General features: G+C 39.4%; 3 protein-coding genes and 1 long non-coding RNA gene across 6 annotated transcripts; 2 read left to right on the top strand and 2 right to left on the bottom strand.

Moving 5' to 3' along the window:
• Window positions 1-227: 227 nt before the first annotated feature.
• On the bottom strand, window positions 228-29,605 carry ATG3 (autophagy related 3). Its single transcript, XM_082624916.1, has 12 exons — window positions 29,280-29,605; window positions 26,568-26,609; window positions 22,648-22,697; window positions 18,662-18,732; window positions 17,199-17,306; window positions 12,052-12,101; window positions 9,926-10,007; window positions 5,959-5,993; window positions 5,559-5,714; window positions 4,453-4,580; window positions 2,108-2,176; window positions 228-469 (listed from the first exon to the last, which is right to left on the bottom strand). Exons 1-12 carry the CDS (start codon window positions 29,349-29,351, stop codon window positions 388-390), a joined length of 945 nt encoding a protein of 314 aa, XP_082481042.1. The 5' UTR covers window positions 29,352-29,605; the 3' UTR covers window positions 228-387.
• Window positions 29,606-29,866: 261 nt separating this feature from the next.
• Window positions 29,867-50,025, top strand: SLC35A5 (solute carrier family 35 member A5; the record flags this gene model as incomplete). Of its 3 annotated transcripts, none has more annotated exons than XM_082624915.1 (7): window positions 29,867-30,076; window positions 30,882-31,030; window positions 35,831-35,929; window positions 37,310-37,443; window positions 39,991-40,058; window positions 46,418-47,198; window positions 48,495-50,025. In XM_082624915.1, the coding sequence occupies 6 exons, from the start codon at window positions 30,901-30,903 to the stop codon at window positions 48,561-48,563; spliced, it is 1,281 nt and encodes a 426-aa protein (XP_082481041.1). In that variant the 3' UTR covers window positions 48,564-50,025. The 3 variants fall into 3 exon arrangements, with proteins under 3 accessions (XP_082481041.1, XP_082481040.1, XP_082481039.1); XM_082624914.1 differs by having other exon boundaries at window positions 29,868-30,230; XM_082624913.1 differs by lacking the exon at window positions 29,867-30,076 and having other exon boundaries at window positions 30,859-31,030.
• Window positions 50,026-61,982: 11,957 nt separating this feature from the next.
• Window positions 61,983-96,197, bottom strand: CCDC80 (coiled-coil domain containing 80). Its single transcript, XM_082625897.1, has 8 exons — window positions 95,505-96,197; window positions 93,201-95,098; window positions 84,782-84,938; window positions 74,058-74,194; window positions 72,309-72,457; window positions 66,133-66,236; window positions 63,585-63,665; window positions 61,983-62,488 (listed from the first exon to the last, which is right to left on the bottom strand). Exons 2-8 carry the CDS (start codon window positions 95,085-95,087, stop codon window positions 62,142-62,144), a joined length of 2,862 nt encoding a protein of 953 aa, XP_082482023.1. The 5' UTR covers window positions 95,088-95,098; window positions 95,505-96,197; the 3' UTR covers window positions 61,983-62,141.
• Window positions 96,198-96,204: 7 nt separating this feature from the next.
• LOC309806884 lies at window positions 96,205-114,895 on the top strand. The gene is made up of 3 exons (XR_014294452.1): window positions 96,205-96,289; window positions 99,381-99,571; window positions 114,741-114,895. It is a non-coding gene; the product is annotated as an uncharacterized lncRNA (long non-coding RNA).
• The last annotated feature ends 29,284 nt before the right edge of the window (window positions 114,896-144,179 follow it).

The raw sequence follows: 144,179 nt of genomic DNA, 5'->3' as shown, positions 1-144,179 counted from the left end.
CAGAGAGGGGAAACAAAAGGAACAGAAAGAAGAAGGGAAGGTGAGTCTAGCATGCAGTATTTTCTAGCCCCAGCTCTCACATTATTACACATCTAAATACCTTCCTCATAAGTGTGAACCAAAAATACTCATCATTCTGTATGAGATACTTCTACACTTAAAGAATTATCATCTTTTGATAAGAAGCAAGAAAAGCGGTCTCTTTACACTCATTTTTATTAAACAAATAAGGCTGGTAGAGGAACTTTTTTTATTTAATGCATAAACATGTAATTCTCTTTATTAGAGAAATTGTACATATTGGTGAATATGGTCAATGGTCACATCTATGGGTTAATTCTTTAAAAATCAGAACCAATAATTAGGATAGATTCTATGCTCTCTTTGTTACATTGTGAAGTGTCTTGTGTAGTCATATTCTATTGTTGGAATGACAGCTTGTACAAATTTCAAGAAAATTAGAAGATACCTAAAGGTCTTTAGCTAAGGAAAACAGATTGGTAAATAGTTCTATATTTAAGCTAACATTGTAAATATCCATTTTATTAAGTAATAACTCCTCAGAAAAAATACAGAAGACAAAATCTTAAATCAAGTATATTATATTAAAAAAATTCATTCATGCAATTGGTGTCTATTCAGCATGAGGCTCTCTATAAGAATGACTGACCCGGCCGCATTTAATATTTGCATGTAAGACTTCTTAATGAGTACAAGTTCATATTAGCCCAAATATTTTAATATAAAAATAAAGACAAGGTTGTACATGTTTAAATGAGTGGGAGATGGTCTTTTTATTGCCTGTAAGTTTGCTAGAGTATGTTAGAAAATGAGACAGTGTAAAGAATATAAAAATACTGAAGGAAAAGAACAAAAAATAAGTAAAAACCCTCCATAAGGAATGATTCTTGGTTAGTATATGTACTTGCCATACACTATACTGGAATAGTCTTTAATAAATCTGCTATACTGGGATGTCTTTAATAAATTTCTGAATTTTTTTCTATGTTCCACTGCACTTGGAAACATTAAGAGATTAATTTTTTTCAGGGGAATTGATGACAATTATGAATTATATAGAGAGTCTTCCAAGTTGCTACACAGCTTCCAAAACAGAGATAAATGCTCAAATTATGCATAATAGAATTTTAAGAGTAATTCTGGTTTGGACCAAAAGTTCTTAGTTTGTTTCAGTATCAAATCAGCCCAATGTTTCTCTGAGGCACACATTCTATTAGCAATGCTTAGTTTATCTGTAGTTCCAAGACAGTGGTGACCCCTCAGTCTACATCTAACACTGAGTGGCAGGAACCACCAAGTCAAATGTCAATCTAGCATCAAACTAATTCAAGCTCTTTGGTATTTAAATCATTGATTCTTGACTGCTTTTGATGAATCCATGCTATGGGTACGTGTATTTCAGGATCCAGTAGTTTACTTAATTCCTCTTGTCAACCCCAGAGAAATAAAGAGGGGCTCTTATCTGGAGAAAAATGAAAATACTACATTTGAAGACTACCTGAAATAGATTTCAGGTGCTTTACTTTTTAATTAACCTATTTATTTAATCTGAATTCTTTCTTTGCTTCACAGAGACCTCAGACTGACAAAACCCAACTTTACTTTTACCTGATAGAAAAGTACGTTTTTGATAACATGTTAAATCAGAAATATACTTGAAAAGATATTCATGTGTTATCCTCTAAATTCACAGGTTATTCATCTTTCATCAACAGATTAAGCACTTTGAGTTTCTTTTCCATAAAGAGTTCACAGTTGAGGAACTGCATACTCTCAGCCACTGCCTCAACAAACAAAAGCACTTGGCAAGCTGCTACCTAGACGTACATATTGCTCTGAAGCTCTGTAACAAGGCAGAGCTAACTGGTGCACACAGGGACATGTGCTTATCAACTGAACAAGGCCAGAACTATCACAATGTAACATTTTCTAAATAAATTAAGGACTCCCACTAAGACTTACAGATAAGCAAGGCTAAAATAAGTTATACTACTGTGCGTTAAAGTTTATACTAAATTTCCCGAAAAGGGGGAAAAAAAAATCCCAGAAGCAATTTGCCTCTAGTCGCATACACAGGTAAGGATACATATGAACACCAAGTTCTCCCCCTCCTTCTGCAACAGTCTCAATGATTTTCTTCATCACCTCAGCATGCCTAAAAGCAAAAGAACACATCTTATTAGTATAGATCAATTGGATCAAAGTAGGAAAAGCAAGTTTTTGTTTGTGAAGAAACCTACGTTATTACAGTCCGTGAATTAATTTTAATATATAACAGTACTATTGTAAAATATTCTCCTCCCTACTCCCCAACAAGCCAGATTGTTGAGTCATGCAGACAGTTTTATTGTAGCCATGGTAGTCACAAATGAACACAATGGGACTAGTTAGCTTTCCTATAATGGGGGTGGAAGGGGGGTAGGGCAGAAAATCAGAGAAAGGGAAATCATGCCAGGGCATAAATGCAGAGCAAGGGCTTTCTGCTCTGAGAAACAAAAAAGAATCTAAACAGGCAAATTCAAAAAAGCTACATGGTAACAGCTGGTCAAAAAAAACACAAAGATATTTATAAGGCTGTGATTTTGACTGTTTAAATGTTTAACAGAGAGTAAACCAAAACTGAATTAAAGAAAAGCCAACTGGTCAGAGTTAAGAGGTTTATGTATATATATTTTTTCAGATTAAAATTATCTGATTCTATTTAGAAAAAACTTTTTGGCTTTATATAAAGAAGGATATTTATCTTAAGTTTTCCACAAATTTTTCTGTGGCCAACTGGTGAATCTCCTATGCTATAGAAAAAGGTGGCATCAAAGTAATTGCCTGAGCATATAATTGAGAAAAGGGCACTGTACAAAAGAAATGAACTTTTACACATATCTTGGCTTAAATAACACCGCTTCGATTTTTATAAGTACAACCTTCATGAAAGAGGCAGTCAACTTAAAAGATGAGAATAAATGTATTGGCACTGAGAATATGAAGACATAATCTGAGGCAGCCAACGGCAAGGCCTAAAATGCCCTTGCTGTCTCATTTTACAGGCCCCCAGCTTTTTTTGGCCTTATTTACATTATATTCCATAATACAGTCATTTACTAAAATGTTTAACATCACTAGTTAAATTACTTATCTCTTTTTCCCACTGAGTAAAGTTTATACTTCAGAAAGAGACTTGCCTCAGTTTGATAAGCTCTGTCCTAAACTCTCAAGCCATAAGAGGAACCAAAAAAATAACTCTCAAAAGTGAAAACCTTTTAGATTAGATAATTTTTTTTTTTTTTTTTTTGCGGTACGCGGGCCTCTCACTGTTGTGGCCCCTCCCGTTGTGGAGCACAGGCTCCAGACGCGCAGGCTCAGCGGCCATGGCTCACGGGCCCAGCCGCTCCACGGCATGTGGGATCCTCCCAGACCGGGGCACGAACCCGTGTCCCCTGCATAGGCAGGCGGACTCTCAACCACTGCGCCACCAGGGAAGCCCTAGATTAGATAATTTTAGGTAGTTTTAGTTTTAAACTAATGACTCTTGAAATACTTTTCATAGTTAGCATTATTAACACTCTTAACATAAACAAACTTGAAAAATGAACTAGACTTCCTATGGGATAGGTTTTTGGAATAAAAAGGTTGTTAAAAATGAGAAGAAAATATTAAAGGATTTTTTAAAACAAGACTGTTGCCTCTAATTAGTCAATAGAATATCAGAGTTTTCATCTGAAAAATTCTGTTACCAAAATTGCTCAATGATTTGTAGAAGTTACCCATTAGAAACAACTGAAAGAATTTAGCATGTAACTTTTTTTAAGGAAAATTCTAAACAGATCATATATATAGATTCAGTTTCACTTACTTGGCCCTGTGAAAATACATTAATACAAAGAAATCCCAAATTATAAAATGTACTTGATTTGGTAGGGCTGAAAACCTCTTAATTGAAAAGTAAAGGAATACAAATTCTACATACATCTCCCTTCACTAACCAATAAAAAGAGATAAATAGGTCACCTAGAAAAAGCACAAAGTTAACTTTACATTGCACGTTCGCACAAACATATATCACAATAGAGCAAACTGTGTCTAAATGATTAGTACTTTTTAATCTAAAAAGGATCTTCGAAAGTATTCTTGGAGCTAATAACAGGAGTGAAATCACAAAGATCTATACTATAACTAAATACACACAAAGGACAAAAATTATTCCTAATGAATTTAAACTTAAAGGAAATTGGTAAGGTTTTTTTTTTCTTTGTCTTATATATTATTTAAGCACAAAAACATTCCTAAGGAAGACAAAAGAGAATTTTATTTATTAAGTAAATTTTTTCTGTTCGGGCACCATGTTTATACAGACTCCCAAGTAGTAAATCCATGAAGTATACACACACACACACACACACACACACATATGCAAATACACACACACAGACACACCTGCATGGGTGAACTGAACACATAGGAGGTGGTGGAAGATGAGGGTGATTTTCAATGGTCACTGTTTTCTTCACATGATCTTGACTGATGTCTTCATACATGTGCTCAACTGTTAAAGGCTGCCGTTGCTAAAACCATAAAAAGTACTTTGAAATTACCGTTTAAAAACTTTTAGGCCTAAACTTCAGGGTTTATACTTATCCCCACCTCCCACATCACTTGCAGTTCTGAATTCTATACTATTTAGAATCACCAGATTATTTTGGGCAAAGGATTTATTTATACCAAGTAGGGAGGGAGGGAGGAGAGAGTCTGTCCATCAAGGCTATGTGACATCAGCCACCATCTAATACAGAAAAGATCCCACAAGGCAGGTTCATGGCTATCAAAACATTTTATAACATCTTTTAGGCCAATTTTGTTTTATTTTCTTGTTTCCCATTTATAGTCATTGGAATGACAGGTTAAACAATTTTATTTCAGTTATCCTTTAATTCAATTAAGTGAAATTCTTAAGGAAAAAAACTACATGCAATATGATCATTCTGCAAATGCCTATATATCCAATAGATATAATCCCAAACAAAATTTAGTACAACAAACCAACTTCAATTTTCCTCACTTTTTTTTTTTTTTTTTTTTTTGCGGTACGCAGGCCTCTCACTGCTGTGGCCTCTCCCGTTGCGGAGCACAGGCTCCAGACGCACAGGCCCAGCAACCATGGCTCACGGGCCCAGCCGCTCCGTGGCATGTGGGATCTTCCCGGACGAGGACACGAACCCATGTCCCCTGCATCGGCAGGCGGACTCTCAACCACTGTGCCACCAGGGAAGCCCTTCCTCACATTTTGAAGGGATAAATAAGCTCAGGGACCAAGAAATAAATGTAAGAGATTATTTCTGTTTAATTCTTAGCAGTGGTGTTGTTACAATGAATAATTCACAGTTTCTTCAAAATAAGAATCAAACTCAACATTAATCACAAAATTATAAAACAAATGATTTGTAAAATTTAAAAGGCAGAAGTATATATATCCATGGGCCTAATGACAAAAGAATTCAACACAAAAATTTTAAATATTTACATTACAATGTCTTTATTTTTACCTCATCATAGCCGAACAACCATAGTCGTGGTGTCTGGTAATATTTATCATAAGTGATGTAAAGGTCATAAGTTCTGGTTTGCAAAATAGCATCTTCACCTCCAGCATCAGTTTTAGCTTTACAAGCTTCTACTAGTTTCCTTGTATCTAGAGTAGCCTGGTAATAGTGGAGAAAAATTTACAACCATTAAAATCACTATGAATGTCATGTTTTAGAAAATCTATTTTTCCCATCTCATATATTTTTTATTCAACAGCATATATAGCAAAATTTAAAGCTAAAATGTTATATACTGTAAGCAATGTACACATATTAAAAACTTATTTGATAGATCAAGATATTAAGAACACTAATCTCCAAGTTTACTCATTAAAAAAAAGAAAAAATTTGATTTACAAACCTCATCTGTTTCCAACAATCCACTCTCTTCATATTCTGTTTAAAAAAGCAACAAAAGATTAATCAAGTTCAAAGTAATTTCCTAAACCAAATTACATATTACTTCAGCGTATCATTCAAAACCTAGGTTTTTGCTTTTGTTCTGACTGAAGATATTGAATAAACATGAGGGAGCTAATTCTATACTTCTAAAGCAGCAGACACTTTACCTGACAAAGCCAGAGAAACTTTGCAGGCTTAAGGCTTGGTCTGTGCTACAACAGTCTATTACTAATACCAACTGGCACAATAATACTGTAGAGCCCTAGGTGACTCCATAAGGTACACAAGGCTATTTATAGAATTGCATAAAACGTGCTCATTAAAGTCATCACTGACTTCCACTTAGCTGAATCCAGTGGTAAATTCCCAGTTTTCATCTTAATTGACCTCTCAGGAACATCTGGCATGATTTATTCCCTCTTCCTTGGAACGTTTTCTTTCCTCAGCCTTTAAGATACTACATTTTCCTGGCTTTCCTCCCACCTCGCTAGCTTCTCCTTCACTATCTCCTATGCTGGTTCCCCTTCATCATCTACAGTAACTACGGCCTCAGTTTTTGGACCTTGTCTCTTCTTTATCCACACTTACTCCCTTGATGATTTCATCTAGCCCCAATGGCTTTAAATGCTGATGACTCTTAAATTTATTCCGACTGCAAACATGGATACTTAATTGTTTACTTATGACTCCAATGAATGACTAAGGAGCAGAGCAAATATCACATGTCAAAAACTGAGCTCCTGGGCTTCCCTGGTGGCGCAGTGGTGGAGAGTCCGCCTGCCGATGCAGGGGACACGGGTTCATGCCCCGGTCCAGGAGGATCCCACATGCCGCAGAGCGGCTGGGCCCGTGAGCCGTGGCCGCTGAGCCTGTGTGTCCGGAGCCTGTGCTCCGCAACGGGAGAGGCCACAACAGTGAGAGGCCCGCGTATCACAAAAAAAAAAATACAAAAAAAAAACTGAGCTCCTGACTCCCCCTCCAAAGCCATTCATTCACTCCTACAGTTTTCCCCATCTCAATAATGACATCTTTCCAGACGTTTGGGTCAAAAACCTTGGAGTCACACTTGAGTACTCTCTCTCCCTCATGTCACATCCAATCCAGCAACAAATCCTTTTTCGGTCCTACCCCCAAAATATGTCCAGAATCTGCAGTTTCTCATCACTTCGAATTCCTACTCGAGTCCATGCCACAGTCATTTCTTGCCTAGATTATCAAAATAGCCACCTAACTGTTGTCCCTGTCCTTTCACTCTATTCTCAACACTGCAGTCACAGTGATTCTGTTGAGATGTTAAATCTCATTCTCAGTTGTTCCTCTACTTAGAAAAACCCTCCAATGGCTTCTTGTCTCACTCTGAGTTAAAGCCAGGGCCCTACACGATCTGGTCCCCGGGTTACCTCTCTGACTCCATGCTTTATTACTCTCCTCTCTCCTCTCTAGACATAGGAGCCTCCTTGCAGTATTTTATACAAGCCACACATGCTCCCACTTCAGGGCCTTTGCACTCTTCCTCAGATATCCAAATAGCTTATCCGTTCACTTCCTGCCAGGCTTCACTTAAAAGGCATACCCTCAGTGAGGTTCTTCCCTGACTAACCTATTTAAAAATTACAACACTCATCGTACTACAAGACTCCCGATCCCCTCCCACCTTTATTTTTCTCCCTAACACTTATAACCATCTAAGACAATATGTTTTGCTTATCTACTGTTTTTTGTCTGTGTCCCCTAAACCAAATATTAGCTCCGTGAGATCATGTCTACTGCTTTATCTCCAGCACCAAATACAGTATCTGATACATAGATACTGTATTGCTTGATAAATATTTGATAATGAAATGATGATAAATATTTGATGGATGAAAATTAACTGTTATATTAGATACCAACAGCACTGTTTTTAAGCAAAATTCCATATATAGCAATTGTTTCTTTAACTCTATCCAAGGGAAATGTAACTAACATACTAAAAGCCTGCCAGATATTTAAGGCAGTCCCACAGCTTGTACTCTAAAAACAGTGCTTTATTCATAAGGTTCCCCACTCCAACCGGGACAACTGTATGCCATTCAGAGACAAATGGAACCCAGAAAGAGTATTTGTGTAAGAAGGTGGTTCTGATAATTATGAGATATCCACGTGGAAGTGAAACTAAACAAGTAGATGTGAAGTTCAGGAGATCTGGGTTGGGGGTTTAGACATGGATGTCTTGAGCACAGAAATGGTATATGAGGTTGCTGTGAGCAATTTCGGTTACAAGTAACTCATTTGGATTTCCTCAAAGAATAGTAGGAGTACACAATGGAAATAAGGACAAGACTCTTACTAGAATTCAGGAACAGATATACAGCCAGGTTTCACAGAAACTCAAAAGTAATTTAGGAAACAAAACTGAAAAAGGTACTTTTAAGTAAAGGCTACTCTGGTTGATTAGGCTATGCTGTCACCTCCTCATCATCGAACACCACTTGCCATTATGGTGCTTCAACTCTACTGACACTACCTTCTACTTTTGCATTCTCTCTCACTAAATCCTACGTATTGGGGGGATTTAGCCACCTTACGGCCTCCAAAATACCTGCCCTGTCTTTTTTATATCCTCTTCCTTTTTCCAACTAACCCTCTCTCTATACATACACATATTCATATTTAAACTCTCATAGAGAATCTAATGTAATTTATACACCATTTTTCCTGTTGTAAACAATTCTGTGCCAGATCACAGTATTCAATTACAGAAGTCATAAGAGTAGATAAAAATCTACCTGGGATAAAAAAAAATAAAAAATAAAAATAAAAAAAATAAAATAAAATAAAATAAATCTACCTGGGAGTGAGCAGAAAAAAAAAAAAAGTGAAACCCCATGAAACAGTTAACATTTAACAGTGAAGCAGAAGTAAAAGAGCCCAGCAAGATGACTTAAAAGAAACAGTCAAGGAAAGTGGAGGAAATCCTGTGTCAAAAAATCAAGGGAGGAAAAATAAGAGGAAATGGTTAACAGGATCAAATAAATAATGCAAAGAAGGTAAGTATAATAAAGACAGATTGGATTTAACAGAGAGGTTGTCCTGATGACAGCAATTTCTTCATCTAATTTTAAATATCTGAGGTTTCACCTGTATTAAAGATGATCATGCTAATGAAATAGGAAGCTTTGAATAGCCGTATACTTTTAGACCTGTATTACTGTGTTTCAATTTCTTGTAACAATGATTCACTAATGCAGTGAGTCTCAGCTAGCAATCCTAGGAAGGCACTTCAGATTTTCAGGGAGCAGTGGGGGGATTCCATGTAGTTCAAAAGGCTCCATTAAGAATCACTATCATAAGGTTTTAGTAGTAAGATGTTATCAAAAAGGAAAAAGAGGGCTTCCCTGGTGGCGCAGTGGTTGAGAGTCCGCCTGCCGATGCAGGGGACACGGGTTCGTGCCCCGATCCCGGAAGATCCCACATGCCGCGGAGCGGCTGGGCCCGCGAGCCATGGCCGCGGAGCCTGTGTGTCCGGAGCCTGTGCTCCGCAACGGGAGAGGCCACAGCAGTGAGAGGCCCGCGTACAGCAAAAAAAAAAAAAAAAAAAGGAAAAAGAAAATACTAAATGCCAGAACAAATTTTGTTCTGTTCTGAAAGAATTTAAGAATTAGCTTAAGAATCTGTGTCTTACAGCTGTACCCAGCATTAAAGATTTATGATCAGTACTGATCTCAGCAGAAATAATGCTGTCACGGCTATGCTCTGGGTGAAGTAGAAGAGTCCAAGACCAAGATAAGTTCTGTGCTGATTAAATTTAAACTAAACAAATCCCCTCTAGGCTGTTAAATGTTAAATTTAGAACTCAGTGGAGTAGAATTCTTAACTCACATCAATTACATAAATTCTAAAAGCAATATTCTATTGTGATTAAAGCAAATCCAGAACACGAATACCTTCCATATCTGCAGCTTCTCCTTCATCTTCCTCTTCCTCCTCCTCACATAATGCTGAGCAATCTTGGAGTTTTATACTGTCCTTTGAAATTGATTATATTTAAAGTCACTTAAATATGTTCATTAGTTCAAATACTGAGCACCCACATGCCAGCACAGTGCTAACTAACCACTGTAAAAATAAGAGTGATAAGATATTTCTTATGCTCAAGAAACTCCTCCATCAGATGACAAACCCGTAAGCCAAGCTTTAAGAGTGATGTGCTAAGTGCTGTGACTGAAAAACATAAAAGTATCATAGAAGCACCAAGTCATCTAAAAAAGTTGCCAGTTGCACTTCCAACAAAACAATACTTCTAGTTAAGCAATTCATTAGTATTAGAAAACTAATTCAAAGTTAACTTGCACACTTAAAGGAGAAAAAGCTATATATCTATAAATCACAATACATTTATAAGTTAAATTTATTATTATAAATAAAATAATCCCATATTCTCAAATTTGTTAACATTCCTGACTGAATTAAGCAATTACAGTTATTAGAACACATAAGATTTCAGTTCTTAACTATATTTGCACTAGAATGAAATAATGCTAACCAAAGCTAAGCCTAATATACAATTATCATTTTCAAAAAATTAATATTCTAAAAATCTGAAGTCAATGTAGTAGGTAAAAAATTGGACATTTAGTTTCACCTAATTTATAATTTTACTCTGGATAGCAAGTATTCTAAGCACTAAATTATAAATAATCATGTAAATTCTATATTAAACAGGAAGTGACAGGGAAGATATATTCTAGTTGTAAATTATTCTAAATATTCAACCTTTACTAGGACATAAGGATGTTAAGTGGGATACAAAGTACCATATTAACCATTATTGCGTTTATTAAAAATTCTTAAAAGAATTACCATAAACCTGTCAAACAATGCTATCCACACTCCTCTGCCATTTATCATTCCCAAAGTCTGAAGCATACATACTAATGGCTGGAGTAAACAAGAGCTTCTGAAGCAGCAAAGCCATTTATGTAATTTTTCCTTTATCATTCAAATTCTCCAAAAAGTAAAACTTCAAAAGAATGAATTCTCAGGCTAATGAACTGAACCTTAAATCCCTAACAAGCATAAAATTGTACACAGGGAAAAAAAATATTGTTTTGGTTTCTAACACCTTCTGTTAAGCCCCAGTAACAAATCCCCAAAGATCCAAATGACAAAAACACATAAAGAAGACTATCTTAAACTAGGAACTGTTGTAGTTGAATGTTTCATAAGGACAAAAGGAACACAATTATTCTGTCCAAATATTCTATCCTCTAAGAGATTTGACTGTGAACAAAATAGTTAAGAAAAGATAAGGGTGAAGGCATTTCGTATATTTTTCTATATTATTTCAAACAACTATATCAAAACTATGAAGACAACTGTGATCATTCTTTCTCTAGAAATGGAAAAGCTAATGTAATACAGATAGTCTAAATTAACTGAAAACTTTCAAGCAGAAACTTTCTACCCAGTTATATATTTTTACCCTTCCTTCAAATAAACTGTACAATAAAACCCATTTAGCTTCCACTCATCCAAAATGTCATGATTTTGGATGACATAAAGTTTCCTTTAAATTTTCAAAACAAAAAAACAAGAATCCCTCAAATTAGCAGTAAATTAAGAAACTACAGAAGAAATGAGTAAATTACTTAATGTTTAAACTACAAATTTAAACACGATACCATCAGCAGCTACTGATCAGCAAGTAAATAAATCCTCTCAAAACCTCCACTTGAAGACCATTTGGTACTTATACTTAAAAAAGCCGTTTCTTTTAAAATGATCTAGAAATCTCCCCAATTAGTAAAAAAATTTGTAGATTTTAACCAGTTACAATCTCAAAAAATGTTCTTCTTAACCATTTGACAGATTAAAGAAAAGAGAAGCTCTGGGAAACAGCAGTGTTTTGGTATGTTGATGTAGAAAAATGAGAGGGAATAAAATAGCTGGAATTTAAAAGAGCTTGATAATAAATAGAGTTTGCATAAAAATGATATGAATAATCTCAAAATAAATATACATGCAAATAACTAGGTCACTGAATTTAGAAGCATAAGTAAACAACCAGTACCTTGCTTTCCAGTGTAATCTCCTTAACTGCTTCGGTTATTCCTGCAATACCTGTTTAAAATTCAGCAGAATATAACTAAAATTAAATTGTAAACATCCTCCATTTATCTGATTTAATATAAAAATACTTAATATTACCTAAATTCTCAAAGTTCTCTGAAACAAGGAGGCAATGTTAGCAGCACTTTTACAAATGAACTCTAATAGGAATAAATAATCCCAAAGGCACCTTTCATATTAAAAATAAAAATTTTTAAATACCAATTTAATATTTTACCATAAATTATTCTACTCTATCATTCCTCATTCACTATTCTTCACTTATTTACTTTCCTTGTGTGAGTCTACCTAAATAAATATTCATCCTCAGAAAATGAACAGACTAAGAGATTACAGGAATCATACTGGGTTGGTCAAAAGGTTCATTCATTTTTTTCCATAAGATGGCTCTAATGGCACTTAGTTATCTTTAACTTCATTCCAAACAATTTTGTTAGATTGTATGTGACAGCTGTCATATCGGCATGCATTTAAAAAAAAACATCAAAATTGGTGAATTTTTGTGTAGCCATTTTACTGTTGAGGATGGAAGAAAAAAAGCAACATTTTCGGCATATTATGCTTTATTATTTCAAGAAAGGTAAAAACATAACAGAAATGCAAAAAAAGATTTGTGTAGTGTATGGAGAAGGTGCTGTGACTGATCGAACATGTCAAAAATGGTTTGTGAAGTTTCGTGCTGGAGATTTCTCTCTGGACAATGCTCCACGGTCAGGTAGACCAGTTGAGGTTGATACCGATCAATTCGAGACATTAACTGAGAACAATCAATGTTACACCAATAGCCGACATATGCAAAATATCCAAATCAAGCGTTGAAAATCATTTGCACCAGCTTGGTTATGTTAATCACTTTGATGTTTGGGTTCCACATAAGATAAGCAGAAAAAACCTTTTTTCTTTTGGCTGCGTTGGGTCTTTGTTGCTGTGTGCGGGCTTTTTTTTTTTCTCTAGTTGCGGCGAGCAGGGGCTACTCTTTCTTGCGGTGTGTTGGCTTCTCTTGTTGTGGAGCATGGGCTCTAGGTGCACGGGCTTCAGTAGTTGCAGCACGGGGGCCCTAGAGCACGCGGGTTTCAGAGTCGTGGCACGTGGGCTCTGGAGCGCAGGCTCCGTAGTTGCGGCGCACGGGCTTAGTTGCTCCACGTCACGTGGGATCTTCCTGGACCAGGGATCGAACCCAAGTCCCCTGCAATGGTAGGCGGATTCTTAACCACTGCGAAGTCCCTGGAAAAAACCTTCTTGACTGTATTTCCGCATGCGATTCTGTACTGAAACATAATGAAAACGTTCCATTTTTAAAACAAGCTGTGACGGGCAGTGAAAAGTGGATACTGTACAATAACGTGGAATGGAAAAGACTGTGGGGCAAGCGAAATGAACCGCCACCAACCACACCAAAAGCTGGTCTTCATCCAAAGAAGGTGATGTTGTGTATATAGTGGGATTGGAAGGGAGTCCTCTATTATGAGCGCCTTCTGGAAAACCAAACGATTAATTCCAACAAGTAATGCTCCCAATTAGACGAACTGAAGGCAGCACTCAGTGAAAAGCGTCCAGAATTAGTCAACAGAAAACACATAATCTTCCATCAGGATAACACAAGACCACGTTTCTTTGATGACCAGGCAAACACTGTTACAGTTTGGCTGGGAAGTTCTGATTCATCTGCCATATTCACCAGACATTGCACCTTCGAATTTCCATTGATTTCAGACTTTACAAAATTCTCTTAATGGAAAAAATTTCAATTCCCTGGAAGACTGTAAAAGGCACCTGGAAAAGTTCTTTGCTCAAAAAGATATAAAGTTTTGGGAAGATGGAATTATGAAGTTGCCTGAAAAGTGGCAGAAGGTAGTGGAACAGAAGGGTGAATACATTGTTCAGTAAAGTTCTTGGTGAAAATGAAAAATGTGTCTTTTATTTTTATTTAAAAACCGAAGGCTCTTTTTGGCTAACCCAGTATTTACATTTAAACCTGCACTGAAATTTTTTCAACGAGATACTGGTTATACTAAATATGCTATTTACGGGCTTCCCTTGTGGCACAGTGGCTAAGAATCTGCCTGCCAATGCAGGGGATACGGGTTCGAGCCCTGGTCTGGGAAAATCCCACATGCTGCAGAGCAACTAAGCCCGTGAGCCACAACTACTGAGCCCACATACCACAACTATTGAAGCCCACGTGCCTAGAACCCCTGCTCGGCAACAAGAGGAGCCACCGCAATGAGAAGCCCGTGCACTGCAACAAAGAGTAGCCCCTGTTTGCCGCAACTAGAGAAAGCCCACATGCAGCAACAAAGACCCAACACAGCCAAAAATAAAATAAATTAATTTAAAAAATTTTTTAAAAATACATGCTATTTGCTTCAGAAATCCAGGACATTCAGAGGTAGTAATATTCTATCAGGTTTATATGGGACTTTCTATTTTACTGTTTCTATATCTTATATAATCCTTACAAATACTATTCTGTAAGGTAATGATTTCTCCCTATAAAGAAATGAAGTCTCCAGAAAAAGAAGGTAATTTGCATGAATCTCAGAGACAGTTACATGAATAATCTGGGACTCAACCCACACCTTTTTGGTTCAATGCTCTGTCCAGTGCACCTCATTAAGCAACTACCTTGGAACCTACTGATCTCAATGAAAGTGACATTAAGCAGACGGCAGCAGCATCAGTCAGTTAACTAATATTTCTAATTCAAAATACCCATCAGTGTTCTCAATTAAAGAGTTCAACAAGGATGGGAAATGTTAAAGAAAAAAAACCCTAAATACAAAATATGCTTTGCTCCTTTGTTAATCTTCTAAAGCTCTGATATATCTGTTCAATACATCCAAACCAAAGAATGACTCATTTTCACAAATGGAAAATGTCACAATCCACAGCTCTAGCATAAAACTTTTACTTCACAGTAGTTTTTCTGGAAATTATTTTATAATAGGTATGCTTATTTTATAACAGTAAAGCCCAAATATTAACGTAATAAATTGCTATTACAAAACAATTCACTGAATCTACTACATAGAAACAAAAGAAAATAAACCTCTTCAATCTGTTTAAATATAATGTAGTAGCATCCCATTAAACCAGACTCTCCTAAAAGTAGGACATACTGGCAAAGAAAAAGAAAGCTCAAATGATTCTAATGAAGGTAATACTCTATAAGGCTGTGATGGTTAATTTCATATGTCAGCTCAACTTGGGTAGGTTATTGTGTCCCACAGTTTGATCAAACAGCAGTCTAGATCTTGCTGTGAAGGTACTTTTTAGATGTGCTTAACATTTAAACCAGTATACTTAGAGTAAAGCAGATTACCCTCCATAATGTGGGTGAGCCTCAATCAGTCGAAGGCCTTAAGAGAAAAAGACTGAGTGCTCAAGAATAATAATTAATTCTGCCCCCAGACTGCCCTTAGACTCCAGCTGCAGCAATCAACTGTTCCCTGAGTCTTCAGGCTGCTGGTCAGCCTGACCTGTACATTTCAGAATTGTTAGCTTCCACAATCACGTAAGCCAATTCCTCAAAACAAACCTGTCTGAATCTATATCCATGGTTTCTCTGGAGAACCATGACTAATACAAGGGCTAATAGAAATAAAAGAAACCTGAGAGAAGAAAAGCAGTGATGAAGCAAAGGGAACTGAGGTGAATAAAGAACCAGGCACCTAGCCTTGTGAGTCAGCTGGAAGCACTGCTTTAAGCCAATCAGAATATAGTTTAAACCTAAAATTCTAAGGGTATCTCTCATAAACATTACTTAGAATTTATGTACACCAAATTAACTGAAGTATAATACTATGTTGCTTTCTATGTAAGAAAATGATGCTACTTGTCTTCTGTCAACATGGCAAACATTTCTTTAGTTGTAGAACTTCTGTAATAGATTTCTGTCAATCCAATCATTCCGGCACCTGCTTATCTCTGTGATGAATGCCTCTGTAAATATGTACCTGGATTTTGGGGTAGGGGTTATGGAATACAATACAACTAGACAACTTGAGAAACTCACTAACTTGATATCAGAAATACAGTGCTATAACCAATGGCTCTATTCAGTCAACAGGCAATTTCCTACAGATGTGCTACTCACATCTCCCAGTCATGTGAAGACTAAAGATTTTGGAAAGATCCAGGGGAAAAATGAAAAAAAAAAAAAGTCCAACAGCACGACTCAGTGGAGAAAAGAGGATGATTTTTGAAATTATTTTAAGAAGTTGTTCAATCTATTTTCTCTAGACCTTGACATAACAACATTCAACTCATTAAGGAACAAAAGAGCTTCAAATCAAGGAGCTCAGTTCCTAAATCTGTTTCTATATCATCATAAGGAAATGATGGCAGTATCCTTTACTCAGAGAAGAGGAGAAACAGACTTAATGAGGTACTTTTTCCTGTGCAGATTATTTATCCCTCTGACTACTGCAGTGAGTATCAACTGAGAGTAGCAATTTTGCCCCTCGCAGAATATTTGGCAATGTCTAGAGGCTTTTCTGGTTGTCACAACTGGGAGGATGTGACAGGCATCTAGTGGGTAGAGCCCAGAGATACTGCTGAACATTCTGCAATGCAGAGAAAATGCTATGTCAAAGAACTATCTTGCCCAAAATGTTTATAGTACTAAGACTGGGAAACCCTGCTCTACCACTACATTTGATATACCTCCTATTCTCTAGGAGTTAGAGGGAGAAAACTTGTTTTTAGTATCCTAGATTTAAACTCAGAACATATTTTCTTTATTAAAACTAAGTCATAATATGCCTTTATGTAGCCTTTCTTAAAAATCGAGGCTGTTGGGCCTCCCTGGTGGCGCAGTGGTTGAGAGTCCGCCTGCCGATGCAGGGGATGCGGGTTCGTGCCCCGGTCTGGGAGGATCCCATATGCCGCGGAGCGGCTGGGCCCGTGAGCCATGGCCGCTGGGCCTGCGCGTCCGGAGCCTGTGCTCCGCAACGGGGGAGGCCACAACAGTGAGAGGCCCGCATACCGCAAAAAAAAAAAAAAAAAAAAATCGAGGCTGTTATAAAAGATTGTAAAGGAGTTTAAAACAATTTAAACTAAATACATGCCATTCTATTCTCCTCTTACCTGTATTATGATAAGTATCTACCCATCCCCCATCACCATCATCTTCTTCAATGATAGCTTCCAATTCATCTGAATATTCCATCTGTTTGCACCGCTTGTAGCATGGCACTATAAAAAAATGGCAAAAACAGTTACTAGGACATAATCTGCTTCCTATAAATCCATTTAAAAAAGAGAAAGTTTATGCCATGAAATATATTTCTGCCACCAAAATATCAGGTAAATATCATATTTTACTTCTAATAGGAGTACTTAATTTAAGAGTTACATTCAACCTGCAAAATTATTTGACCACACTTATCTTTCCCTAAATAGCTTTGTTAGAAGACAAATACAAAGGCTCTACTGGGAGTGTTCTATATATTCTCTACCCTGATTGTCTGTGAAGATCAACAAAGCTGAAGTCAGAGATGACATTGTTCAACCTCAGGCTAATGAATAATATACTATTTTAACAGCTTTACTCTCAGAACATGGAGGCACCACCTGTCATACTCGGAGGTGGTAGAGGTGACCTCTGGTTTGCAATGCTAAAGTAACTTTCAACATGTATTTCATAATTCATATTTAAGCTCCAGCTATTCATAATGGATAAACCAGTTTAAAGTTCACTAACCTGCTAAACTTTACTCTCTTATACAAATTGGTGCCAAGTTTTTCATATAGCAAATGCATCGATTAACAGGTATTATAATTCATATAAGCCTAAAATTGAAAAATTATAAGGTAACAACATTACGACATGGGGTCAACAAAATGCTATCAATCTCCTGATTTTTTTTTAAAACAAGCAAGATATAAATGACCAATCCTATCAAAAAATATACTGTAGGAAATAAAAAACTGATGTTTTGTACATGTTTCCCCTTTCCTATAATGAGCAAATTAGAATAGGAATCAATGTATTGTTATGTGATTAGATAAGGACTGTAACAACCTTTTGATGTTGTTTTCAAATTAGCTTCACAAATAACTTCATTAACTTCATAAATACCTGTTTCAGAAACATTTTTGTGCCTATAGGCAATCTTTCAATGACACAACAGACAATAAAACCTCTAGCTTTGAGATTTTAGATATCAAAGATAGTATCAGTTATACTTTCCATGAAAAATTTAAGTTTAAAGATGATTAAAATAGCTAAAAAGATTATGATTATGAAGTCTGCTTAAAAAGCTCAATGAGAAAAAAGTCCCATTTTGCTTAGAGCTCTTTTCCTTCATATCTTAAAACTAGAATTTTTTGGCAAAAAGAATAACAAAAAGGAAGGAGATAAAATCAAGTATGGAAAAAATACTCTACCCACAGAAAATCCAGAGTTTCATTAAATTTCCAAATTTCTATCTGAGGGAAGCTGCAAGTACCGCTTTAAGCATGAATTAAGATCAGCAACTGCTAAGGTTTTTTTTAAAAAATATAACTCTTTGAGCAAAATTAACTAATATATACAACATAATTCTTACCATTTTTGGTGACCAAAAATTGTTTGCTTGATGGTAGGTAAGCCTTCACTTTCAATTCCTCCCCTGTAGCCCTTTAAAAAGAGTGAAAAGCACCAAAATACAAAAAATATTTTAAAAGACAAAGACAGAAGATATCACATGTTAATCTCAACACTACACAATCCACACCCCTGAGAAAATTATTTTAGGATTGGTTTGGGAAGGATGCCATAAGTGACATACGTCATGGCAATGAAGAGCACAGCAATATTTATTGTAAGTGAAATGTACCAAAAGATGCAGACAGACCAAAAGAATTTGGATTAAATATTAGACAAAAGGTAGAATAATACAGAACTATATTATGCAACTATTGTGTTTGCCTCTAACCAAATATAATCTCATTCAGATTTTTAATCTTAAAGTACTGATCATCTGAAGACCAAGAGGAGGCAAAGAAATAGCTCCATGACATTACATAACAAAGCAGGTGGTTCACAAGATCCACATTCCTACCACTGTATTAAAATTGGAACTAAGAGATAAAAGATGCTTTGAATCACAAGATGATAATGTTGAGAATAATAATGGTTGTAACAAACAAAAAATCCTTTTATTGAGTGCTTATTAAGTATAGGGCCTAGAACTCTAACACGCAGTATTTTTATATAATCCTCAGATATCTAAAAAGTGAGTAATATTTATATTCCCATTTTATAAGTAAGTAAACAAAAGCTTAAAGAAGTCGGGTTGCCCACAGTCACAAAACCAGAAGGTAGAGGAGCCAGGATGGAGCCAAGTGACTCTAGGGCTCCTGCTCTTGAACACTGCTCCCTCTGTGGGTCAGAGCCAGCTATTTGATTTTGGGGGGCTACTCTGGAATATCTCACTAAGAAATTTGTTCAAAGATTCTTCTGTGGGTCACCTAAGGGAATTGGTCAGAGCTAGAGTGGCATGTGGTATCTGTCACAAATATAAATGAGCATAAATTTTGAGTTCTGCTGCTGTCTTAAGCTTCAGTCTAAACTTCAAACCATAGATTTGAGCATAAGATAAAGCCAGGAAATGTCCTAAAACCATTTGGCAGGCTTCTAGTATCTTTAGACCATTTCCAAGCATCAAATTCAACAACATCATGGTAATGCCTGAAGTTCTGCGGGAAGATGATATAATACAGTCACGATGGCACCTGTAAACATGAATGTATAGCATAGAAATGGTCTGTTTCTAGCACTGATTTAAAATGAATTGTTCCTTTGGCCCCAACAATTTAGCCAGAAGTATAGACGTTGGAGTGTGATATAATTGAGTTCTAAGTTACAATAAAATTATTTAAACCATCACAATTTATGAAATGGAACTATAAACTACTACCTGCTAAAAGAAGATCCTGTCCATATATACCAACCCCTATAACAATACTATAGATTATATAACTAAACTAACTAGACAACTAAGGGCTTCAACAAAGAAATCTGAATAAAGAAAATGTATATCTATCACACGTGTATTGAAGAAAATCCTTATTTAGTTATTTTTCCATAAAATGACTATCTTAAATTTTATATATCTATATGACTTGAAATATACATATATATTGTAGACCACAACATAGCTAAATATAGTTTTAACAGTTTAGGGAGGAAAAAAATCTAAAATCAGAGAGCTTCTATGATATGAACATAATTTAAAATATGGAACAGAAATACACATAGGAAAGACAAGTACATAAAAATAAATGAACCTGACATTTCGGTCTTCCTTGGTACATAAAAAACAATGTTCTACAAGATAAAGAGCAATTGATCAAAAGCAGTAAGAACTATTCTGGATATGTGTTAAGCATAAAAATTAAGGGTAGGGCCTCCCTGGTGGCGCAGTGGTTGAGAGTCCGCCTGCCGATGCAGGGGATACGGGTTCGTGCCCCGGTCTGGGAGGATCCCATATGCCGCGGAGCGGCTGGGCCCGTGAGCCATGGCCGCTGAGCCTGTGCGTCCGGAGCCTGTGCTCCGCAACGGGAGAGGCCACAACAGTGAGAGGCCCGCGTACAGCAAAAAAAAAAAAAAAAAAAAAAAAATTAAGGGTAGGTTGGGCATTGGCCAAAGGCTCGGTGACACAAATGCAGTTTCTCTTTGACTTTCTGAAATACTGAAAACAGTCCAGGAACCCACTTTATTATTTTACAGATCCCAAAAGGCCCACGGTCCCCAAAGAGGGGACAGACAGAATCATGAAACTCACAGGGGGGCAAGGACTTGTTAAAAAAAAAAAAAATAAGGGTAATAGAATAGGCCACAGATGAAAGAGAATTCTAACTGTGATTTTAAATAGTTTAATTACTTAAGCTCTTTCGATATTAAGGAAAACATTATCAATTAGAATCCTGTTAATTCTAGAACCCCTGCTCCCAAATCAAAACTCTACCTTTCCACTACAATTGAAAAAGTGTCACTGAGGGAAAAAAAAGGATGTAACAAGTTGAACCACTCATATCCAAACAAGATGATAATTCCAAACAATTCTAGCCTAATTAAAATAGTCTGCCAGTATTGGGATCAATTTTGCAGCTACTGCCAGGTGCTTTTATTGTAAGTACTCAAAGTAATGAAACTGAATTTGTTTTAAAACATTCTGTTATTATTCAGATATTTAAAAAACACATTACGAGAACTGCTAGTTGCTTAAATTACTTTATAATTAAAAGAAAAGTTAATGAGGAAAATAAAAATTTGAAAAGTCTGTTACAAGTAGATTTCCAATTAAGACCTTATTTGGTATCATGAATCTCTCAACTTTTGAGCTCATTCCTAAAAAGGGGAGAAACTTTTGAACCTTAAAGAAGGTCTTATGGTAAAGAACCATAAGATTCTGCATTTATTAATGTCATAAAAAAATTCAATACATTTTAATTTGAAAATAAGCTAATTAGGTTCCTTAAAAAACTAAAAATACAACTACCATATGACACAGCTATCCCACTACTGGACATATACCCTGAGAAAACCATAATTCAAAAAGAGTCACGTACCACAATGTTCACTGCAGCTCTATTTACAATAGCCAGGACATGGAAGCAACCCAAGTGTCCATCGACAGATGAATGGATAAACAAGATGTGGCACATATATACAATGGAATATTACTCAGCCATAAAAAGAAATGAAATCGAGCTATTTGTAGTGAGGTGGATGGACCTAGAGTCTGTTATACAGAGTGAAGTCAGTCAGAAAGAGAAAAACAAATACCATATGCTAACACATATATATGGAATCTAAAAAAAAAAAGGTTCTCATGAACCTAGGGGCAGGACAGGAATAAAGATGCAGATGTAGAGAATGGACTTGAGGAAATGGGGAGGGGGAAGGGTAAGCTGGGACGAAGTGAGAGAGCAGCATTGACATATATACACTACCAAATGTAAAACAGATAGCTAGTGGGAAGCAGCTGTGTAGCACAGGGAGATCAGCTCGGTGCCTCGTGACCACCTAGAGGGGTGAGATAGGGAGGATGGGAAGGAGATGCAAGAGGGAGGGGATATGGGGATATATGTATACATACAGCTGATTCACTCTGTTACACAGCACAAACTAACACAACATTGTAAAGCAATTATACTCCAATAAAGATGTTAAATATTACGCTTATGAACAGAAAAAAGAAAGCTAATCAAAGTTATTAAACTTTTTGAAAATTATTTTTTAAAGACCCACCAAAAGAACAGAGTTAGACACTATAAAGAAATGGAATACTGGTAAAGGAAGTAAGGCATTTATCTCAAAAATCTCCATCTTTTGCGCTAACAGAGCAAAACAAAACAGGCATAATGCTCAGTTTTTCTTCATTTATTTTACTTTACCAACACTGGAGCACTATTTAATAGAAAAATCTACTAGAGGAGGGTTAAACAGGTCATTCTAATTTTCATGCACTAATCTATTTTGTAAATTGCCAAAATTATGAAGTCACACCTTTTATAAACTTTCTATTCCTCACTCAAGAGTACTTACCATTGCCATGTTGGACAGTGGTGGACTAAGTGATCTCCAGCCGCCACAAACTATTGAAGATTTAGAAGAAATATGAAAAAAGGAAAAAAGAAAAATTGAACATCATTGAATGTAAGGTGGCAAAATACCAAAGGGATCATCATGTGTAACCTTGATTCAAAATAATCAACTAAAATGCAAACAGCACCAACTTGCTCTACCAGCCTAAAGATTTATTTTTGAATATTTATTAAAACTACAAAATTTTTAACATCCATGAAAATGTAAATTAATTTTGGAAGAAAAAATATTGAGTGCTGTTAATTTTTTTATTCTATTGTAATCACTGGATTTAGATAATGCTAAAAGCATACAGTACTATGAAGTGAATAAGGGTAACACAACAGGATTTTAAAATGCCAAAAACCACTTTGTGGATGAATAAAATGTAGAGCGATTCTTGCTAATGGTTGAAAAGTCAATGAAGATCTTTGAAAAAATTACTAAATAACTACAGGTCTATGATGTAAGAATAGTTTATTACATCACAGTGCACACAGTTTTTCTTCCTCATTTAAAAAAAATTTAAGTGACATCTAATTTTGAAAGCTTTTTCACACTATTAAAGGAATCATTAATAAAAGTGAGAAACATACTGCCAAACAATGGGGAAAAAGTTAGAAGCTTTTGGATTGAATCAGAAAACACCAAGACAATTAAGAAATTGAATCCTCTAACACATCTTGGACTTTCTGCGCAAGCTGAACATTGTACAAATTTTTGTTTTTCTTCAGAAATGAAAACAGACTCAGGAATAAAGAGTTTAATCTTCTGAGAATTTCCATTATACATGAGCATGGACTGATCTTACCACAAGACAGAAATCCTGCTTATTCTTGAGAGCAGAAAATGAAAGTCTGTTAAACATAACTGCAAGGTCCCAACTCAAGCTATATGCACACATACGTCCCCAATTACTATTTCACAACAGCTCTAACTTAAAATCATGTATTGTTCATGGGTTTGTTTATTACACAGCAAAAAATTATATTATCTTTAACCTTCTAATGTCTTTCTGAGAAAAGTATGTCTATGTATGATATTCTGCTTTACTTTGAGAGAATAAAACTCTATAAAATAAGAGTTCTGACAGTGACTTCTTTTAAGAAGATAGATTAACAAAATAAGATTTAGCAGCATACTCCCAACAGTAACTTTACAAAATGTTTCTGTTCTTTTATTTAAATAATTTATTTACTACTTAAAGGGATTAGGTAAAGACAAAAACCCAAATGAAAGCAATACCCTCTCCCCCAGGTTTTAAGCATTTGGAGTCTTTGCAACCAGATGCTGCATAATTCTACGGCTATTGGGAACCAATTCATCATCACCAAAAAAGTATTAGTTTAACAAAATGCAAGCAAAACAAAGAATTAAAAACTTAAAAATTCTGGGGCTTCCCTGGTGGCGCAGTGGTTGAGAGTCCGTCTGCTGATGCAGGGGACACAGGTTCGTGCCCCGGTCCGGGAAGATCCCACATGCCGCGGAGCGGCTGGGCCCGTGAGCCATGGCTGCTGAGCCTGCGCGTCCAGAGCCTGTGCTCCGCAACGGGAGAGGCCACAACAGTGAGAGGCCCGCGTACAGCAAAAAAAACCAAAAAACAAAAAACAAAACTTAAAAATTCTTTAATGATACTGCCTTGAGATCACAAGACTCTAATATTTATTCCCCAGCACCTCTGGTGGCATCCATTGAAAAAATAACAAAAACACTAGAAGGAAAAATATAAAAGAACAAAGAATTGCTATGCTACTAATGATACTTAGTACATGTGTATATCTGCTCTCATTAGCAGTGGCCATTATTATTATTACATGCTTCTTATGTTCAAATGAAAGATTCAAGTTTCTAAATTCTCAGTACTGCTTACAGTAGCTTTCTCTTAGTGATTAAATATTGGATAAGACTGAATAACTTTAACAAGGTAGAATCAATATTAACATTCTGATGAGCAACTTTATTCTTCAAGCTATCCTCTATTACTAGTACTCTATTTACTCAAGTCATATACATGTTGTACATTAAAGTATTTTTAGTCAGACAGTACCATATTAGATAATGCCTGTCCTTATTTTTAAACACAATACTTCCACACCTCTCAAAGAAAACAAAAAGATAGAGGCTGACAGCCAGAAGCCCAGAAACAGTAAGAGAAAACAAATGAACAGATCAACTCAGTATAGTACTGATCCAAAGCATTTTGTCTTCTGGTTTTCTTCCTCTAGACTCATTCTAATCTAATTAAATCCCATAATTGCACTCTATCTCAATTCAGCATTATGTGGTTGGTACCCAGCTGAGCTAGTTTTTGCCTTGCATTTGTTTAAAAATGGGGAAATTTATAAATCACTTCATGATACAATCAAGTGTAAGAGTTATTCACTGTAGGATTAGTAGCTGTTTTAAAATGGTTTGCTTAATTCTATTCAATGACCACAGACTTGTATCTCTAAATCCAACTATCTATTTACCAATTAGCTATTTTCACACAGAGGAGATAAAGCCTAAGAGTATAAGAAAAACAGCACACTTTCATCTCTGCTCTTTATTTTAGATACTGAATTTCAAGAACATTAATGATATCCTTAAGCTCTAAATTTAGTTTTATTTGGCATTCAAGGTTTTAAACTCATGATGCCTAAGGCAGACTGGGCTCTTTAGAGAATGTCCAGTCAAAATCCCTCATCTTAAAGATGAGGAAACATGAGGCCTGCACCTAGATAGATTAATTGATTTGCCTGAGTCAGAATAGGAGAAATTAAGAGAAATGGGTCAAGAAGGCAGGTCTTCTAGGTTTTATGCATACTATTCCATGTCTTCACTAAACATAAAGACAATTTTTAGGTAAAATTTTAGATAAAATTGTCAGTTAAGCACACCATCCTTTGAACTTACAAGGATTTGGGACTGAAGAGATTCCATCACAATTGAAAACTAAAAGATCAGTTAATTACCTGGCTTGAGGTCTTGGAATTTACAAACAGATCATACAACATGGCTCATTTCAATTAAGTTCCATTGCCAATGACTGGTACTTTTAATGAGAGTTAAAGGTGAAGCTTAAATAAATTATTTGCCATTCATTAAGACTAAAAAATAAGTCTGATGTAACCTTAACTATTCATAAAACTGGAGTCCAAAAGGATTTTTAGACCAGAATGTATTTCTCTAAAGACAACAAAATAAACTACCTAAAGGAAAGACAATACTTTTATTATATAGATTTAGTGAACAAGTAAAATGATTCCTCAAAACATAATTCTATATTAAAAGTTCAATAAAACACAACTGGCCTATAAAAGAGCCATTTGTTTCAGCATTAAGCAGATTCATCATTGTCTGGTTAGTAGAAAAAGTGAAAGAATGGTGGGAAAAAAAATCAATGTTAAATATGTAGCAATAAAATATTTAAGCTGAATACTGATAGAAAACTTAATATCCAAGCACTGAGACAAAGTTTCCAAATGGAAAGCCATGAAAACTCATGTTTGGGGTAGAAAGAAGGAAGACAACAAACGCCAGAGTCCACTGCACAGCTCAATATAATACAAATATGAGTGAAAGATAAGCCACTATAGGAATCTTTTCCATTTCCTCTCCCACCCTCATTTCTAAATAAAGAGAAATTACACAAAAATATGAGAAATGACAAACTGAGAGGGAAGTTACATTTTCTTTTATGGGAAATAGAAATTGCTATTATTGTAATTACAATTACAAATCGTAATTACAATTACAAAATTGCTAATATAGTCAACAGGATCTAATTTTACTCAAATCAAGATTAAATTTCAAGATGTTTTCTTATAAAACACAAAAGCCACCCAGTTTTATGTAATTGTAGAATATAATAGCTTTATACTGATATCTTCAATACTCACCTCTTCTGGGGTGATAACACCTGTTTCCTTAAACTTTGATTCCTAAAGAAAGTAAAAAGAATAACAGTATTACACTATCTCTCACTTTCAACTGAAAAATGTTTGTGGGCAACCATTTGCTTGGTGCCCATCTAGGTAATGGAGCATGTGCAAAAAAACAATCTGTCACTGGTACCTGACCTCAAGGAATATGTAAGTATAACAGAGGAAACTGACATGAAAATAATCACAATATAATGTGATCAGTGCTATATTAGAGCAAAGCTCTTTGGAAAAACATTCAAAGATTTATACAAACATTAAACCTCAAAATAATTTTGTGAAATGACGAAATATCATTATTTTACAGAACAGAAAAATGTCTTAAAGATATTTAAACATATTACAATTCAGCCAATGTCTCATTTGAGTAATATTAGAAACCAAATCTAGAAGTCCTAAATCATTTAATACTTTCCCATTATTCTCATCTCCACCAAGATATTATACAATATTCTCTCCTCTAAAGCAAGGATGTTACTTACCAAATTTTTCTTAAGTTTAAGTTATACATAAGATTTTGTGGTAGAAATCTACAAAAATGAAGATTCATTTATGAACATTATTGATTCAAAAAATACCAAATAACTACTATATGCCAAGCACTATTTAAGGTAATAGCGACATAGAGTGAATAAAATAGACCATACCCCTCCTTGTCCTCATAAGAAGTTTAAACTCTAGTTCAGGGGGAAAAGCCAAATGGTCATCAATATCAAAAAGAAAAATGGTGCAGAGAGGAAACTGGTCAGGGGTGGAGGGACAGAGATGATTATTTAAAATAGGATGGTAAGAGAACAAAGACTGCACTGATGGGTGACTATAGAGTAGAGACCTTAAGGAAAGGAACGAGCCACAAGGCTGTCTGGGGGAAGAGCATTTCAGGCAGAGGGAAGAGCAAATGCAAAACCCAAGGCAAGAGAGTGCCTGATGGATAACATAGAGGTCAGATGGCTTTTAAGCAAAAGTGAAGAAGGGCTTTTGCTTAAAAGCCAGTAGTAGGTGAGAAAGGACCCTCTACCAAACAAGTATAGGCTTGAAGATCATTGTAAGGACTTTGTTTTTTACTGTACATGTGCCTTCCAAACCATGATTTTTCTTAATTTTTACTCGTTGGGATAAATCATCATCTATTTCCCAGGGATTTAGCTTTTTCTCCTTGCCTTCCCATGTCTAGTAGGAAACTACAAGAATTCACTCTGTAAACCAACAATTTGCACAGGGAAGATCAAGGAGAGGGTCATTAATTCTGCTTTCCTTATTACTAAAAATACATACTAACAAGCTAACACATCCTTTCAGTTCAGTGAACAAGTAGAATGCTTTCTCAGTACATAATCCTATAAGTTCAAAATACCAGTTTTATATTTTATTTGGGAGGTTTTTTTCTCTTGCTCCTCTCTCCCTGAAACTAAAAGTTTTAATAATTGTGTATTATTTAAATGCTGTATGCCTAGTAAGTTAGACGTTTCGGATAAGATGACATAATATGCAAAAGAATCATTCGATTCAAATGTCAAAAAAATTATTTTCAAAGTTGACTGAATAATCTTAATTATGATGGGTTTCACAGTAAACAAATGTAAGCGTAGCAAGTGTTGGAGTTCTCGTTTATAAATTTTTTTTTAACTTGGCCCAACAAGATATCATTTTAAAACCATTCTTAGAAATAAGTATTTAAAAACTGCAGGACTAATATTTCGCTGTCATGGAAAGGGAGCAAAGTAAAATCTTCTTAGAACACCAGAGTAACTTCTTGAATAGAAAGGAACAACCATTTCCATGGATATTTCATCCTACACTAAGATTTGTAAAATTTTAATAAAAGCTTAAAGAAAAAAACACTTAAGCAAGAAATTGCTCTTCATTTACTATCATTGCTCGCTTTTCAGAAAGGAAAAATAAAGATACAATAACAAAAAACTTACCATAAAGGGTTATAAAAGAAAAACTCGAATGCAATTCTAGAAATTTATCTTTGAAAATAAGGAAGTCAGTCACTGCTGTAATAGCTAATGTGTCACAATTTTTAGTTTAAAAATGCTGTTATTGCCAATGTAAAAAAAATTATCTATAAGAGTCAAGCTGCTCCGTATTATCACTGATGTCCAAGAGGAACTAGTTTCAGCTATTTTAAAACTTGGGAAAGGGGGTTTTGCCTGTAAACTGGGTTCAACGGTACTGAAAGAAATAATCTTGCAAATTTCACCTTGTTCCACTGAAATCTAATAAGCTGCGACCTCATTCACAACTTACTATTTCAAACTCCTAATTACAAGACTTACTACGAAATTTGAAAGAAAAAAAGTAACATGTCATTTTAGTACCAAACGCTGATTCATTTCTTTAAAATAAGCAAAATCCTTGTTTAAAAAGTTCAAAAGACTTCCGATGTTAGGATTTAATGTTCTAAAACCCACTTAGCTGCGGACTACGCTCCAACCCGATGTACCCAGACGAGCTGGGTTCTGGCGGGTGAAGTACGCACAGAGCGTCGCTCCAAGTTTACCCTAGAGAACAGCTAGATAAGACCGCGGGAGGGGGCTGCACCTTTTCCTGCGTACCACCCTACACCGCTCCCCAATGGACAACACCGTGACTCCCCCGGCGTCCGGTCCTCGGTCCCTGCAGAGCCAAGCGTCAGCCTGACAGCCCCCGGCAAGCCCGGCTTACCTTGAGAACCGGGGTCAGGTACTCAGCCACTTCCAGTGCCTTTCCCTTCACCGTGTTAATCACATTCTGCATTCTGGGGCCGGAGTAGCGGCCGGCCCCGCGTCTGAGAGGAAAGGGGAGCCGGGACAGTGGTCGGGAGTCAGAAAATGTCTCAGCACCAGCCGGCGGCACCCGAGGGGACGGGACGCGACGGAAGGGACGGGACGAGGGGGAGGGGCGGCCGGCGCGGCGCGCAAGGGCAGGGCGCGCGCTCCTCGCGCCCCAGGCAGCGCGCAGCAGGCCAGGCCCAGCTGTCACCTGGCCGCGAGCGAGGGCGGCGGGGCTGCGCTGGAAGAAGAGGGCGCACGCGCACCCCTCGCCCTCTCGGGAGGAGTCTTCTCCGCCAGCCTTCACTCGCGCCCCTTCCGGCTTCCGCTTCTTACTCTCGCCCTCTCGCCGTAGCTCCGCCGCCACCTGGGCTTCACGTGACACAGGAGTCTCCGGTCACGTGACGCAAGAAAGGCCGCGCTGGGGCGGGATCGGGTCACTTCTCCCCTCCCTCCGGAAGCGTAACATTGAGCGCGCCTGCGCAATGGGCGCCACGTCCGCTTTTGCCTAGTCGGGTAGTTATTGTGCTTTTTGTTCCGGAATAGGAGGGTCGGGTCCAAAGGCTTATTCGCCTTTTCTTCTCCCATAGATTCTCCGTGTATGGACCCTAAAAGCTACCGCTGCTGCTGCTGCTGCTGCGGACCTAGATAGTTACTGTCTCAGCTTTAGGATGTACGCTCTGCCACTAGAAGCTCTTCCAAGGGACCGAGGTAACCGCGCCCCCCGGGACGAGGAAGTGCGCGTGCGTTTGAGGAAGGGCGCCCCAGACGAGATGCCTCCTGCGCATGTGTGACAAGAAGGCGTTCCTAGATCGTGGAGGGAAAGCTGTTCTTCCCGAGAAGGGGAGGTGTCTCTTTGGCCTTGGTAGGTTTACGCCCCACTTGGGCTGTGGGCATTGGTATTTCCAGCCCATCTCTCACCAATCCTCCAGGCACTGTGCACTATCCTTACTCTGGGTTGCTTTGGGTAGTTACCCGACCTGGAGTTTAATGGCCTTAACATATCAAAAGAGGGCCTTAGAGCCATTGATTTCGTCTTCTACTTCCAACAGTAGTTCAGTATAAATTAACACAGTGTTTCAGATATTTCTATTTCGGTCATTATTGTAACGAAATCTTTCCCATCAAGCTCTTTTTCTTCCTCCTATGGAAAAACCGCTACTGAGGAGAAAAATACAAATCTGAAGTTATCTTCTAGAGCAAAGTTGCTCATAAGAATGAAAGTTAAAGAATTGCTTTCCTGCAGAATCCTGCAGTCCTAAAATGTCCTACCTTTGGCAGCACTTCTAACCTGGCTCTTGGCCTTTCAGTCTCTAGAGTTCCCCCTCCTATCAAATTTTGACTCTTTCCTTTCCTTTCCCCATAGTTTCTCTTGTACTCCCCAACTTTTTTCCTTTGGGTATAGGCATAACCAGACATCTAAAAAATTCCTTTTCTGTTCTTCACAAATCAATGGTATTTGCATTATGCTTAATCTGCCAGCAGGGTTGCTCATGAACTTGTTCTTCTCTTTAAGGCAATTAAAAAACAGTGGAATGGAAAGCAATTATTGTGGTCATCCCGTGTTAAGCTCCTCTTCAGCAATGTATACATTCCTGCTGGGGGCCATATTCATTGCTTTAAGCTCCAGTCGAATCCTACTTGTAAAATATTCAGCCAATGAAGGTAAGTTAAGATTTGGAATATGTATGGAGCACTGCCATCTAATCACACTTTATCTTTCTTGTCTTTAGTTTCCCTTGTATATAAAATGGGGATAATACCCTTAAAAGTATTCTGCTTCATGTCAATGATAAAGCATGTTTACATTTGGTTCTTTAAACTTTCATTCCTTACCAAGAAAAATTTTTGATGCTGAGTGAAATTTGGGTCAGTTAAGTACAGGATCAAAACCTTTGCAGAACAGATCATAACATCTGACTGTTGGTTTAATCAACAGGTGTTTCTGGGCCTATAGCAATATATATTATAACTTATTTTGAAATAGGAGATATATTTGGTCAGTTGGCGTTTGTGAGGTACTATTTTAAGTACATTATCAATGGAGCAGTACAGGTTATTAGCTTTGATAAATACATACTCAGGAAATCTTTTATTATTCTTAATGTAAGAATTTGTATTTAAACAGTTTAATTCCACAAAACTGTGTCGAGAACCTCTCACTAGTTATTGAGTACACGTAAAATCATGACATCATGATCGTTAATGGTCTGCTTGGGGAGTCAGATGTGTACATAAGTCTCTTTTTCAGTTAACATTTCTCTGCCAGGCGCTGGGCTAGATATTACTAGCAGGGTTCAAAGTGCATAAGATACAGACTTTATTCTCAAGAATTCACAGTTTATTAGAAGAGAAATACATGTAAATGCATCATGAAAATACAGTATAATAAGTGCAGTTCTATACCAAAGATACAGAGGTAGTTTTACATAGAAAGTGATATATTCTGTCTGGGAGAGCATGATGTGGACTGTGAAGCAGTCAGGGAACACTTCCCTGATAAGGTGACAGTTGATCCACAAGAAGACAAGGTGGGCAGAGGTATTCAAAACAGAAGCAACAGCCTATAAAAATGAACAGATGTATTAAAAAAGCAGGATGGATTGTGAGAATGTGTAGTTCAGAATTACTGAGCAAAAAGTTTTAAGGACTTGGACGAGGTGGGAAGGAGTGATTAGCCAGAGAGGGCAGTAATGATCAGAGAGCTGAGGACTTTATATGTCATGCTAAGCATCTGGGACTTTATTCTCTAGGCCCTAGAGTCTGGGGGACAAGGAATACTTGGAGGAATATAAACGGCAGGGTAAGATGAGAAAGACTATTATGGTAGCTGGATGGAGAAGGGACTAAAGGGGAAGAGAAGTAGCCAGTTAGGGGGTTATTACAAATTCAAGCCACAGATGATGAAAACTAACCAAGGTTTTTGAAGTAGAAATTGAGAAGAGAGGATAGATTCAAGAAATATTCTAAACATAGAAAAGACAAGACCTGGAGAATGTGTGGAATGTGGAGATTAAAGGAGATGAAGTATTGGATAGTTCAGAGGTTTCTGGTTTGGATGCTGAGTAGATCAATGATGTTCTCACCTGAGATGGAGACTAAGGAAGGAAGAGCAGGTTGGACAGAGCTCAGAGAAATTAACAGTTTTAGCTCTTGTACCTTCCATGAGGCCAGGAGCTGTGTCCGTGTTTACTGCTGTATCCTGCAGTGTTTAGCACTTCACACATGTCAAGGAAATGCCAGTTAAGTGAATAAATAGGAGATAGTTATTCATATGGATATGTTCAGTGAGCATTAAATGTTCCAGAATACAGATTTGGAAACATTTATATTAAGTTGACATTTAAAACCCAAGGAGCGGAGGGCTCATTCAGAGTAACCACACAGAATGAGAAAATACAAAGAGCCAAGGATAGAACTCCAAGGAATGCCAGCATTTAACAGGAGTGCTGACACTCAGAAGGACATTAAGAAGGAATTAGAGGGCTTCCCTGGTGGCACAGTGGTTGAGAGTCCGCCTGCCGATGCAGGGGACATGGGTTCGTGCCCCGGTTTGGGAAGATCCCACATGCCGCGGAGCGGCTGGGCCCGTCATCCATGGCCACTGAACCTGCGCGTCCGGAGCCTGTGCTCCGCAACAGGAGAGGCCACAACAGTGAGAGGCCCACGTATCGCAAAAAAAAAAAAAAGGAATTAGAGAGATGAGTTGCAGTCCAAACTGCTTGGGGGCAAGATCTGAGTGGAAAGTGGGTACAGTGGAGATAATTAATATTGACACTTTTATGGAGATTAGGAGGAGGTATGGTAGCTGGAGAGGGAGGATCTTATATTTTATTTTTTTCGGTTGGGAGTTTTGAACGTATTTGTAGGAGAGGAGAGGAAGCCAGTTAATTGAAAGATAAAGGAGATATACTGAAGCCCGAGGAAATAATTATTGGAGCAAAACCCCTGAAGAGAAGGGAAGGTTTTAATGGGGAGAATGGGTGAATAGTGGGGCCATGGCTCCTCTCTCTGGGAGTGAAGGGAAAACAATAAGGATGAATGTGTCGTAGATAAGGTTGGAGTGTGGGCAGAAGAGTGGAGAGAGGTCACACATGATGCTGTGATACGATTTGGCGTCAACCATGAGAGAAATGCAAGGAGAAAAACAAAAACGATGAAAAGCAAGAACGAGTTAAAGAGCAGTGACAAGAGTTTGAAAGTTGTGATATAAAGCCCCCCCATTTGTGTGTGTGCATGTTTGCTCATGTGTATCATGCTAGAAAGTAAAGCAAAGTATTGTTGGAGGATAATGGAGTGTGATTTCATTTTAGCTTTGAGCTCAGAAAAGGGAGGAAGAGATGTTTTTAACTGAGCTTTGAATAATGGAGAAAGTTTAACAGGCAATTAAGTGCCTGCTAAGTGCAGAACACTTAACTGCCAGGTTTAGGATGTCTTACAAGACATGATCCCTGTCTTGTAAGAAGCTTACTTTTTAAAATTTATTTATCGAATTTGTTTGTTTTTATTTTTGGCTGTGTTGGGTCTTCGTTGCTGTGCACGGGCTTTCTCTAGTTGCAGCGAGCGGGGGCTGATCTTCATTGCGGTGCACGGGTTTCTCATTCTCTTGTTGTGGAGCACGGGCTCTAGGTGCGCGGGCTTCAGTAGTTGTGGCGCGCGGGCTCAGTAGTTGTTCACGGGCTTAGTTGCTCCGCGGCATGCGGGATCTTCCCGGACCAGGGCTCGAACCCGTGTCCCCTGCATTGGCAGGCGGATTCTTAACCACTGTACCACCAGGGAAGCCCCAAAGCTTACATTTTAAGGGTAAGACATACAACATAAAAAGTAACTATAATACAATGTTACAGGTACTGTTATAGAGGTTTATAGGTAGTGTTAGCCAAAAACTGGGTTCACCTCTTGGTACGTGTTGAGCCAAAAGACACAACCAAGCCAAAGATCGGGAGAAGGAAGGATTTATTATTACTTGTAGCAAGTAAGGAGAACACCGGAGAGCTTTCCCAAAGCAGTGTCTTCCCAAACAGCAAAATTGGGCAAGTTTTAAGCTAAAGGGTACGTGCAATTTATGAAGGGGCTTGGGTGGTTGACAGAATCCAGCTTTAGTTGATTGAAGTCAGGAGGGTCAGAAAAGGTCAACATCATCATCCAGTTCTAGTTGATCTGGTGGTTGAGCACTGCAGGCTCATCTTTACCATTGAAACTGAACTGGGAGTCTTTACAACTGATACATTATCTTTGCTATTGTCACTTCTCTTGCTGGATAACCGTTTGTTCCTGCACTCTTTTGTTCCCTTAAGATCCTTAATTACTGAGACCTGTTCAAGGGCAAGCATTATGGCCAGGTTTAAGTCACAAGATGGCTTAGGCCAAAAATGGCTTCTCTTATGTCCAGAAAGCCACGCCTGGTTCTCTTTCTCCGGGGACCCCCTACCCTATCTGTTTACACTAGTGCTACAGGATTGGAGATGAGTAAAGGATTGATTATGCATAGGTTGTGAAGGTTAGGGAAAACCACAGAAAAGAGGAAGAAAGAGCGTTCTGGGGAGGAAGAATGTCGAGTTGGCTTTTTTCCTTTGTACTTGGCCAGTTTTGGTTTTTCATATGCCCACCAAGGGAAACAAGCAAATATTTCTGAGAAAATGCATTCCTCAAAATAGTAACTAATAAGATTTATGTTTGTCCTTGGTAAAATCTTAGAGCAAGTTGTTTGTAAGCATTTAGAAAAAGGAGAGAAAGAACAGCTAAGTCAAGATATACTAACCAAACCTCATTTCCTAATTAGATTGGCTTGTAGATTGGGATATAGCTTCCTGATTGGTCAGTGGGTTTGGATGTGTCAGTGTGTTTGTCCACCGAAGAGCCCTGGGCCAGTTGCCTCTTGCTGCAAGCCGCTTCCTTCTGTTACCACAACATACTGTTTGTCCCAGAGTGCCTAACAAATATTATTTTCCATGTGTACCATGATATGAAACAGATAGGAAAACTCTGAGTTAAGGGAATATCACAGACAGAGTGTACCTTGATTTAAGCAAGGCAGACAAGTCACACAAGAGGAATCATGAGCTGGGTAATAATTCAGCCACCTAGATTGATAGCTGTTTGATTAGTCAGGCCCCGATTGTTAGTTAATGGTCAACTTAGAAGGTTGTCTCTAAATGCCACAAAGCTTTCTTCGCCTGTAGCCCTAGCCTCCTCAACACATTTTTCAGGAACTTGAAGGAAAACATGAGAGGCATATCTCTCAATTTCGAGGATAATAAAACACTCAATGAGGTTAAGGATAGCTAACACATTAGGTGAATTGATTCAAAAATACAAAAGAGCCAAAACCAACTGGATGAAGTTTAATATAACCAGTCTTAAAGTCCAACTTTTAAGTTTAGAAACAGCTCTAAACTATTTACTGTATGTAAGCATTATATAGAGCACAATTTATAATTAAAAAACATTTCTGTTACATTTCAGAGAACAAATATGATTATCTTCCAACCACTGTGAATGTGTGCTCAGAACTGGTGAAGCTGGTTTTCTGTGTGCTTGTGTCACTCTGGGTTCTAAAGAAAGGTGAGTCTTGAAATGGTACTATATACTGGTTAAAAATCACAGAATCAAAAAATTTTAGAACTGAAAGGAACATTTCATATCAGTTAGCCTAGCCCATTAATTTTATATATGAGGCTACTAAGATACAAATAGAAATATGATTTCTCATGTTTTGCAAGTGAGGAACAGACTCAGAGCATAAGTTGTAAGTGTTAATGTGGTGCTGGGTAGGAGGGGGCAGAGCCTGGAGTCCAACCCACATGTCCTAGCGTCCCGTCCACTGTGCTGCCTCTTGACTTGTTCCTGTCGTGGGTCACACGGTGAGTTAGTTTTTATTCAAATTCAGGATTATCTAAATCACTGCTGTCTGACGTGATACGTAGCATACTGCAAAACAGTCCCCATTGCCTTTAGGGGGACAGCATAGCGCTTTGGAGTCAGAGAGACTGTATTCTAGGGCAGATTATTTTACTTTTCTGAGCTCCAGTTTCATCAGCTATCAAATAAGTATCAAATAATAAGGGTGCACATAGTATCAAATAAGGGTACTAATCCTTCCTCAGATCAAAAGTATGTACCCTTTTGTGGCTATTAATTCTCCAGTTATGGAACCTTAGCTCTCTCTTCTACTTTGATCCACCTTCCCACATGAGGTAGACATAGAATTTACACCATTAAAGGGCTTGCCCAAGAAGATGTCTTTTCATTCTCAGAGGTTTCAGTCTTTGCAGAGTTTCTAGTTAGTGGAATACATTTCTTAATCTCATGAAATTTATGAAGTATTTACAGGGGTTAGACTTAAATTGTTTTCTATCTTTTCATTTTATTTTACATTCTCCGTTACAGTACCTTCTTAATTTTTTGTAAACCTAGAGATAGGAGAATAACTCATACTAGGATGAGCAACGGTTAATTTTCTCTACTCCCCTATGTATAAACTTTCACTTAATATCTCCCTTTCCTGATTCTCTCACCCACCACAGCACCACTGTCCCGGCCCCGGGAAAAAAAATCCCAGCATGAACGCTACATTTTTTGTTCCACTTATTTTAACTTGTTGATCTCTCTTGGCTTTATGCTCAGAGTAGTAAGAGAAAACATAAGTGTGTCCTGAGTTGCCTTCCTCAGTAATACGTCTGTCTCAAGTTAGCAGGAACTAAGAAAATCAGTATTCCTAAAGTGTTGCTGTTGTCAGAGATGAGCACGGTGGTGGGGTGAAGAAAGACCGTAATGGAATCCTGTGTAGTTCTTGATTTCTCAAGGCTAATAGTCACTTACGAAAGCATGTTCATTAAGTCTCTTTTAAAGAATTATATCAGAAATTAAATACAATTTACTTTCTCTAAAAATATGTGCATTCTCATCAAGCTCATATATTTATTGCTGTATTTCTTTCTTTAGAAAATCATCAAAATAGAAACTTGAGATGTGGTTCCTGGAAGAAATTCTCTAATTTCATGAAGTGGTCCATTCCTGCCTTTCTTTATTTCCTGGATAATTTGATTGTCTTCTATGTCCTTTCCTATCTTCAGCCTGTAAGTAAATAATGACAAAGAAGACAGCATTGAAAAGACAGAGAAATGAATCCTGGAACTAACCTTTCTCTCTTTTTTTTTTTTAATGGTTTTCCTTGGCACTGTTAGTTTCTCATTGCCTCACTGGCCTTCCTGAGGTTTGAGCAGAATCATCTGAGCACTGACTTACCAATCCACTTGCAAGACTCTTCCGCTGTGAAAGATAACCATTAAACTGTGCTGACTGATCTGTGGGAGCTGCTTCCTGACCACTGAATCTAGAGCCATCTCTCTCTGTGTAACCTTAACCAGTCTGCCTGTTTTCTGAGCCATCCTGTGGCCACCCACCTCTAATATTAGTCTCAACATCCAGGACCTCCAAGCAGACTCCCGTGATTAACTCAGAAAATTATACACTCAGTGTACCGCTCTTTCTTACACTTGTTTTAATGTGGTGTATACGTATTCTTTTGGTATGATTTTCGTTTTCTGTTAGTCCTGTCATTTAACCAAGTTCTTTAAGGGTGGAGATTATATCCTCCCAATCTAACTGCTATCCATAACTGATAATACTAGGTATACTTCTCATCTCTCCTGGCATCCCCTATGCCAATTTAGAGAACTGTTAGTAATCAGAATTAAAGTTTGGTCTCTTCTGCTTTTACCTGTTACTCAGTTTGGATCACGTGTATATTTCCCCCTCTATATTTTCATTTTATAAAATGAAGGTTTCTATTACCACATTTAAGAAAATGTGTTTTAATTTTCTTTAAAGAGCAAGTTCAGGCATTTTGATCATACATAGAATTTCTATTGACACTAGTCCTCTATTTGAAGCCTCTTACGTATATCCAAATCAGTGTGAAAGTGGGATGAAAAGGAGGGATCAAGAGGGCACTGAGGTAGAAAACAGGAGTTTGATTCTTTTGCACAATTTAAAAGATTAGAACCAGGCAAGGGCAAACTGCTCTGTAAAATAGAATAGTGTTACCATACTGGCCCAAAGGTAAGGACCTGGGCCAGGGGATCACCTGAAGTTGCTTTCAGCTCTGTGATCCATTTTATTAGTAAAAGTTCATTCCATTTAAAACGTGTCCTCTCCTAAATTCTTTCACTTTGTTTTTCAGATCCGAGAATTCCTCCCAACGACATAATTATTCACCTCCAATAAGTGTATATTTGTTGTGTTTTATTTGTATCCAACAGACTAGCTCTAAATTTATATCCCTTTGCTAAATCCCTAGTACCAAAGCAGGAGTGCAACTTCCTGTTCTTACAGCTTATTGCTTTGCTCTTCCTTCCTGATTGTGTACAGCCACAGATATTACAAAATAAATTACTTGGCTTATATATTCTGTGTAGTGCTATGCCCAAGCCTAGTTGGAAAGAATTAAATAGAGATGCATGGAAGTTTGGGGGCAAAGAGCTGTGATATTTTATTTATTCTATACTATTGCCTGGACAGAGTGGACACAGTTCCCCAGGCCAGCAGGCTGTTTTGTTAGGTACATTTGCAGTGCTGTAACTGTGATTCATCAGAGCCGCCACTTCCCCACTCTTAACCAGCCATGTACTTTTCTTATCTCCTCTTACTTGTCTTCTAACCAGGGGTTCACAAACATTCGTCTGCAAAGAAAACCTTAAAACAATGGTTCCCATAAAAATTCAGTAGAAAAAGAGCAATATTGTATTCTTGGAATTTTTGCTAGTTGTTATTGGATTTTACTCTTATTTCTTTAATTCAGCTGCATATTAGTCGTGTTTGCTGGTTGTATAAGATTGTGGATACTCTTTAGGGTTGGTCAGTCTAAAGTGACAGCAAGGAGGAAGGCAGTAGGATTTGCTTTTAGAAATTATTAATATTGTCAGATCCAATTATGGCGGCAGTGATAAATTTCATATTTTCTGGGCCAAAATGTATATATGTTCAGATTAATATTCTCATATGTGGAATTTGACTAAATTCACAAAAATAAACCTTAATAAAATCTGGCTAACACCTTTCTAAGTGTTTAGAACAATGTGAATAATTCCAAAGGACTGTCAAATATAAGTTTGGTAATGAATCACTGGTATTGAATCACTACAGTTCAACCAGGTAAATTGATTTAATTCCTAGAGCATTAAAAACGCTTAAAAACCTATACCTCCATCTTCTTAATGTATAAATGGGCCTAACAGTACTTGCTTTCTCTCTACCCACAGAATCAGTGTTAAAAGTCTCTGAGAGCTTGAAAAAGAATGCTTTATAATCATTGTAACCATTATTTCTGGACCTAAACCTATAGAGTTTATAAGTATTTCCAGATCTGCACATAAAGATTATTACACAGGCATTTGCTGAATTTCAGCACATTTTCAAAGCCTGTACAATAAGTTGATCATATCTACGTAAGTTTAACAAGCAATAAAAATAGAATTTAATCCTCTAGTGAAGTAGCTGCCCTAATAACCCCTCTGGGTTTTGACCAAAAAGCTTTTTTTGTCAGGTTAACTTGCACCAAGCTGGGAGATTTCTGAGGTCAGTGCTTTGCTTGGATTGTAACTCTATCTTCTCTTTCTTTCTAGGCCATGGCTGTTATCTTCTCAAATTTTAGCATTATAACAACAGCTCTTCTATTCAGGATAGTGCTGAAGTAAGTAACTTGTTGTGAAAGCATATATCATACTTTAAAATGGCACCGCCTTGTTTCAGGTGATATACCCTCTGAATCCCAAGGCCGAGATTTTATTCCTAATTTGCTTTGTGTGTTGGGCAAGTTGTTTAACCCATCTGGAAAGCAGCTGCAGTGTTAGCCTGTCTAAATCCTCTGCGATTCAATGTTTGAAATGTATTTTCTTAGCATCTCAAAAGAAAAGAGATGATTGGGTTTTAATTATTTTAATTTTTAGTGCCAGATTTTCAACAAAGAATTCATTAGCTTTTTTTTTTGAAGATTCTCTGTACACTAATAGGGAACCAAGAAGTTCCTAAGATTAATATGTTTGTTATATGGAGTTTGGAGGTGATAAAAAGTGGCAAATTCCTTATTAAACTCCTTGAGATGACTACGTGATTTAAGCTGTAACTGGCAGAGGATTTGCATGAGGAATCTAGTTAAAATTACAATTAATAAGAGTTAACTTATTAAACTTTCCAAGTGCTATCACTAATTCATCTCCAGGAGAACGTTTGAATAAAATAAACATTTTTAGTTTAGATAGGCTCTGCTGCAAAGCAAAGGCCAGAAAGTCCTAAGGTGATACAGGATCTGGGTACTTAACTCCAGTTTAATTTGTTATTTAATGATGATGATGATGATGATGATGATGATGATGAAAATAAAATTAACTCTTTGTTATATTTGTTGTGATTGTTTTTATTTTAATTTTACATTCACATTCTCTTTTTGTTTCTCAATGTGCTATGTCATAGTGTGTTTTCATAATTGATGTGTACAGAAGGATGAAGGGCTTGGTCCATAGGCACTAATTATTTGTTGAATCCCGTGATGCATTCAGTACATAAATTATATGAAATTCTTGTAAGGTTTTCTTTTACCCTGAGGAAACATTCAATTTAATAGTTGATGTAAGAGATGGGGAAAAAATGAACATAGCATTTCATCCAATTTAAATGTTAGAGTCACTGAAATTTGCTTTTGCTATCACTTTCTTCATTTTATTTATGAATTGTGAGAATAATTCAATTCAACTAGCAAGTTAAAGAATGCTAATCCAAAAAAAGTTTTAAAGTCTTTAAAATCAGCATGAAAGTCACTTTGTAGGATAAAAGTTGGCTTCTGAGAAAACATATGTAAGCAATAATATTTTTATATTGATTCCTGTGATAAAATTAAGGATGCATTTCCATAAAGGAATAATTGTTGGCTCTGACACACAATAAAATACTCACTATTAATAGGGGAGCGATGGTCTCAAAAACATGTATTTTTTTTGTTTGGTTTGGGGCTTTTTTTTTACTTCAAGTAAAAAAATTTTTTTTCCTGTGAAGTGACAGTTTATGAGTACACATGGTATTATACTTAAGTTATTATATAATATATAAGTATTATGTCAAATTAATAACTGAATTTACCAAAGAGAAGTTTAAAGGTATGTATTTCCTGATTTGAAATTGACTAGTAGCTCTACCTATGCCAAGAGTTGGTGGTTTGTTTTTTTTAATGACCCCAGAGCATGAGCAGGGCTGTGGGCCAAGGTGAGGGGCACTTGGAAAAGCCCTGCCCAGGGTGGCCCGACTGCCATGTGGGCAGCTGCCCGGGGAGGCTCTCCACCAGTGACTAGAAAACACTAAGGTCTCCTCGGGGCCTTCCTACCCTATTTCGACTTAACCCCACAATGACCCCATGAGATAGGTGCAGTTAGGCTGAGTCTGTGCCTGGAACCCGGAGCCACTAAGCATTTTGCAGCCCTTGGGCAGCTCCCTTTGGCTGTAGAAGAGAGGGAGTCTAGGTGGATAGGCTGGGGGCGGAGGGACAAACAACGTTATGAGCTACAGTTCAAACTTTTTTTTTTTTTTACATATTTTACCTCTTAATATTCAAAGCAGTAATATTGATTCTTAGGCATGTGTTTGCTTTGTTGTTAATACCACTCTGTTTTGAATCCTTAGAAGTTCTTTAGATTAAAGAAACAATAAAATCACTCCATTTTTATTATTTCCACAAACGCTTAGTTCCCAGAATGGGTCTTAGTTTGACTAATTCACAAATCAACACTTGAAGCTACTCTAAATAGTGGAGCTAAAATGTGTTAATAAATCTAATAATGTCTTTTATGGGAATGCCTTTTAAGTATTACCTATTATTATATTTTAAAATCAACTTTGTTCTATTTTGATCTTTTTGTTGGTGGTAGTGTATGTTGTTTGTTAGTTTTTCCCTATTTAATCTACTCTTTGTGAGTCATTTGATGGTCTTCCGCCCGTGGCAATAAAATTTTGACCTAAGAATAGCTTGAGTTCTATCACAAGTTCTTAATTTATTTGCCATAAATAACTCATTTAGAATATCAAAGCTCTTGTCTTATACTTAACTCTAGCAGAGCCATCAAATACCTTTCCCATACAGGTAAAGGATATAAGGCTATACAGGTAGAAAAAAATAAGTCCAGTGACTAATGTAAAACTTACTTGTAAGAATTTGAAAGTGAGAAAAAGTGAAAAGTATCACCATTCAAATGTCTTATTCTAAACCCCATGTGAATGCATAGATTTCCTCCTTGAAGTATAGTTACTGGTTCAAAGTGGAAATGTGGCAGGCATGCCTCAAGGCCCTATTGGTTTGCTCTTAAGTCTTGGCAAAGTTGTATAATCTTGTTTGCTAGGCTTCAGGGAATAATAATGTCAGCCTGAACATCGAGATTTGGGAGATTAGAGAGCGAAACCAAGACCAGCACTTATTTTTACCTAAAGAATGTATGTAAGTTTCTCTGATTTCTTCAAAGGGAAGGGAAAAAATTATTAAAAAACACATTTTGAAACATATGTTGGATGTCTTAGAAGTTACGGTGAACTTTACTTTCTGAACCAGCAGAAAAAATAAAAGTGCCACTCAGTAATAACAAGCATTTCTCCAAAACCATTCGTTCACTTGATAAATATTTATAATTTCCCATGATAAGTCTGCCCCTGGTCACTCTTTGTGCTATTTAGAAAGGTATGATGCATGGCTTCTTGAAAAAAGTTATGTCTTTCCACTTAAATATTTTCTTGCTCTGCCTTGGTTTACCACCAGATATGGTAGAAATGCTCTTATCTGACACAATTTGGACCTAATTGTTGAGTTACTAGGAAAACTCAAAGTAGGGATGTCATTTAAAATATATATATACTTTAGACAATTTAACTTAAGGTATGTAAGTGTCAATTCATCATTCTTTTTTTTTTTTTTTTTTTTTGCGGTACGCGGGCCTCTCACTGTCGTGGCCTCTCCCGTTGCGGAGCACAGGCTCCGGACGCGCAGGCCCAGCGGCCATGGCTCATGGGCCCAGCCGCTGCGCGGCATGTGGAATCTTCCCCGACCGGGGCACGAACCCATGTCCCCTGCATCAGCAGGTGGATTCTTAACCACTGCGCCACCAGGGAAGCCCCATCATTCTTTTTGATGAAGAGCCTAAGACCTTTCCTTTGCATACGTGTGGGGTTTGCTGATTGGAGTTCTTTGGCTTCTTTCTTGCTTGAACCTACATTCATTACACATCATCTGTGGTTTCTGGTTTCAATTTCATTATAGTGGAGCAAGCCTTAAATATATTTTTAAAGTAGATTCTTCTGGATTTTTACTATTCATTCCCTAAGCTTAAACTAACTTACCTGTACCTAATTCAAAGGCAGTTTTTTTGTCTTGAGATTTGCCTTTAGTCCTCCCAAAGCATTCAACTTAGTTTTCATGAAAACAGCAATCCTTTTCATTCACTCATAATTTATGATTTCTGTAATCATTAAAATATATAATTACAATAATGAGGTCACCTGGCAAAAACACGTTTTGGAACAGAGACTCTTTGTGAGCAAACAGTTCACTTGGGATCAGAGGCCTTCAGGTTCAGCAGCCTTCCAGCCAGAGGCATTCAGCTCTGCGCATCAATCTGAATGTTTTACTGGGGCAGTGGAGAGGTCGGTTAAGTGAGTTTCTACCGTTGCATCACCTAAACCATAAGGAGCAAACTCTTTGGTGCCTAATCAGTCATCATTTATAAGAGTGCAGATCCTCAGCTGACTTTATAGGATGATTTATTGTTTTATTTTCTTTGCTGAAAATCTATTTTCACCCTAATCCTTAATAATTTTTACCTGCCTAGAACATTATCTTGAATGAGTAATTATTTGCAGTAGGTACCGGTTAGCTTATTTAAGGCTTTATTTCCTTGGATTCTTTTTTCTCCATGTCAATATTAGTGGAAGATCTATAGCCGTCAGAATTGAAAACTTCTAAAGGACCTGTAGAGTATATCATTGCCTCATTTATCTTGACGTACAGTACTTGGTTATATAATGATTTTTATAAATTGAGCACCCATTTTTCATCTCTGTCTTTTCGGTTTCCGTTCCATTTGCTTTCTACTACTAAATGTGTACCACCTGCACCTTCAGAAATGTATGTGACTAGCTGACAGTTTCTGACCTCGTGGACTATAAGGCTATGTTGGTCTCATCACTGCATGCTAGATCTGGTTATATGAAAGTGTATACACGAGAAGACATATAGGGAGCACAGGTGTGCTGCTGTCTGTGTGTGCTGTCTGTGAAGTTAGCAGTTTCACAGCATGAAGCTCTATGGAAGCATTGGTGAAATCAGACACATATTCCTGTACAGGCATCCTGGGAACTCAGAATTATACTTAAGAGGTGCATTGGTCCAGAAGGAGAACTTACAAAACCATGGCTCAGACTCCTTCCTTGCTCTTTCATAAATACATGACCTTAGAGAAGTCAGTTAACCTCCCCTAGAACAGAAACTGCCTGACCCATAGTAGGCGCTCAACAAAGGCTCCAAAATTCTTGCAACTTCAGTTCTCACCTGTTGCTTTACACGTCTGCCTTTGCTCATGTTACTCTCTGTTCTTGGTGTGCCTCTTCTCCACCTGACTAATCGATCTTCAAACTTGAAGGTGTTGTTCCCCCCAGAAGCCTCCCTGGATGCCCCCACCTGAGTCCCATACCCCTCTTTCCTTAGTCAATGTACCTTGTTGTAGCCTTTGTATAGACTCTTGCCTCTTCCTGGGTATATTGCCAACTCCCTTTTCACATGAGAAACTTCAATTTATTTTTCATCTTTCAGCCTAAGTGTCATTTCCTCTTCAAAGCAATACCTGACTCTACTTCCAGACTCAGGTGTTTTTCCTCAGTGTACCCCAATTGTTCTGTGTATCATATGTCACACATTATATTGTCATCATTTAGTTCCATGGCTCACTCACTATTAAAGTGTAAATTCTTTGAGGATGGAGACCAAGTTTTTTTTCTCTTCCCAGCATGCCTGGCACATAGTTGCTGCTTATTAAATGTCTGTTGAACTGAATGAATTTTCAAAATGGAATAATAATAATCATCATCATCACATCTTCCATATCTGAAAACTGTGTTGTTAGGCAAAATAAGGAAATAAATAAAGCATTGTTAGGACTTCATCAACTGAGACACTAAAAATATTTTTTTCCTTGCCTTATCAAACAGTTTGCTGTATAATATGATCAGGCCATGAATCTGGGAACTAGCTTCCTCCTTAAATCATTTCTAGGTCATGAATACCTTTGAAAATTTGACAGATCTTTGAAGGATCACCTGGTGGGGGTGGGGAAGACCAGGAATTCACCTATGTAGAAGATTTGGCACACACTGCAAGAATTCACAGATATCAGAAGCTCGTCACATTTTTTCTGGTTCATGGAAACTAGATTGAGAATCCCTGCTATAACTTACTTTATCACGAGATTAAAAAGTGATCGTACCAAACAACTAAGATCAGCTTCCAAGGTAGAAAGGAGGCTTAGTTAAACCTATAGGTTAAAAGGAAACTTAAAATGAGGAGAAATGACTGAATGGCCTTAAGGGACAGCTACTATAAAAGCAGATAAAAAATAAGTTCAAGGGGCTTCCCTGGTGGCGCTGTGGTTGAGAGTCCGCTTGCCGATGCAGGGGACATGGGTTCATGCCCCGGTCCGGGAAGATCCCACCTGCTGTGGAGCGGCTGGGCCCATGAGCCATGGCTGCTGAGCCTGCGTGTCTGGAGCCTGTGCTCCGCAACGAGAGAGGCCACAGCGGGAGAAACCACAACAGTGAGAGGCCCATGTACTGCAAAAAAATAAAAAAGTTCAAGAAGCAGACACACCCTAACGGGTTTCCTTTGAACTTGAATTGTGGGGAATGCTGGCAAAAACAGTATGGTTCATGCAACCAAGTACTCAAGTGATTGAGTTTTCAGTAGACACAGTTGATAGAGGAGGAGGAAAAAAGACTAGTATTAAAATCTCTTTTTTCATCTTTGAACAGGAGGCATCTAAACTGGATACAGTGGGCTTCCCTCCTGATTTTATTTTTGTCTATTGTGGCCCTCACTTCTGGGACTGAGACCTCACAGCATAACCTGGCAGGACATGGATTTCATCACGATGCCTTCTTCAGCCCATCCAATTCCTGTCTTCTTTTCAGAAGTGAATGTTCCAGAAAAGACAATTGCACAACAAAGGAGTGGACTTTTTCTGAAGCTCAGTGGAACACCACGGCCAGGGTTTTCAGTCATATCCGTCTTGGCTTGGGCCATGTTCTTATTATAGTCCAGTGTTTTATTTCTTCGATGGCCAATATCTATAATGAAAAGATACTGAAGGAAGGGAACCAGCTCACTGAAAGCATCTTTGTACAGAACAGCAAACTCTATTTCTTTGGCATTCTTTTTAATGGGCTGACCCTGGGCCTTCAGAGCAGTAACCGTGATCAGGTTAAGAACTGTGGGTTTTTTTATGGCCACAATGCATTTTCAGTAGCTCTTATTTTTGTAACTGCATTCCAGGGCCTCTCGGTGGCCTTTATTCTGAAGTTCCTGGATAACATGTTCCATGTCTTGATGGCCCAGGTCACCACTGTCATCATCACAGCGGTGTCTGTCTTGGTTTTTAACTTCAGGCCCTCCCTGGAGTTTTTCATAGAAGCCCCATCAGTTCTTCTCTCCATATTTATTTATAATGCCAGCAAGCCTCAAGGTCTGGAATACACATCTAGGCAAGAAAGGATCCGAGATCTAAGTGGCAGTCTTTGGGAGCGCTCCAGTGGGGTAAGTTTGTGAGGATGCTGCATTTTTGCCTGTTCTTCCCAAATTCAAAGTGTAGTTATGCAAGAAGAGAAATAGATCAGTGCTGATTTGTCACAGGGCATATTGGATCTCTGTGACTTATCGTTCAACAAACATTTGTTGGACTCCTTATATATAAGGGCTCATGATAATGCTGTCAGGGGTTGAGAAAAAGTATAAATCACAGTCTCAAGGACTTTATGCATTAGTTGTATCATAGAATATTACAGTCACAGAACCAGAACATGCATCACAGGTTATCTTGTCTAGTCTCCTAGTTTTACAAGTGAAGAAACAGTCTCAGAGAGGCTAACTGGGTTACAGATAGTAAGTGAAAGAAAGAACTGGTACCAAACCCATGAGGTCTGACTCCTAATCCATTCATTACTCTTTCTACTCCACTGTAGTTGGGGAAACAAGCCTCATTCGTAAGAAAAGTTGATCTTTGACGTTAGTAAGTCTTGTTAAATATAAGTCAAAAGCCTGGCTTCTTTCTTTTCCCTGTAGTTTTTCATAAACCAGAGTGTGCCAGAAGGGCAACCTTGTTTATCTCGCTAAGACGGTGGTTCCCAAGGTTCCCAAAAGGATCGCTGCAAATGCATAGTGATCTCTTGGAGGCTCAAGTTAGGAGATATATATTTAAATAAAATATGAAATGGAGTCCTCTATCTAGGTTTAAATTTACAGTTTTCATGAACACACAAAATATGAGATAGTTCACACAATGAACATTCTACTCTTCGGGAAAGTTAACCTATTTCTTATTAGATAGAGTTCATGGCAGAGCTTCCCTCAATAATGCCTCTGAAGTGTTGATATTTACAACAGATTCTTAAGATGAAAAAATTAGAAGCCTGCTCTGATCTCAGTTAGAATATAGATTTAGAAATCCTGTATTCTTTTCCAACAGTCTAATAACACTGCTTGCCCTACTTTTTTAGGTAGAAGAAAATCAATGTAACAAGGTAACAAGGCCTAGTTTATACCTATTTCTGCAGCCTTTAGTCATTTCCCTCCAAGACCAGCAGAGGCCGCTCCTTACTTTGCTCTTGTTAACTTTGAAATTCAACGTTACTGAAGTGCATTCCAATTTTTTATCTCATTATATGCCTGAGGTTAACTTTCCAAGAACTTACTTATTTAATTTCATTTAACAAGATTATAGTTTAATTAAATAAAGTCCATGATTTGTTAGTAAGGTTTCTCCTTAGTAATCATCAAAAATGGAACATTTCTAATTTTGTCCTAATTAATTACTGATTTCATGTTTCCTTTTAGGATGGAGAGGAACTGGAGAGACTTACGAAACCCAAGAGTGATATTGAATCAGATGAAGATACTTTCTAACTGGTACCCAAATAGTTGGCAGCTCTCACAAACCTTATCTTCACATTTTCAGCATGTGTGATATTTATCTTTCCACTTTGATAAACCAAGAACATTTCTAAAGCATAAAACTCTTTGCATATATCTAACCACTCCCTAAATAATTCCAACCAAAGCTTAGAGTACCCAAAGGCTAAAAAGTTCTAAGGAACTGACATAAGAATAATAGTATGGAGACTGCATTAATGGCCTGGTACTTAGTAGGTCAAGATATATTTGCAGATTATTTTCCTTGTTTCTCCATTCCAGAAAACTTGTAATAATCATGTTAGCTGTACCCTATAAATATACAAATAGAGATCAGTTTGCCAGATATTCAGAATTGTGTAGTTCTACTCTGCATGCCATGGTCTTCCCTTTTTTATCATTATAAATATCACCTAGGTTGACCCTTGAATTCTGAGGCCATGGAGATAGTCATTTTGTAATTAAAAGAGATAGTCATTTTGTAATTAAAATCAATGAGACTCTAAAAATTTGGTTGAAGGACCTTAATAACCAGCCACAACATTGATTTGAGGGTAGTGTAGTCTGTGCTAAATGTTTTGCCAAAGAAGCAAATTTTTCAACAAAAATCTGAGAATTTTAATTTTTAGGAATTTGTAGGAAATCTTATTTTTAGTGGTTGTCTTTTGATGTTTTTCTACACAAATAAGCTTCCATTTAGGTGAAAGTTGGTTTCCAGTCCCCACCGTTATCACTTGTATTTTACATCACTTAAACCAGCCATGGTGGGTTTTTTCTCCTCAGTTTGACCACATGACTATTGGATTATCCTATTTTGGAGAACTAATAAGCCACTTTTATTAGTTATTAAATAGAACATATGACTATTTTAAATCTTTATATCATACTCTGTTCCTAAAGGTTGAGACACTGGCTTCAGAATCATGCCAGGTTGTCAGTAAGACTATTGCCGAAGAGTTCTTTTAAAAGAGTCACTTGGCAAACAAATGACTTTTACTGAAATGTGAATAGTATTACTCTAAAAAGAGGAAGGCCAGTAATAAATAAAGCACTTTATAGTAACCATATTTCACCCTTAAACTGCATGGTATTTTTTGAGGTATTTTTGCATGCATCCAGTTGAGTCTATGAGGTAGAGAAGTCAGGTGATAGATAATTTAAAAATGAGAAAACAGAAATGACTTGCCCAAGGCCATATAGCTGGATGGTGATAGGACAAGTGTTGGCTTCAGCTAATAGACCTGTGTGTTTATAGAGCACTACACTGTAAATGTGAGCTTTAAGTTGTCATTTTCATGCAGTCTGTACATCTCTTCTTTCCCCTAATTTTCATACAGATAAATATAAGATAATACTATTACATAATCCATCTGTGATATCCAGAGCAATATGAATGGCAAGAGTTGGTGGAAATTTATAAATAAAATAACTATTAAACACTTACCTTGTGTTGTTATATGAAGTGGAATGCAGAGTATTTTTAATTTCAAAACATAATTTCAAAAGAACTTTTAAAACTGTCTCTTTTTCAGTAGATCTTGACTTCTGAGAACAGCAAAACTTTACCTTATCATAGGCATTCCATCAGAGTAATTAATGAAACAGAAAGATTACTTTATTATGGCAATTCATTTTAAGGTAAAGAAAATCAGCTATAGGAAGACCTTTTAGGAAATATAGCATACAAAACATACTTATGAAACACATAAAGTTGCAACAGTATTACTTGTGAAGGTATTGCCTACGGGATATATTAAATAGCAGATCCCACCAATTCATGGAGATTGATTTTCTCACTTACAGTTGCTTTTTCACCCTCCTTTTCAGGAAAGGATTTATTGCCCAAAGGAAGGTTTACTCATGTTAATTTACAAATTAAGTAGAGAGAGGGAAGGAGCTGGGACGAAAATGTGAAGTTCTGACGTGGATGCACTGTAGTACAGTTGACCCCTCAACACAGGTTTGACCTGTACGGGTCCACTTATATGCATATTTTTTTCAATAAATACAATCACCAGTTGGTTGAATCCTCGGATGCGTAACTGCAGATATGGAGGGCCGGCTCTGGGACATGAGCAACCTCAGAATTGGTCCGCAGTGGGTCCTGGAACAAATCCCCCGCAGATATCAAGGGACAACTGTATTTTGTGGGCGCTACTGTTTTAATAGGAGAGTAACTGGAAGGTGAGAGGTCTAGAAACCATATCCTATCATCTTAGGTGCTCTTGGATCAAGTGTGTAATCTGGGGAGAACGAGTGTCATGTGGAAAAAGAAGTAGACTTCTTTCCTGTTCTAAAGAACAAGTTACAGGGTGATGGTTATTCTTTCCTTATAAGGAAGACTCTCCTAACAAATGATACTTTCCAATAATGGAGAAGACCTTCCTGAAGAGTAGTAGAGAATAGTAGTAAATTCTCAATCACTGAAGTGTTAAGGAGAGATTGTATCAGCAGTATGTTTTAGAAGGGATTCCAGCATTGGTATAGAAGTTGGACTAAGTGATTTCTAAAGTCCCTTCCTATTTTTAGATTCTCTTCTGAGCATTTTGACCTACAACTAATGTGCTGAATAGCCTTTGGTTGGACCACAAGTATGGCCTACAGTGACCTGATTCCAGCTCTGTCACTGGTCCTAGGGTCAAACTTCTATCCAGCAATGTGCCTAATCCTGAGGGGAAGCAGGATGTGGCTGTTGGTTATAGAGGGAAAGATGGCTTAGACCCAGATCCCAAATGCTTGGCCAGCTGTGTCCTGCCGCCTAGGTTTTCAAGGTCCATATGCAGAGGAGACTCAGGGCAGAGTTAACTTTGTTTATAACTCTAAGGCCTTTTGCATCTGAATCCCCATGTGGAAGCCCTGTTGCTGGTGACCTGGGTTAGACTATGTGGGGCTGCAGGGAAACCTTTTGTTCTTGTACAGGCCCAACCTTGACCAGACACAGCCCAGGTCCTCCTTGGCAACTTCTCCTTTTACTTAAGTCCTGATTTTTCCTGCGAACTCTTACCATTCTAGTATGGTGAAGGGGCAGAGAAAGTCAAACCCAAAGGAAAGAGAGTGTTTTTCCTTCTCTAAAGCCGAGAGCAGACTTTCTAAAACTGAGTTGTATATATCCCTCCTTTAAAGGAAAAAAAAAACCTCTCACAGATCAGTGTTGACCTTTTTTTCACTTTACTGTAATTTAAATGCATATGAACATAAAGTATAAACTTCTTATAGTTTTTATATGAAAACCAAAACAAATTTACAATTAAAGTATAAAGCTATAAAAGCAGTAAATTTTCAATTCAAATAGGAATTTAGTGAGAAGGTGATATTTTGCTCAAATGGAATCACAATAAACTCCCTAACAGATCTGCAGAACTTCTGTCCTCACTTGCTATTTTACTTGCTTCAAGCTCCATCCTGTCTCTGCCAAGAAAGATAACTGAAACCTGCTGACAATGCTGGTAATGCATTTAATCCTGCTGGGATTTATCAACCCGTGTCCCTAACAATCCCATACGGATGTGGTGTGCGTCAAGCTGCCAACTCCCATTGGCCGCGATGCCCTGGAAAGATTTTAAAAACGTCAGCTTTATGTGTTCCCTGAAGCTTTGAAAGAACTCACAAATAAAATTGCCTAGGCTTGGCACTTTTTTGAGGAGTACTTTTTTCCCTACAACATTCTTTGTTTCTTCCTCCTCTTCTTCTTGATTCACTCTTGATCATTTATATTCAATATTTTGTTAAAAAACTAACCTTCCAGAGTTTCAAATTTATTTGTACAGGAATTCGTGAATCATGCTCATAATTCTTTTACTTATTTCCTCTTTTACTATAGTTCTGTTTTCTTTCTCGTTTTTGATTTTGTGTATGAATGGTGTCTCTTGGTTTTTTAAAAAATAGGTTAATGAGCATTTTCTAATTTTTACTTTATTAAAATTTATTATGTTCTGTCTTTCTAAAGTTTGTTTTGTTCTTTTTCTATCTTCTTCAAATATATTTGTTTTCTTTCTTGCTTGTTAATGAACATGTTTATAACTAGTAGAAAAATTCCTTGGAGTAAGTAGACTCCAGGCCAATCCCCAAAGACTTTAAAATATAGCATTATCATTGTTATTTTTTCTAATTCTGTTTAGAGTCAAGAGTAGTGTCACTGAGGATTTTATTCATACTTTTGTTAATTTCTAGTTTTTATACACTTGGTTGGAAAATGAGATCTGTGCTCTTCCTGCTGTTATTTGCATATTTTTATTGAATTTATTATTGTAGTTTGGCTCATCCTTTGTGTAAAAGCTTTTTTGAGAAAGTTGATGTTGGTTTGATATTTTGAACCAGTTTGAAAGTTTCTTGTCATATTTTAGATTTATTCAACTTTCATTTCTAGTCTGTTTCACTGCTAGTAGTTACTTCTACATTTTTAAAAGCAAACTTAGAACCTTATTTATAAATGTTTCAACCTCAAAAATGGTCATTGACTCCTTTCATTGAAAGATGAGGAATTTAGGTTATTATATTTCCTCCCAACTCCTCGTTTTTCTTAATAAGCTCTGAGAATTTTATCTAGGTCTGCTACGCTGTATTTCATCTCTTCTAGGACTCATATGTTTTCACATTACCATCTCTGAAATTGGGGTGTGTTAAGCAATGGCATGTTAATATAGCTGCTGCCTCCTGGCAGTAATGAAATTGTCTTTGCTTGCACATGCAGGCATTTGGCACGTGCTTACAACTTCTTAATGTTTCAGTCAACAAACCACTTAAAGACCATTTGAGGAGAGGATAAGAGTCCTGGTTGTTGTCTGAAAATCTTTCATTGGTACCTCCTGGTTATATCAAGAACATGCCAGCATCAAATTTTACAGAATAAGTGTCAATAGCTTGGAAGAAGACCCTGGAGACAGCAGAGAAACTCTCTTAAAATGCTTCATCATCATCAGGGAACTATCTGCCTGGAAAACCTCAGACATCTACGACTCTGCGTCAAAAAGTGATTCAAGAGATTCTGGCTCAAAATGTGAAGATATTCTAGAAATAGCTTAATTTATTTAACTTATAGTTTCCCTTTTTATGTAATCAGAAAATGCTACATGTTAAATGCAAAGTCTTTAAAAGCTCTTTAAAAAGAGGTATAAAATGAAAATTCTAAATGACAAGAAAGTAATATGTTTAATTGTGTTTCTTAGCAGGACATGAAATAGTGGCGTCTCTTAGATTTGATGTTGTCGTGGATATGATGAAATTTGGAAGTTCTTTTTAAAATGTTTTATTATGCACCTTTTCCTTCAATAATTAATAGTCTGCCTTTTAGTTTGTAATCCCAATTATCACAGCTAATTAAACTTTATTCGTTCATGACATAATTTGTTTATTCATAACTTTAAATGCCAGTTCATCTCTCAGCTGGGAGCTGTCTTAAAATAGATTTTTCTCTTCTGAAAGTGTTTTCGACTGATACACTTCCTGAGGTTTTAATATTTTTTGGTGTCTAATAACTACTAACTGCAGGTTTTTTCGAGTCATATTATTGTTCAGAGGTTTTGCATTTTTATTACTTTCTATAGCTATTTAATATAATATAAATAATGGCTTGTCTGAAAAATAATTCTTAAGTCACCTTTTTTTTTCCATTTAGAAATCTCCTTTTTTATCATTTAGTGTTGCCAAAAGGTTGTTTCCCTGCTCTATTACATATGTACGTATGTATGTGTGTATGTATGTCTAGGTGTGTGTGTATGCGTATCTGCATATATATGTATTTTTTTCCCCATTTTTGTAGGTGAGCTGATTTCTAAGCCTGGGTACATGGATGCCTCTGTATAGATCTTTTCTTTAAGATTTCTGTGTACTCATCTTTAAACAAAATTTTAATCAGTCCCAGTATTTCCCACAAAATGGTGTAGGTGAAATCTCCCTTACCCAATTGCTCTTTACCTGGACCCTGAATGGCATCTTTGAAGTAGTGTTAAAGCTAGAAGGTGTTTTAAAAAGGTGGAAGGGAAGCAGGACCATAGAAAATTGCAACGAGGGAACTTTCTGGGTGTGTACATTTCCTCTATCTCAGCTGAAATGCCTGCTTTGAATGCCAGTTCCATAGAGATAGGGCTAGTACTGTCTCCTGTTGTGAGGAGAGGGTATCACTTGACTTTTAGTTTGTTCCTCTGTTTGAGACTGAGCCCCCTGCTTTGATAAGAAGTCAGGCTAAGTGAAGTGCCTTGAAAGCAGCACACACTTTCTCTACAAATGTGAAATTTGCTACTAGAATGTTTATATTGTATACTTATATATAATTATATAATATTTGTATATATTCTTACATTTAATATGTTACAGACACTTAACATATTATATAAAATATTTTAACATTTCATATTTTGTAAGTTTTTTTATGTAAAATTTATACACACTGCCCTGCTGCAAAGATTTTCCACGTTCATATATTTGAAAGGACTCACCAGACTCCACAGAGGACACTCACGTAAGACTTTTATTTAAGGCGAAGGACATGGTGCCGCGAGAAAAGGAGAGTATAGACACTGGGGTTCCAAGAGAGCCGAAGCCTGAGCTCCCCAGGGTCCTTATTACACAGAGACCGCACTGTCTCCACTGTCTCCAGCTGGAACTACCAAGATCTGTGGGAGGAACCTTGACTATGGGAGAGCTCAAAGTAGAATTTCCCAGGATTTTCATGGCCTCTCTAGCCAGCTCATCAGTCAGGTTTACGTAATCTATTAGGCCAGTTGGAAACCATCATTAAAGAAGTTAACCCTGGGGATCCCCGGGGTAGTTTCAAACTTTAAACAGCACATCATAAATCCTACTGCCCTTAGTTTGGCTAAGAGTCGAAAAAGATTTCATCATGTCCCCAGAGATAGAGCTTTTCCAATCTAGCTGTAAATCAACTCCATCCTGCATATATATATACCCTTATCTCCAAACCTCCTTCCTCCAATTAGGAAGTTAGGGGGGAAGAAGGGCAGGGCATAGCCATGTCACTTAACTTTGGCCTCTCAGCTACAGCTGATCCTTGCCTGAACAATACAAGTGTTATTTCTTATCTTTCCTAGTGCTCAATTTCCCCAAGTTGGGGATAGTAAGTAGACACACATTACTCAAAAAGTTCATGCTTTGGGCTTCCCTGGTGGCGCAGTGGTTGAGAGTCCGCCTGCCGATGCAGGGGACACGGGTTCGTGCCCCGGTTTGGGAAGATCCCACGTGCCGCGGAGCGGCTGGGCCCGTGAGCCATGGCCGCTGAGCCTGCGCGTCTGGAGCCTGTGCTCCGCAACGGGAGAGGCCACGACAGTGGGAGGCCCGCATACCACAAAAAAAAAAAAAAAAAAAAAAAGTTCATGCTTTGAGATTAAAGCTATTCCCTAGTTTCAATCTTGATGAAGTTTTCTTCTATAAAGTCATGCTTGTTGTTCATTTTAGTTTATTTCAGGGAGGGGGTAGTGTTTATGAATGAATTAATATTAGTGCCACCATCCTTTCATGGACATCCGGACAACTTCTTAAATCTGGGGGAGGTAAGAAGTTCCCAGGAGAAGAAGTGCCTACACTGTGAGTATCCAAAAGCCATTGACTATGATGACAGTGGAGTCCATATCAGGTACTTGCTCAAATCATGTCGAGGCCGACAGAAAGAGCAATGTAATAATTCTTGTCTCCAAAAGATTGAAGAACTATCATCACTTATATCTCCCTGGTCCCTTCTTTATACCCCTCTCCCCATCATTGATTATATATACTATCTTATACTTGACTGTGTACATGGCTGTTCTCTACTAATCTGTACTGGAAAATGTCAGTTTTGTATTACTGGTTTCTAGCAAAGTACATAGAAAATAATATAAATACAATAAATGTTGGAATCATCATATAACTTGAACATAACCTGAAAATGAGTATCTTGGATTAAGACCTGGAATGACTAGATGGTTCTCTTCACACCTCAAGGCTTTCAGCCATTCTTGATCAAGTCTTGCCAAATTTGGGTATATTCCTGCCTCTGCCTACCCTGTTGTAATTTGGCTCTCTAAAGAGTATTCACAAAAAGAAGCGAGCCAAAGATAGAAAAGAGGACTAAAGGAGACAAACAGAATGATGGTGAAATCCACAGGAGGAATTTAGTCTTTCTCTAACATTTTTGGGAAGGAAAGTGAGGCTTGATTCCAGGGATTAGCAATCTTTCAGAAATGGTTTGCCAAGCTGTTCCCTATGGCCCTTCTTCAAGGATCTCCTTTTGTGCTGCAGATGTCCTTAGAAAGGGTGGTACCTTTAGCATGTCAGTTACACCTAATCAGTTGTAGTCAACTGTGAGCCAGCATGGTTCATGAGAGAGGGGCCAAGGAAAGGAGAAAAGGGCCAGGAGAGAGGAAAGGGATGCTTATGGGGGAGGAGGAAAGCCAAAGAAAATGTTGCCCAGGGTCAGTTTTAGCTGTTTAAAATCACCCCACCCCTTCACCCAGCCTCCTTGGCACATGTATCAACCCATGGAGTGGAGGGTGGAGGACCATTCTTTTGCTTTCTAGAAGGAAGTACTAATATTTAAGGTCTCTGAAGTCTGCCCAGGGACTGCCCAGTTTCCAAGCTTCAGGTGATGCATTTGGTCCCCAAATTAGGAAATTTGTGTTGAAGCACAAGCATATGCTGCAACACAAATTTCCTAATTTGGGGACCACATCAAGGGACTCCTTAAATGTTCAGGAAGCTCACAGTCCTTGCCTGCCTGAATTCCTTGGAAGCTCCAGCCTGGCTGTTAAGGTGATGATGAGGGTTTCTGTGTGTTAGAGGTGATGACCGCTTTAGATCACAGCCACAGCAGCAGTACTGTGTTGGGAAGAATTCAGTGAAGTTGCTTAATACCTTTCCCAATTCCCATAACAATTTGGAACTGGCTTCTGAACTATGAAGTCTGGGTTCTCTGAGAATTAACATTGATTGGATCATAGGAAATCTCTGAGCTTCTCTGAGCTTAGCATTCTAGTCCCTAAAGACCAAGAAAGATTCATAAATGTCACAGAGTTAGAAGAAACTTAAATGTCTAGTCCCACTCCCTCATTTGGAGGTAAGAAGCTGAGTCCCAGAGGTAAAGTGACTCATCTCAGGTCAGGGCAAGGACCAGTAGTTTTCCCAAGTCCAGTGGCCCTTTTAAAACACCCATCGAATTCTGTTACAACTCGCCCTTTGCGCTTCATCACCTTCTGTGTAAGTGCCTGACAATTAGCTTTTCTGAGAGTAATGTAAAGGCTTAACATTAATCTTTTGATTGTTAAGGCATCCATGTCAAAGAATCCATCTCTAATAAACATGTTGCCAGCAACACAACTACCTAAATATCCAGCAACCCCCATGAAGTTCCCCTATTGGAAAGCCCTGGGTGACCTACATAACTGACCCCTTGAGTGACCCTACTTTTCCCTTCATGTGCCTAAATTCCCACTCTTAGGTTTAAATTCACCAATAAAAAGTAAACCCGTGAAACCCTAGGCACCTCACCCTCAACCACAATACAGGCAGAACCCCAGGTCTCTGCTCTCTACCTGCAGCCTCGCTGTGTGTATCCTCCAGGACCTGTGAATAATAAATCTTGTTGGGGTTTTTGGGGGTTTTTGTTTTGTTTTTTTTTTTTTTGCAGTACGCGGACCTCTCACTGTTGGGGCCTCTCCTGTTGCGGAGTACAGGCTCCGGACGTGCAGGCTCAGCGGCCATGGCTCACGGGCCCAGCCGCTCTGCGGCACGTGGGATCTTCCCCGACTGGGGCACGAACCCGTGTCCCCTGCATCGGCAGTCGGACTCTCAACCACTGCGCCACCAGGGAAGCCCATAAATCTTGTTTTTTACAAAGTTTCCTGATGGTTGATGAAATAAAATTCATATTTTATGGCAAGATGAGAAAAACTTAAAATTCTTCTTTGCCTGGTTCGGCCTCCTCCCTCCCCTTTAGTGTGTATTATGCATTTGCACTAACCAGACCTCCTTAGGAGATAACCTTCCTACTTAACCTCGTAAGGGGCCACTATGACCCATGACCCACTACTCATTTTGTACATGTTGATCTGTAAACTGTCAAATGATGCATAACCATTTGTCTCAAAAAAAAAGTATGTAACCGAGCTTTGACCTCTAATTGGTAGAACAAACCTCAGAGCTTTCTGAATGACTGTCTCCCAGATTATAATCCTCAGGTTGCCTTGAATAAAAATTTCCATTTCTTTCATAGATCTGCTATTGATTAAATTTTCATCAACATGGTTGTTGCTGAAGTGCACTTTGCGATCATAATAAGAACCACAAAGGCCAGTCCAGCCACAACATTGGTTCCTATGGGGAAATGTCTGTAATACAGGCCCAGGTGAGTGCCCCCGGGCATTCCTGGCTGATAGCATCACTATCGACAGGTTGAGACCATCAGGAAGCACCACTCTGACCTTGATTCTTGAGTTCTTAATAACTAATAACGTGTACAAAATGAAGAGGAAAGTCTGGCATTAGGGGCTTTGCACCAACTCTGAGAGGACTGAAGAGAAGTAGTTAGCATTTTAACTGAGCTTCACTTGGAGTTAAGAGTACTCACCAACCACACCCTCTGTCCACACACCAAACCATCAAGTACTGAGCAACCATGGAGCAGAAAGGATTCCTCAGCAGGTAAAGGGGAATTCGTGGTGGCACAGAATTGGACAGAGGTTCTTTTCAAGAGGCTTCTCCTTTTCTGGAATCTCCCTACAGTGCTGAGCACTGAGATCATCAATCAGGGTCAGCTGAGGCCATCATTCACCCTGGTCCTGAGCTATTTTTATCCTCAAGGCTCTAGGAGTTGAGAAGGTGTGAGCTTCGTTATTAACTATAATCCAGAAAATGAGACCAGTGGGTTCCACCGACTCTGCTGTGTCTGGGCCACCAGCCTCTGTAGCAGGCAGGAGAAGGATCTCTGCTGAATTAATATTCACCTTAGAGCCCTGGTATTTCTCTAGTGGAAACCAATTCTTGGAAATTCATGGAAGGGAATTATGACAACCAGCAACTTTGGTGAGGCTGTGTCCTTTACAGAGTTTTCCAGATTTTCCTAAATCAACTGGGTGCTTTTCTTTCTAAATACCATAAACTTTCTCAGAAACTATATTTTATTTATTTCTTACCTTTTGTTGTTGCTGTTTTGGAAAGGAAATACTTTTATAGGAAAAAAACAATACTCAGATTTCAAACAACCTGACCTATACCCTTGGAAGACAGAGATTCAGGTTACCTAATTCTCCAATCCTCCCATTTGGTGAGATTTACTCTGTATTTTTCCAGATTACAGAATTTGAGGACATTTACCAAAAACATCTTCCTCTGAATGTGTCCTTTTGCTGAGCTATGGCTTATACTACAGTCCCCCAAATGATTATACACGACTTCTGCATCCACTCATTAGGAGTCTTCAAATGCATTTGCTAATGATCATCTCAGTGTCACTGAAACCAGAAGAATTCTTGAAAAAGTAATCTCAGGTTATGAAAAAGTGTTGTCTTTCTTTGGGTGTAGGAACTAGAACCTTATTCATATTATTCTATAAGTAAATGTTCTATTATCCCTACCTAGTTTCCTTGGGAGATGAAACTCCCTCATTGTTATATTTCCTGAAATTGAGGCAATTTGGGGCCCTTAGAAACTGTCCCTATGTAATTTCAGAAACAATCATAAAGAAAACCATTCTTATTGGCAATTTTAAGCTGTGCTTCACCTTGGCAAAATGTAAGAGCAATGCACATCAACCTGGTTCTTGCACCTTCACCCTTCAGGCAGCTGGTACAGACTGTTCTAGAAGGAGAGAGGAGGAAAGCTCTCCACCATGGAAGAGGGGTAGGGTGGGAGCATAGTTTATATAATAATAAAACTGTGTTCTGAAGTCACTTGTACTTTCTGGACCTCAGTTACCTGTAAAACAGGTAAGAATGAATGGTTTTCGTGGAGAATAAGGGACAAAACAAGCGATTCCTCAGGTTCATTGAGGTACAAATTCCACTTTTACTATAATTATAACAAAGTTCAGATGATGTAAAGACAAACTTGTACAAATAGGCACAGATAAGTTAAATGCTAGTAGTATTCACATGTGGCTTGAATGCAGTTATTAATATCTAGGCTCACTAGAGTTAATAACCAATTTCAAGACTATTTGGAGAATTAGTTCTTAATAACAGTGACCAAAAAATAAGCATCCCCATTACTGATAGAGGCTGGAACTGTCCGGATGCTAAACGCTGGGGAATCTGATCACCTTAGGGCAAGCTCATACATATTAGTTAATATTACTTGGTCTTTGATGAAAAAAAAAAGAAAAGTAGGAAAGAAGGAAGGAAGGGAAAGAGGGAGGGAGGAAGGGAGAATATTTAGTTTATATGCTATATGTAAAAGATAAATGCTCTATTTCAAAGACAAGGATTATATTCTGCAATCCAGTTACAATTTTATCCATTGTTAATTTAGTAACATTTTCCTTAGAAAACAAAAAGAACCCCTAAAAATAATCTCCTTTGTAATTTGGGTTTTTTTTGTTTTTGGGGTTTTTTTACGGTATGCGGGCCTCTCACTGTTGTGGCCTCTCCCGTTGCGGAGCACAGGCTCCAGACGCACAGCCTCCAGACGCACAGGCTCAGCGGCCATGGCTCACGGGCCTAACCGCTCTGCGGCATGTGGGATCTTCCCGGACCGGGGCACGAACCCGTGTCCCCTGCATCGGCAGTCGGACTCTCAACCACTGCGCCACCAGGGAAGCCCTCTCCTTTGTAATTTTATTTTACAAGGTGCCAGTATGATAATGGGCCCATTAGGGAGTCAAATGTGAAGAGTCAAAGTTTCCCATGCTGGGAATTCCATGGTACCTGATAGAACTCTGAAAGTAGCACCTCTAGCCGCAGAGCCAGATTCTGGCGGTGATTTAGAAGTTCCTTTTCCCTGAAAAGACACTAAAAGTTAACAGAAACAGGGCAGGAAGTGGCTATGATAACAAAGCTGAGTTTGGTACTTGCCCTGGCTTTCGTAGCCAATATCACCGGATTCCTGTAGTATCAAACTTCAGGAAAGAAATTCACAGTATAGAGCAGAGCTGTCTTAATCATTTTTAGACTAACATTTCAAAAAGGGTTAAGAAGCTATCTGCTCTGTCTGTTCCATCTGCTCAGATGTTCATCTGAAAATATCCGTGCTGTGATCTTTAACTTTCTTTAACAATCATGGTTTTCACTTACCAATTAATACTAAAAATACTAAAAAGAGAGGTATAAATATTTATGCTATAGAATACTGTATTCCCAATCACGTCCACCATATTAAGAAAAGGAAAATATCCATTTTCAATAACATTATTCAGCACCAGATCCTCTCCAGTTAGACAAACAATTCTTTTAAACATCTTTATGATTTAAGGCTTCAGTAACAACTCATGAGTAGGCAAAAGTTTGCTATTTGTTTAATCTTGGAAGAACACTGAAAGAAAAAGGCAGGGAATGTAGGCAGTGTGGAAGAACTCTCCTTTACATAGCTGGCCACATGTGGCTTCAACAGCTGCAGGGGAAACTGGCTGGGGCTAAGGTTACATATTTCTGTTCAGTAAGGGTATCCATGGTGGTAACTCTCATGATGACGGTAGTCATCCTGGTAACCATCCTGGTATCCTTGATGGTAACTATGGTAACCATAGCCTGCATACTCATCTTCTGGGCAGCGCATCCCCAGTGACTGCTGAATAGCCATTTCCTGTCTCCGGAGTTGCATCGAATCAATTAAATCGTACACAATCACCATGGACCACATTGGGGAAGGATACCAGGATTTCACATTTCCATCTTTTCCAACTAGAAGCATGGAGAAGTACTCTGGGCTCACTTGAAAATAGTTACGTATGTCTTTCACCAAATGGGCTGGTACGTCTTCTCGCTCCACAACAGAGCTCCCTAGAATAGGATTAGAAAAGTTGTTAGCAGATTGAAGAGGCAGCACACAGGAAAGCATCAAAGTGAGAAGAAACCACTGTGAGAATAGAGAGAGGACCCAGGAGTCTCTTCTCGTCAGCTCAAAAATCCAATTTAAAAAGTTTGCTTGTTTTTTCTACTAGCAAAGAAATGTCCCTGCTGTTCTACAACATTATTAGTGTATCAAACTTTGGGGCACATAATGTCTCCTTATAGGAATGTTACAAAGTATAAAACCAGTCCCTTCATTTAATCCTGGCAAGATCAACTGCTTTAAAATTTGTCACTAACAAAGATTCTATTATTTATATTTCTAAGTTTACTTCCAATTAGCTTAGTTTCTTCTTTGCGGTTACAGTTTTACTTTTGATGCCGTTGTCTTTATAACAAAACTCTTATTTCATTGTCAAAGGTGAAAAATACCAATTATCTAAGAGCTGGGAATATATTTAAACTATTATCATTAGTGAAAAGAAGAAAGGGAAGGGAGAAGGGCACTGACACTTTCTGGGTATCTGCTCTGTCCAGCACTGTGCCAGGGATTTATACACATTATCTCAGGTAAAGTGCTTGATCTTGGATGGAAGGACTGGGTTTACTTTCTGAAACTTTGAGTCACTGTCAGTTTCTTTCAGCTTCTCTGAGCCTTTTAGTATATGTCCTCATCTGTTGCAAGGGAATCAGTGAGATATGACCTTTGTGCCTCATAAAACTATTTCGAGAATTAAATGAGATAACATAGATGAAAATGCTTTGTAAGCCAATAAAGCCCCATGCAGACAAAAAAGAATTACTTATTTCAGTTAAGAAAATGGATATTTTTGCTGTCACTTATGATTTTTTTAGTAAAAACAATATTAGTGCTTGTGCTCCCTTTCCCCTTCTTCTACATGCATCCTGTGTACACACACACACACACACACACACACAACACACACACAAACACGGGCAAACATGAGGAGGGAGGCTTTTGTGACCTTTCTTCACCTGAGGGGTACACCCACTGCTTACATATAAATTAACATAATTTAACTGAACTTATCAGTAGTTTATACTGTTTTAAAGTAACAACATTTACCATTAATCGGGAACAGTTCTAAAACTCCCCCTACTTCTTCTCCAACACCTAAAAGCTTCAGAACAGTTATGTGGCGCAGACCTAAGAGAAAAAAGAAAGCCGTAGAATCTGTAAGTCTTCATTCACTTCCACAGACTGGATGTCTGAGAATTAAAAATCTCTAAGTTTAAAAAGAATATAAAACATAACCTGATTAGGTAAAATAATTCATTTTTTTAAATTTTTTTCATTAAAAAATATATTTAAACACTTATAAAATCTTGAAAAAAGACTAATTGCAGATTGTAGGATTAACAACAGGGTCAGATGTGGTCTGGTTTTGTTTTGTTTTTGCAGATTGAAATAGAAGAATTTGCTTTTAAACTGTGATTCTCACTCTACTAAATGACAAAACAAAAATGAAGCCATCGGAACTTTAAAATATCTAAGATGATCTAAGCTGATTAGTGTTCTGGAAAAAAGTCATGCCTAAAGTTATAACAGCTTGCATGGATAATTTAATTTTCTCTCAAAGAAAAGACTACAGACCCTAGCCGTTGTGATTGTTTAAGAAATCATTCTGGCTTCCTCAAAGAAAAGTTTGTCAGTTTAAAGGGCAGGTTCTTAGCACTTTTTTAGAGGACTCAAAGGGGTAGCACAGCAGGCACAGCTTGCTTCCCAGCCTCAGCTAAAGTTTCAGGAAAGGAAAGAAGGTCATGCCTTAGTAGCTTGTTGGAATTCTTTTGAAGATGAAGCACATATGAAAAGATTCAGGAGAAAGAACACAGGAGGACAAGGAGGCTCTAGATTCATCCTATTCAGATTTCGTGGTTTTAGACAAAATCCGAGCCTAGTCATGGTAGTAACTTGGAACTAAATATGAATGTTGACGGTGTTGACAGTCCAGTGGAGAAAAGTGAAAGCCACCATGGAGGGCTCTTTTAAGGAAGAGCTGAAATCCAAGCAAAATGCTATTAGAAAAAAATTTTGTGGCCTTTACTCTTCTCCCAGAGAAGTGAAGCATTTCTATTCTACATGTTGTTGAGTCATGTTTTCAAAAGGGAAGATTGTGAATTTAATTATTCTTTAAAAACATGACTTGTTCACATTTCCTGTCTACTGCAAAAGTGTTTGACTTGGGCTCTGTGCAGAGATTCAAAATGAAACATCACCTAATAGCTGCTGCAAAGACATTTTTAGAAAATTAGCAAACCATGATTTTATTTATATTCTTATTGTGAAGGGTCATTAACTGCTCTAAAAACTTCTATCTTACCCAGCACTGTTGGTGGCTATACATAATTTAAATTTTGCCTAAGAATACTGGCACAATCAAATCTTTACATATATTGATATAACGTCTTAAAGAATTAACCTTGTTAATAGGAGTATAAATAAAAATTCACAAATTTTCTCATTGTTTTTACTGTTATGAGCTCATTTTCTGCCTTCTTTTGAGTTATTATTTCACATCTTAAAATTGAAATGTATTTATAATGTTCAGGTACTGGGTCATAGCAAGGGCCCAGGCTCTGGTAATGTTTTACAAGACTTATACCACCATACCACCTTTTATAAATCAAACACAGTTTTATAACTAATAAATGATTCTTCTTCCTAATAGAAGTATCAAAATAATACAGATTCATCTATGTTCCAATTATGAATTTTTTAATCTGTGGCCCCCTAGCTACTCTTCCTCCCTCTAAAGACTCTCTCAAAATTCTTCCTCTGCAGAGGTGTATCTTACATGAGACTTCAGTTGTGATTTCCACTTTTGAAATTGCCATTATCTCTTTGGTTCAAAACAGAGCTTAGTAATAAGTTCTGTGTATTATGCATTTCCTTTCCTTTCTATATGTCCATATTCAAAATGATACTAGCTCTTTCTGACCACTAGGATAATAATGTTTGGTAAAGAAAGCATACATTAGTTTTCAAAACACTGAGCAATTTACTGCAAATAATGATAGTAATAATAAACTGCATTTCTCTTTGACCTGCTTGTCTTAAAGCATAAGGTTCTGTTTAACAGATCTTGCTGTCTTCCTGGTGCCCAGTTATAGATCAAAATCCTTCCTAAGGGAATGGCAATATAGTACAGTGTGCTTCAATTCATCCATTAATTCCCAAAGCCATTCCTGTTTTACAAAAGATATTTAATCTATGAAGAAGCACACAATGTTGGTACCTAATTATTACCTAAGCAAATGATAATACCTGAGTTTTATGATCTTGAGACAAGTTTTTAAAAAGCAAACAAGAAGACAACATAATAGAGATCACTTAAAGTAAAGCAGCAGGTATTTTCAAACACTTTAATGAAGAACCTGAGAAGGCAGAATATTGAGAAAAAAGAAAAAGGAAAAACAGACCCCAGTTGACTGAGATTCCAGTCTGAAGGCAACTTTATCCTCAGTATAACTGAGTAAGTGTCTAGGAATCTACAGTCTGGACTGGGGAATATTTGGATGACCTAATGTTCCATTTTAGAACTGACCAGGAAGAGAGTGGTATGGGAAAGCAGTGATGCTTTAAGACAAGCAGGTCAGTGAGGCTTCCCACTCACCAAAATTGCATGCCTGACCACTGAGGGCAGAGAGCTGCTGTGAATAGGCCCAGTCTTCATCATTAGGCGCTGAGATCACAAGCAACCGCCTCCTCCATCGGAACCTGGAAAAGAAGCAGAAGGCCACAATTGCTGCTTCAAACAATAGAGGCCAGTGTGAAAACGCAGAGTAACTTCGGCTGTCATTTTTTTTCCTGTGCCCAGAATAAAAAAGTTACCCTTAGAAATATTTCATAGCTCCTCAAAGCCTAATACTAAACTGTATTACCAGATTTCTTGCACTTTTTCTTTTGTAACTTCACAGTCTGCCTACTGTGACATTTGCGTGATATGTCAGGCATGAGTCTGGTCCCCATGCCTGATGAGGTCACTTAGGGAGAGACAAAGCTCTCAGATACAATGAAAACTAGCTGATATTGTATGTTAAATTGTAGCAACAGAAATAAGGGAATCAGAAAATAACTGAAGAAAACTCAGGTTCTGGTAGAGTTCCCTAGGGTTTTTGGGTGGGGCAGGGAGCAGTGAATATATGGACAGGAAATAGTATGGAGAAAAAGAACTGAATTTTAAGTAGATGACAGTGACAGGAAGAAGGAAAATAGGAAAGTGTCTTAAAGGGTCAAGGAGGGTTCCTGGGAAAACAAAGCCCTATGTACCTTCCTCAATAGCCAGTGGCCCTTCCAGGGGCAAATGTTAGTTCTAAAATGTACCCTATCATCATAGTAAGAACCACCACTTACAGAGTACCCCTATGAAGTAGAATGGGGCTAAACCTAGAGCCATAGGATTTTAGATTATATGATAAACTTGTTTCTGCTCTTACAGCTCCAACATGGCGGGGCAGTGGAAAGAGCTTTTGTCTTACAGCCAGGAAGCTTGGTCCACATTCTGTCACTGCCACTTTTTGCGTTCCTTGAGCATGTCACTCTGTTCATCTAAGTCATAGTTTTTCCTTAGCTCTAGAATCAAAAAGAGCATCCACCTCAAAGAGGTGTTATAAGAATTAAACTCTAAAACCCATCAATGTAAGTTATGCATGTGATGGCATGGATATAGATCATGCCTTAATCTGCAGGCTTCTTGATTTAGAACTTTGTCCTACTGATGGATAATGTCCATTTCCCCATTAACAGATCATGGACATTATCATGATGTCATACAACAACCAATTTAATCCTTATGTTTGTGTATCATTTTATAGCTCACTTTCACCTACACAATATGTGATCCTCACTAGAGTTCAGTGAGGGCATGACTTGTTTTCCCCATTTTACAGATAACAAAACGAGGCTTAGAGAAGTGAGGTAAATTGCCTAACTAGTAAATCTAAGAGGTGGTACCAAAATACAGATTTCTCTGACTCCTGGTGCAGTGCTTTCCCTAGTCTACCCTCTCAGAGGTGCTGATGCTTGGCTGGCGCGTGAGGGTCCCAAAGAGGATAGGAAGGAGAGAGGGTGTGCATCCAAGGGGCCACTGCATGCATTTGTCTCAAATTCCACCTTCACTGGAGAAGGGTTTTTTGCTTTCTGCCCTCAGTGCTGGTGACTGCTGGGTGTCAGTGCACTCATGGAGCCGGAAGCCAGTTGATTTTATTCATGGCTTCTCTCCCTGTGCCCCTTCAAGCCTCACAGTGAACAGGAGAGTTTTCAGTCCCAAAGAAAATGGCCTCTTAGGGGAATAGTGGTTTGGATGAATGAGAGAAAATGATAGTCTGATGAAATACAACCTCTGAATGGGTGCCTGTAGCAAGGCTCGCCAAGAATTGCTTGCTGTGACATTACATTAGCTTCCTCTGCTTGTTTTTCTTCAAAGGGAAAGAAAAACTAAAATCTCCACTGAGGATAGGAAGATGAATGTATTTGCATAAAGGAGGGGAGAGGAGAGTCTGAGACTGTCTGAGGTTTCCTGGGAAACGGAACAGTGACTGCTCTCGGATCACGAAAAGGGTCTCCTGTATCTTCCCTGCTTCCTTAGGAGGCATGCCAGACCAGCACCGGCACCCCAGCCAGCACCCAAAGCAGGCCAGCCTTCCTGGCCTCACACAGAGCTTCAGGGTAACCTGGAGGGAGCTATTTTGGGTGAGGTCTATTTTGGCTTGTTTACCTGTGTGCACCACTGAATGCTGTCAGACTGGAGAAGGATGGGACCTGAGACGCCCTGTCCCAGACACAATCAAGAGAAGGTCATTTCTCCTAAGTGATGATTCTTTATCCCACAGACCTTTACATTAAGATACAAGGCCCCAGCTCCCAGCATTGAAGGACAAATGTTAATGGAACTAATTTCTGTGGGAAGTAACAAGAGATGTGAATGTGGCCCAGATCCTTATTTTGGACAAATTGTTTTTCCGTCACTTTACTTTGTCAGTAAATAGAAAGTCTACAAGGTATGCATGTGTTTGCTTCTTTTAACTGGCATTTCCAAATTAGTGTGCATTTGCCCACTCTTTAGGGCTTCTGTCTCAGAGAAAGGTAATTATAGCCTGAACCATATGAGTGTCACTAAAAACGAGACTGGCTTCAGAATCTGGTCAGCTGAAACCAGGCTGTACAGACCCACCAACAACTCAGCAAATATGAAGGAAAATTCCATTTGGATACTCCTTTATTTATAGAACAGTTAGGTAGAAAAAAAAATTTTTTTTCAGTTCTTTTTGCCTGGGCTTCAGTTCTGAAGGCGTTTATTAAACCTCCTCTTAGCTCTCCTTTGATGACAAAGTTCTCTAACTAGGACCTGAATAAATGGCCCTAATACTACTAATAACCACCATTTATTGATTACTTGCTTTGTGCTAGGTTCTAGCTCATTACCTTTAGTATCAAATTTACCTTTCACAACAATCTTAAGAATAGATAAATTTATTATGCCCATTTTGCAAGTGAAAAAACTAAAGCCCAAAGAGATTAAGCAATTAGCCCAAGGTCACACAGCTAACAAGTGGAGAAACCAGGAATCAACTTCAGGGCTGTCTTGCTCATGCCTTTAAGTAATACACTATTCTACTTTAATTTTTTTTTTTTTTTTTTTTTTTTGCGGTACGTGGGCCTCTCACTGCTGTGGCCTCTCCCGTTGCGGAGCACAGGCTCTGGATGCGCAGGCTTAGCGGCCATGGCTCACGGGCCCAGCCGCTCCGCGGCATGTGGGATCTTCCCGGACTGGGGCACGAACCCGTGTCCCCTGCATCGGCAGGCAGACTCTCAACCACTGCGCCACCAGGGAAGCTCTCTACTTTAATTTTTAAGATCACTGATAATTGTCAGCACGATGATTCCACGACCACAGGTCATAGATAGCCATAGGACATATAACTTATAATCATATGCCATTCTGAATATCCATAAAAGATGTATGTTCCTGAAATAGTAGTGAATATAAGAGCTCACAAGCCTCTAACATTAGAAGGAAAATACGTTTACATTATGTAGGGCCCTATCCAGTTCAAAAGACTTTAGATGCAAAATATGTATAATGTCTTAGGAATCAAAAAAAAATACAAATTCAAATCAGTGATCAACTTGAATGAGCATTGCAAGCTTTGTGAGTGAACAAAAGTGAGATAATGTCAGTTTTCCCTTTCAAGTTTTGAAACCCATGACACTGTGATTATAAAAAGACCCTCTGCCTGGAAATGGTGAAAATAATCCCTCAGAATGTCTGTAGTTGCAGGTCTTATGGCTGGCCTAAATCCTTGGTTATAAATAATATCAATGAACTGGATGGTTACTGCTTTAGAGATCAGGCTATGTGAGTTTAATGGGTTGGTTCAGTGGGTATGCCTCCTTCAGTCCTAGAAGATTTAGAATTAAGAAGAGGAAGTTTGCAAAGAATCAAAAACGTAGTAATAATATATATTTCTGAATTTCTTTATATAATTTATGTTCTTGTGAAACTTAAGAGAATTTGGCTTAAAATGATAGCCTTGAAACTCCAAACTAGAATGTGTAATTGAGTATTTGGTTTAGAGGTATAGTTTTAGGTTGAAATCTTACTAAGCGTATACAGTTATTGGAACATCTGAGAAAACTTTAGATTCACTGTATTTACAAGATTAACTTATTAAACTTATGGCTCATTTAAGTACTCAGAAAGTTTTGTTTATTTCAAGGAATTGAAAGAAATATATTAAATGTAAAATGGCTGTTTGGCATAATGACATTGTTTAATTACTGAGTTCATAAGTGAGATTAAACATTATTCAAAGCCCCTTAAGAGTGATAGTTAAAATTTGCCAGGTTATAAATAAAATGATAAGATTTAAAAGCCTAACTTAAAAGTTTAAGAGAAAACTAAGGTCTTGAATTTATAAATTGGATATATTTAACACTATTGGTTAAAATCAAAAGTAAACTTCTAAAGAATCTTTTCTGCCTAAAAAAGGAGAGAAAGGTAAAAGAAGTAAAAAGAAGGGAAGGAAAGGGAAGGGGAGGGGAAGAAAATACCTCAAGGACAACAGCAAGCTCTTATCCTCAATCTTCTAAATCACTGCCATCTAGAAGGATGACCTTGAACTAAAAGTTGATATTTCAGAGCCCCCAGGATTGGACAAGAAGCCATCGGCCCAGTAGAGCCCTAGAGCCCTTTCTCAGCCAGGAGAGTGTCCTGAAGACTGAATGAGCCTTATGTCCTTAGGGAGGCATGCACCTTTCATCTCCACTTCAGGTATTTGCACTGTACTGAAAATTTGGATGAAGGCAGAATCTTGGGTTCCTTTCAGCTCTGAAATCCTGTGGTTTTAGGAGTATCTTTCTTCACTTCAAACTCTGGGCCTCTGAGTTCACACTAAAAATAATTCACATTATATTTTCAAAACGAGTGTTAGATAAGAGCGTGGACTTTGGGAACCAGATTATCCTGGGGCCACTAAGTTCTAGAACTGACACTAGCTCAGTGAGGAAAGTTATTTAATCTCCATTAGCCTGAGTTGTCTTGTCTGCAGCAAGACAGTAGTTACAGTGTTTAGATCATGGGATTGTTGTGAAGATTAAACTCAGGAGGGAAGAAGAAGTGCTTGGCACAAAAGGTGATAACAGCAACCCTGGAGTGGAAGTAGGGCTACTTGCTGTCATTATTCTCATGGGTGAGAGATTTTTAAGATAGGGTTAATTGGAAGCATAGGGGCAACATACCTAGAAAATTGTAAACTGAAAATTTGGATGAATGGCAAGTCCTATGCTCTTTACACATCATGTTGTTATCTCTTAAAAGACCCAAGCTTCCTGAATCTAGAGGAATTCAGATTATCCATTTCCTAATCACAGAATTCTTGATGCTTAGGTGAAATTTCTGCATCCTTGCACCTCTTAAGGTCCCAAGGATTTGTAGAATTTTCATCCAACATGAGGGAAGGGATGGAGAAGGGAAGAAGTAGAGTGATGGGCTTCCCTGGTGGCGCAGTGGTTGAGAGTCCGCCTGCCGATGCAGGGGACACGGATTCGTGCCCCGGTCTGGGAAAATCCCACATGCCACGGAGCGGCTGGGCCCGTGAGACATGGCCGCTGAGCCTGCACTCCGCAACGGGAGAGGCCACAACAGTGAGAGGCCCGCGTACCGCAAAAAAAAAAAAAAAAAAAAAAGTAGAGTGATTTCTTTACACTCTTTTTTGTGTATGTACTAGAGTTTCCCTATAATAGTTTTCAATAAACCATACTCCCCAAGGAATCAGGGAGCTGGGTCAAGAGGATTTCTCCTTTTGAGGTCTTAGTAGAGCTTTTGTTCTCTGCAGAGTTGGAAGGAAGCAGAAAATCAAGCAGTGCTCCAAATCCTGTTTGGAACTAGAAAGGGCCCAATAAATATGTAAAATAAAAGTACAGTATACAAAGCCCTCCAAATTGACTGACTGAATAAACTAAGCCTTACAGAAGTTCAGAATTCTGTATCTGTGCCAAAAAAACAAAAAAAAAAAAAAAAAAAAAGGCAGAAAAAAAAAGAAAAGACCTATCCAAAGCCACCAAATTAACACTCAAGCTTGGAGCTGACTCCAGCCAGCCTTGCAACCAGAGCAACTTCCAAAAGGACAAGACTAAGCCTGGTGGCTAGAGTGCTGTGAAGAGAACAGAGGTCTTACAGGGAAGGTCACTCTGCACACACCTGTCTGCTCTGTGTTTCTCTGGGGTTTTCATTAGCTCACTCAGAACACTCTCCCGTCTGCCTCCTTGGGGTCTCCAAAGGTGATGTACCTGGATAGGAAGTTCTCCAGTGACTGCTTCTTGTCTTCCTTGCAAACAATGCCCTCCTTCTTCTGCTTTTCCATGTCTTTGATTCGGGACTGGAAGGTATCAATCACATCGAACACAGACTTCATTGCTATAGGCACCTCATAATATTGCTGTTGAAGGAAAAATAAAAAGTATATAATGTATAAAGGTGTTTCTTCCCTATGTCCAGAGGATAGAGAGCTTGAGAGAATTCAGGGTGGCTCCAGGGAAATCAGAGCCTGGAGGGCTCTTTGATTTATAAATTCTCTCCTGCAGTAGTACCTCTGCTGATTTTTTGAGGTTTTGAATCCACGAAACAAAAGCCTTTACCTTCCATGAAGGTCTTAACTTCACTCTTTTTATTGGGAAGGGTCCATGCCTTCCTCACCACACATATTCTAGGCTCACTTCCCTACCTCTGGGACTAAGCTGGTTCCTCTTCACTATACAACTGGAGAGAAGGTCAGAAACACTGTACTAAACACAAGAAAACAAATGGAATAACATGTTAGAGTATCTGACCTGAGCAATAAGGGTAATTTTCCACCAGAAGGAGGCCTGCTCTGTGGTCATCAGAAATCTACACAAACTCTTTGTGATTCCCAGAGACGATTTTATTGAGTGAGCATTACTTAAAATTAGGTCATGTCTGCTTATGTATTCTCAGAAAAAAAGTTGGATCTAACTTTTTTGGGGATAATGAAATTCAGTTTCCTGCATCAAAGCTGTCTGGACTTAGAACAGCAACCTGAGGTGGATTTGAGGGCTGGCTGATCAGCATGATCAGCATAAGTGCCCTCAACGGGAATTTAGTAAATCGTGGAATGTGAAAGCTGGCCGAGACCTTGGGGATCATCTAGTCCAACCTCTCACATTAGAGGTGGCACAACACAAATGTGGAATGAATTATTGAAGGGATCTCTCTCCAGATCCAGAAAAATACTGCAGGTTGAATCAGCTATTCTAATAACCCAGGCAGCTTTTTTTTAAAAGGATTTTCATGTAAGCATGGGCTCTGGAGTCAACCTGCGGGGGTATGAAGTCCAACACTAACTGGGTGAACTTGGGCAAGTTACTTAACTACTCTGGATCTCTATTTGTCCTCTGTGAACCAATGATAATACTTGCTATTTATCTTAGAGGTTTGAGACAAGGATTGTAAACATCTGAGGTGAGTGCTTGACATAATGAAAGCACTCAATAAAGTTAGTTATTACTGTTAATATTATTATGACTACATGGCACAGTTTTTCAGAGTTCAGAATCTCTGTCCTTATCATAGGAAGAAAGTAGGTGTAAAACCCTACTGTCTTGCCCATGTTGGATCAGGAGGTAAACTTCCAGGCCCTTTCAAAGTAGGCCTATGTTAAATCTGGGTTTTCTGAAAACAGAAGCTAAATACTCTTTACTTTTTATCACCAGGGCCTGGCTGGTGATAAACATCACAGCTATTCAACAATTGTCTGGTGAATGTATGACTTTGATGTTACAGAAGAATTTAGTCTGAGTCAAGTAGCTTGGCCATAGGTGGTCATCCAATCCAATATTTTCCATAGACTACATTTCTAGACACAAATTCTACAGGACAATGGGAACTATTTGGACCATTTCAAAACTTTCCCATTTATGAAATAACTTATGCTTAGTCATATGTCTAATAGACTCATTGACAAAAAATTGAGTTGCTATCTTAAGGAATGTCACTGCATCATCCAAAACAGGAACCCATACCTTGATTCTCATGTCCACATCGGTGAGCACCATGAAGAAGTCATTGTAGGTCATTCCATACTCCTTCCTCAGCTCGCTGATAAGATGCTGGTCTACCAAGTCCTCATCATCCACAACACGCATAGGTTTCTCATTATCTTAAGGCAAATGAAATGTGAATAAATATGGATGTGACAAAACAGAAATCAGTGGGAAACCAAAGGGTGGAGGTCCTGAGCCTTCATCCCAAGTTAATTAGAACAGTTTTCGTTAGTTGTACACATCTGACTAACATTTTGTTTGAACAAGCGTTTCCAAAGTGAACAAATAAATATAGAAACAAGTGAATAAACTCATTTTGAAAATCACTCTTCCAAGATGATCAAACTGCCATCTCCGCCCACCCTGGTCATAGTGAATCAGAAGGAGCAACATGAGAGTGAAGCTGCTGAGTCATCCCTGGAAGAAGACTGCCAACTCACTCCGGGGATGAGTCATCACCCTAACTCACCAGGGAACCAGACCCAGATTCTTTGGTTAAGTTTTATTTCATTTTAAATTTTATTTTAGTTTTGGTTATTTGTTTAAGTCTAAAATCAGTGCCTGTTCCTCCCACTTAGAGAATCACTTTGGGACTCAGTGAACTATGTCATTGCAATAGAGAAAAATAAAAAGCCTATGTTCAAATCTGGTCATATGGCTCCAAAAAAAGTCAAGCTATTCATAATATAAATCTTGTAAGTGAATACAATTTTAAGTAAAATGTTACTGAATTTATGGAAGTTTTTAGTGTTAGGTATTTTTTCAAATAACAAGCCCTGAAAACAAATTATTATAATTCAGAATGGTTCCTAAAGGTGCTACTGGGTTAATGGGAAGTATGAACATGGCAAATTACTATGTCTGGAAAGCATTTTGGAAAGGATAGGACAGCTTTATTTACTTCTTCTCTCCCATACAGGTCACAGTGTTTCCCTCAACCCTATTAAAATTTTTATCTGCAAATAATCCCCTGTATTTTTAAAAAATGTGCAAAAGTTAAAGTTAGCAAATATGTGATAACAGATCGATTACAGAAGGGAATCTATCAGTTATTATCAATACTGCTACCCAATGAATAGTACTACAGTAGAAAAAAACACAATTTTGCAGATACAGAGGTTATACAGCTGAGTACCAGACTATTATTCTTTTATTGATATAAAGGGGACAATTACAATTTAAGTATTACTTTGGTTTATTTGATTAGGATTGAAAGTATATAAGTTGAAAGTATATAAACAAAAAGCTTCATTCTCCCAAGCAGATCATAATGAGAGGGGAGAGAATGCTATCATTAATAAAATATAAATTAATTTAAAAGAATTGTTAGGTTCATGGTGTTGGTTTTTGTTTAGTATAGCTCATTGAATAAAAACAGCAACTTGCAGAATAAAATGCATAGTATGATGTTATTCTTAAAAGGAAATAAAGCAAAAGAAAACATAATACATCCATATGGGAATATGCATAGGAAAAAGTCCAGAAGGACATACAGCTGATAAAAATGGTTGCCTCTGGGGAGTGGGAAGAGGTGAGGTAGAAAATTTCACTGTTTACTCCATGTAAGTCTATATTATTTAAATTTTAACAAGGAGCATATTTTACTTTGTGATTAATAACAACAACAACCATAATAATAATGAAGGAAATCTTTAAAACACTGATTTGTAAATGTCCTCAACAACTAATGTTCTGATTCTAAGACTTTACAAACTAGGTTTTATCTTGAACCTAGGAATTGCTATTTTTAATCCATAACATACATTCATTTTTGCTTTTGTTCATCGAACAAAATATTTGCTGCCGGTGTCCTAAGCTGATTCTGTGCTGGATGCTGAATTCAGAGATAAGTAACTTGAACAGAGTTCAAGTTCCTAAGTAGGATCAGAATTAGAACATTTACATCTACCTAACAGATAAAGTCACAAAAACCATTGAATGGCTGAGATGAAAGGAAATTAGAGACTGTAGTGGATTTCAAAAATGGTCCCAATTCTCCACCCTTCCCTATACTTACACTTTGCCCAGTAGCTGTAGCTCCCTGTTATGGTGGATGGGTTGAACTGTCCTACCTCTTGATTCTGAGATCATCTATATAACTTGCTTCGGTCAGGGTTAGCCAGTGTTCACATAAGTGACACAAATGGAGGCTAGAAATGGGCCTGCACATTTGGGATTCCTGCTACTTCTGCCATTACCATGAGACTACATCCATACTAGCCTTGTAGAGGATAAGCCAAGCCAAGTTACTCTGGTCTCACCCCAGCCAGGGCTATCCCAGATCAACTGACAGCCAGTTGACCCCTAACATGTGTGCAAGCCCAGCCAAGATCAGCAGAACCACCTCACCAATAGGCAGCTGACTGCAAACACATGGGCAACCCTAGCCAAGCCCAGCCTAAATCAGCTGAACCTTTCAGGTTTGTGACTCAATGAATGTTTAATGTCATATGCCACTGAGATGTGTGGGTCTTTATTACATAGCCTTATTGTGGCAATAGATAACTGCTACAGACATTATCTGGCCCAACCCAGTCACATTACTGAAGATGAAACCAAGGACTGCAGTGGACACGCTGCAGTGCTGGCCAGATCCTACCTTCAGGAGTAAAGCTGCTGTGAATGTTAGCAGCTGAATCCCTCTCTGAAAACTGCTCTCCTTAGAAAAGTGCTGCCTTTCCCCAAATCACACCCTTACAAAGAGACAGCCCACACTCAGTGGTTGCTGCAGGGGGGGAGGGAGTAGATATAACAGCTGCCCCCTTGCCTCAAAGTGAACAACGCTGAAGGGCCAATTGCATTCACATTCTCTCTCTGTCACTTTGTATCCCTCACTCCTCATAGGCATTATTCCTGAGAATACTCCCCATTAACCTCTTGCATGCAAATCTCAGAGTCTGTTTCCCAGAGAACCAACCTATCACAGACACCATGAAGGGAGCAATCTGCTCAAGTTCACATTGCTAGTTAATAACAGACTGCAGGTTAGGACTCAGTAACATGACCTCACTCCCATCCAGTCCTCTCTCTACTTTCACAAAATGCAACACACTCAAGGATAGAGATGACCCAAGACCAAGATTTAAACCAAATTTTATTCTACTAAGATATGGAGGGAAAAAAAAACAACTTCATGGTCTGGATTCTCCCTCCAACTAGAATATTTTCTGAAATGATTTGATCAAACTAAAAATGATAAATAAAACATTTTGCACTCCCAGCCTACAGAAAGATCTACATCCCAAAGCAATGTTTGTGCTGAGAGAATCTGCCAAAGAAAAACAATAACAGGCCTGACGAACACTGGATCCAACTGGGATGGGGACAACTCTAGAGCAAGACAGAGTCTACCTCTGGCTGAATTCTGAGGAGGGTAAGCGTGAGGCCAGTTCCTGTCTCCAGCTGCCTACTCCTGACACAGGTCTCTGTTACGCTCTGCATTCTGTCTAAATCAGGGCTGGGTGAACAAGAGGTTCTCTTCAGTCTGGAAAAGCAACAAAAATTTGGCAGCTTCTTATTAAATTTATCCAAGTTCTGCCAAAGATCTCTAGTCCTCCTCAAGGGTGGCAGGGCTTAAAGCAAACATTCTTTAGAACACATCCTATAAATTGTCCATATGGTCCTGATCCACCTAAAATGATTCACAGATCCAAGCCCATTTGGTAGGATTTGGTCATTCCACACAACCTGCCCCTGGACCTAAGATTTTTGAGGAGGGACAGGGGGGAGGATGAACTCTGCTGTGTGCTGATGAGGACTGGCCCTAGAAGAGAAACACCTGCCTAGTTTCCCACCCTTTAAGAACTCCAACTTCAAAAGTCAGTGGTCTTCAGGTAGTAGTAAGTTTCTTCATGTATTTGTTCTTCCATGTCTGACTATAGACAGCAATGACACTGCAGAAAAATTCAGCTCCAATTACAACTTATTAAACACCAACTGTGTGCCAGGCATTGTGTCTGAAGCCTCCCTCTGTGACTGCTGTGTCTCTGTGACATCCATGGTTTCTCCTTTTCCTCCTTCTCATCCCTAAGTTCAGGCCATTCCTCCAATGTCCTGGGACCACTTCAGCTCTCCCATTGCTTTAGAAGTTCCCTATTTCCTCTTGCAGTTTTTCAAAGTATGAGTCACTGTCTACCTTCATCATGAACCTGGAGTGCATGTTAAAATTACAATACTTGAATCCAGATCTATCTGGTTCATGCTCCCCGGGGGACACTATTCCTCTGCTTTAATCAATTGTCTCAACTGTCTAGAAAGACCAATTTGCCAATTTGTCTTGTTTATGAAGAATGTGTCCTGGGGCTTCCCTTGGTGGTGCAGTGGTTGGGAGTCCGCCTGCCGATGCAGGGGACACGGGTTCGTGCCCCGGTCTGGGAAGATCCCACATGCCGCGGAGTGGCTGGGCCCGTGAGCCATGGCCGCTGAGCCTGCGCGTCCGGAGCCTGTGCTCCGCAACGGAAGAGGCCACTACAGTGAGAGGCCCGCGTACCGCAACAACAACAAAAAAAAAGAATGTGTCCTGCCAGGTGCTTTTCTGTCCTACAGACTGACTACTAAACCTTAAAAGTTATTTAAAATTTATTTGAAAAATATATTTAGAAATCTTTAGTGACTTCTCATGGTTTACCAAATAAAGTTTGAATTATTTGTCCTGGTATTTGAAATCCTCTAAAATCGGGTGCCAATCTATATTTCTAGTCCTCTCTTCCCTTCTATCCTACACCCAACCTTCTGCTCTAGATCAAACTTAGCTGCAAATCAGAATCCCTTGAGCAACGTTTTAAAAACAGATTTCTGGACCCCATCCCCAAACTGGGTCAGCATCTTGGAGTGGGGAGAGGACCAAGGAGTCTGAATTTTCCCTCTGTTTTATAAAGAATGCCTATAAACTGAGATTAAAAAGACCAACAACACAATAGAAAAATAAGCAAAGGACACTAAAAACAAAGCATAAATGTTCCTGAAACATATGAAAATATCTTCGGTCATACTCATAAAAAGAGAAATGCAACCTAACACTATATCACACTAAGATACCATTTTTCACACACTGCATTCCCTAAAAACATTCACAAGTTTGATCACACAGTCTATTGAAGAGGTTTGGGGAGATAGACGTTCTTACACATTTCTGGTGGGACTGCAATATGATACAACTTGTATGGAGATAAATTTGGTGATATCTACCAAAACTAGATACACTTTCTGTTTGGCCCAACAATCTTACTTCTCAGAATCTATTGTAAAGATATACCCACATACATAGAGTGACATGTGTACAGGTTAATTCTGAAATTGTTTATAAAAACAATATACTGAAAGCAATCTAAATGTCCATCAAGGGGAATGGTTAAAGAAACTGTGGTAGAATCTCACAATGGCTTAATAAAGAATGAGGAAGATTTCTATGTACTCATAAGAAAAGATCTCCAGGAAATATATTTAAATGAAAGAAGCAAAACGCAAAGTAGTCCATATAGTATACTATAGTTTGTATAAAAGAGAAGGGGAAAACAAAAAGAAACTACTTTGTAGCACAGGGAACTATATTCAATATCTTGTAATAACCTATAATGGAAAAGAATGTGAAAAAGAATAGGGCTTCCCTGGTGGCGCAGTGGTTGAGAGTCTGCCTGCCGATGCAGAGGACATGGGTTCGTGCCCCGGTCTGGGAGGATCCCACATGCCACAGAGCGGCTGGGCCCGTGAGCCATGGCCTCTGGGCCTGCGCATGCATCCGGAGCCTGTGCTCCGTGACGGGAGAGGCCACAACAGTGAGAGGCCCGCGTACAGAAAAAAAAAAAAAAAAAAAAAGAATATATATATATATATATATATATATATATATATATTCACTTTGTTGTATACCTGGAACTAACACAACTTTGTAGATCAACTATACTTCAATTAAAAAAAAAAAAAAAGGTCTTTCCTAGCCGAGGTAGTAAGTTTCCTGTTTAAAAAAAAAAAAAGAGAGAGAGAGAAGAGGAATATAGGTATTTATATTTATTTGTGTTTGCACAAACAAGCATTAAATGGATAAACAAGGAATCATAAATATTCCTATGGGGGCAGAGAGTAATAAGGTAAAGGGTCAGAAACGGGTGTAAGACTTGTCTGTGTATGCCTTTTTATGTAGCTTTGACTTTGGAATCCAAAAAATGTATCATTTGTTTAAAAAAAAAGAATAAAAACAAAAAGTACCTATGATAGAGTCATCATCTATCAAAAAAACCTACTCAGTTTCAAGGCCCCTCCTTTAAATCCACCCCCTTTTCAAAATTCTCTGATACATACAGTACTGTGATAACTGCAATTGCAAGAGCTTATTCCTCCACCACATTCTTCAAGCACTTGTTTTATACACTTGACTTATCAGGTGTTTTTCACCCCTTGCTTGCAGGTGTTGATCTTGACACTGATACACTTGATGTTGAATGGGATGACTGGACAAGTTAGGGGCAGCCTCTCCAGCCTCTAGGGCATGGAGTGATTGATAATCAAAGACTGAATAAACAGAGAGGGAGACCACAGGCAGTATCTGGAAATCTGATCACTCACCCAGCCTTGACTCCCGGCACAGGGTGGCAGTGTCTAGAGAAGGCAGCTGCCGGGCATAGTCACCACTGAAGAAAGGAGGAATTGGGGCAAAGGGTCAATTTTTCAGGTGCTCCTGTGGGAAAGCAGCATTTCTGCATTGTTATGGATCCTGATGGTTGTGAGGCTGTCCATAAAGAACAATTATCTTCAACAGGATCGAAGGTAGAGTATTTTAGGCTGAAATGTATTCTATCGGTCTCACTTAGGAAAGTTGTGTTAGAGATTCACCTAGGAATTCTCTACTCACATGAATAAGGAATCAACACTGTCTCTCCTTGTTGCCACATTACACTTCCATCAACTCTTCCACCTCCCTTTTTTCTTCTTTCAAAAGAAACTATCAGGGCTTCCCTGGTGGCGCAGTGGTTGAGAGTCTGTCTGCCGATGCAGGGGACACGGGTTCGTGCCCCGGTCTGGGAGGATCCCGCATGCCGCGGAGCGGCTGGGCCCGTGAGCCATGGCCGCTGAGCCTGCGCGTCCGGAGCCTGTGCTCCGCAACGGGAGAGGCCACAGCAGTGAGAGGCCCGCGTACCGAAAAAAAAAAAAAAGAAACTATCAAAAACCCGCCTTTGCCCACAAAAATGTCCTGTGTTCTAACTCTTTAAATTTGGTGATCAATACCAGTGTCAAAATATTTTTCATCTCTACATTTTGCTAAGCATATATATATATATATATATATATATATATATACATGCCTGCTGTGCTTTTCTCCCACTTATCTTTTCATTCTGCAATAAATGCCTTTAGCTAGGAACTCCTTCCCACCTGACAAACTTTGTCTATAATTCATTCTCTTAACATAGACACCAATATTCCTATCTTAGATTGATACTTTAAATATCTCTAACAATTAAGAATGCCTTTATGTGTTAGGTCATTCTATTTTTCCTCTTTTGGTTATGGGGTTTTATTTTGTGTGTGTGTGTGTGTGTGTGTGTGTGTGTGTGTGTGTGTGTGTGTGTGTGTGTTAGGTCATTCTGAACCCTCACGTATAATATACTCTGGGCTGGCAAAACCAGATGGGCTTATTCTGCATTGGAATTTGCTCAAGAATGAATAATGACTGAAACCTTAAAATAAGTTTCCTGGTGTTTGTAGGTCCATCATCTATAACTCAAATACATTTAGCAAGACAGGCCAGCTGATGAGTACAGCCCACACTGTAGTTGGATGTGGGCCTCTGCTTTTAAGGACCAGTTAAAGACTGGAAGAGTAGAGAGTGCTTGATTTATTTTGAGGAAAGTAAGGCCATCTGATAGATTTCCAGCTGAAAACTGGTCAAGGCTGGAGATTGGTTCACTGAGACCATGGCACGTGCCAACTCCTGTTTTCCCATGGCTGACTCCCAGTCTTGGCTGAAAGTACTACAGCCTTTCCCATAAGGGTAACCTGGGACATGACACAAGGAGAGAAAGGCCTTCCAGGAATTAGATGAGGAACAAAATAAAAGGCCCCCAAATCATGTCCAAGCTGCCATTCAGTAAGTGGCAAACACTCAAATCACAATACCTGATTTTCAATCAGGCAGAAAAGAAAATCTCCATCCTCTACAGTTCATATTCAATCCAGATGTCTAAAAGACAGCAGGATTAATGTTAAAATTTTGCCAAGGCAGCACCAAATGCTTGTAACAGTTAGGACCATGTAGAGGTTGAGGTGGAAGATATAATGATTTTTCCAAACTTCTCTGAAATAAGGAATGACAATTCTTTGTGTGAGTTGGTGCCTAACATATTTGACACTGGGAACACCTGGTGGAGGAAGGTTTTCATCACCAGCCGGCATGTTTCTGTACTGGATTGATTACCTACTTCCTCTCTAGACATCTGGATTATAACCAAGCTCACTGGCTCATGCTACTATTTGAAAATCCAGGAAGCCAGTGGTTGACTCCCAGTTAACCACAGAATATGTGGCTTTGTAGTATTAGTCTCTTGGGCTTCAGTTTGTTTTTTTTTTAATACACCATTTAAAAATTTTTTTCTTTTAATATTTGTTTATTTATTTTGGCTGTGCCGGGCCTTAGTTGCAGCACACGGGATCTTTGTTGCGGCAGGTGGGAGCATTAGTTGCAGCATGCATGCGAGATCTAATTCCCTGACCAGGGATCGAACCCAGGCCCCCTGCATTGGGAGCACGGAGTCTTAGCCACAGGACCATTAGGGAAGCCCCTCTTGGGCTTCAGTTTTGTCACAAAGAGTAGTAATGCAGCCTGACCCTGAGAAGCCGTTGTGAGGGTTCCCTGTCAACCCTGTGTAATTAGCAGAAAGCAGTTACAAGTATTTTTCAATTATACGTGCTCTAGTCCCTGTGACAGCTCATTGATCTCTAGATGCCTGCCAGATCAAATGGTGGTGATGACCACAATAGTAGTACTTATTATGTGACAGGTAATTACATATAATGTCTTATTAAATCCTCACCATCACCTGTGAAATGTATATAACTATGTTCTAAGCTGAGACTTAGGAAGTAACTTGCCCAAAGTCACACAACAAATACATTGTGACCGTGGATTTGAACCTCTTTATTTAACTCTAGAACTTCTTTTGTGTCTTTTGTTTGTATGATTATTGTTATTGTTGGTAAGGACACAATCTCTCTCTCTCTCTCTTTTTGTTCTCTCTACCAGACATACATACAGCACAGAGATAAATGTCCACAAACCAATCACTGATCCACAATGATTTATGAGAGGACATTGGAAAGGATGCTATTTATTTTCCTTTAGAATTATCTCAGGGGAAAGTGAGCTAATAAAAATAGAGAATGCATAACTGAAACTTCAAACCCAAATAAATTTGGGAGACCTGCTGGCCAACACTGTACCTATACTAAACAATACTGTGTTGTGCACTTAAAAATTAGTTAAGAGGATAGATCTCATGCTGAGTGTTTTTACCACAATAAAAAATATGATTTAGAAAGCTAGACTATATTAAAATCAAGTTGACATTATCATGACATAATTACGACTGACATGTGTTCAATGATACCAAGGTCACATGACAGAAAAATATGTGAGGTAACATGTTACATGTAATGAAGTTAAATGTTAACTAATAGAGGGACTTCCCTGGTGGTCCAGTGGTTAAGACGCCACACTTCCACTGCAGGGGGCACAGGTTCGATCCCCGGTCAGGGAACTAAGATCCCACATGCCGCAGTGCAGCCAGAAAAAAAACAGTTAACTAATGGAAAAAGTATGTTTTATACGCTTTCAGATGAAATACATTTTATGAAAAATATGTAGGATACACAAATGGTACAAGAAGAAGGATTTTCATTATAGTTGAAACAACAATAAACAAAAGTAGAGAAATCATGTAAGAAAAAACGATTTAAAAAAAAAAATAAAGCTCTGGAGATGTAATAGTTATAAAAGAAACTGGGTGAGTTAGAGGTGGGGCTTCTGACCATGAGGCATAATTACTCACAGTAAGTCTTGCCATGTTCCCATGAGAATGCAGTGAGTTAAACCTCAGCTGCCCAACGCTGAGCTGCACGCCTCACACGCATCATTAATATGAAAAATTGTGAAAACTCTACACTCAGCCAAATCCCTCTGCTTTCCAAAAGGACGTGGGCGCCATTCAGTCTGTATTTCCAGTGATTTTTCATTTAGCTTCACAGCTTCTCTCAACCCTGGCTCGTTCCCCCCAAGGCTGGCCAGAGTCAAGGACCCCCAAGGGTCTGCAGGAATCCCATCTGTGAGGGAGTCGCCTGCAGCACAAAGGCTGCAGGAATATCAGATGGTGCTGCTCACAGGCAAGAAGACTCAGGATCCAGAAGAAAGTGTCAGGATACCTCTCTGGCTGCCCCCAACACATTGTATTACTTCTCCCATTTTCCTCCATCTTACTTACTTTCAAACCATAGAGTGCTTGCATATTTTTCATTTTAAAGTGCCCAAAACTTAAACCAGAACCATTCAGAATGGCTACATATCAGTAGTTAGGCAGACTGACCTTTCTTACCACAAGAAAAGAGCCCTCTTGAAACCTGAATTTTCCTTTTGATTCCCCACCGACCTCTCCCATAAGGTGTGCCCCACCTTAGCTGAGAGAAAAGCAATAATATAATAAAGTGTTTCAGAGAACCTAGCTGGAAGTGGTCGATTTTCATGGTGCTGTTGTTGACAGGGCCAAAGATGGTGATCACGGAGACTTTCCTGGTGGCCATCTTGCAGAAACTTTCCAGATACTCATCTCGCTGCTGCACATACATATTGTTCTCAGCCTTGGGAGCAGTGATCAGCTGGAGGAGGGTGAAAGCAAGAAGATAGTAACTCACGGTCATAGTTTCACACAGAGGCAAAAGCCAAAGGGATGATTTGGAATAGAGGGTTGGTAGTGACTGACACCTAAACGAAGAAACTAGATTGTTTTGTTGAATAGATAGTATAATTAAGGCCAAAAGAGATCATTTGGAAAGGCCTTTTTTTAATGACTCCAGACAGCTTAGAGTTTTCTATTCATTTCCACTATTGTCTGCCTCCATTACCAGTCTCCACGTGTCTTGGTTTTCTCATTTGTGAACTATGCACAGGGATGCTTCTTTTGCAAGGCTGATGTAAGCATTACACGATACTTGGCATGCAACAATTGTTCAATAAATGCTATCTCTCTTGTTTTATGTTTTATTTTTTTTTTTAATGACTGTATTCTCTCTCTCTCTCTCTCTCTTTTTTTTTTTTTTTTTTTTTTGCTGCACCACCCATGGCATGCAGGATCTTAGTTCGCCAACCAGGGATTAAACCCATGCCCCCTGCAGTGCAAGCACAGAGTCCTAACCACTGCACCGCCAAGGAATTCCCATTTCTTCCTCTATTTTGATCTTCATTATCTTAATTGGCTGCTCAGACATTCATGAATTCAGTGGTTACCACTATTATTTCATGTCTCACGGGGTTGAGTTTCATAGACAGGCCTTGGGCACTATGGAACATTCGACGGCTTAGAATTTTATCAGGCAACCTTGCAGAGAATTTTTAGGACAGACTTTTGGCCCAGTATTGTCACAGAATATAGTCAGTGTCACACTGGGCCTGCATAGAGCTCGTGGTGGATGTCTGATGTTGGAGTCCTCGAACAGGATGGGTTTTACTCTTTCAGTTCAGCCTTCTCTCCAATTCAAAACTGGTATTTTTCACCTAGCCCCTGTGTCTCTCAAACTCACTTTGAACCTCTGACTTTTTCTCGGGAAAGAGAAGATAGAGCAATAGAAAGAGATGTTTTAGTCACCAGCTATCTGGGAAAACATATTTCATTATTTCGGATAAAATGAGGATACTCTTATTTTTTAGGGCTCCTCTTGGACCCTCTCCCTAAGAATGCCTCAGTGTTTTAATCGAGCCCGAAAGAAAAGCCTTTTGACTCTGGTGATTATTTTTGCTGCCTTTTCCTGAGCTTTCTCCAATTTTACCAGGTTCTTCCTGAGCAGAAACCAGAACTGTGTACCACAATCCATGAGTGTCTGGGCATGTGCTGTTCACCCTGGAAGTGGAAGGATGTGAAGTTTTATGCTGATGATGACCAGGTCTTTGTTGACCTCTCTAACCCCATTAGCTCACTAGGCTGATGTCTGCAGTAAACACTGTCTACTCACCCTTTGCAGGCTCATCATTAGCTCAGAGGCCAGGATTGAACTGGCAGTGAAAGCATGGAGTCCTAACCACTGGACCACCGTCTATACGGTTTCTTTCATTTGACCAATTCAAATTTGTCAACCACTTTTCTACTTACCCATCTAACCTTATAAAATATTTCTGAAGTGTGTGGCTATTAGCTTGGCATTTTGCAGAGGGAAAGTCACCATGTTGTTAGCCTCTTTATCGAATACTTTATCAAAATGGTAATAAATCTGGTCCCAGCTCATCCTGCTGTTTATTTTGCTCTGTCAGAGATGTGTTTATTGCTGCCTGCAGGCTTTCCCTTCTAAGAATTCTCTGTGCTTGAGAAGATACTGTCCCTCATGGAAATCAAAATGAGTTCAATAGCTTTTGAGTGGAACATTAACAAAGTTTTTCTGGAATGAAGTTTTATTTTGTTTCGTTTTTCTCAGATTGTTATTTATCTTAAATAGACATGATTTCATCTATTTTTTTTTAATATGTAGAGAAACTGGAAGTTCATACACTGCTGGTGGGAATGTAAATGGTTTTAGGTACTTTAAATTTATTTATTTATTTATTTATTTATTTTTTGGCTGTGTTGGGTCGTCATTTCTGTGTGAGGGCTTTCTCTAGTTGTGGCAAGTGGGGGCCACTCTTCATTGCGGTGCACGAGCCTCTCACTATCACGGCCTCTCTTGCTGCGGAGCACAGGCTCCAGATGAGCAGGCTCAGTAGTTGTGGCTCATGGGCCTAGTTGCTCCGCGGCATGTGGGATCTTCTCAGACCAGGGCTCGAACCCGTGTCCCCTGCATTAGCAGGCAGATTCTCAACCACTGTGCCACCAGGGAAGCCCCAATTTCATCTATTTTTGATTTTGTGTTTATATACGTCTTCAGATGGACAGGGTGAGTAGGAAATGCTTGTTTTAGAAAAATAATTTCCCAAGAGGAAAATAATAAAATTTCCCCTTATTTATTCATTGACTCATACTTAGTCTTAAAAAAGATTTAAGGTGGCTATAAAAAGTTATAGTGATGGTATTTTCGCTTTGTTTGTTAGTTTTTTGTTTTTTGTTTTTGCGGTACGCGGGCCTCTCACTGATGTGGCCTCTCCCGTTGTGGAGCACAGGCTCCAGACGCGCAGGCCCAGCGGCCATGGCTCACGGGCTCAACCTCTCTGCGGCACGTGGGACCTTCCCGGACCGGGGCACGAACCCGCGTCCCCTACATCGTCAGGCGGACTCCCAACCACTGCGCCACCAGGGAAGCCCTGTTTGTTAGTTTTTTAATTAGCTACATGACATTTGAAAATAATTCTTTAGGTTTTCATGGTAGCCCATATCCAGGAGTTTTGTTTTTAGTTGGTATGTCTTAGGTATTTCTTTCTGGCTTTTTTTGTTCACAGATACACTATTTTAAAATAAATAAAATGAATGTTTAAGTGAGAACACACAAGAGTAAAAAAACGAAGGTAAGATTTACTGGTAATGAGTCTGGACTCCCTGTTCTAAAAGAAGGATAGGCCCATATTTAGAATATATGCTAGATGACATAATTACCTGCCTCTGTAACTTCAAATCCATACCTAGACTCCATTCCATTCATGGACCCTTACAGTATATGGACAGACCATGATATGACAGGATTTTAAGAGTCCTCAAAGCCCCCTTTGGTCTTTTTCTCCCCCTTGTGCATAATTGAGAATTTCAGAGACTATGTAATCAAATAGAACCTCATTCTCCCCTGCCTGGCAGCATCTCCCATATATCTCTGAATACAGTAGCCTTAGGCCCTGATACCCAGTGGGAGCTGTACTTAAATAAATAAAGGGCTCTGATGTTTACTTTCACCTCAGGCCCTTTGCCCAAGGAAGCCTTAACCCACCCTTGAGGTGACATTCATTTAGCATGACTCATTTTCTAGCTTCCAGCCCTCTACAACCTGGCCTCAGGCTTTCTCTAGCTAACTTTCCTCCTATTCCTCCCTTACGTGACCTCCCTTATGTCACCCTGTAGCCAGACCAGCCTAAACTGTGAAATGAGAGGAATCTGTGCAGAGTGGCAAAGAGAAAGGGTGATTGCAGTCAAAATTGGAAGGCCTGCATTTTAGTCCTAGTTCAACCCCTGGCTACTCTGTAACCTCAACAAGGCCACTTAACATTCTGAACCTTAGTTTTCTCATCTTTACTATGGAACAACTTCCCTATGAGCTCATAAAGTAGTGAGAATCAAGCATATACATTAGTATATATATTATATATAATATATATACAGGCTGCGTGCACCAGAGCATCATAGATGTATGTTGCCTCTGAATAATTCACTCACATTCCTTCCTCTGCCTTCACCCATGTCACCCTTCTCACCCAGAAAGTCCTCCCCACCCTTCCACCTCATCAGAATCTGAGTCATTCTTCAAATGCAGCATCCTCCTTAAAGTGTCTTCTAGCCCACAATGCTCACTTTCTCCTTTTAATTACTGTTCTTATTGTCTGCACGGCTCACCTGAAATTTATGTATTTCCTTTTACCACTTCGTTTTATGTTTATGTCATATCTCCCCAACCAGAGGATCCATTCTTCAAGACACTGAAGCTCCAGCCCCACCATTGCCCTGCAGACAGTAGAAGCACAATTGTGGCCCACGTTCCTCAGGCTACACAGATCATTCCAGCCAGAGGAGTGGTTCCCTGGTTATGAAAGTCTAGATGCAGCCCCTGAACCGTTGGTAAAGACACTCTCCCTTATGTTCAATCTGCTCCTCGAGTTTGCAGCACAGAAAGTAAAAGAGGCTGATCATCTAAACGTATTTCAGCGACTCTTTCCCTGTGTGTTGACATCTACGTCCCATTCATTTTCTAGTGTGGCACTACTTCAAACAGTGTTTAAAATGGTATCCAGTCCCCGCTTCCTAAAAAGAGCATTCTAGAACTTCTCAGTAAACATTATTGTCTAGCGCTTGGCCTCTTTCCAGTTTGGTGGTGATAAATCAGGGCATGTAAAGTGAATTTAGAATTGTGTTGTTCTTTCTCATGTTTCTGTTCCAACTGGTGTGTTGGCACAAGCAGCCTCAGAGAATAACGAAGCCAGGTTGCATAAGTAAAGGGCACAAACAGGAATGTGAAGATGTCAGGGGGAAGATAGTTTAAGTCTCAACTTATTCCAAATACTGTGTTAAGCTCAAAATACTAGGACGGGATTCTGAGAAATAGCATCCCAGCTGGTAGTCTGCCTTAGTAAACCGGAGCTTTATATCCTTTTCTAAGATTAAACCAAATAAGTAGATTGTTGTCCCAATATCCAAATTTCTGAGGTAAGGTTAAAAGTATTAACATATTTGAATTACGGGAGATTCAGTCTTCAAAGAATGCTTAAACTTGAACTTGAATCTATGTACTTTGGCGTGATGAGCCCTCTTGCTCATTGACAAGTAGGTAGATCTCAGGGCACAACATGATGGCTTTTCAGCTACACTCCGGAGTCCAGTGTTTTAGTGATAAACGGCTCATCTATATTCTCACTGTTGTCATCCCCAAACCAACACCAACCAGTCTGAGGGATTAGGTTAACTGGGATTCAATCTATTGTTCTCCACTGACTGTGTGGAAAGCCGGTGAGTAGAGGTGCAAAGAACTATCTGGGTATTAAAGACAGAAGCTCTACATTGGTGCTCAACACAAAATGTTGACGATTGGTGTACCTCACCCTTTATATGAATAATTCAAGGTTGAAAATGAATTTTAAAACATCCGTATTACTAACGAACAGGTTCATTTCTCAGTTTCCCCTTCTGTCTATGGCATATGCCCATGATAAGCTCACACCCATGGGAAGGCAGAACGGGGAAGTGGTTTGACCCTCAGTTTTAAAAATCAAACAGACCTCAGTTCTAATTCTGGCTTTGTCACGTATTAGCTATACACCTTGGGAAACTTCTCAACTTGTCTAAGCTTCTGTTGCCTCCTCTGTAAATGGAGTTGATTAGTCCTTCCTCATGGACTGTTGTGAAAATTAATCCACAGTCTCAGCAAAGCACCTTGCAGGATGTGCCCCTTTCAGTTGACAGGCTGAGAGGCAGAGGGTTTGGAGGCTTGACCTCTGGCCTAAGAATAGGACACCTGGCTCTACCTGAAGCTCCTTTTGAAGACCATTAGGATGCTGTTCACCTGACCATAACCTATACCATCTCTGCCAGTGTTTCTCTAAGTAGTTAAGCAGCAGTTATGCGATGTTTTCACATCTAAAGAATGATATAAATAAATGCAAAGCAGTAGGTTAACTGTAGTTGGGCGCCAAGTTACTGAAAATCTGGAAAGGTGAGCTAAAAGGCCAGCACAATTTCTTGGAATGCAAACCTCATTTCAGTTTGAGCACACTGGGTTAGGTTGAGGCCAGTTGGAGGGCTATGTTGTCAGCTGTACTTTAACAGCTTGGAGGCTGCTGAGCCTTAATGAATATTAATTGAATCACTGAAACTTCCTGAATAACATCAGCCATGCTTGACAGGAAAAATGAATGGAAAAAAGATAAATGGCACCAGCAAAATCCTTCACCCAGAGACACTGGTCTCCTCTCTGTCTGGTGAAAAAGACACTTTTCTCTCCATCTTTTGACTTTATGTTGTGTTTCTTTTATCATATCTTTTCTAATCCATTCTTATTTTAGACATCATTAGCTCTTCAGAGAACACAGTTCTGATATGATCATCAGCTGAGCACACATGGGACTGAAATGCAAGACTGAAATGCCTCCTGTTGGTATTTTCTTTCTAATAACAATCCCAGTTCTCTGTCCAGCCCCAAAGAGCAACACTGCCATGAGCAATCCCAGCTGGTTTCTGTTTTCCCTCACATGACATCAGCAGAACCTGTCGTTTGAGTTTCATTTGCTAGAAATTTATGATCAGGGATACTGCTAAAAGCAGAAAAGACCCAGCTGGGCTTTCAAATCCCTGACTAAGGGAGTGGAGAGAAAGAGAGAGAAATGAAAGGCATGACTAATATCAGGGATATAGTATGAAAACCCCTTTCTTCTGACTCACAAGCTAGGGGCGGTGGAAGTATTTGCCAGATGGGTGCACAATTACAATCCTGACATTTTACCCATGATTATTTCCCCCCTGGTTAAAACCTGACCATGAGGAACACTATGTCTGCCCTGCTGGCCAAATGGCCAGGGTTGGGTGATATGCTTTAGTAGGCTGGACAAAGTCCCAGGTACTCAGGAAGAGAGCAATAGAGCACACTACTAATGCTTTCCCATACCCCAAAGAGAGCACTTTGCCCCCGGAGTTTCTGTACTAGGTAGAATTCTATTCTGAAATCAGTGATTCTTCTGGTTCTGACTGGAAACCTGTGTACTCTGGGAATAACCAAGCAGCTGTTAAACTACTCTAACAGTGAGCCTATCCTCTGCTAACCTAAGTTTACATAGTTACTTTAAAGCTCTGGCGAAAAACGAGGTAACAACATACAAAAAATATGTAAAAAGACACACACATCGCACACACACATCACACACACACATCACACACACACACATGAACCTGTAGAATCAACCAAAACTTAGGCTTTGTTCTAATACATAGATACACACACCATGGATGAAATAGCTCAGAGAATCTGGGGGTATGCCCCACCCATGATAAATATCACAAGGGACTCTGCTCTGAATAGCATTTCAAATGCACATTTAACTTTTTGAAACCACTAAAGATACATGGACACCAGAGTCACTTTGCTCAGATCATTAATCCAAATTTAGTTGGAAAAACTAAAAGACCCTCTAAGAGATGCCATCTCTTTCGGTGGCAGGAATGCAGGGCACGGAGTCACCTTGTGTCTTCAGCAGGATAGATGCTGTCCTCAATGGCATGGGACAGCTCCCTTCCACCCAGCTAGCTGAGAGAATTATTCCTGACTCAGGTTACCCAACATCCACTTGCTGATCTTTTTCTCTGAATTAACTGCATTATGCCCTTTTCCTCCTAGACAGCCTGGAGTAAAATGTAGCATTAAGAAGCTAGGGGCAAAAAAGGGTTCCTAGCCCCTTTTTAGTGCCCTTCTTGGAAGGGCACTAAAATAGGGGCAAGGAGACATTGAGAGAAGAGGAGCCTTTCTCTACACTGATGAGAACTGCCTGTACGTTTAAGATGGTGCTTATTCCTGTCCAAAGCCCTCTTGGGTCTGACTAGGTTCTGGTATCATTCTTTGGATGGTGGCAAAGCAGTGGGGAAGGCAGCCTTTAGGGGAGAAGATTTTAGCCAGCTGGTTTTAAAAGTATATTCGTGAGGGCAGACCAGCAAGGACCCTTCCCCTCTCCCATCATACCCACTCCCCACCCAGGCTGCCCTACTTTCCCCTTTGAGTCTTCCAACTGCTGATATATACCTAATTAGGGGGGAAAGGAGATCACCTGCCATTTACCCATACACCTGATTCTAGTTTTTAAGCTCACGCAGAGAGAAACGCTTTTCCTTAACTGTGACCACGGCCAGTGCATTCCACTTTAGGTGTTCTTTTATTCTTTGCACTTGGCAAAAGGGAGTGGTATCCTGTGTATCTTTCCACTGTCCTGTGGAAGACAGCAGTAAAGTGGGGATGGGCCTGATGGGTTTGGAAGAAGCTAACCCAGAGTACAGGTGCTTCCCTGGGCTCATGGCTAAGATCCCCCAGTCATGGATTCTGTACTTAGGGCCGTGGGTCTGTGTGGATAGAGGTTCATAGAATATCTTAACCCAAAGGAACCACTGGCCTGGCTGGCTTTCCTTGACAAACCTCATGATCTTCCTGACATAGCACCTGTTCAGCCACAGGCTGCCATCCAACAATGTGATTTTAGAAAAATAACACACCAAGCCCTAACACTGCCTCGGCCCACAAAACAATGGCAAGGAGAAGATTACTTACAAGGAGCCTTCGTTTGCCTTCCAAGGGCCCCAGCAGGTCGGTCACCGACTTCCTGGGACTCTGAGCGAAGTGTTTTGTGGGTTTCAGGTGCCCGACCTTCTCCGTTCTCCCCGCCTTTTTCTTCTTCTTCTCTTTCTCCTGCCTGCTCTTTTTCTCAGCCTTGTCCTTCTTCACTTGCTTTTCACTCTTGAGTAACTTGTCTGCTTTCTCACTCTTCACCCTCTTTTTCTTCTCCTTCTCGGGTTTCTCAAGCTTGTCGTGCTTTTTAGACTCCTTCGCTTTTTTGGGGGCAACATTCCCCACCTGCACCTCCTCCTCCAGCTGAGAGGCGGTCGGCCGGCTGAGGTCATACTTACCCTCGTACTCATTGCTAAGGATTTTGTCCCGGGCTTTCTTTTGGGGTGGTTTCCCCTTCGAGGGCTTGTGAGGACCCGGCCCCACATTCGCGTCCCGGGGGCCGTGCTCCCACCTGTCCGTGCGGTTGTCCTGGAGACGGCCGGCGCCAGCCCTGGTGCTGGGCTCCGAGACGGTGGTGGGAGGGGCAGCCGTGACGCGCTCGAAGCTGGTGGCCTTGCTGGGCCTCCGGGCGGTCTGCGGCCTCTCCCTGGGCTGCTCCTTCCTGGGTGGAGGGTAGAGGTTCTTGGAGGCCACGGGCCCCCTGGCAGTGGCCACCTCGGCTGTTGCGGAGGTCCTGTGAGGCTCCGAGGAAGGGTGCACCCGGGGGGTCCAGGGCCTCTGGGTGGTCGGAAAGCCCATGGGGGTTGTAGGTCTTGCAGTTACCGTCACCAGCCGAGAGGTGGCCCGAGTCACTGCTGTGGCTGCAGCAGGAGGCGGGGTGGTGGCCCGTGGGGTTGTGGGCGGTGGAGGAGGGGCCCCCGCAGCGGTGGCCGCTTTCCTCATCGCCTTCAGCCGGCTCTCTCTGGTTGGCAGCACTTGTGCTCTCCTCTGCTCCTCTTTCCTCTTCTCGCTGCTCAGGCCTGGCCTTCCTGCCTCTCCGCCATTGTTCCCCTCCTCCACCACCTGGCCCTCTACCCCGGAGGCCTTACATTTTTGCACAAAACCCTTCTGCCTGATCTTCTCTATCCTGCGGATGGGGCCCTGGTCGATGATCTCATACATGGCCTCCAGCCTGACCGGATAAGGGTAGCGCTCCTCCACCTGCAGCGTCTTCTTCAACAGCACCATGCCAAACTTGCCCTTCTCCAGCTTCAAGAAGCTCATCAGCTTTGGGATGAGGCTGGGGTCCAGGGGCTGCTCCAGGACCCGGCCCTCAGTGGTGATCCTCCGCACCTTGCCTCCTTCCTCGCCTGCCTGGTGGAAAAGCACGATCTGCTGGATGTGCCTTTCTGCCAGCTCACAGTACACGTCGTCCTTCAGCAGGCTCATCATGAGCCGGTAGTAGCCTTCCGAGGCGTGGGGGGCCGAGATGACCCACACCCTATTCTTCCCTGCAAAGCTGGCAAGGATGTTGGGAGAGCTGGAGCCAGACGGGAAGCGCAACATTCTTGCCCGAGCTGAAGACCCCTCATCTCGGACCATCTCACGGGGAGAGCTCCGGGCTGCTGGTCTCCGCTCAGTTCTCACTGGGGCCCCGTGGATACCCAGGGAGGCTGACGGTGCCGTGGCATGAGCCACTCTCAACACCGGTACGCCCCTCCTTCTTTGGAGAGGCTGGAGGTTTGGTTCTTCCGGAGTGGTTCTCTCAATTCCCTGAGACCTCCCCGTGTGCCTCAGTAACCGAGCTGGCCTTCTGTTGACGGGGGAAACCGGAGGCGCTTTCTGCCCTCCGCGGCTCCCTCTATTCATGGCATGCGCGTGGGGTTCTGATCCGCACACCAGCCACAATGCCAGTAGCATAGTAAAGCTGGGTCCCATTTTCCATGTCATCGTGCAATCCACTTTGGGGAGGCAGCAGGGTCAACAGACAGAAGGGGGAGGGCAGAGTAAAAAAAGAAAGAAAGAAAATCATTTAACTGCAAACAGATGGGCATCATCTCTTTCTCTATCTTGGCCAAGGGGAGGGGAAGGGGGGGCTGGAGAAGAAGGAGGGAGGTCAGGGAATGGAAAGTCGGATGAGATCCTGTTGCATTTAAGTCCCTGTAATTTGTCGGGGCTTAGCAGAGACAGTTATATTAAGCAGGAAACCCATTCAACATGCTTGCGCTGTTTCAACTGACTGTCTGATGCTCCAGAAAAAATGCACACTGAGCATATGAATTATGACAACATTCCCATTTCATTTCTTCAAATAAGCGACAAAGAAACAAACAAACACAGCAAAGACAGGCAGGATTACACACTTACATGGTGGCTCATGGAGATGGAATGCAGAGGCTTTAAAAAGCAATCTGAAGTGTGCTCCCAGGACAGTTCCTAGATGAAATACTTTTCCTCCCAACTCTCTTTCTTCTTTGCGAGGCTGTCCGATACAAAGGGGTGTACTGCAGCTCCAGCTCCCAAAGCCACACGCAGACCACCGCCTGTCTGGACCTGAGGGCTGAGCTTTCTTCTTTTCTTTCTGGCTGTGCCTTTTTACCTTCTTGACAAGTAGAATGAGGAGAAAGGAGCTGTCCTTTTAAGTCTTTGCATCTCCATTTGTCTGCAGCTTCTTTCTGCTCACGCTTGTGTGTCTGTGTGTGCCAATGCCCCCGGCCGACAGTACTGGACGCCCCTTAAAGTGGAGCCCCAGCTATTTCTGAATCTCGCTCTTTCTCTTTTTCGAGTTCCAGGATCCTTCTTATCACCCTTTCCCCCACAGTCTGGCTTAGTCCCTTTGTTTCCGAGCGTAAAAGCACTGGGATTAATATAGTTTCCAGGCTGAGGGAAAACACAGGAATGTGATGTTGAAAAAGGACTTTTTTCTTTTCCTTACGCTTCTCTCCTCCCTTTATTTCTTCCCACCTTTTTCTCTTCTCTTTTCCTTCTCCTTTTTCTTCTTCCTCTTGCCTGGATTCAGTCCCAGCAATGCCAGGACAACCTCAGTTTTGATCCAAACCAAACTCAAACAACAGCAGCCACTGGAAATCAAGGAAACTTCACTAAGAATTTAACAGATCAGCAAAACACCGCCTCCTTCCCATTTCAGCATGGTGAGCCTGAGCCTGGACTGGGGGAGAGAGAGGGGCTGTTCTTTGGGGTCGGGCTGGGAGGGGGGGGCGAGTTTTGAAACACTGCACATCATCATAAATCACTTTAGAACAGGATGGCTGAGGACTTAACCCCTTCCCCACTGAGTCATCAGGGCACTATCCCTTCCCGTCTGTACACAGACTGCACTTCGGAAAGCGAAAATTCTCAGATTTCTACATCTGACTGCTTGGTTTTCCTAGAGACAGATACTCATTTGCATCAGGATGATTGGCTGTACATACACACACAGTATGTACATTTATAGTTCCATGCGTATATTTTTATCTCTTTCTCCCTGCTTCATGCATTTCGTTTGAGGTTGGAAAAGCCCATGGAAAACATGGCTGGGTTGTTTTTATTTTATGCTAACTGGGGATCATATTACTGTGTTCTTGTTCCTAGTTTCTCCTTGGCATGAAAGGAAGCTGGTAAAAGGTTAGAAATGCAGGCAATGGCTGCTGTTCCCCTGAGATTGTGGGTAGCCATTACACAGGGAAAGGCCATTATGACCTCCAATTCTGGGCTCTGGCTAGAGATGGTAGGCTAGGAACTTCTTCAGAGGGCACGAGTGTATGTGCATGAGTGTGTGTGTGTGTGTGTGTGTGTGTGTGTGTGTGTGTCACAATGTCTTGCTCTCTGGAGGCTTCAGGTGTCCAGAGGGCTTTAGGCAATCCTTAGAAATAGCCATATCAGGTTTCCAAAGGAGATACTGAGGCAGCTCTGTGCATCCACCGCCTGGATCTGCCATGAGGATTCAGCTTTTAGTGGGGAGGGAAGATGCCTTGGGTTATACAGATATTTCTTCCAGCCTCTCCAAGTGCATTCAGTCAGCATCAACTGCTACGGACAGTGGTGAGCCAGGGTTTTCAGGAGGTCCCTTGAAAGCTAGGCCATGTTAATGGCCACCCTCTCTGAATAAAACCTGGTCCCTGCTTGCTCTCTTTAATCAGCCCCATCTCCAACTGGTCATTGACTTTTCCTTCACATAAGCTCTCAGCACTGAATTGAAGATCTGTAGAGGGCTGAGTGTCAGGCTCTCATTCCACAGCGTGAAGACCAAGGGGTGCCAAGAAGGAAGGCCCTCCTGTGGAGCCATCTCAGATACTTCTGAGTCCAGAACAAAGGTGGGCTTCAGGCAGAGACCGTCTGTCTGTCCCCTGGAGGCAGAGATTTCCCCTTTCATGGGATTCACCTGTTAAGTTGATCAAATGCCTTGTGCTGAGTTGGACAGTCCTAGATGGGATTTCCTTTCTCATACCATAATGTGTTCCACACAATCCCTTACTAGATCTCCCCGCTTCTTTCTTTTCTCCTCCTTTTGTCTTCTCCCTGCTGATAACAACTCCTATTCATTGAGCATTTTCACGTGAGTCTCTTGTCTTGGCACTTTCATATATTCTTTTATCTAACCCTTACAGCCTCCCTAAGAGATAGGTGGGATCATCCCCATTTTACGGATGGACAGCTTGAGACTGAGTGAGTTTAAGTAACTGCCTACTGTCACGCAAATACTAAGAGGTGGCCCTGAAATTTGAACCCAGGTGTAGAACTGTCTACAAAGCATTATGTTATCCTGCCTCTCCGTTTCACTTTCTTCCCAGGCCCTCTCTTTTTTCTCTTCCTTCAATTTCTTTTTGTGTTCCCCATATTCATAGAAGAGTCTCATTTATTTTTCTCAGTCAGAGCACTTACACTTTTAGAGTCCTACTTTCTGGAATAATTGCTTAGCAGTACTTTTTGCCTTTCTTAATAGATCCTTAAACTCTTTTATCCTTTTTCTTGATTGTCCCATGGCTTCCACCAACCTCCCAACGAAGTGCACAACATTTGTCACCTATGCACTGGTAAAGTTGAAATAAAGCCACTTTAGCGACCTGGATTTGACCCAGAGGGGAAGCTTGCCCAACCCTGAGCTGGGTCTTCTGGGGTATTTAGGCTTTCTTCCCTTCTGTGAGCTTCAGCCACTAGATGGCGTGCTAAACACATACGCGGGAGAGGACCTAATACCTCCACCTCAGTGTCTCCCCAAAGCTCACACACGCCCCGCAGACATATTGGCAACATGTGACTTCTCGTGCCTGCTCAGGATTTTTCAACCTCAACACCCAAAGCCTTCCCTGGGACCTCAGAAAAGCCTCTCAGGGAAGACCAGGGAGCACATGTCTGATAAGGGCCTAGGAAGCAAGTTAGCATGCACCCCTTTCTGAAAAAGCCCATAATGATGTAGGATTTGCAATGACTCTCAATTTCTAGTCCATGATTTAAAAGCCCTGTTTTTAAACGTCTCCCACCTAGATCTTTCCCTTTCTTCTGTAACCTAAGAAAGAAACATTAGCTAATTGCAGAGAAGAGAGAGAAAGAAAGGAGAGAGATTTTAGAGAGGGGGGGATTGATGTTGAGTCAGAGAAAGGTAAAAAGAATAAAATTCAAAACTAGATTTTAGAAATGCTAATTCGGGGATTCACTGACAAGACACTGCCTTGACTTTGGTCACATAGTAATTTGGAGGGAGGGAAGGAAAGAATGTGCAAAACAGATTTGCTTTAGAGACACTGGGATGGGGGTGATTATTTGATGAAAATGAGAGTAAATGTAAGGAGACATTCAGAAGCTGGTGTGCTAACTGATCAGAACGATGCTGACCTAAGGCTGCAGCGACCTGAGACCAAGACTCAGGAAAATATCCTGTCCCAGGCACCCTAGAAGAACTATGGGTTCTGTCATAGCTGGTCCCCTACACAGAGTAAACCTCGGTGGATCTTACTGACTCGATTCAAAACATTGTTCTATTGCCCGAAAAAATCATTTGCTTAAGAGGAAACCAGAAAAAAATTAAAGAGGAAAAAAGTGCAAACTCTTCAGTGTCCTGTACCCCCAGCAGGAAGAATAGCAGAGCCATTTTTTCACATCTTTGTGGCAGAGACACAAACAGTATTCACATCGGGGATAATGCTACGTGGTTTTCCTTTCCATCTGCAGACTGTAATCAATGTTCAGTCTTCAGCCACATTTATGTCATTCAGAATGAAAATGAACTCTTCTCTTTCTCAGCATTCACAGTGTAGGACAAACTGAAGAAATGAACAGCAAAGTCAAGGGGAAAGCCCACAATGACCATGAACTCAGGATGCTGCTGCTGTGGCTGCCCAGAGAAATTCTGAGAAAGGGTAATCCCCAAAAAGAAACACTCTGAAATTGTCTCTGAAATGTCAACAAGCTCGCAGGTTTAATCTGAAGTTGAGGTATGTGTATATGTTTTTTAAAAAATAAATAAAAATAAAAGTTACCTGATACATAGTGGCCAAAACTATTGGGAAGAACAGTTTTAATATTCTTTTTTTATTCGTTTAGTTTTGATTACTTCAGAGGTTTTATTGGGTGAGAGGGACCTTGAAGGCATTTTTTTCCAGATGGAAAGTTTTTTAATTAAGAAAATGTTGAAGTCCTAATTAGAGCAAATTGAAGGTTTTTGCCATAGCAGAGATTAAGGAACTATGTGAATGACTTAACGGCTCATTTAAAATCTTTAACATTTAAATTTTAAGTCTTTAACCCCTCAATTTGCTGCTTGAAGGGTTAGCTGTGAATTGGGAGGGGGTGACTTGTACTGAGTTCAATGTCAGCTATTAGCCATTTAATGCATACAAAAGTTTACATCAATCAGGTTTCAAGGGGAAAATTCTGAATATGTTGCTCTCCATGCCCTTAAGTATAACCAAGTAGAGAGCAATGGTCCAACTTCTTTCTCCTAAATGTTTGCAAGAGTGCAGACTTCATACCAGGAATGGTAGGGAATGAGGCAGTGTCTTCCCCTCAGAAGCTCACAGCCCACTGGAGAAGATAAACAAATATTAGTCAATTGTACTCTCTGCAGCAGTACTGCCAAATTTATCTTCATGTAAAAATTCAGTGCATGACTATGGCTCCACTCCTCTTGGAGATTTTTGCCTCTTTGATTCCTGGAGCAGGCTTTACCGTGAAAGAGGCTTCCCGTGGCAGCTCCTGAGTGGCACCTGGAAAACTTGCTTGGTATATTCCATTGGCTCTAAAATCCGCTAGGGTCCACAAGAGTCCAAGATACTCTGCCTGGCAGGATGTGCTACATTGCCTGACAGGCCTTTCATCCTCATTTTCCCAGTTCCCATCTTGTCTCTGTATCCTGCATTTGTCCTGCTAGGATTGCCCTGTCTTTCATTTGTTTCTCTGTATTGACCCCGCACTTCAGGTTTTGATCACATCACTCAGGACATCACCTTATTTACATGAGGAGGGGTTAGCCATAAGGATGGTAATTCATTCATTCAACAAATATTTATTCAATGCCAGGCATTGCTCTAGTCACTAGGGATATAACAATGAACACACCCTGATCTCATGGAGCTTCTGTGCCAGTAATAGGAAACAGACTATAAGAATATGAACAAATAGGGGCTTCCCTGGTGGCGCAGTGGTTGAGAGTCCGCCTGCCGATGCAGGGGACACGGGTTCGTGCCCCGGTCTGGGAAGATCCCACATGCCGCGGAGCGGCTGGGCCCGTGAGCCATGGCCACTGAGCCTGTGCGTCTGGAGACCGTGCTCCGCAACGGGACAGGCCACAACAGTGAGAGACCCGGGTACCGCAAAAAAAAAAAAAAAAAAAAAAAAAGAATATGAACAAATAAATAGACCTAGACCTAGACATTTGCTTGGAAGAGATTTTTAAAAGGGAAGGGAGTATAAGGTGATGAAAGGGAGGAGGTCGTATTAGATAAGTGTCAAGGATAATGATTCTAAGTGAAGCTAGGGGAGCAAGTCACTCAAGTATCAGGGGAGGGAAAGAACAGTCTAAGTAAGAGGGAACAGCAAGCACATAGACATTGAAGCAGGGGCTATGTCACAAATGTGTCTCAGAGGAGTGATGTTGAAAGACATTAGGTGAGGATGTGTAAGAACCTGATACATGGTGAGGGCTTTTTTCTTTCATTTAAAAATTTTATTTATTTATTTATTTATTTATTAGAAGTATAATTGATTAACAACTGTCGTGTTAGTTTCAGGTTTGCAGCACAACATTTCAAATTCTTTTTCAGATTCTTTTCCCTTATAGGTTATTACAAAATATTGAGTAGAGTTTCCAAAAACCTGATACATGGTGTGAAATGGGTGCTACATGGAGAACGGAGTATGGGGGCAAGAATGGCAGCAGGAGGACCAGTGAGGAAGCTATTGTATTAGCGTAAGCGAAAGGTGGGGGTAGATTGAGTTGGGGTGCCAGGGGCCATGAAGGTGCCGAAAAGTCAGCCTCTTTGGTAGATGTTTTGGAGATAGAGCCAACAAGGGTAGTTTGGGAGAGAAACAATCACAATTTTTTTTTTAATTCCCATTTAACACTCTGGTACAAAGGTTGATTAGGCTGTTGGTACATGAGTTAAACTTCAAAGAGGACTGAGCGGGGATTATACATTTGGAAGGTTATTTAAAGTACGAGGCTGGGAGAAATCACTTAAGGAGCAAGTATAGGTGAAGATGAAGAGATCTGTGGCCTGGCGTACAATATTTAGAAGATGAGAAGGTGATAAGGGACGGGGAGGAGGGGCAGCTCGTGGTGGGAGAAAGGCAGGAGCTCATGGTGGTTTATTCTCTCTCACAACTTGAACCATATGTTACCTCTGGCCCTTTCTCCACAAGTCCTTACTACATGTGTCCACATTCAGTTCATTCTGCAATGCGCAGGCCCTGTAACTATCTCTTCCATGGGGTTTTTCCAGAAACTCCAGTATGAATCACTTTCCTTTCTCTGAGAAGGTAATCTGTACAGCATCACTCTTCTGATCTTTTTATACTTCATATATGGGTTCTTTCCTTCCAAGCAGATCTTTAAGCTTCTGAGAACATGGAATAGCATTACATTTATTTTGCATCCTTCACAGCACCCTGCATATAGTTAAGACACAAAAAGTTACAGTTAAAAGGAGCAATGGCAAAACTCCAGAACACAACCCAACTACAACATATCACTTTAAAGAAGGAAAAAAAAGAAAAACTACACTTAATGAACCAGAGGGTCTCTTTATCTCTATTTATTAAATAATAATAGTAGAAACAAAAGACATAGCACTATAAACCATCAAAATTAAAACTTATACTTGCATTGAATTATGGAATTGTGACATTGAGGCAAAACATTTTATGTAAAGTAATATAAACCTTCATTTTATTCATTCATTTATTCAAAAACTATTTATAGAGCACCTTTTATGTGTTGGACATTATTCCAGTGTTGGGAATACAGCAACAGACAAAAATCGCTCCTTTCATGGAATTCACATTCTGTTAGTGAGAGATAAGCACTCTAAAGAAAAACAATGAAGGGAAAAGTAATAGTGAATGAAGAAATGTACCATTTAAGATGGGATGATCAGATATGATCGGGGCTAGCCTCATCAAAGTGGTTATATGCCGCATGTCAAGGAATCTTTGGCATATCTTCAACTTTGTCAATTCTTCAACCTTTGATTTTGGAGTTGAGTATTAGTCATAGTCTGAAGGAGCTAAGTCTATTTAATGTGGTAGATGATCAAACTGTATAATTCTGGTTGGGGTCAAAATAATAAATGACTATAAAGTAATAAGTTTCCTGCATGGCTCATTAATTGGTTTTGGAGGAAAAAGCTCTGAGTGCCTGGCACAGAGTAAGTACTTACGTGTTTCAATGAATGAATAATTGGAACATCACTATCTACAGTCTCCTAAGATGACTGCTTTGAAGTCAACGATATTAATTTGAACTCTGCTGTTTTTTCTTAAAAAAAGTCACATTCATTTGTAATCACATCTGAAAAATCTCTGTTAAAAAATGATATTGTTCTAACTTAAATGCTTTTAACCAAAGTCTGTTGCAAAAACTCCAGAATGAAGATCAAATACAATGTGGTCTTCAAAGCAAGTTAAAAAATTCAAAGTCTAATTCGTTCTGAATATGTTAACAGGTAACATTCCAAAGTTTTAAATAATATTTTTATTTACAAGTTAAGTATGGGAAATAAAAACATGTGGTCCCTTTACAAATAATTTGTGATGGTGGATTTTGGCAGAAACCTTGGCGTTAACTATTGGGAAAATTCAGTCAGTACAAATAAATGTTAGTAACTGCATCAAAATGAGAGGAACAGCTTAGATTGAAAAAAATTTCCTGATTAGAGAACAGTTTCCATGTTTGGAGATTTCACTCATTCATTGGATAGGATTTGTTTTGTCTCTGAGAAAGCAGCACAAAATTTGCAGCCAAACAAACCTTAGACTGGCATCCCAGTTTCACTGTTTACTAGTTGTGTGACGTGGGCAAAGTGTCAACCTCCCTGAACTTTAGTTTCTTCATCTATAAAAATGTGAATGGTTATTTTTAACATAAATAATAGGATTCAATTTGTTTTCTAAAGATGGTTTTATTACAGTGTTTCGTGTTTCAAATAACAGCAAATTTGCGGTTAACTGCTGTAAATGACGGGAAATTTGTCAGCTCACACAAATAAAACATCCTGAAGTGTGGCAAGCTTTTGGGTTGATTTGCTTCAAAAGTTCTCAGTCTTGTTTGTTTGTTTATTGTGGTAAAATATACACACCTCTTACCATTTCAATGATTTTTAAGTATAGAGTTCAGTGGCATTAAGTACACTCACACTGTTGTGCAACCATCACCACTGTCCATCTCCATAACTTTTTCATCTTCCCAAATTGAAATTCTGTGCCTATTAAACAATAACTGCTTGTTCCTCCCTTTCCTCAGTCCCAGGTAACCACTATTCTATTTTCTGTCCCTATGAATCTGTCTCTATGACTGAGAATGGCTATTTTTAATATATGAAACGTGCCTAATACTCAGCTTAACGGTGGGGGAAATGGTATCCACACAAGAGCAGTCATAAATTCAGACTTCTAGCCTAAGGTAAAAGGCAAATGAAACAACATGGGAAGGAGCTAAAGGGTCAGACAGAGGTGCTAAGCATCGCACACAAAAGGAATGACTAAGCATTGGAAGGAGACTCACCTATTATGTATTTTGTGCCAATCTGTCATGAAATCGGAAGCCAGAGCAGTGTTTACACTTTGTGTCTCCTGTTGGCTCTCACTTCTAAGGTTGTAATAGTCTTCCAACTGGTCTTCTGGCCACCAGACTCATCCTTTCCAATCCATCCTCCAAATGATTGTCACTATAATTTTCTTCAAACATCAACGTTTCATTCCTGCTGTAAATTCCTCAACAGTGAGCAGAGAACTTCAGAGAGAAAGCTCAAGGCTCCCCTGGCCTAGAAGTGACATGGGAAAGTAGGCACTGATGCTAGCAGTAATGATGGAAAACTGGTGGTGGTGCGAAGTTGGATCAGGTTGAAAGGAGGAGTGAGACTTTATGCCTGCAATGTAATACCCGAGTGGAGCTTGGCACCCTGAGATTTCCTCCTGCAAAGAAGGTTTTGAACTTTAACCAACAGATGAATACGGTGTAGAAGATGCCTTAAGGAGCAAGAGAAATGCATGGCCTCAAGGCCATGGTCTTCAGGGAAAAACCACTTGCTACTTTGAGTGTGAGTGGCACAGAATTTACTGGAACTATGAAACCCCTTAGAGACACATCTCACAGGGTAAATTGAATAGAGAACACCACAATATATGAAGGGAAAGCAGAGCCCCAGAGCCTATGCTTCCAATTAAAGAGCAGCTCAACTGCATGATTTGGAAATTGAAGAGTACTGATTCCATTAATTATGGGTCTTAACGACTTGGCTATAAGAAAGTTTGCCTGAGTGTAAACCTGGAATAAGATGGAAATAATTTATTTTCACCACGGTAGACCTAAATTAACCTAGTTATATTTAAAACTTTGAAAAAGAAAAAAGGCATGCAGAAGACTGTGATTTTAATTTTATTTTTATAAACAAAATAATTTATGTTATTTTTAAAAGATTGTGACTATTTAAAAAAAATTTTTGACTTTTATTTTTAATTTAAAGTCTCAAAATAGATAGACATTTTTAACATGACATATGTACAGTATTCATAGTGAGCTAGTATGTCTAAATTATCAAGATTTCTGTGTAAGTGATTATAAATAGAAATATAGCATCAAACAATATTTTAAAGCCAGACGTTATTTTTAAGAGGTTTTTCTTGAAAAACAAATATTTTATTATGTGTAACTGAGTAATATTCACCCAGTTTATCAAAATGACACAAGTAGTGAGAGATTTGAAACTATCTGTTTCACAGATATTCAGAGCATGACAATCTGACGGGTGCTTAAAAAACCAATTTCTTTCCTGTGTTTTCAACTGCAGTAGAGCCAGTTAAATGTTCATCCAACTTTTCAAACTCAATTTATCTCAGTGGAAAAAATAACCCAATTGATTTTTTTGTTCCTCCCTTTCCCCACTGTGTTTTTCCAGCATCCTGATAGCTGTACTTTCATATGCCCAAATACTAGATAACATTTCGGCTTGCTAGAAGGAAAATGTTATAAATATTAGAGCTGTTCAAAGATGAAGAGAGATGTATGCAGAAACAGTAAGCCCCCTGTTGGAGGTGTTAAAATAGGGGTTCCCTAGCAGAGAATTTAAGCATTAGGTGAGTGGTGAACTCAGGTGAAAGTTTAGCCTTAAAGACTGTAGGAGTCGGGTTACTATGATTACTATGTATGAACTGATTAATTTCCCCGGCTTTTTCCGAGAAAAATTTACTTGAAATGTTTGTTATCAGAGTTTGTCTCTAAAGGCACAAGGTAGAGAAGCAAGTGTCATCATAACACAGAAATATTTACTAGTGGGCTGTTCACTTACAAAATTAGTTCCAAAACATTTTTCTCCATATAACAACTTTGCCCATCAATTAGCACCTTTATCTAATAAAAAGTGATAAAGAACTGCTGAAATTACATGCAGAGATATTAACAAATAGATCTGGCAGAAGAGTAAATCAACAAGAATGGGAAAAAAATGGTACCTCAAGGGAAAATTATTTGGATATCAACAGATTAAAATAAGTCTTTTAGAATATCAGTTAAGCCATTGAAAAGCTATTGAATAAGCTTAAAAATGTGATCCTCATGGGGACCGTGCTGTAAAAGTCCAACTGTGAAGTGATGGGTACTAGGTCACGTTATGCAGTTTTGTTGCAAAAATCTTACTCTCCCCCAAATCAATAGGTGAGTCACTCCTTCATCATCTTAAGAATTCAGTGCGCAGGGTTCCCCTGTGGGCTAGTGGTTAGGATTCTGAGCTTTCACTGCCATGGCCGGGTTCCAACCCCGGTTAGGGAACTGAGATCCTGCAAGCTGCATAGCGCAGCCAAAAAGAAAAGAAATTTAGTGCACATTTGCAATTACAACTCAATTTATTAAATCTGAAATAAACTTCATATTTTCCTTTCAGATTTCAAGATAAGGTTGCAAACAAACTTTAAATTATTTGCTATGACATTTAGTACCTGTTGAGATGGATTAATTCTAATGGCCTTTTTTCAGGATTAAATTTTTGTTGAGCAACATGGACCTCTTGCAATTTCACAAAGAACTCCTCCAAACGATCTGAAAACAAACGTGTAAAGTGAGATGCATTGTACTAATAATTTTTAAGAAATTATTTAAACTTTCATACCATACACAAATCTACAGCAGAAATAGCCGATGTATGTCAACCTCAAAGGGAAAAATCTAAGCCTGTTTAAAAAAAAAATCTAATCTGAAGCTTTTTTGGAAATCTAAGATAATTCCATTAATTAATTATACCAAAAACAGTTTGTGCAAGGCAGGAAGCATCCCCTGGGATGTCTGTCCTTGAATGCAATGACTATGGCTCATATTTTTAGGTGATTCAGCATACCTACAGTCAGGTATTTCTCCTGGACTAGGTCTGTCCCCCCTCTGCCTATGACCTCTGCTCCATGAACCCTGCCTTGGCCTCTTGACCTACCTCTAGGGTTTCAGGGTCCAGCACATCAGTCTGAGTACCTACTAGAGTCAATTTCTACTCCCACAATCCTCACAGGTATGTTGACCTAAATAAAGAGGTAAACTGAGGCAAACTCAAAAAAATGAGTTTACTCGGGAATAGCGGAGGAATTGCAATTTGGAACAAGCAAATTATAGCAAGCTACAGGTGTCAGTTGAGGGTTTGTAACAGGTTGTATTTGTAGGCAGGGGATGTAGAGGGGAGAGTTCAGTTAGAGTCAGTTAAAATAAAAAACAAATGAAGACCAGCCTTGAAAACTTCCTGAGCAGACAAAATCAGTCTAGTCACACAAACAAAGCTTGATCCAGCCCACTTTGTGAGACTGACACAACCTGGGTCATCTCTCGTTCGTGCCTTTGGCAAAACTTCTCACGGTTGATGTGAGACAACCTCTAATCAACCCCCATCATCTGAGAGAATTCTCACACTATCAGTTTTCTGTAAATCAGGCGTTTATAGGAAAATAGTCTCTTAGTTCATAAGTTTTATCTTCCTGAGGGCATGTGTGTGAGATTCCCTTTATATCCTCCAGTTTCAGGTTAAATTCTTCCACAGGTATTACCTAGGGTTCTTAAAGTAAATCTGTCTCTACCCCAAGGCTCCATCTTAACAGTAAATTATCAAGAAAGACTTCTTTGGACAGGCACAACTTCTAGTTGACCGGAAGCCAATTTGGTTCTTCCCTAGTTACAGAGTGATGCCCCAGGAGAGAGTTGGGAGGTCAGGAAATCCTGGTACTGACGTGGACATTTAGGTCTTCCATAATTGAGCTAGGAAGACTTTGGAGGAAGAGTCAGAAAAGACAGAGCCTCAAATGTAGACAAGAGCCCAAAGATCAGCCCAAACAGCCTTTCAAGGCACCTTTCTTGCCCTTTACAGAACTTATGACCCCACATGTTGGCCATAAACACACTGGTTTCTGGGCCAAGGCAGCAAGGTGAAGCTTTTGCAGAAGGGCCCTGAGCTAGCGTTCTCCTCTGTGGGAGTTTTTTGCTTATTTGCTCATCACTGGGAGAAAAGGTTTAACCTCTGGCTGCCTTCCTTTATTACATAATCCATTCATCACTGAGGGCCCAACCTAGTTGCTGGTTGCTTATTTGGATGAAAAGAATTTTAAATCCTGGACTTTGAATTCTTTAAAAGCTTATCTGGGTGGCTTAGTGTCATTTTCCTCTATGTTGGTAAATTCATTCCAAATGTGTTTATTTTAATGTGATGACTTTTACATGAAGTAATAAGACAAAGTCTTCAGCTACCTATCTTGCTCCTACTTAATTAGATCTCCTTGCGTTGGGAATGGGAAACCCAGTCCCCTGTTTCCTCCTGGCTCTAAATAAACCCAGAGCAAGCCCTGAAAGCTCCTCTGTGGGACATACCAAGGCAGTGTCTCATACTCTCTGGAGTTCATCATGGAAATGTGATAGAGATTAGAAATATGTAGACCCTTCTTCGTGTCTGTCTTCCAGACACCCTGTGAGGGCTGGCAAAAATGTTCTTATTCTCCAAATATTCACTGGCATGAATTTGTGTAATAAAATTATGTTTGGGGTTTGTAGTTGGTTTTTTTTAAATGAACATCTGTTATTCTCTTTCAGTCTAAAGGTTCTGAACCCAGCTGGGCAGGGCAGCTTGGCTTCTTCCACTACCTCTGCAGAGTCACAAATGGAGCCTGTCATCTTTCAGCTGCTTGTTGATTGGCTGACAGTCCACCGCTCATCTCCCACAGCTGTTTTGGCTCTGAGAGGCTCCAGGGTGGGGAGGGAGGGAGTCAGGGTCAGCTTGTTCTGTGCATGTAGCCCATGGGAGTTCCAGGAGTGGGGATATTTAATTAAGCTGCTCTGATCAGCCATTACTGGACTTTGTGTGTATGTGAAGCAGACAGAGGGTCTGGTCTGTGCCTTTTAGAATGGTGGGTCATAGCAGCTTAGTGCTTAAATCAATTGTTTTTACCTCCTGGTGTCTCTCTTCCCTATGTCTATGATATACATTATAGATAATGTGACCTGTGCTAAGGCAAATGAGAGATGTAGTTGCAATGAGTGCTTTATTTTCACCAAGGAAATATGCTCTTTGGATCTACATTATGAGTTCCATGTTATTCATAAAAGGAAGTTTATTTTCTTTATGCCTCAGCACCAGCAAATACACAAATGCTTCAAGTTCCACAGACCACTCCAACTCTGATAGCTTCAGGACCCTGGCTTTCAAGAGGACCAAAGTATAAGACCCTAAAGCTCTTTCCCCGAACCCTTGAGCCAAATCATACCAGTAGTCATAACCATCCATTTGACACACTGTTGTAGGATGATTACTCTTCCTGACTCACAGCTCCAGTCTTGTTACTGTCTTGCGCAAACTCCTTTAATGACTTGCAGCTGTCGACAATACAGGTCACACTCTAGCTCGGCGTTCAAGGTCCTCTCTGATCTGATCTTAAACTGCTTGTCCGAATTCTTGTTGCCAACTACTGCCATTAGTGCCTTCTTCAATCTGGCCAAAATATACCACATATGTTTTCTTTGTTGCCCCTTGATGATCTCTCTCTCTTCTGTACTTTTTGCTTATTCTGTTGGCTGATCTCAAGTCCAGATGTCCCCTAAATGTCAAGTCCAAATGCACCTGCTGCATAGAGTCTTCCCAGCTGAGCCCACCTCTGCCACCTCCAGATATCCAATGACTCTCCCCACCCTCTCTCAAAGCACATTTTAGTATTGGCAAGGCCAAAAAGTTCATTCCGGTTTGTCCATAAGATGTTACAGAAAAACCCGAATGAATTTTCGGCCACCGCATACTTTATGTCTGGACTTGTGGCTCACAGCGCCCAGTTGCCTACCTCCCCCGGCAGAAGCAGGGAGAACCTGCATCCCATTACTCTTTCTGCCTTCCCTAGGTCCTTGCAATTAGTGCATAGTTGATAAATGTTTGTTACAAAGATAGCCATAGACATTTGTGGAGAGCTTTGAAGTTTCCTGAGTGGATTCACTTAATTCATTAACTCACTTAATTCTCATAAGTGAAAGTAGAAAGCACACGTGTTCCCTTTATTAAAAATGAGGAGAGAGGAAAGGGAATTAATTTTTAGTCAGAATTAACTTTTACTTATTTATCAAACTATTATTTGTGTCTTTCTTGATGTCTGCCTCTTCTGCCACATTTTTAAGCTCCTTGAGAGCAGAGCCGTGTCTGTTTTGTCAGTGTTGTATTGCCAGTGCCTAGCACAGTGCCAGACATAGTGTAAAAACTCACTGAACACGTCTGAATGAATGAATGAGTCGATAATATGAGACAAGCAGTGGGCTGAATGTTCTATATGAACGATTTTACTCTCACAGCGGGTGTCACCTCTATGGCACAGGCAAGGAAATTAGGTCTCCAGGGCACACAGTGCTTACTAGAATTGAAACCCAGATCTCATGATTATAGGTGTTACGTGTTTATCATCACACCATCAGTGCCTTTGGTTGTCTTTCTTTTGTTGCTGTTGTTGTTTTCACCCTTATTTGCTTTATAATTCTATTTTTTAAAAGAAATTTCAAGAGTTACCTTAACTCTTAAATATTTAACTCTGTTAATTATAAACAGTTACAAAATACTGGATAGTATGTTAGTCACTATTGCCAAGTTCAGCAGTATCATTGAGGGTAGATGGGAGTTCACGCTTGGAAGGGAGGAAATAATTTTTTACAGATTTCTCTGCCTCTGTAGTTTCCTTCTTTTGATCTAAGAATGAAACATAATTAAATTCCCATTGCAATTTATTTTGTCCTAAGTGATCCAGAGGAATATTCATAGTTACATTTTGATCACTGTCACTGAAGAGAGGAAATGAACGTATATTGAGCAATCTCCTCATGCCAGGACTTTCTTTAGGTTAATACCTGATGAGTAAGTATTATTATCTCCTCTATTTTACAAGGGAAGACAGTATTGCTTTTATTTCTAAGCACAGTTTATTTTCATATCTATTAAAATTCAAATAAAAAATTGAATTTATCATGCAATTGTCCAAATATCCTGCTTTCTCTTTATGTGAAATTTGGACAAAGATTTTCTTCTGATTAAACATTTTTCATACCTAAAATCCAATTTGTAATTTTTCAATCTTCTTTCATAGTGTTTTAATACTGTGGTTGGTTAAGTCGTTGGGCTCGAAATTTTGTGTTTGGTTAACACAAGCCTGCAAAAATGGAATTAAGTAATGTCTGAAGATGATGATGACAATGATTTAATGTGTTTGTTTTCTTTTTGTCATAAGATCTGCATATATCTTTAGCTTCTCCTTCTCAACCCATGTTTGGGAAGTCAAGACTGAAACTACTTGCTTTGAAAGGTTTCAACATGATTTCTAAGAGGAAGTTCAGTTTATTCATATTTTACAAATCTATGTTAATCTACATTTACTACCCATCATCTAATTTGCATCTTTAACATTTAATATTTAATAAGTCTTTAATATTTAATGTGTCTTTAGTCACAGTGTGTTCTGCTTTTTTGTGTGCAGACCTCAATTACTAAACTACTGGTAAGCAGTTAGTTTTCACAAAGTGTATTTGATCAAAACAAAAGACCTTAAGGCCAAAGCTTTATTCTCTAACACCATTCCCCTGAGCCTGCTTGGTTTCCACAGCAAGTTCTTCTTATTATGATATGGATTTAAAGAAAGCTTTTAAAAATATGGCAGATTAGCAACATCTAGTCATTCCTGGATGGAGCCATTACTCTCAAAGTGCATCCAAAACTGACATCACAGAGAATCTTTTATAGAAATTTCTGTTCCTGTGGCTATTCTTGCAGTGCAAAATACTTATGTGGACCCAAATTTTTCAAAGTGACTATTGAAACCATATCATCTCATGTCTTCTTACTACTGTCTTCATGGCCTCACCTCAAATTTTTTGCCCTTTTATAGCAAGAGAACCTTGAAAGAAACATCTGCAAAGGGAGTTTGGGACATGGAAATGCCAACTGTAAAAAAATAAAAACGTACCTTCTAAATTAGAGTTTTCTAAATAATTGCAGCAGTTTAAATAGAAACAGAAGTTCCTTTTCTGAAGATAGGGAAGTGGTCTTTTCTCTGATGGGCCCCTATATCCACACACATACTCCAGGGCTCTAGGTCAGTTCTGCAGAGTCCCCAGGTCCAGAGAGATCAGCATCCTTCAAGAACCACAAGGCAAGAGAAGGGGTCCTTGCACATGCCTCTAGAGCTCTGTCCATCACCCCTGCCATCTCTGCCTGCATGTGATGAGCACCATTTTCTTTCCTTACCATAGTCTTTAGTCTTGACCTCTCAGGATTTATAACTATCGTACACCTTGATGTTAACTGTCATTTCCTGGCCATCAAGTTTAACATCACTTCTCTTCAGTTGTCTGGTTCTGGTCTTTGTAGAGCTCTGGCCTACTTCATCCTTACTGCCTATTTTGTAAACTTCTCTAGTCCCCTTTTTTCCACTGGAATTTCCCACCATAATAGCTATTTAATGCCTCTTCCCACTCAAAGCAGATATAACCCCAGGTGACTGACACAGACGTTCATCCTTCAGATTCTGACAAGCTATACCCAGTGAGTGCACATTATAATGAATGGAGATAATGATTTTTGAAGGCAATAGTTGCCTAACTAATGTCATAAGACAGCCTATATTGTCTATATGCTCTGTCTTTCTCTCTTATTCTCTGTGCGCCTCCAGCCCTTTTTTGCTTTACTCTTCTTTTGATATGGGAGTATGAATCAGAATAAGTGAAAGAGAAGAGATAAAACAAAACCACAAGGCCAATACCAAGGGAACAATTCTGCTACCTTCAATTAATGAGGAATAAGCCAGAAAATCCATGAGGACCAGTTGAAAGGTATAATCAAATTTTATACAAACATTAATTTATGTAAATTAATTTTAACCACTATTTCAAAATCAAAATGTGGGTTTTAAGAAGCATCTTGCAAAGACCATGCACAGAGCCCTGTCACTTTCTTTGATCAGTTGGCCACATCAAAAATGTTGTATACAAACTACAGATGAGAGAAACACTTGAATACAGCCTAGGATTGGGATTTCCTAGAAATCTCCATGCTCTCTCTGTCTCTTCCTGGCACAAAGATATTTCTGTGGGGATTGAAACAGGAAATACACATTTATTCATACATATGTGGTCTCCATTATCAGGATTTCTTCTGGAAGTTTTGAGAATTGTTGAGAAGAAGGCCCATGATATTAAGATAATGCTAAAAATACTAAGAGGATAAATTAAGACATTAACCACAATAAAGAAGTGGACTTAATATGTGTCAAATTAAAGATGGCCGACATTATAAATAGCTCAAAAAATCATTACAGAAGAGCCTGAAATACCAAGTGATTTTTCCAAAATTTTGAACTTGACCAGATGAAGTATCATTTTTTTAAAAAATGAGGTCAAAACATCCATATAAAGAGATACTTGGTCAATTATCGAGTAGCTGGGATCTCACAATGGCTTAATATCTAGAAATTTGGAACTGTTGGATGGTTGGTGGTTATAGGCTCTAGAATTTCATTCCTTTAAAAAAATAATAATTCACACTTTGAGTAACACTGCTTAAAATTTAAGCCATCTGAGTGCATGTTGTGAATCTGAATATATTTGAGATTAACCAGTTTCTATGGTTATTAATAGCAAAATGGGGGAGTGGAATCATTAATAAACAAAATGGTTGGAAGAATCATTGGCTTTTGGATTGGAGCAAAGATATGAGCTGCATTGAGAACAGCCTTCTGAAATTTGGTTTCTGGACCCCAAACTCAAAATTCTTTGGGAAATGGAATGAAAGGAATTAGATTCCATAGTACAAAAGGAGCCCATTAACATAATTGAGATAGGCTTTTCTATTTTTATAAAATAAGAAATAATTAAAAGGAGGAATGGGACATATGACAGAGACTGTTAGCTATCTTTTAACATTCATTCTTCCCTACTTTAGTGTTAAGAAACCCATATTTTTTCTTGGAATATAGCAAATATATATATATATATATATATATACTCAATCTCCCTTTCAGTTAGAGCTAACCATGTGATTAATTATGGCCCATATATTATAAATGGAAGTATTGTGTGACATTTTAGAAGTTCTTAAAGATCAAAAAGCCCTTCTCTGTCCTTTCTCTATCTTGCTGATGTGATGGTTGGAGCTCCAGCAGCCATATTGACACATAAGAACACATAAGCATCTTGGAGTAAAAGGTTGGAGAAAGACTGGTTCTCTGATGACTTTGAAGTTGCCATCATTCTGGGCTTAATATCTGAAATTATTTTACTTGAGAGAGAATGACACTTTTATCTTTTTTAAGATAATTTTTCTGTGTGTGTTTCAGGGGGAGGGGAAGAATTGGTCCATGTTATTCTCAGATAAACCTAATCCTAACTGATATATTTTATTCTCTCCTCCCCAGGATTCTGCTTGGATGTGGTGTTGGATGTCGAGGAAAGTAGGAGGTAAATGGGACACAGAAGATTTGACATTCATTGCAGCTGCAAACTGTAGGTATAATTCTCCAGAGCAAAGGTGGACAAGAAGCAATTCATCTAGAAATTGAAACAGTTTCAATTCCATTTACTCTTCCTTGCTGCTAGAGTTTGAGTATATATATATAATAATATATACACACACACACACACACACACACACACACACATACATATATATATATAAAATCACAAACTATGCAGACGTTTTTAATTCTTGCAAGTAAATATTTTAAGCAAATGGGTCAAAACTACACTGAATCTTTTTGGGAGGTTTTGAAAATAGTTCAGAAATTTCTATTTTCAGATTTTGTAGGTATATAGAGAAAGAATAATGCCTGATTACATTAATCATTTTCAGTAAAAAGTCACTTATTAATAAAAGCATTTTCATAAAGCATTTTTCAGAACGTTTCTTTTGAAAAACAATTATTTTCCCACTCATTGTTAAAATATTTTACCTTGAAAGAAGATACTGAATTTACTTTTACAAAAAATATCTACAGGGCTTCCCTGGTGGCGCAGTGGTTGAGAGTCCACCTACTGATGCAGGGGACACGGGTTCATGCCCCGGTCCGGGAAGATCCCACATGCCACGGAGCGGCTGGGCCCGTGAGCCATGGCCGCTGGGCCTGAGCCTCCAGAGCCTGTGCTCCGCAGCGGGAGAGGCCACAGCAGTGAGAGGCCCGCGTACCGAAAAAAAAAAAAAAAAAAAATCTACAATGTAGCATACTGTCAGATCTGCTCAAGTCATCATGGTTTTTACATCATTTCACGGTTGACAGAAAGTTTATAGTAAAAATAAGAAAAGCAACATTTTGGACACGTTTTACTGTTTCCTTGTACTGTTAGTATTATCTTTAAGATGAAGAATGTTTATTTTTTGGTTTTGAGTTTTTTTGGCAGAAATATTTTTTAAGCCATTTTTCCATTTTGTGAGCTTTGTCTAGGTTAAACCAAACACTATGTGCTGTAAATGCACTTAGCCAAGAATACATAAATTACAATACAATACAATTCTCTGAAAGCAAGCAAATCAGTGAAGATGCCTGTCAGTTCCCCCATGGTATGAGATTCTACTCTTCCCCTGGAATATCTCTGTATGTCTATGACATGTGACTATCTATCTAACTGTCATGCTCAGTGAGGGAAGCCCATGTCAATCGGTACACTAAATCATAGGAAAGAGCTACTTCCCTCATATGTATGTGTGTGTGTGTGTGTGTGTGTGTGTGTGTATATATATATACACACACACACACACACACACACACACAAACAGAAGTTCTAATATTTTCTTCCCACACTTCAGTGGACAGTTTTGCATACCCCTGTGGTATATCCACCCCATTTTGGATGCTACTTGGGAGCTTGAAATCAACCCCACCTTACAGCATCCATTCATTCAACCACTAATGGCAATACCATAATGTGAAGGTGCCCTAATCATTTCCAAAGTATCTTGTGCAACTAATACAACCCAGTTCAACCCAGAGAATTGATGAACAAGTCCATCCTTCTACCTGCCAGTAATGAGAGCCAACCCAAGACTTTGGACTCCCTACTCCCTATTTTGTTCCAGTATAAGAGTATGTTGGGCTGGAAAGTCGATTCCAGGCCAGCACCCTTCCACTTAGCTGCATTACCTCTGGATGGTGAGGCACTGACAACTAAGGAGAAGTGAGGCCATCACTCGGTTGCAAGGCCCGTTCTCTATTCCAGCACCTTTCCACCAGTGCTTCTTCTCTCTTTTTTAGGCACAGCCCACTCTAGCCGTAAGTCAGACCTAGAGCACAGAGTTAGGTTTAGCTCAAGTCTGCCGACGCAGGGACCCACCTTCCTCTCCTCCCCTCTAGCCCAGGGTCTGGGCGTCAAAGCAGAGAGTCTTATTCCATCTTTTCCTCCCCAGATAATGAGGCAGTCACCTTCTAAAGGTAGCCACCTACAGTGACTCTAGAGAATATTTCCTATCTCAACCTCTTTCTAAGAAATGTTGGCATCAGTGAGTTCAAGTGCTTTTCTAGCTCCTTACTTGTTGAAGCAGAGAGAACAAAAACAAATTCTATCCCCAGCTGTGCCTGCCTTACAATATATTTTTTTAATATTTATTTATTTACTTATTTTGTCTGCTCCATGTCTTAGTTGTGGCATGCAGGATCTTTTTTTTAGTTGAGGTATGTATGCGGGATCTAGTTCCCTCACCAGGGATTAAACCCGGGGCCGCTGTGTGGAGTCTTACCCACTGGACCACCAGGGAAGTCCCTGCATTACAATATGGAATGCACACTGTGCTCAAGGCACTGTGACATTTACAGTCAACATTTTATTTAATGCTCACACAGACTAATGGGTAGTCATGATTATTAACTCCATTTTACAGACAGAGAAATTGAGGCTTAGAGAGGTTACAAAACTGGTACAGTTCAGAAAATGGAGGTTCTATGATACAAAGTCAGGCAAGATTAAATTCAACATCCAGAAAATAACCATTATACTATATTAAATTCCATAATTATATTTGTGGACAACAATAGCTCTCTACCAGAATTATGCTCGGTGGTAATACTGATAGAATATTTTTTCTCAATTAGATCACAGTGTGTTTGGAGAGGCAGAAAGTTTGTTACAATAGAAATTGGCAAAGGTTGCCTGGAGAATATAGGAAAGAAAGCACCTAACTCTGTTTAGAAGGGCATCAGAGGGAGCTTCATCCATGAGGAAACTCTTGAACTAATCCTTGGAGGAAGAGTAGATGTTGGCCAAGGAAAAAAGACTAGTGGGCATACCTGGTGAAGGAACCATTTATGCAAGTATGAGGGGGCTTGAGAGAATCTGGCACACTGGAGGACAGCAGACAGCTTTTCATAGTCAGAGCACAAGAAATGGAATTTTGAATTTTGAATGGAGGAGCAATAAGAGACAAGATGGGAAGAAAAGGCAGAGGGAAGAGAGCCCTTGGCATGCCACGGTAAAGGTGTTGGACTTGTTCTGAGTGCAGCAAAAAGCCATTGAAGGAGTGAGTGTATCATGATAACATTTGCCTCTTAGATAACTCTAAAAATGGATCAGAGTATTGTATAAGGTGTAGAGCCCTGGGTGGAAAGGTTGTATAAATTCATGATGCCATTTCATCCTAAAACTCAGGAGACACCTGAGCCAATGGGACAAACACACAAAACAACGTAGTCCTTTTCACATTTTCGAGCTGATGACCTAGAACCAAACCTGGATTTCTTTTTTCTTTTTTAAAAACATCTTATTGAGAAACCTCAGTTTCCTAAGGTTACTCACTCACTCACTTACCAACTAATTCTTCATTCAACAGACATTATCTTGTCATGAGTTTCCAAGAATGGAGCTCAAAGCTAGAGCAAACTCTTCCCATCAACTTGACCCCAGGACAAACCCATATCCTTTAAGCTAAGCCAGAAGAGGCAGACTCTTCCCCCTAAACAGGAGAGAATGTAGAGCCAGCTCTATGCACCTCTCTCTCCACCCTCCCTCTGCACTTACCTTTGTGCATCCATTTCATTATCAGAATCACAGTGGGAACACCAGTCACACTGGTTCATGTAGAGTCCCTGCCTTCTAGATAATCATGTGTGGTGACCAGGTGCTGAGCAACCCACATGCCAAAGCCCTGCAAAGCTTTCTGCAGAGGGCTCTGCAGACTACTGTGGGCGAAATGCTAAGTTGGAATCAGAACTGCATTGGCTAAAGCATGTCAGCATCTTTACCTTATCAGACAAATCTGAGGTTAATGAAAATCCCCATGTCATTTGTAGAGACATTTCAAATAAAACCCACATGGTGTCCACAAAGGAAACTGTGATCATCCCAGGTCTCCAATCCAGAAAAGGTGAAAATTCTAGCTTCTTGCTTGCACAGATTATTTGGAATCTTTAGTGTTAGACTAGGAGCCAACATACCCAAAGTAGAGTTTTCCTATTTTTCTGTCATGCTCTTCTTTCCAAATTCTACATTGTCACTGCTTTCACTAGTCCCAGCAACAAATTACTTGAGGACCTATGTGTGCAAAGCACTGTTCAGGGCACAGGAGATACAAACATGTATAATAGAGCATCACCGTCCTTGAAGACTTCAGTCTAACTGAAGCAGATATAAGGAAAAATGAATAACACAATAAGGTAAAATATGCTATGTATTAAGTACATCATCCAGACAATGGTTTCACAGAAAAGAGGAGAGTTATCAGAGATTAAAAGCAATAGGGAAAAAAGGATAACAGAGAAATAAAATATGAAATGAGAGATACATACCCATTATGGTACATATTGATTATTACTTTTAAAAATTTACACTAATAAGATTGTTTTTAGAAGCTATTATCTTTTAAGATATACTAAAAAATAAAAATAAAAATAAGCAAATAAACTCCTGATACTCTAACCAAAGTTTCTGAAAGGAGAATAACTACTGACATTTCCATGAACTTTATGACGTTTTCTAGCATGAATAGAAGATCAATGGTAAAAATTTGAGTCTATCTTTCTTATCTATATTGTGGATATTATTATAACTGAATAAGCTAAAATTAACTTTAAAAAACAAAACGTTGTGTTGTAAAATTTGATTAAGTGCTATATACTAAATAAGGGTGAGAGGAAGGGTTTATACTTTCTGGTATAAACCTGAAAGATATTCCAGTTTAAAAAAAAAAGTAAATATTTTGACTAAAAAATAATTTCAAAACTAACATAAACATTTTATGATATTATTTTTCAATGATATTTTCATATTTTTGTGTGCACATATATTTACAACATATTATTATCAATCATATAGTCAATAACAATGTTTGGTTATTGGTTTTCTTTTCCTTAACTGACATTGTTCATCACCTAAATAATAATAACAATAGAATGTAATTAGTACATTAAAATGAAAAAATTACTTCCAAGAGGAGAGGACATAGACAGCCTGCCATTGTTCACACAGAAGGTATAGTTTGACTCCACAGCTGGGTTTTGCAAAGGAGGAGTGTGGGGATTATAAAAGTTCAGGGGATCCACAGAGTGAGAGATTCAATCTTCACAAGGCATATTTTAATGAAAGACTGGTAGGGTCCCAGGGTAGAGATAATTCCTGTAAACTTGCTTGAGGTTCTAGACTTCAGCAAGAAAGCTTAGGTTCCTATCTATCTATGGAGCCCGTATACAAAGATAAGATGGGGCAAAGATAAGAATATGCATTTGGCTGGGTCATGCCCCCAGCTGTATTTCTTAGGGATCTGCATCTGGCAGAATGAGTTGCCGAAAGAAAAAATGTATTTCCAAAAATGTGCTATAGATATGGAGATCTTTATAATCCATCTGCCTAAAGGCAGAATTGGTCCTCAGATCTGAAATAGGACATTTAGTTGGAGAGTAATGTGTTCTATTTGCACGGGTTGGAGAGATTCAGAGCCAATAGTGAGTCAGGCCAACACAGTGACCATAGTTTGGCACTTCTCAAATTTGGTCCCACAGTGTTATTTCTCTTATTTTCCCCATGTAATTGTAAGTTTCTTGAGGATTATTTCTTCCGCTATTTTTACAACAAACTTCCTGAAGTATTACTTTATATTATGTATAGAATACAATGCTATTGTATATTTAGGTAAAGCATATATGTCTTAGAGAATCCTAAGAAAAAAACAGAAATAACCAGAAATGTACTTATGAATCCATAACATAAAAGCATATATATCTTTTTTGTCAAAATGTATCTCTCTGAATTATTTGTGAAGTACATAGTAATATTTTAAATAATTTCATTAACAGGAGAAAACAGGTGTCAATGAATGTCCTATCTCATTACTCTTGCTGAAACTACATCTTCTTATTTGGTATTATTTAACTTCATAAACATTTTTCTCTTGATTATATTATTTCTAATTTCTGGTCTTTTGAAAAAAAATGTTAAGGGATTTCCAACAGAGGAAAACATAAAATTGAAAGAATCTCAATGGTGATGCAAAATGAATGCTTAGGATAAAATATTTCATAATTTATCATTTAGGATAAAATATAATTTTTAATTCTGATAGTACCATTAAAACTATACCCAATACCCAACAATGTGTTCCATTATATTTCTCATCAAAATTGGCTCTTTGGATATAAACCATAACCTTCCAATATTGAAATATCATACTGGACAAGTGCAACTATATCCATCCCAATTCACCTGTTGAGGTCTCGTTTATGAGAGCAGAGTCTTCACTCTCTTAATCTCTCAAATTCTCTAAACCATCTTGGGAATTCAGTCTGAAAAACAGATATAGAACCCTTTTTTCATTGTCAACTAGTTGTACAAAATATCTGAATGTCCTGTACTTAGTTGCAAATATATGTTGTCCATTGTACTCTTCAAATTAATATCTCTATTAACAAATTGATACGAGTAACTAGATTGGTATGGGATGGATATGTTTCTGAAAGTACTGCCTAGAGAATGGCCTCACTTTTGGCCAACTGTCTTGTAAAGTGCCATATTGATTTTGCTGTAAGGAACATTTGAAATTCTGAAAAGAAATCAATAGGAGGCCCAAATAATTTAGATACTATCGCTTAAATCAGTATATTGCTTTCCATTAGCTATCTGATGTGACATTTTGAAGTACATATTTTGTGATTTATGTTATTATTTATATAAGTTGGTTATAAACACTAAAAAGTGATCTTTTATATACCTTATTTAAAAAGTATAATTTCTTTAAAATATTGGCTTTCATTGTGACTTTGTTAAATAATCAAAATAAAGACTTCTTTGGAAAAATAAATAAATAAAAGCAATAGGGAAGTTTTAGATTATCAGAGAGAGGAGCAACTCAGGAGGGGGTCATGGAGGAATAATATGAACTCTAGGATTGGAAAGTAGTATCTAACATTCATGCAACATTGCCAGACTCTGTTCCAAGCACTTTATACACAAACATTTATTTTATTCCTTCCAATATAAATTATCCCTTATATTAAATAGGAGGCAAATACAGCACAGAGAGATTAAGTGACTCGCCCAAAGTCACACAGCCAAGAGGTGCCAAAGTCACGTTGTGATCTCAGTCAGTCAGTGTTCAGAATGTGGTCTTAACCACTCTTCCCCTACACCCCATAGAATGTGTGAACAGCAGCCAAGTTTCATCCAGGCACAGCAGGTTGAGAGTAGAGGTGGGCAAGTATGTCCATGGGCAGAGAGTAAAAGCTAAAGGGAGTGGGGTGGGTATACAGAAGTGCCCCCAAACCCTAATATTCTCAGTGTGGCTGACAGACTAAAAGCCATTCACTTCTAGATTTTCAAAGGCAGTTTATTTCATATTTACAAACATCTAATGTCAAAAGTCAAAACTCAAGTAGTAAAATCTTAAATTCAGGCTGCAGTAGTATTGGAGTTGAATGGGAAACTAGGGGAAGTGGTATATTGCATAACTACAAAAATGATAACCAATACGGCCTTCAAACTGTGAAAATGAACAAATTTAGGATTTCCCTAGAATTTGTATTTATAGAATCAATGTGCATGTAAACTCCAACTTTAAAAACATTCATGAATGTTCTTTATGTTTGGTCTCTTAATTTAACCCTCTCCCTCCCCATGCTTCTCATTCCTTCTTCCTTCTGCCATAGGTCAGAGCCAGCGGGCGGTGATGATGACCATCCTGGGCAGGTCATTCCATGCTCTGTAGGGTTCTATTTGGGGTGGGAACACTGAGCCAGCTCACTTCCTCTCCACTCTGGTCCCATCAGCGTGCTTCTGGTTAAAGGAGAAGAGAGAAGAGGGATGTGGCAAAATGGGGAAGTTGGTTTTGTTTCAGGTTGCAGGAAAACCCTGCAATCAAGAGTGCACCTCAGTGAAATTGACACTTTCTATTCCGGGACAAATTCACAGACCTCTTTTTCACACCAAAACTTGTCAGCAAAATAATGATCTCATTTGAAGGTGCTGAGAGCAGTTGTTAGATGAGGACTCCAGCCCGCAAGTTTCCTGAAAAGAAAAAAAGAAAAACAAACTGGTCAACACCTGAGGTTTGTTAAGTCCTCCTCCCTCCACTGAAGATGCTCCTGGGGGAGATGCCCATAACTTCATCCTTTTCACTCTTCTCCCAGCTCTAATTCAAAGGACATCAAACAAAATCTTCATATGTGTTTTGAGATTTTGTGTTCTTCTTATATTTTTGTTCCCCTTCCCCACTCTGAGATGTTTAGTATTTTGAAAACTTTTCAGTCATGTGATATTTCTTTGTATCTCTTTGACAGCTTATTTATTTCTGACTCCACTTTAGCGAGTTTGGGTTTCCCAGACTTAAGTCTCACTTCTCCAGGATAGAGTGTAGAGGGGGTTCATGCCAGGAGTGAGAGAAAATATCTTTTTCTTTTATAGTTTGGACCGGGCCTCCCTACACAGCCCCACAGAGCCATGGAGTGCAGTACAGGCATGGCCAAAGGCAGGATGGTTGAGGAGTTACAATCTTCCAAACTGCCTAGAAGATATCCTTTTCAGTAGTCCCACCACCCACAGGAGCAAAACTGGAGTATGGAGAGTTCTCCCCTGACCTTTGTCTCTGAATAGGTGGTGTTTATTTAAAGTACAGTTGACCCTTGAACAATGGCGGGAGTGGAGGGGATTAGGGGCGCCGACCCTTCACATGGTCAAGAATTCACATATAACTTATAGTCTTACAGTCCATGTTCCACATCTGTGTTTCCACATCCGTGAATTCAACCAACTTAGAGGACTGTAGTATTTACTATTGAAAAAAATCCACATATAAGTGGACCTGAGTAGTTCAAACCCGTGTTGTTCAAGAGTCCACTGTATTGTAGAGGAGGGGGAAATTTCCTCCCACCCCTCTGAGTCCTTTTGGCTGGCCTAATAATTCACTTGACACAAGACAGATTAACAGGAGAAAAAACTGATTGAATTAGTGCACAGAGGTCTCATAGAAATGGAACCCCCGAAGTGACCAAACAGGCTGTTTATATACCATTTTTAGACAAAGAAACAATTATTGGTGAAGATTTAACAAAAAAATGGGCTTATGCTTGGGGTAGCCAACTAATGGAGAAGTAACAAAGCTTGCTTATACAGCTTTCTTAGCCTTGAATTCCCTAACTCTGGTGATAAGGATGCTTTCTATCCTCCTGGTATGGGGAGGATACCTTCATAGGGGAGATTTATTTCCTGCTTTCAGAGGGAAAAAGGGGCCAGAATGGGGTTTTTAAATATCACTTTTTCCCCACTGGTTCCTTCTCAAATAACTAAAATTCAAAATAATCAATATGCCATTGAGCCATATTTTGGAGCAGCCTGCCCTGGGCCCCAACAGTGCTCACGTGGAAGTCTCCATTTATAATTGTTTAGAGCTCTCTGGAAATGAGAAAAAATATATAAAGTTGTTTAGAATTCTCTGGGGAAGAAAACAAGTAGGCGCTTATTGCTTAAAATAAATCTTGTTGATGAAAGAATGAAAGTAATAACCACCAGCATGCTGAACAGAATTAGAAGCAGTGTGATTGCTGGGAGAAGCAATGGGTCAAAGGGAGCCCTGGAGATGGAAGGGAAGGAGGAGAATGGACAGGGAGTAGGGGAACCAGGCATGTGGCATGACTGGCTGCTCGGAAAGTCTGGGGAGCCTGGTGATGGGTGCATCTCAGCCTGGCCTCAGAGAGTGAGGGCTCTCTGATTCCCGGCTGGCCACAGGGCCAGACAAGACAGTTCAGCCTGGACAAGGGGAAGAAGCAGAATGGAGGTACTGGCCAAAAGGTTTTCTGATAGCCAAGGATGGTGACAAGCTGGTCTGGGGTGCTCAGACAGAAATATCTAAAACAATAATTTGGTAAATCCGAAGCTAGACAGTGTTGATCCATCTCCAGTTTATAACTTTAGGTGTCCTCATGATTTTCTAGGAAAAAAAGTTATCACACAGTTTAATTCTCTTAATTATTTTCCAGTCTTTCTTCAATGCTCCATGTTAAATTTTTTTTTAAATCTCTAGGGGGCTTCCCTGGTGGCGCAGTGGTTGAGAGTCTGCCTGCCGATGGAGGGAACACAGGTTCGTGCCCCGGTCTGGGAAGATACCACATGCCGCGGAGCGGCTGGGCCCATGAGCCATGGCCGCTGAGCCTGCGCATCCGGAGCCTGTGCTCCTCAAGGGGAGAGGCCACAACAGTGAGAGGCCCATGTACCGCAAAAAAAAAAAAAAAAAATCTCTTCACCTTTAGCCACCTCGTAACTGAGTCTTCATTGTGAGATAATTTTGTCTTTTTCTTCTATTTCTTTCCTGCATTTGATCACTACTCATTTTATTTCTTCCTGACTGGCTCTTTTTTTTTTTTTGGTCTACTTTTGCTTTGAATCTTTAAATTTTTGATTCATCCCAAATACTGGTAAGCAAGGCTTGAAGGCGATGAGGGGAAGTCTGGTTGGTATCCATGGAAGCCAGGGCCATGCAGAGAAAGCAATATTTGCAAAGACACTCAGGCAGGCACAAACCTGGCTTATTTGAGGAAAATCACTGAAGCCAGCATGGCTGGAGCAGGGGAGTAATAGGATTGTCCTAACTACATGTCAGGCTATTTTATGGGCTTTTAAAATATTAAATGTTTTGTCCTCATAACAACACTATGAGCAAGATAGGATTATTAGCTTCATTTTACAGATGAGGAAATGAGACACAGATTGGTTAAGTTATTCACCCAAAGACACACAGAAAATAGAGCCAGGGTTTGAATCTGCATAATCTATGGAAAGAAGGAGGAGGAAGAGGAAGGGGAGGACGTCAAAGGTAAGGGGGTGTCCCACCATTGTAGGGACACTTGCAGAGCACTTCGGGAACTCTGGTTTTTACTCTGAGCAAGATGGGGCACCATGGGAAGATTTCAATCAATGGAGTGATATGATTTGATTTACATTGTAAAAGGATCTGTCTGGTTGCTGGGCTTAAAACAGACTGTAGGGACTTCCGTGGTGGTGCAGCGGTTGGGAATCTGCCGCCAATGTGGGGGACACGGGTTCGATTCCTGGTCCGGGAGGATCCCACATGCCACAGAGCAGCTAAGACCATGTGACACAACTACGGAGCCTGCGCTCTAGTTCACACGAGCCACAGCTACTGAGCCCGCGCTCCAGAACTACTGAAGCCCGCGTGCCTGGAGCCCATGCTCTGCAACAAGATAAGCCACTGCAATGAGAAGCCCACACACCGCAAAGAAAAGTAGCCCCCCGCTCTCCGCAACTGGAGAAAGCCCGCATGCAGCAACGAAGACCCAATGCAGCTAAAAATAAATAAAATATAAATAAATTTATTTTTAAAAAGTCACTATTGCCAAATAAAACAAATGGTGTTAAAAAAAATAAAACAGACTGAAGCAGTGATGCCTGCTAAGAAGCTATTAAAGTAAATATGGGTGAGGTTGTCAGATCACCTGATAGTCACGAACTCTGTTTTTTTATGTAAAATGATCCATCAAAAAAAAAAAGAAATGGCAACTGATTCAGGCCTTTCTGTAATGTTGTGATTGCTAATCAAATGACATGTCTACTGACCCCTCTGTCCTGTACACACATCTCTCCTCTTGTAGGAGGGGACACTGTGGCCTGTACCTTCCTTCTTCTCTCTCAAGACCTGTTTCTTGACATTTGAAAATGGATATTAGTCATCGCTGGAGTGAGGGGTTGACCTAACAAATAAGAAGCTTGGCAAACACTGTCCCACAGGGGATTTCACTTCACCCCCGTACCTCACACTGCACGAACGATTGGAGAGAAGCCCCATGTGTTTCTCTTCCTCCTGTTCTAGCCCTTGGCCTCCCACATGCAATCGTAGAGAGGGCGCGGCTGGGACAATCCAGACTGGTGTTTGGGATCATCCCAGTTCTGCTTTTTCCACCCTTGAAGACCTGAGATCCTGAGGCATAAATTTCCCTGCTGCCAATGCTACCTTCACATTTATAACTATGTTTTGCAAGCCCAAGTGAAGCAGCTGTACAAAGCTTGTGGGGAGAGAAGTGTGCAAGCCTTTTAATCTCCCCCAAAACAGAACCACACAAACTGAGGCAGATGAGTCCACTAGCCACCAGGGGACATCCAGTACTGGTGTGAGGAAATCTCCGTGGGGTTCCTGAGGGATGCACTGAGCTTTGGCCTTCGCTTCAATACCCAAGGGCTGAGGTTCTGTTCGGGAGGAAGGTCCTTGTCCACTCGCTATGCCTTTCTTACGGATATGGTCCCAACAGCTACACATAGATTCACCTTAGGAAGTCTGCTTCTACTAGGATATGCTGACAACTTTATCTTCTCAGCAGCTGATCTGAGAGTTTCCTAAGGCAGAAATGGCTTTGATGGGCTTGCGACGAGGCTAAAAACCATGGTCTAGGTTTTAAGTAGAGAAAGAAAATTTTTAAAAGACAGGGACCAAGCCTTGCAGGACAAACATGAGGCGTGATGGGAGACTCGTTGGGAAGGGGAGAGAGCCTTAGAGAAGTTCGTGTTACCTGAGGTGAAGGGATTGAGTAAATGCGGTGCATTGGGAGGTGTGCCCCTTTCCCACGAATCCCCCAGATCTTTGTGAAAACTAAAAACAAAATTCTGGCTATTTTTAGTGTGATTGAATTTCTTGTGAAAGCTGGTAAATGGCCTTGAGCTTCAAGGTTGGCCTGGGGCAGAAACAGTCAGCCTGCACAACCCAGGGAGAGAGTCGAGGTCTAGGCTAAGCCATTTGACATGGGCGGTGATGTATCAGGCACAGAGCCAGGTGGGCCCTTGCAGGACACGTGTGCAGCCAGATCTGGACTCTTTCTGCCCCCCATTCAGCCCTCCTCCCTGGCTCCCTGGAGGTCTCTCTCCTAGTCCTAATATTTCTATTTCAAGCCAGTAAGCTCAGTTCCCAACCATCTGAGAGTTTTTTCTGAGAGGTAGTACAGTGAGGTGGTCATGCGTGAACATAGGAGGGCAGGATAGTCTGGACTGAGATCCTGGCTTGGCTAGTTTTAGCAGTGAGTTCTTGGTGGAGTCTAACCAGGTCTCAGGTTCCCCAGCTATAAAATGCTATAATGGGGTTATTGATCTCCCAGGGATGTTTTGAGTATTAAAAAGGCTGATACATGTAAAGTAGTTAAAATTTGGCCTCTTTCATGGTAAGCTGTTTATTTTTACTTAATGCTGAGAGGAATAAGGGAGTTTAGTCACAATACCACAACTTTTATTTTTTTGATCACTGAATTAAATTTTTAAAAAATTTCAACCTATAGTCATAATTCTCTGTTCTTTACAAAATTTTGGTTTTGAGGTATAATTGACATACAATAAGCTGCATATATTTAAAGTATACAGTTTGATAAATTTTGAGTACATATATATATATGCATATTATATATATGAGGTTATATACACCCATGAAACCATCATCAAAATCAAGAAAGTGGACATATACATCACCCCCAAAATCTTCCTTGTGGTCCTTAGTTGTCCCTCCTTCCAGTCTTCCACACTCCCATCCACTCCCTGTTACCAAAAAACAACTGATTTGCTTCCTGTCACCACAGATTAGTATGCATTTTCTAGAATTTTATATAAATAGAATCATGTGTGCTCTTTTTTTGTGTCTTCTTTCACTCAGAAGGATTATTTTAATATCCTTTCATGTTGCTGCATGTATCAATAGTTCATTCCTTTTTATTGCTAAGTGGTATTCTGTTGCATAGATACACCATAATTTATCTATTCACCTGTGGATAGATAATTGTGTCGTTTCTAGGCTTGGGCTACTACAAAAATAGCTGCTATGAGTATGTGTATACATCTCTTTGTGTGGACATGGTTTTTGTTTCTCTTATGTAAATACCTAAGAGAAGAAAAGGCTAGATCATAGAGTAAATATATTTTTAACATTTTGAGAAACTGTGAAACTGTTTGCCAAAGAAGTTTTGTCATTTTTACATTCCCACCAGCAGTTTCTCCATATCCTCATCAATGTTATATATGGTCACTCTTTTACTTTTTTTTTTAACTATTTATTTTATATTGGAGTATAGCTAATGAACAATGTTGTGATAGTTTCAGGCACACAACAAAATGACTCAGCCACACATATACATGTGTCCATTCTCCTCCAGACTCCCCTCAGTGGTCACTCTTTTTCATTTTAGTCATTCTAATAGGTGGTGTTAGCTCCTTGTGACTTTATTTGCATTTCCCTAAGGACTAACAGTGCTGAGTATCTTGTCATATACTTACTTGTCATCTGCCTTATTTGATGAAGGGAAGTGTCTGTTCAAGTACTTTGCCCATTTTTAAAAACTGGATAGTTGGCTTTCAGATTATTGATTTTTGAGAATTATTTATATGTTTTGCCTACAAGTCCTTTTTCAGATATATGCTTTGCAAATATTTCATCCAGTCTGTGGCTTGACTTTTCATTCTCTTAACAGTGCTTTTTAAAGAGTAGAAATTTAAAATTTTTCATTAAGTCCAATTTATTTTTATTTTCTTTTATGGATAGTGGTTTTGGTATTGGACAGAAGAAAATTTTGCCTAACCCAAGTACAAAAGATTTTATTCTATGTTTTATAGCTTTGATTTTACATTTAGGTCTATGATCCATCTGGAGTTAAGTTTTCACATGGTGTGAGATAGATCAAACCTCTTTTGCTTTGTTTTGCATAAAGGTATCCAATTATTACAGCATAGTTTGTTTTTATTTTCTAATTTGTTAATATGGTTAATTACATTGATTGATTTTTGAATATTAAGCCAGCACTACACACTCATGGGATAAATATAACTTCCTCATATTATATTATCCCTTTTACATATTTTTGTAAAATAGCTAAAATTTTGTTTAGAATTTTTTTTTTTTTTTTTTTTTTTTGCGGTATGCGGGCCTCTCACTGTTGTGGCCTCTCCCGTTGTGGAGCACAGGCTCCAGATGCGCAGGCTCAGCGGCCGTGGCTCACGGGCCCAGCTGCTCTGCGGCATGTGGGATCTTTCCCGGACCGGGGCACGAACACGTGTCCCCTGCATCGGCAGGCGGACTCTCAACCACTGCGCCACCAGGGAAGCCCTGTTTAGAATTTTTGCATCTATGTTCATGAGGGATGTTGTTCTATAGTTTTCTCTTTTAATAGTCTTTGTCTGGTTTTGGTATCAGTGTAATGCTGGTCTCACAGAATGAGTTGAGAACTATTTCCTCCTCTTCTATTATTTTGGAAGAGCTTGAGAAGGATTTGGTTTTAATTTTTCTTTTAACATTTGATAGAACTCACCAGTGAACTCATCTGGTCCAGAGTTTTTCTTTGTTAAGAGGTTTTTAAAATTATTAACTCAATCACTTGTTATAGATCTGTTCGTATTTTCTGTTTCTTCTTGAGTTAATTTTAGTAGTGTTTGACCCATTGGTTATTTAGGAATAGGTTGTTTAATTTCCACATGTTTATGAATTCCCCAAATTTCCTACTATTATTGATTTCAAATTTTATTCCATTGTGGTCAGAGAATATATTTCACATGATTTCAGCCATTTAAAACATATTGATCTAGGTACACCCTCCAAGTCAGGTCTAAGTGAAGGTTGCTGAGATAACCCTCTGGCCTTTGTCAAGTTTTACTCTTGGCTGTTTGGAGTTTCTTTAGAAGCTAAGCTGTCTTCTGCAGGCAGAATGCAGCCAATGAGGGCTGGGCTTGGCTTTCCTATCTGGGTTTCTTCCTGGCTCAGATCACAAATCATTTGAATGGGATAAAGTTAGGAATGCCCTTATTTCTCTGGTTGGTGGAGCTGAAGGGCATTCCAATCCCAAGCACACTGGTGCAGTAGGTGGAAATGAATGTAATGTTAAATTTATCAGGTTACTTTGTAAGAGCCGTTTTACAAAATTCAAATGAACATTAGGATAGATGTGGCTGGATTTCTGATGGTGCGTTTTTTCCATTACAGGTTTAATTTCTTTATCTGGCATCCAGCTGACACCCCTCTCACTGACTGTGTTGAAATTAGGACAATAAAACATTCCCTTCCTTCAGAAGTCTCAGCGAAACTACTCTTCATAACAGGGCTGCCTTTCCTGGCCTCTGCCAACCCATTAGGATGTTTCAGAATGTTTTTTACTTCTTCTCCGAAGCCCTTAGATACAGGAGTTCGTAGAATAGTGTACTCAAATATTTTGAGGCAAATATGCTTCAGAGTCCACTTTGGGGTTATTTATCTGAGGAAATGTCTAAGCCAGTAAAGTTGAGATCAAATTGAGTTCTGCAAGTAGAAGGGAAGTGAACTAGGTAAATAGAACACATTGGTACCTAGAATAGCCTGCAGTTTCCTCTTTGGCATTCTGTTGCATGATCGTGGTCAGATCAAAGAAACCCGTAGAGGTTTTGTTTTCACCACTTAGAACCAAGAAAATTAAACTCAGCTAGTAAGGATCTTGTGATATTTTCCATAAAGAAAAAGGTGCCATTTTTCTTTTGTTGTGTTCCTTTAGCAGCTGCCACCAAGCAAGGGGTTTGCCTTAGTTGTGAATATGTTTGACCCATGGTATTTCCCTGACTCAATGAACCAAGAATATAAATTAAATGTTTCTTTAAAAGTTTAACTTCATATTAAATATCAAGTTAGGGGAATTAATATCTAGTTACAAGCTATGCATAAGAAAGAGTTGTTAAAGAAGAACAGGATTTCAAAGAAACACAAATCTCTACATTGACATATGGACTGTTGTACATTATTAAATTCAACCTTTGCAATTAGCATTTAATTCAATCTAACTCTAGTTCAAACTCTGAGACATAAAAATAAAACTCACCCCACTTCCTTTCTAGATTCAGAAACTCGTATCCCAGATTCAGAAACAGACATATACATATGAATAAATAAATATACACATACACCTTGTGACTATAACCTACTTAGGACAAAATCATTACAGAATGTAAGCAATTTTAGATGCCATTTACACCCCTTAACTGCTTCTGAGTAAAAAGAAGCTGTTCTTAACAAAAATGATGAAAAGAAAATAAAAACTTATTTTACCTGTGACCAAGAATGTGAAGGCTTTATAATTGTAAGCCCCCAAACTATCTCCTGTCCTTGAGGAAGACATAGTGCAGGTATCCCAATGGCTAAAAGCATTAGGTTAAAAATGCCCTGAAGTTAAGGACTGAAAACCACGAGGAGGCAGACAGCATCTGGAGGCAGTCACTCTACAATGAGTAAACCCATACACCACCCTGTCTCACCCTTCTACTTCCAAAGTCATCAGTATGGTTGCTGGTGTTTGTAACAGGATAACCTACCAGCGGGAGAGAAGGGGAGAAGGGAGAAAGCCGGTGTCAAATAGCTCCTGCCCTCCTGTCTCTGCCCCATCACCAATTGTGGTTGGAGGAAGCTGAGTTCTAGCCATCACGAGAGCAGTGGGACATCATCTCTTACCATTTCACTCACTACACAATCTTAAGAAGTCCCTTCACCTAGTTGGGTCTCAGCCTTTTCATTCACAAAACAAGATGATTGCCCAGGTGGTCCTAACATCTGTCCAAGCTCTCAGACTTGGAGATCCTAGAACTGGAAGCAATCACCACGAACGTATGATGTAAAATATTAAGTAATGAATATAAAACAGAGACTATTAAAGTAGTCAGTAGGAAAAACAGAGTCACATACTGAAACACAAAATAAAACAAATGAATGACAAAGATTTACTTTTTAACCTGGATGAGCTCAGTTAGTTAGCATCTCTTTCCATTACAGCTGATTATCTTCACTTTGCAACACTAATCATCCTCCTGAATTGGGCAACTTAATTATTAGTGATCTCAGAGACAGAAAACTTTCCTGGGGAGATTATTGTTCTATTTTTATGGATCCATGGCTGTTTTTATACTTAACTTTAGTCAGACACCAAAGAACATCTGGTGTTTTATAAAATGTCACCTTTGAATAGAAATTTGGCAATCATGTGCTGAGTTCTGGAAAATGACATACTGTCTAACCAGAGTCCATGTGTGGGTTGCTGTAACAGATCTGAAGGGAAAGTGACTTGATCCAACCCACCAAGAAACCCCGACTGAGGGCTCCACTCTATGATGACTTTTCTTACAAATGGACATATACCGCATTCCCCATCATCATTTCAGACATAATCAGCCCACTGATACCGGCTGGTACGTGAAGTAGCCTGCCAGATCAGGGAGGCAGGAGTAAGGATAAAGGGAGAGAGAACTGGATTCCAGAGCCACAGAGTATTAGCGCTGGTTGGGACATTGTGGCTTAGTTCTTGTCATTCATAAAGCATGGTCACCTAGATCAATGGAAAGAAATGACTGATGCTACTTTACCTGTTTTTACATTTTCCCTTTTTTCTGGTGAAACTGAAACCATGCACCTCAGATTGGGACTTGAACCCACGGGCCGGGACTCGAACCCAGCCAAAATCCAGATTGGGACTTGCACCCATGGTCTTTTAATTAGAATCACTCACCTGGTGTCTGGACTTACTGAGGCTCAGGTTCTTTGTGTCTCAGTGCAGAAAAAATTCAGAGAGAGACAAAGTAATAGGTAAGAAGTGGATTTATTTAGAGAGATGCACATTCCATAGACAGAATTAGGTCACTCCCAAAAGGTCCCTCCCAAGAGTGGCCCCAGGGCATGAGATCATTTTGGAAAGTGAGAGCAGCCAAGGGAGAAACACACTCCACAGACAGTGTGGGCCATCTCAGAAGGTGAGAGGCCCCGAAATATGGGGTGGTTAGTTTTTATGGACTGGGTAATTTCATAGGCTAACGAGTGGGAGGATTATTCCAACTATTTTGGGGAAGGGGTAGAGATTTCCAGGAACTGGGCCACAGCCCACTTTTTTTTCCTTATAAATTTATTTATTTTATTTATTTATTTTTGGCTGCGTTGGGTCTTCGTTGCTGCACGTGGGCTTTCTCTAGTTGCAGCCATTGGGGGCTACTCTTCATTGCAGTGCATGGGTTTCTCATTGTGGCTTCTCTTTGTTGTGAAGCACAGGCTCTGGGCGCACTGGTTTCAGTAGTTGTGGCATGTGGGCTCAGTAGTTGTGACGCACGGGCTTAGTTGCTCTATGGCATGTGGGATCTTCCAGAACCAGGGCTTGAACCCATGTCCCCTGCATTGGCAGGTGGATTCTTAACCGCTGCACCACCAGAGAAGCCCCACCACCCACTTTTTGACCTTTGATGGTTGGCATCAGAACTGTCCTGGCGCTGGTGGGTGTGTCATTTAGATGCTAATGTATTACAATAAGTGTATAATGAGGCTCAAGGTTTACTGGAAGTTGAATCCTCCGCCATCTTGGACCTAGTTGGTTCTAGCCAGTTTATGTCTACCCTCAAGGGCTATGTCATTCTTTTAGAGGTTGTGCCCTGCTACCTTCCCTCCTGTTTCAAAAGTGTTTGGAGTATCTTTAGCCTCTGGATCTAGACTGCTTGAATTTAACTCCTTACCCTGCCCTTGCTCACTGTGAAAACTTGGGCAAGATACTGATCCTCTCTGTGTCTTAGTTGCCTCATTTTAAAAATGGAAATAAAAATAGCACCCACTTTATAGAGCTGCTGTGAGAATTTAAGGACTTAATATATGTTAAAAAAAAAAAAGCACTTAGACTAGTGTCTGGCACAGAATAAACACTATGTAAATATCAGTCATTGTTGTTCTAACCTTCAAAAAAGAAAATTCATTGGTAAGGTGTAAAATTTCTTGAATAGGTTATTTGAAAGATTGTCAGACTTAGAAATTATTTCCTTGGAGAATTCTTAATTCTTTTAGCACTTGGACCACATCTGATTCTTTCTGCCACCTGCTTCTTTATGGATGGGAAAAAAGCAGATGCTTCTCAGTCTCAAAACAAATGGTTTCTCTCACTATGGTGCCTCTCCTTTTCTATGCTTGGGTCTGCTCAGGAGAGAAAGCAACTTATAGGTCTGAAATTAACACTTTCTTTCTCTTATGGAGCTTCACTGTCTCAAACAATGAAACTATCCTTTTTCCCATTGAAAATGGGCTTTGTCCTGCCAACCAGACAGAGTTGTGTCTGCCTGGGGATTGACAGCAACTGTGTTGGTGCTGAGCCACAAACCAAACAGAACTCCTAGGGCTTTGGAGTTTAAACAATAGCTGAATTACAAGGGCACTGTCCCAGAAGACACCATGCTTATTTTTGCAGACCTGAGCAATAAAATGGCTGTGTCTTTGAAACCAATTGCCAAATCTTTGCCTTACTGGGATGTGCTTTCCCTTGACAGTAGAGAATTCCCAACATGGGGAGAAAGCAGATTCCCTATCATAGACCCTAGTATAACTTGGAAAACTATAACCACAGTCCTCCAAATCCCCTGTGTGAAATCGGTGGGGACTGATTCCACCATGCTAAGAAAAACAAATTGGACCAGGGAGGGTGATGTTGTTTTGACTTGCAATTCAGCCAAACAAGAAGATTATTGCAAACTCAGATGGGTGGAGAGTTTTCCAGAAATGCTGAGTAATGGCCAGGGGACACGCTATGATCCGAGATAAATAACTTGCCAAAGGTAAAGTCCCACAACAGTAGTTGATTTCAAGTGAAATACCCATATAACACTCCTAGATCCAGCCCTAGGGTTCAAATGGCACTGGGAGACTCATTGGCCCTCAAAGCATTCTAAACACTCATCAAAATCTCCTTCTCTTAGGATGTTTGTTTATCTCCAGAGGGGAAGAAAAGACTGATAAAACCATTTCTTATTAAGATGTTCAGGCCTGAATGTGAACCTTCGTCAATACTCCAGAGTCATGCACTCTTTGAAAGAGAACTGAAAAAAAGAGTAATTAGTCACCTCTCACAGAAAATCCCAAAGCAGAATTTCAGACCATGTGTAATTAATCATATTTTCATCACCTATGTCACCACTTTCTCTTCACTCACAAGGCTAACCCTACAGCACTTCCCTAAACAAACAGTCCAATTCTACAAACATTTAAGTGTGGCAATGTGCAAAGATCTGTGACTCCAAGCCAGCAGAACGCAGCACAGAAATTAAGAGCATTGGGGCAAGAGTTAGAGCTTGGGTAAAATCCTGGCTTCAGCCATTACTGGCTCTATGAGCTGTTTCTCAACCTCTACTTGAGTTTCAACTTACAAAATACAACTGACAATTTTTTTTTAATTAATTAATTTATTTATTTTGGGTTGCATTGGGTCTTCGTTGCTGCAAGCGGGCTTTCTCTAGTTGCGGCAAGCAGGCGTTACTCTTTGTTGTGGTGTGCGAGCTTCTCATTGCGGTGGCTTCTCCTGTTGCAGAGCACGGGCTCTAGGCATGCAGTAGTTGTGGCTCGAGGGCTCTAGAGCGCAGGCTCAGCAGTTGTGGCGCATGGGTTTAGTTGCTCCACGACATGTGGGATCCTCCCGGACCAGGGATCGAACCCGTGTCCCCTGAATTGGCAGGCAGATTCTCAACCACTGCACCACCAGGGAAGCCCACAACTGGCAAATTTAATCCTTACATGGCTGCATCGGGTATTTCATAAGATGAAGGTTTTTGCACAGTGCCTGGCATGGAGTGAGGGCTCAGTACATGTTACCTGCGTGTGGTATTAAGTGGAACCCAAGTGCAATAAGTGTAAGTGTCTTAAAGCTCAGCTGATGATGACCTCATGAACCACTGAAGGCCTAGCTCCTGGCACAGGGTAGAAAATAAATATTTGTTGAATGATAAAGTTATGAGCTTTTCCCTGCTTCATCTACACTTGATCACTGCCTCTTCCACCACAAGAGAACTTCTAGAGATAGAGGAATGAGTATTATATAGGTAAGGTTGGATGTGGTAATAGGGCTGGTCAAGACTAATGCTTAAAGCAAGAGCCCAGTTGGAAAATAGGAGCCAGGTGTAGCCAGATGTCTGGGAAGGTCACAACTAGGAACCAAGATGGGCTTGAGACTGAGGTGAGGGCCAAGTCCAGGGTACATGAATTCTGTGTGCTGCTTTCTCTGAGGACTTGATATGCCAGTAATTCTAGCAAGCTGAACCCACCAAAGCTGAAACGTAAAGGCTTCTCTCAAGTTTTATCAGCAACTGTCTTGTGACTCATCCCAGGTAGGATATAAAAGATCGTGTTCAATAAGAAGACACTTACTTATAAATTTATGGCTTTCTACCTGATTTTCCCGATTTCCTTCTCCCTCTACCTCCAAGTTCTTCCTTCACAGATATGATGGGAACAGAGAGGGATGGCTGGGATGTTCTATTTCCTTACATATTTGGACTTGAAGGTACAATCTGCATTATGAGCATCAGTAAAATCCAGAGTGTTTTCTCCTTGTTTCTGTGAAAACCGATTGCAAATTAAACACATTAGGTTTGCGTTTCAGGTAAATAAAACAAATGGTCTGCACCCAGGTAGGTGTAGACAGGTAGTGCGGGGCTGGCTAACTTATCACCTGTTAGTCCTGGGTCTAAAATTTCCTTTACTCTAGTCAACCTTTTTGATGCACTCTGTCCTGACTGACCTCTTCTTACCAGGGATTTTCCATCAAAGGGGACATTACTAGCCTTGGGTTTCAAAGCCGTCAGCTTTGAGGAGGAGGAGGAAGTACCATGTGGAAGTATGTTTTTCAGTCCTGTAGATCGTGGTTGAAGATTAAAAGGCCAACCTGAAATAGGTGTATTTTTCTTAAGAACTAAAATTGCTTGTTGCTGTTGGCAAGTGGCCTAGAACAAAAGGATGAAAGAATTTGTTCCTGGAAGCTTTCAAACCCACAAAAAGTCAGCATTTGCTTTGCACACACATGCCTCTGAGGCTCTGTGGGCTCCTGCCCACAGTAGGCAAGCAGTTGGCTCTTTGGCAGCAGCAACTCAACATGCTTCAAAGGATTTCTTCGGTGCTGATTCCTTATTCAGTGTGAGTTCTCTGACCTATGGAGGTCTCACTATGACATCGGCATTAAAAACAGACAACAACACAGATGGCAGAGGAAAAAGACCCTGGCTTTTTTTCACACCCCATTGTTCAGCTTTTTTTGTTACTGCGTTAGTGGTTTTTCTGCTTCTGTTTTGTGGCTTTCTAGTTCTGTAGCTATTCTTTCTTCAGCTCTTTTAGTAAGCATTACTTACACCTTCTCTTTCCTTCTAGTTCCTGACAACCACTAAATGTCCATTCTTGTTATCACTATTAGAAAGAGTATTTATGTCTATGCTAAAATTACATAACCTGGGAGCACTACCTCAAACAAAACCAGCCTCTCAGAGATTTTGGTTGGCAAGCTCATCCAAAGCAAGGTTTCCTGGTGAAATGAACAACCGGCCTTCTCTTTGGGATTCTCTCTCTTAAACGCCATGGTCCTTCTCTTGGAATAGAGCAGTGGTTGTCAACCAGGGGAGCAATTTTGCCCCCCAGGCAATATTTGACGATGTCTAGAGACACTTTTAGTCATCAGCTGGGAGAAGGCCATCCTACAGGCATCCAGTGGGTAGAGGCCAGAGATACTTCTACAATACACAAAATTATCTGACCTAAAATGTCAATGGTAATGTTGGAAATCCTGGGGTAGAGGAAGTGGGGGTGTTTACCCAGGGAAAGAAAAAATTTAAAAGAGTCCTAGATTCTAGGTACTGAATTCTAGGTACTGAAGTGAGGGTGTTTACCCAGGGAAAGAAAAAAGTTAAAAGAGTCCTAGATTCTTAAGTATTGGTTCCCATGGACCAGTACCTAACTCAGGACTGGTCCATGGGAAGGTAGGGCTTGCACATGAGGCAGCAGTAAAGTCAAGGTGAATAGCTTTATTTAGCTGCACTGATACTCCTGTGAGAGACCCTAGGAATCCAAAACAGCAGTGAAGAAACCCACTTTTTTGTCCCACGGGGGACAAAAACTTACCAGTTTATCCCAGATATATGTACGAATTTTGCTTTTATTACATTGTGTGGATACCTGAATCCCCTAAAAACCATCTTACCCATGGACTAAACTTCATTCTCTACATATTAATTGAGCAGCTACTAGGTCCCAGGACATTTCTGAGCACTGAGGATATAACAATGAACAAATCAGAACAATTCCCTTGTCTCATGGAACTTGTATTCTAGAGCTGCATTGTCCAATAAAGTAGCAAGTGACACAAGGGCCATTTAAATTTAAATTAATTATAATCAAGTCAAATTAAAATTTTAGTTTTTCAGTCATACTAACCATATTTTAAGTGTCCAAGAGCTACATGTGGCTTGTGCCTACCACACTGTACAGAACATAGAACGTTGCCATCATTGCAGAAAGTTCTATTGGACATCACGATCTAGAGAAGCTTACAACCTAGAGAAATCTCTATCTTTAGTCTCCCACTTGGGTTAAAATGCAGAATGAGCCCATTTCATAAACAGTTCTTTTAGAAGGTTAGCACCACAGCCATTATCAGACCTTTGAGTAGTTCTTTGTAGGAATGGGTCACCGAAAAAATAGGTTTTTATGGATATAATTGTTAATCAATTAGGTAGGCACTAATTAAGTGTTTTCATATACAAACTCATTCAATCCACACAAAAGCCCAATGAAGTAGGTGCTATTATTTTTTTTTATTTAAAAGATGAGGAAATTAAGACAAGGAGAGATTAAGTCATTTGCCCAAGATTTGAGTTAATATTAGTCAAAGATTTTTAAATGGTTTTACAAACAACCCTCTAATCTGAATGACATAACACAATGAAAACTTTATTCCTTTCTCAAGTCACAGGCCAACTGTATATTTCGTGAAGACCATCGTGCAGAGATTCAGAGCCCCAGTCTCCTTCTATGTGGTGGCTTGGCCAACTTTTAATTTCTCTGAACCCTGTTGTGGATTCTGTATCTAAGCAGAAGACAAAGTAAGAGCTTAAAGCAGGGCTTCCTAACCTCAGCTTTATTGATATTTTGGGCTGGATCATTCTTTGTTTGCTATCTTGTGCGTTGTAAGATGCTTAGTAGTATCCCTGGCCTCTACCCATTAGATGCCAGTAGCAGTGTCCAGTTGTGACAGCCAAAATGTCTCCATATTTACCCAAAGTTCCTGGGGTGGAGTGGGGACACAAATTCACCCACCAGTTGAGAACACTGGCTTAAAGGATCACTCCAGAGGTTTTAGAGAATATGGAAGTGGTCATATTCCTTTCACCCAAATTCTGTTGGCCAGAACGTAGCACATGGCCAAATCTATCTGGGAGAGACGGCTGGAAAATGTTCCCAGGAGAAGAGGAGGTCTTGGAAGATCAGGTGAGCAATGTGGAATCTGCCTGAAGAATACAGACCCCAGAAAACACAAAAAAGTCTTCAGAGAAACTTGCAGATATTGGCAAAGCATTCTAGACAGTACTGGAGATAAAACCACACCATTATCACACATTTTTTTCATGGCAAACCTCATCACCCTATGTAGGTCTCCCAGAATAAAAAGCTGATGCAATAAAGTAGTAGATGTCATATTCCTTAGGTGAATATACTCATTAGGTAACACCAAAATGTAATCCACATTTTGCAATGACCCATGAAAAAGTTGAGCACATGCAGGGCGGGAATGAGTCTGGGATGATGGGAATGTTCCATGAAGCTGTCTAGCCCTAATTATATTCCAGAAAGATGAGCATCTGCAATATGTATGGCCAGGAGACAGAAGGAAGACAGAAATGCATTTTTGGAAGATGGAGAAGTGGAGAATCTTTGGATAAATGTCACAAGTATTGGAGCTTCAGAAACAGGGAGAGGTGGTGGGAAAAAGCTGTCATTCATTTACTACTGACCATTTCAAATAATATCTTGGCTTAGTGTAAAGACGTTGCAAAATTGATTAACAAATGACAGTATCTGGAATCCCACTCAAAGCACTAGTATTTTTGTATTGTGAAGCAGGTTAGTTCACACCTACTCTATAGAGAAAAAATGCATACCTTTTGTAAGGATCATCTAAATTGCAGTTGGCTCCTGTTGGCGTATGGAAAACCTTTAAATATCCCTTAATTTTCTCTGCTTTATGACAGCCAAATGGAGTCAAAATGCTTCTTGAGTTTTTTATTACATGATTTGAGGGAAATTATTTCTCAGCTGCCTAGTTTGTACATTTTTCTCCTTACTATGTAATCAAATTGAAAAGAACTAGAAACTCTCAAGTTTCTACCAACTGGCAATAAACCAGACTCAGAAGCCAAGGTTAGCTCCCCAGGCACACTTAGCTCCAACCTACCCAATCCCTGCCCTAAGGAAAAGATGGCCACATTACATCTCAGTGGTAATAAAAATCAATCAAATCCAGCCTAAGTCACTGGGTTGAAGAAACATAATGTATCCAATAAATTCATATAAAGGCCTATATCTTATTAAAGCTATTGATAGCCTTGTCTTACTAAAGTTAATCATTATATTTTATTCATTTTATCAAATATTTCTTTTTTTGTGAAAAAACTATTTGAAGAGTATACCAAATTGAAATTGAAGAGTATACCAAATTAAAAAGAGAGAGAGAAAAAGGATGGGGAAAGAGAAGGAAAAGGGAAAGTGTGATATTTTGAGCAGTAGATAAGTCACATTGAGAGGAGGACTCATTTGCAGTCTTACACAACAGACCTCTTTAGTTGCATTTTCTAGAGGGTGGAAATCAGGACAGACAGAGTTATAAAATAACACCAGATGATAGCCAGAGGCAATGACTAGGTGTTTTTAATAAGGAGCAAATTAGGAACCACAGCTAATAAATACATACACATATACATACATTAACTCACCAAATATTTATCATGAAACGCTATAGACAAAACACTGTTAGATTGGCAAGTGAGGAATGGAAAAGGTGAGAAAAACATAATACCTCTCCTCAAGAAATTTGAAAAGTAGTGGGGATGTCAGATAAATACACAAGTGAAGGAAATACAAAAGAGAAGAGAAGAGGAGGGGAGGGGAGAGGAGGGGAGGGGAAGGGAGGGAAGAGAAAACAGGTGGAGAAAAAGATGCTGAAGGACTGAAATTTCCTGACTGAGTGAAGAAATGTCGTATAGCTGAGATCTGAAGAAGAAGTGTTTTAAGGCAAAATTAAGAATGTCTCCACTCTCTGGGCAAGAACATACTTTGGATTATGATGAAATGGAAATTCAGGGTACTAAGAGAGGAAAACCATAAGGTTTTATGTGCTTTTATGACCCATCAAATGCAGTGCCAAGCCATCCCCGGTGATTACTCATAAGGCTTTCTGCCCTCTGCCTGAAAGCAGGTTTCTTCATTTCTACAAAGGCTCTGGGCCCCTGGCCTTGCCTGGCTTCCTTGGCCACCTGAGGCAGAGGCAAAAGAGGGCAGGCCTTGCGTAGCATGATGCTATCCAATAACTACTCTCCTGTCTAATTTGGAATACCATGAGCAGGTTTCTCTTTCCTCTTTCAGAGATACAAAAAGCAAGCAAGCAGAGTTTATAAGCCAAAAATCCCTTTTAATAGGGAATTTGCCAATATTACACGTTCTGTCCTTTGTGCAATATGTAGCCCGACTCTCAGACACCTAGTGTAATGGTGAAAAGAATGGATTTGGGAGTTAGATAGTCTGTGTATAAATTTCGGTTCTACCACCTATCACTGTGTGACCTTGGACAAGTTTATTAACTTATCATCAGATTCCTCACCTATAAAGGTGAGATAATTGTAGTACCTACTTCACAGGGTCATTATGAGAATTAAAAGAAGTAAATAAATAAATCAGGAGTTTGGGATTAAAATATATATACTACTATATATAAATTAGATAACCAACAAGGACCTACTGTATAGCACAGGGAACTATACTCAATATCTTGTAATAATCTGTAATGTAAGAGAAATTTAAAAAAAAGAATATATGTATATATGTATGTAAGTATATATATATATATATATATATATATATATATATATATATATATCTGAATTCCTTTGCTGTACACCTGAAACTAACACATTGTAAAGCAACTATATTTCAATAAAATTTAAAACATTTTTTAATTAAAATTAAGAAGTAAATAGATGCAAATAATTTATAATGATACCAGGCCCACAATAAGAATTCAATAAATGCTGCTCATTAATAACATTGCTTTAGAAAAATAGCTAAAAATAATATCATGCTAATTCCTAATGCTTCCCATGAGAAGAAAAAATTATGGGTGTCAGGGCATCTCATGTCCCATGGAGGAATCTTCCTGAGTCAATAATAGCCCGTAGGCAAACACTGAGTCAACAATAGCCCATAGGCCCAGGAATACAGTCCTGTTTTCTCTAGAAGGCTGGCATCATAAGCCCAGATTCTTTCTCTCCAACAAAATATCTTATACATCACCATCAGAGGAAGATAGTGGCCCTAAGCTTGGATGCTACTATTTCTCTGGCTACTCCCAACATGTTATCCCTGATTTTCATTATCCAAAAGAGTGACAATTTATCCCAGATTTGTGTCATAGAAAGTTGATGAGCATTCTTCCCTTTGCATCTTTATGCAGGTTATTGATAAAATATCAGAGAGGATTTGGTCACAGACAGACGTGGATTTCTCTACAAGTGTTATTGAGTCCTTCATTCTCTGCAGAGATGTTATTACCTCCCTTCTATCAAAGCTCCCTCTCTCCCTCTCTCTCTTTCTCCACCTTCTTCTGTATAATTTGAACCCATTAGTTCATGACATATTATCTTATTAGTCTGTCCAGGTTTTTTTTTAAATCACCATACCCCAACCTCCCCACAAAAGCAATTGCTCTCACATGTTTAATGGATTTGTGTGTGTGTGTGTGTGTTGCTAAGTGTACTTTCAAAATGTGTATGATTTTTTTCATGTTCATGTATTATTTGAATACATGATTGATATTGTGTTATCTATCCCATCCTATTTCTCTTTTTTTTTCACTCAGTACCAACATTTTTAGTTCTATACAGGTTGTTATACCTATATCGAGTCTGTTGTTTCTAACGACTGTATGATGCTCTGTGGTATTCATCCACCACATTTTGATTATCTACTTTCCTCCAATGGACACCTTGGTTGCCTCCAATTCCCTACCACCACTAAAACAGCTGCAATAAATCCTTATGGACCTGTGTAAGACTCTCTGAGATGTATATCCAAAATCCAAATTGCTGGCTTCTCAAAAAACATAAATCTAAGAGCTGTCACTTTGCTTTCCAGCATGGTTGCACCAGCTGGAGTAGTCTTAGTTATCACACTCCATAGTACACATCACAGTCATAAGCCCCGTCCCTCTATGTCATCAAATCATGTTCATGAAATCACATTACCACTTAGTACTAAATGTTCTATTAGTTTGTACCCATTCTTTATGCACTAGGGTACAGAGTAAGTCAGGGCCATAAATTTACTTATTGATTCTCTTCCCTGATGTTTTCTTGTTAGA

The sequence above is a fragment of the Mesoplodon mirus genome (genome assembly GCF_964341445.2).
Source record: "Mesoplodon mirus genome assembly, chromosome: 6".
Taxonomy (NCBI): domain Eukaryota; kingdom Metazoa; phylum Chordata; class Mammalia; order Artiodactyla; family Ziphiidae; genus Mesoplodon; species Mesoplodon mirus.
The sequence above is the reverse complement of the archived record's forward strand: the minus strand, read 5'-3'. Positions and strand labels throughout refer to the sequence as shown.

Excerpts from the sequence above, each read along its gene's own strand:
- ATG3 (XM_082624916.1), bottom strand. The coding sequence starts at position 29,351 with ATGCAGAATGTGATTAACACGGTGAAGGGAAAGGCACTGGAAGTGGCT. Across the intron at positions 22,698-26,567 it reads GTGTTATCACCCCAGAAGAG|TTTGTGGCGGCTGGAGATCA; the intron begins GTGAGTATTGAA and ends AATCTTCAATAG. Across the intron at positions 2,177-4,452 it reads TGTTCAGTTCACCCATGCAG|GCATGCTGAGGTGATGAAGA; the intron begins GTGTGTCTGTGT and ends TTTTGCTTTTAG.
- CCDC80 (XM_082625897.1), bottom strand. The coding sequence starts at position 95,087 with ATGACATGGAAAATGGGACCCAGCTTTACTATGCTACTGGCATTGTGG. Across the intron at positions 66,237-72,308 it reads CTGGAGAACTTCCTATCCAG|GTTCCGATGGAGGAGGCGGT; the intron begins GTACATCACCTT and ends CTTCTTTTCCAG. Across the intron at positions 63,666-66,132 it reads TGGTCAGGCATGCAATTTTG|GTCTGCGCCACATAACTGTT; the intron begins GTGAGTGGGAAG and ends TTTTTCTCTTAG.